General features: G+C 38.2%; 1 protein-coding gene across 2 annotated transcripts; it reads right to left on the bottom strand.

Moving 5' to 3' along the window:
• Positions 1-2,384: 2,384 nt before the first annotated feature.
• On the bottom strand, positions 2,385-78,053 carry PPP3R1 (protein phosphatase 3 regulatory subunit B, alpha). 2 transcript variants are annotated; one of them, XM_033239276.1, is made up of 6 exons: positions 77,598-78,053; positions 40,855-40,894; positions 12,015-12,191; positions 10,766-10,825; positions 9,978-10,162; positions 2,385-4,529 (listed from the first exon to the last, which is right to left on the bottom strand). In XM_033239276.1, the coding sequence occupies exons 1-6, from the start codon at positions 77,598-77,600 to the stop codon at positions 4,482-4,484; spliced, it is 513 nt and encodes a 170-aa protein (XP_033095167.1). In that variant the 5' UTR covers positions 77,601-78,053; the 3' UTR covers positions 2,385-4,481. The 2 variants fall into 2 exon arrangements, with proteins under 2 accessions (XP_033095167.1, XP_033095168.1); XM_033239277.1 differs by lacking the exon at positions 77,598-78,053 and adding an exon at positions 76,464-76,664.
• Positions 78,054-119,334: the final 41,281 nt, after the last annotated feature.

Below are 119,334 nucleotides of genomic sequence, written 5' to 3' on the forward strand. Positions count from 1 at the left end.
GGAATCCAACTGGAAATTGCTGAATATGTCCCACCTCAAATTATTGTTTTATTCTCTGGCAATAGCAGCATGGAGCAAGGATGTGTACAATGGAATCAGATCCTTTTACTCATACCTTTTTGAAAAAGAGATTTGGGACTTTTTTTATTCTGGAGTCTGTACAGGTTTCCAAAGGTACTTGCCTGCCTTTGTCCTTTACCCAGGAAGTTAAATTCAAAATTGTGACTACTTCATTTACTTTCCTGGGGAATGGGTCCATGCCTGTAATCAGGTTTTCCAAGCACTTGGACTGAATTGAACCATTGCTAGGTGACCATAAGTGTTTTGAATCGACTTTGAAGGAATGGAGGAGGCAGGAAGTTAAAAAAGCATCATTTCAACTGGGAAAATATGGGTTATCTGTATTAAAGGGAAATAATGTTTTGGTATTACCCAAATTACTTCCTTTTGAAGATTTCCTATGTAATTACAACTGTCAGTAATACAAGAGAGCAAATACATTTCCCTAGCAGCTGCTAAAATTTGGAATGCTGAAATTCAGTTTAAGGACTTGCCTTGGGCCCCCCTACTTAGTTAAGTGTTTGTATCTCCTGTTCCCCAAAAGCAGTAGTAGTACTACTTGGGGCTTTTGAAAAGGGAGAGAAAATGTTAGGGGGAACCCAACTAATAATTCTTGGGATGGGAAAGTATGAAGAAGGAATAGAGGTAATAAATTTGACCATCATACTGGCTTCCAGGTTCTTAACCTGGATCAAATAATTTCATTAAACCCTTCTCTAAGGCCAAGACACCAAATCTAATACTTCCAACCTTACCTGTTTCTATGGCACTTGTCCCTCTATGTTGTAATTATTGTGTCTGCCTGCCACCCTAAGGCTTCTTACGATTTTGGATACTCAGTATCTGGATACTCAGTACGATTTCCTGACATATACTTTACATATGTATTCATTGATACATTGCCTGGGGGATGGGCCTGAGAGAAGAGCATTTTCTTAGGTATTCGTGGCTGACAAGGGAGACCCATGGGGTTTCCTCCCAGTCACTCGCTCCAGAAGACTGGGCTCCAACTCTCATGCCACCTAGAACTAGGATGGTATGCATGAAAGCTCATGCTCCTTGGATATTCATCTTGTCTACTTTTAAGACTGTTAGAAGTAGGTTAAAAAAAAGGGCTGGGTGCGGTGGCTTAAGCCTGTAATTCCAACACTGGGAGGCCAACGTGGGAGGACTGCTTGAGCCCAGTTTGAGACCAGCCTGGCAACATAACACCGTCTTAACAAAACAAAACAAAAACAGCCAGGCACTGGCATGCATCTGTGGTTCCAGCTACTATGGAGGCTGAAGTGGGAGGATTGCTTGACCTCAGGAGACTGAGACTGCAGTAAGCCTTAATCATGCCACTGCACTCCAGCCCAGATGAACAAAACAAGATCCTGTCTCAAAAAAAAAGGGGGGGGGGGGGTTGGGGCTTAAATTCATCTACTTGCTTAGACTTAACCTTTATTCCTGGGATGTTTTAACAAGTCACATAACCCACTGTAACTAGTGCACATCTGGTGATACAGGTGTTCTGGATATAAAATATCCCCCAACTTCTCTGGGCCAGGGGTGTCATTTGCCGGAGCATCTCAAGTGCCTGTTACAGTGATGGACATGTAGGGGCTGTAAATAAATGAAATAATGACTAAATGAAAGCAAAGTTACCAAATAAATGAAGTCTCAAGAAATACCAATTTTACCTTTTGCAGTGACAAAACACTGAATAGCACTTATTATAAAATCACAACCTGCATAAACAGTATCACATTAATTTATTATTTGTTGGGTAAACACTAAAAGCTAGGTAATACTCTGGACAACTGGGCTGGGGCTATCAGTGAACAAGAGACAAATCACTACCCTTGTGGAGCTTTCGTTCATTTTATTCAGTAGTCGGGGAATACAAAATATGTAAGTAAACTGTGTCAGAAAAGGATAAATGCCACTGAAGGAGGAAAAATATAGAGGAAAGGAGAGCCAGGTATATCTGTATTTTTAAATAGGGTAGCCAGGACAATTCCTTTTGAGCTAGGCCATAACTGAACAAACACCTGAAGGCATTAGCTATGAGATATGGGGAGGGGAAAGGGACAGATAGCGCAAGGGCCTACGAGACGCAAATCCAAGACTCCAGGTACCACAGGAGACTAACACGGCTGGAGTAGAGAGGGGTAGTAAGGGAAGTCATGGGGAGGGGGATGGGAGAGTACTACAGGAATTTGTAGGTTTTTATAGAGATTAAATGTCACTTTACCAGACTGTTTCTAAGAATTTAAAAGACTGGGAGGAAAAAAAATTCTCATAGCTATGGAGAGCCATTAAAGACCACTGAATACATTCAAGCAAGTTTCAAATATTTTATTTTCTTATTCATACAGTATGAAGTTTTCTAAAGATCCCACAACATGACGTATCATGCAGAAGAAAAACTAAACATTCAACATAAACCACCCCCTCCCCTACCCACCCCCACACACAAACTAAAAAAAAAAAAAAGAAAAAACCCTCATTCCCCGGTAAGGAAATAATGTTTGCACTATTTTTCTGTAACGCCAGCCAAGATATGCACAAGCAAGAGAAATAGAAAGCATTTGCTAAAATATTTGTAACAAATACTTATGTACAAAAAATTCACAAAAGACTAGTTCCCCCCTGAAGCAGAGCACATGGCAGTTGACACTGGAACAGTTCAAACCACTGGCTGGGATTATAAGCCATGCCACCGATCCAGAGGAAGAAAGTTACATGTAGTGGAGATTTTCAGTCTGAACATTAACATTTCCAAAGTTTGGCAACATTATCTTTCAAAATTATGCAAATTATGTAAACAAGAGGTACATTTTAAATTGATCTACATGCAAAACTCCATGTCATGCAAGGACACCAAGCACCGGGATTTTTCTCTCACAGACAGAGCCCATGATGTGCAGCACTCAGTTGAAGGAACAGCGATGACAGGCAGGTGTGCTCAATTTCAGATTCATTCACCTTGATTCAACCTGCCCTTTTCTACTGATTTTAAAACCAGTTTTTATAGAAAAAACTATAAAGGGAAAGACTACTGTCATACAAAGCTAACCAAAATGTTTTTCTTCCAGCCAATAGTACCTTTGCAGAAATGGGAAGGGATAAGATCAAATGGTAGAACATGATACACTACTTTTATATCACACAAATTTATTAAGTTATCATCCATTACCAATTATATAAGCAAATCAAGAAAAAAAATTATGCATGCTCTATCCCTCGTGGTAAAGAAATTTAAGACATATAAATTTGGATAAAATTTTGCTCTTCTGTGGCATATACATTATTAGCAAGATTTCTCACACTTAAACCACAAATATATGTGGGTGTTTAGATACATACATGCATATTAAATATCACCAGTTTTTTAGATTAGCTGCAAGTCTTTTGAAACACAGAAGGGAAATTCATGATTCAAACACAAGTTTAATGACAAATTATTTACCCATGTAATCAAACAAATGGATATCCTAAGTAGTTACATGATCACTTCAGGTATTCTTCAGTAAGTGATACATACAATATTAGTCATGATTGCCTCAGACAGCATCTGGCCTTTATGTATAAAATCACAACTAGCACTTACGTTACTGAGGGACATTTAATAAATGCAATGGCTCCTAGTTACAAAGTAACAATGAAGCAGCCATAAGCACTGTGCAGTTACTATATGAACACAAGAACTAGCTCTTGGCAGTAGCAATGAACTAGACTTTCTCCTCAAGCAGAGGTGTATTAAAAGCTGCTCAGCAATGAGTAGTAGTCCCTGGAAATATATTCATAAGTATAAATAAAGTTACAGACTCCTTTGTTACAAAAATGTAATTAAGGTAAATAATAGGACGTTAACAAATGCTTTGTCAATCTCTCAGAGGAGAAAGCACAGGAAAAGGAAAATAGCTGGCCTAACACCCGGCTCAAATTGTACAGTCTTCTATCTATATATAAAACTGTGTGAAATAAAAGTAAGGATGTTTATGTTCTGCTTGGCACTTTTGTACTCTATTTTTTGTTTCTGAATCAAGTATATTAAATTAAAGCCAACCTACTACATATATAGAAAGCTACATATATCTATATATAAATATTTACATATGTATATATAGATACTTTCTTGTTATAAAAGATGAAGAAAAATAAATTAAAAAGCCAACCCCTTCCCTTTCTCCACCACATTGATATGCTCTTTTCATGCTGCTGTCCTTCAGACTTTAAAGTGCTACACTGAGTTATTGAGAGAATTACAGTTCAATAACACTTAGTTGGCTTCATGAGGCTCATGTTGGAAAATGTGGCTTCACAGAGAAAAATACTTCCATTTAAATACACAGAGAGCATTGCTGGACGTCTTGAGCAGATCTTCAGAGATGGAGAAGAAAGCAAAAGTGTTGGGTGGTACTCTCTGATAAGAGTCACACATCTACCACCATCTTTTTGTGGATATCTAGGCCACCTACAACCTGCAACAGACAGGAACAAATCAAGCTTCAGTGTCTGAGAAACTCCTCATTCATGGTCTGCTTCATCAAATTACAATTTTAAAAAATATTACTAGGGGGCTGGGCGCGGTGGCTCACACCTGTAATCCCAGCACTTTGGAAGGCCGAGGCAGGTGGATCACAAGATCAGGAGATCGAGACCATCCTGGCTAACACGATGAAACCTCGTCTCTACTAAAAAAATACAAAACATTAGCTGGGCGTGGTGGCGCATGCCTGTAATCCCAGCTACTGGGAAAGCTGATGCAGAACCGCTTGAACCCGGGAGGTGGAGGCTGCAGTGAGCTGATATCGCGCCACTGCACTCCAGACTGGGCAACAGAGCAAGACTACATCTCAAATAAATAAATAAATAAAAATTACTTTAGCTATATTCAGGTGGTGAATTTAAAGACACACAAAAAAACAAAACAACAAAACTTGAGTGACCTCCAGTTAGAATTTTCATGGTTTCTTTCTCCTAGGATAACAGGCATTATTTTTTGGGTATTCTTGTACAAGGGCCAGATAGTAAATATTTTTAAGTTTTGTAGGCTACATGTAGTTTCTTTCACATTTTCTTTTTTTTTTTTCCAAAACAACACTTGAGGTAAAAAGTATTCTTAGTTCAAAATCAGACATAAACAGGCCATGGACAGGATCTGGTTTGCTCCGTAGTTTGTTGGCCCCTACTTCAGTAGTTTAATACTACACGATAACCAGATACTATGACAAAAACTGTCCTCACAATCAAATATGCACGTCACTGTCAGTCTGTTCTAGAAAATTTAAAAAGTACCAAGTAAACATTTCTGCATATTATTTTTCTGTAGAGTCAAATACATGTAGTTATACACATCTCAGTGAATACTGACATGGTAATGTGAAAGTGTTTTATCTGTATCATTTGGGGGGAATGTTTTATTACATTTAATCTACATAAAGAGAATGCATAGGTCATAAATGTCCAGTTAGATGAATTTTCACAAAGTGAACACCCAATAACCAGCACCCAGATATTCTAGTCACCAGACATCTCCCCTCCCCCTCCTCCCACCAACATGGACACACACACACACACCAGTAGCTACTATTTCTGTTTCTGTACATTTTATAAATGGAATCTCTTTCATGGTCTGGCTTCTCTCAACTTTATGATTGTGAGATTAATCCATATTGTCATGTATATTTGTATCTGTATTATTTTTAAATTCAAACTACAAACAGCCCCTTTATTTGAAAAGTAAAGCACAAAGTGCTAACTAATTCTACAACTCCTGCTGTGGAAAAAAAAGCAGTTTGTCACCCTGGCCTCATTCTCTATTTGCTTTTATGCAGTGGCAATAAAGTTTTCAGCTGACTTTCACTATTTACCTCCAGGTCTCTAAGATTTTTAGCTTTCACACACATTTCTTCCCTCCATCTCCCCCCCTACACACTTCACAAACTCTGTACCATTCCAATGGCTTTATCTTTATTTTCATTAGAAATTCAGCATTTTTCAGCCGGGTGTGGTGGCTCACGCCTGTAATCCCAGCATTTTGGGAGGCTGAGGTGGACAGATCACTTGAGGTCAGGAGTTCAAGACAGGCCTGACCAACATGGTGAAACCAGGTCTCTAATACATTAAAAAAAAAAAAAAAAAAAAGTTTAGCCGGCATGCCTCCAGCCTGGGCAACAAACTGAGGCAACACTCGTTCCCCCGACCTCACCCCCCAAAAAAATACAGCATTTTTCATTGTTATAACTATACAATACAGATAAACAGAACTATGTATTATGATTAGTTTTTCTTTCCTGCACATTTGTTTGGTACACAGTTAATTCCTTTGCTGGGTGTTCTATGTTAATTATAATTCAACCCCTAACTTTCGTTCTAAATACATTCAACTAAAAATAGTATGTAATTCTTTCAGTTTTATTGTCTTGAAAGCACTCTTTGAGACTTCCAACCTGCTGCACTCTAGACTTTTTGTCTTCAGGCCTGTCATCTCTGGCGCTCTTCGTCATATCGGGGATCCTCCCTCTCATGCTGGACCCTCAGATTCCTGGATCCTACACTCTCTACTTTTTTGATTTATGACCTTATTGCAGTGGGAGCACATCCTCCAGTAGTTTCCAAAATGAGAAGGCCTTACATACCTAAAAGTGTGGAGCACATCCTCCAGTAGTTTCCAAAATGAGAAGGCCTTACATACCTAAAAGTGTCTTTCTACTACCATTTGAGTTTATAGAGAATTTTAAGTTGGAAATAACTGTCCCTCAGAATTGCAAAGGCAAAATGCTCCATGTTCTTGTGGGTTTCTAACACTGCTACTAAGAAATCTGGTGCCATTATGACTCCTGGTTGTTTATACGAAGCCCCACTCCCACCACTCCACCCTACTACCCCAGCTCTTTGGAAATCTGCAGAACCAGTTATTTGTTCCCACTGTCTCAAAATTTCATGACAGTGTGCCCAGGTCCAGATGTTTACAGACTATGCTGGATGCTCCATAAGCCCTCTCAGAAAACACATTACTTTTGGCTTTGGAGTATTTCCTTGATTCATTTTTGATTATTTGTTTCCTTCCTTCCTTCTGGAATCCTAGCATTCGGGTGTTACAACTCCAAAAATAGGTATCTAAAATTGCATTCCCAAGAGCTCTTTTATGTATTATCCAACTTTTGTTTCAAAAATTCAATATACAATATCCCCGAGAATAATGACAGGTTTCGGGTTTGCTTTTAAAGTTTTTACTGGTCTTGGCTAATCTGTTTGTTTTGAATTTATTTTTTTGGACCTGGTTTCATCTTTATATTCCATACACAGAGGTTTCCTTCAGTGTTTCGTGAGATCCTTGGTTTTGCTTCTGTAGAAAGGGCACTGGAACTCTGGGTGAATGATAAGGTTGAGTGAGAGCTATACTTTGAGTGATCTAGTAGCACCATTTCTTTGGGGAGATAAGATTTCCTAAACAGGGCTTTTTCTCATCTCTTGCCTAGACAGTGTAAGTCCAGCTGCCAGGGAGTCAGGAAGTCAGCTACAGGGCACAGATGTCAATATGCAAATATGCTTACTGTCACTTAGTTCCCCAACACATATACCCCATCTCTGCCTCATGTTTGCCAGTCTAGAGACTCTCCCCAGTCTCCTGCTAGGATGCAGGAGAGAGAGCTGTCCAGGTGAACAGAGTAGGGAAGGCGATCTTCTGTGTTCCAATTCCTTCTTAAAACAGACTTTAACTAATCTTTGATTTTAGCCTCACTCTCATCCTCACTTCCAGTTGCTTGTGCCATCAATTTCTGAGCCTTTCATGGATTCTCCATTATAACTCAGTTTGGTTCTCAGATTTCCAAGCTGATAAAGCTTAGAATCATTCTGCTAAGTTAGTTAACCATTCAACTTTCTAAACGTTCTGAATTACCACATTTAGATGCTGTCTCTGCTCTTCATTTTTGTCCTTGTGAGTTCATAACCCTTTCTTTTTAATTTATTGCATTTGATTGGAGTTTGGGGAGGAGGTAAAAATAAATTATACATGGGTTCAATTCACCAACTTTAAGCCTGTCACTAATTATTTGTAAGAATTATTTGTATATATTAAGTACTCTGAAAATTTTGAAGTACATATATAGTATGCAATCTTTTAAAAAAACTTCCAATCTTTCACTGTTATAGCTTGAGAAGTCAACATAAAAAGAACTCAATGAAGCCAAAATTACAAGTGCTTCATAGTTGGTTTTAAGCACACGAAGAACATTTTTCTCCACTCGTAAACTAGGCCCCTTAAAATTACAAGCAAAAGGCAATTGATTACAAATTACTGGTGGCCAGACACAGTGGCTCGTGCTTGTAATTCCAATACTTTGGAAGGCCGAAATGGGATGACTGCTTGAAGCTAGGAGTTGGAGACCAGCCTGGGCAACATAGCAAGAGCCCTGTCTGCGAAAACTTAAAAACAGGCCGGGCACGGTGACTCATGCCTATAATCCCAGCACTTTGGGAGGCCAAGGCGGGCAGATCACAAGATCAGGAGATCGAGACCATCCTGGCCAACACCCTCTCTACTAAAAATACAGAAATTAGCTGGTCATGGTGGCGTGTGCCTGTAATCCCAGCTACTCAGGAGGCTGAGGCAGGAGAATCACTTGAACCAGGGAGTCAGACGTTGCAGCGAGCCAAGATTGCGCCATTTCACTCCAGCCTGGCGATAGAGCGAGACTCCGGTCTCAAAAAAAAAAAAACAAAACAAAACAAAAACATGAAAACTTAAAAATAAACTAAAATAAATATTGGAAAATAAACTCAAAACTTAGCTTATGTCTTCAATATAGATAATAGCTTAATTTCCTTCCACTGATAAGTGCTATACTTATTATATTTTAAATATGCAAGTAATCTTCATTTATATGAAGATTATATAAATACCATTTAGATAAATATAAATACCTCTTCCAATACCACAGAAGCCAAGAATTTTCCATTTATTTTATTCCCCTAAGGCTTAGAATTTCTCCTTTCCTTCTTTTGAAAACTGGCTGCTCTTTATGATGGCACTACCAGCCTGGTCTCATGTCACACTCAACCATATGCCAGTCCACAGGAGTCTTTCAGTGATCCTTGGCAATGGTGAAGGAGGTGAAACGAAAGGGAGAGAAAAGGTTTGCGGTAGCACCCCTTGGGTGTAGTTCAGTGTCTTAAAAGTCTCAAACCCATCTAACTCTTCCAAAGAGATGCAGTCTATTCTTTACAGTGCCACCCCACTTTTTGAAAACAAAATAAAAAGATGGTTTTTGCTTAAGGATAATATGAACTTCTACTTAAAGGTCAAAGTAGCTACACTTCAGCTCTTGCGTAACAAACAACCATCAAACTCACTTGTTTTTCCTTGTGTGATTTACATTTAAAAATAAAAAGGAGAAAGAAAACTTTTCTATGGAAGCATCCAATCATTACTCACAGAAAAATGTCAAACCTTTGTTATCTTTGCCTCTACTCTAGATGCTCTAGTTTTCTCTAGTATCTCTAGCTTGCAGTTTAAAATCCTTGTAACACATCAAAAAGCCTACTATCTATATTTTTAGGGCATAAGTAGAGAAGAGAAGCTAAGTGGTTGTGGTTGTGCTTCTGTTCAGAAGCAATGAGTGATTAAATGAACCTTAAGAGTATAACCTAGTCGTAATTTGAAGGGCTATCAACAGTAAGTAAAGTAGTGTCCTTGTGGCATTTGATCAGAGGATCACTGAGAATGTTAATTCTTGAGAATAACAATTGTTAATTTTGTTAATTAATAATTACAACGAAGAACACACTTCAAAACTGAATGTGGGCAATTAGGAAAAATCAAATATGTAAGTTTTTAGGACAAAATACGGAAATTCTCTATTAAGTGGTTTTTAAAATATGTTGCTGAAACATAACAGAAGAACCAGCTCTTTTGTACTTACAGCACAGAATTCTTCAAAGGATATTCTTCCATCGCCATCCTTATCTGCATTTATTATGGTTTTGTCTACAATTTGCTGTAACTGTGTATCTTTCAGATTGTTCCCCACCATCATCTTCAATACCTGGAAGAGTTCCCCATTGGAAATATAGCCATCCTTATCCATGTCATAGATACGGAAAGCAACTAAAAAAGGGAAGGAAAATCAATTCCAATTACAAAGCAATCACAAGCAAATGCTTTCAATAAGAAAGAAAATAGTAAACTGACAAACATCAAAATTACAACTATGAGGATGTCTCCTTCCTTAAAATAGAGTTGTCCTTAGGCACAGTTTAACATAGTTGGTTAAAAGTATGGGCTTTTGAGGCTGCCTGAGCAGATTTAGTGGAGCTCAGAGTAAGTTAACTGTCCCTGCTAAGCTTCAGTTTCTGCACAGAAAAAACACTAGAAATAATAACAACTCCAACCTCTCTTGTTCTTTAGAACATTTCTTCCCACTTTCACTAAAAAAAATCTCTTCTCTAAATTACAAATATAGTTTACATGGCTGTTTTCAGTAGAAAGAAACTGTTTTGCTTCTATCCAACTAAAAGCAACAATGACACATTATTCAAATATAGTAGTGGCAAATGTCTTAAAAGGATTTTCACCAGAATGTAAAATTTCAGTTATGTCTAAGGATCTGGAATAAAAGACATCTTTTTCATTATTTTAAAAACCATTCTATAATATGGTATGAAATGATGGTAGTGTAAGAGAATGAAGTCAGTGAAGAAAAATACTTACACCTCAACTTCTGCTCCTTATCTCCTTTGACACTGAACTGAGAGACGCCCTCAATGAATTCTGAATAAGAGTTAAAAGTGTTCACAAATCAGAACTTCCAATTTTTTACATAAAAAAACATATTTACCTTACATTCCCATAAAAGGGTATTTCCTTGCTGCAAAACAAAAGTACTACTGGCAACATTTAAAAATAAAATTGTCAAATTTGAAACCTCAACAAACAAGGTCTCTCTGTATTTTTTATTTGAACTTGGAGTTCTCTAAGGTCAATCAATTTGAACAAACATTTGTTAAGTGCAAGATAAAAGAACACTCAAAACATATTCTTTAAGTTAACTCTTTCCTCTTAGAATATGACTGTGACAGGGGGCTTTAAAAAAAAAACACTATAAATTGTTCTGACACTACAAAAATAATTTTAAATTTCTACTTCAAAACTGTGAACCAAATATGCTGTTAGAAGTTTCACGACAAATCATTTTTCTTCACTGCCTGATAAGCACTAAATCATAATCAGTTTTATATCCCTCCACTTATAATTCTGTTCTCCAAACTAAAATAACAAAATCTATTGACAAATCTCTAGTGAAATGTTTATTTACTTGTTTAAAAAAACAAAACAAAACTGGGCATGGTGGCTCATGCCTGTAATCCCAGCATTTTGGGAGGTTGAGGCACGTGGATCACTTGAGGTCAGGAGTTCGAGACCACAGCCTGGCCAACACAGTGAAATCTCATCTTTACTAAAAATACAAAAATTAGCCAGGTGTGGTGGTGCACACCTGTAATCCCAGCTACTTGGGAGGCTGAGATAGGAAAATCGCTTGAACCCAGGAGGCAGAAGTTGCAGTGAGCTGAGATTACACCACCACGTTCCAGCCTGGGCAAAAGAGCGAGACTCCATCTCAAAAAAATAAATAAATAAAAGGAATTGCAGTTTCTAATGTTGTATATAAGAATATACAGTATTGTCCTAAAGTGAGATTAATTTTCTAAAAAGAAAGGAAATACTGAGTCTCCCCTGCTTTTTGGTAGATTATCCTAAAGAACAACTTAATCATTTATGAACTACAAAGTAAAAGATCCTATTTCATTAAGGTGCATAGACCACAGATGTTGAGGTTTTAACATAATCTATTATTGTAAGGTCACAAGGAATATAAACACTTTTTTTTTTTTTACATAGAGCTGTAGGAATATAAATAGGTTATCTAACTTGTGATTATAAAAAATAACTACTTTCTTACCTTTAAAGTCTACTTCTCCATTCCCATCTGTGTCGAATATATCTATTACTCGCTGTACTAAAGGATTCTGTTGTAACTCAGGCAGAGACATGAACTCTTCCACACTCAAAGAACCAGAATTGTCCAAATCAAGCTTCTTAAATCTCTTTCCTAGCCTTTTAATTTCATCCGCATCAACTAAAAGCAAACAAAAAAGGTAGCAAGAATTTTTTTACAAATGTTCCCAAATCCTTTCTAACAGGCAGTAGCAAGATTTTGAAAATTTTTTTTAATAGTTATAGGGGGGAAAAAATCCAGCAGTTATCCAATAGTTTAATTTCCAATTTGATAAAAAGAGGTATATATTATAATGTTAACTAATTTCTTCTCATAGAATAAATACAACATAAATACTTCTATTTGGTTACCTTTCTGTTTGTTTGCACCTGCCATTACATACATCCGCTGTATGCTGAGTCTCAAGATATTCCAGGCCTGATAATGCTAAGCTGATCACGGAGGTCACAAAAGATTATTTCAGGACTGACAATGCCAATGCTAAGCTGATCATGGAGGTTCTACCAGACAGATTCAATCAACCTCTGTTCTGTACACCGAAGAACTTTCATTTTCATTTTTCTTGTTAAATTTTAATTTATTTCTAATAGTTCATGACTCAAAAATTCAAAGGGTATTCAAAATTCAAAGTTTCCTCCCTTCCCACCCTGAGATATCCATTTCCTTTCCCTGAAAGCAATGTTGCCGTTTCCTGAATATTCTTCCAGTTACTTTACAAGTATGAGCAAATAAGCCAGCTTTTACTTAACAACCAAATAGCTAACAAAATTCACTTGTCAACACCTTTAAAAGAGAAAGAATAACTAAAAAGAAATGTTTACATTAGTTTGTAAGTACTCCATAAAAATTCAGTGTCTCATATACATTCTTGAAAAAGCTGGGTTTAAGCTGTTTTCTTCTAAATTACATCATTTTAATTCCTTTAAAATATCTAATACACATAAGTAATTTTGATCATGACTTAACAGAAATAGTAATTACAAATATATTTTTTAAATTACATACAACAGGCCAGGTGCAACGGCTCATGCTTGTAATCCCAGCACTTTGGGAGGCCAACGTGGGCAGATTACTAGAGGTCAGGAGTTACAGACCAGCCTGGCCAACATGGTAAAACCCCACCTCTACTAAAAATACAAAAATCAGCCGGGCATGGTGGCACGCACCTGTAATCCCAGATACTCAGGAGGCTGAAGCAGGAGATCACTTGAACCCAGGAGGCGGAGGTTGCAGTGAGCCGAGATCACGCCACTGCTTTCCAGCCTGAGTGACAGAGTGAGACTCTGTCTCAAAAAATTAAAAATAAAAATAAAATAAATACAACAACTTTTAAAAAGAAAATTAAGAAGGCAAATGTTATACTGCCCATGAGTATATATGTATTATGGCCCACAATGCTAGAGAACAATACAAATACAAGCTGTCTTGACAGCTTAAATATATGGCATCCTCACTGTAAGAACTTAAAAATTAAAGCATATATTTTAAATATAAATTATATTAAAATAGAACTATATCTATACTATCAAAGTAAAAACTACAGCTACAAGGTGGTGTTCTAATATGAATTAGTTCACACATAATTGGTAAAGAGGAAGGAAAGTAGTATTGTCAGTAATTATGGAAATTTCATTGATTCACAGAGATTTTACACAGTATGTTATAAAAGCATCAGGGGCAAGTTTCTTCAAAAAAAAAAAAAAAAAAAAAAGGCCGGGCACGGTGGCTCACGCCTGTAATCCCAGCACTTTGGGAGGCTGAGGCAGGCTGAGGAACCTGAGGTCAGGAGTTTGGGACCAGCCTGGCCAACGTGGTGAAACCTCACCTCTACTAAAAATACAAAAATTAGCCGGGAGTGGTGGTGGGGTGCCTGTAATCCCAGCTACTCAGGAGACTGAGGCAGGAGAATAGCTTGAACCTGGGAGGCGGAGGTTGCAGTGAGCTGAGATGGTGCCATTGTACTCTAACCTGGGCAACAAAAGGGAACCTTCGTCTCCAAAAAACACCTCAATATATGAAGACCTTAAGAAAACAACAGTGAAGAGGTGCCTTCCTTTAGAGAAAACAAGTTTAGTGGCTTTAAGAACCTCAAGTCTTTCTAACATTGTTATGTTGTCTGGTGAAAACTAAGGACACAGATGAAGAAGTTGTGAAGACAATTTCTTCTGTTTTTATGCTCCCTCACCCCCAAAAACTATTAATAAATGTAGCCATACATTGGCTCACCACTGAATTTTAGAAAAGTAGCTTCTACTAAAGCAAGTAACTTCAAGAACCTATACCATACCTTAATAGAAGCACAAGTCCCCATTTAAGGCTCGTAAGTGATGGGTTATGGTATTTTATTTGTACAGTTAATTTGTACTTGTATTTTTAAGATCATCACCATTTATGTTAATACTCTGTTACAAACAAAGCTGCATAATTTGAATGGTCTACTCTATCCATGTTTTTCCCAGATGTGATTTCATGGCATGTGAGGTTTTCTAGAAAACATGTATCAGAAATGCTGGGATGAAAAATTTATCTAAATACTGCTGCAAACAGCAAAATACATATACAGTCATGCACCACTTAACGATGGGGTTACATTGCGAAATGCATCATTAGATTTCGTCATTGTATGAACATCAGAGTGTACTTACACAAACCTATGTGGTTCAGCCCACTACACACCTAGGCTATATGGTCCAGCCTATTGCTCCTAGGCTACAAAATCTATACAGTATCTTAATGTACTGAATACTGTAGGCAATTGTAACACAATGCTAAATATCTGTGAATCTAAACATATGTAAACATTCAAAAGCTACAGTAAAAGTATAGTATGAAAATTTTATTTAAATGGTACATCTGTATAGGGCACTTACCATGAAAGGAGCTTGTGGGACAGGAAACTGCTCTGGGTGAGTCAGTGGTGAGTGGTGAGTTAATGTAAGGGCCTAGGACATTACTGTAGACTTTATAAACTCTGTACACTCAGGCTACACTAATGATGCATTTCTCAATGTAACCCATCGTTAAGTGACACATGACTGTATGTGTATTGTCAGCTCCATTATAATCTTACAGAACCACTGTGTATATGTGGTCAGTCACTGACCGAAAATTATTATGTAGCACATTAATGTATATAAATAATCTCATCAAAAAGTTCACATAAACACTTCATAAGCACATCAACTACATAAGGCATTTTATCCCTCTATTAAAGAGTATTCCTTCTTTATTGGAATATGTGACATAAATGCAAACTGTTCAAATAAACCTTATTTCCCCATTTTCTATCTATAAAATGACATACCCTTAATCCTGAAAGAGAAAAAATATCATCAAAGTCCTACAAATGCTTTTCGCTTATTTATTTACATGCCTACTCCACCTCAGGGCACAGTCCATGACTTTTTCATTGGTGCTCTGGGCATCACATATAACAGGTGCTTAATAATGGTTTTAATAATGTTTTAAGTGAGTATTAAGTATTTCAAATGTAAAACTTATTGATTAAAATGCCACCAGTATTTAAAACTACTAGCTAACCAGGTACCAATCAGCAAACCATCAGAACAGTGTCTCAAAGTTCACAGATTTTGCTGAAGAGGTACCCTCTTCAAGCTTGCCTTAATTTTTTACACATATACTAAGGATTAGTTATTCTCTTCTTCCAATCTTTAGTTTACAATCACAGACTAGGAAAGGTGATGGGGAAATTAAACATGATCACAAAGGTGATATGCTATGAGTGGATAAGAAAAGACAATGTCTCCACTAAGTGGACAAATCAGGATCATTTCCTCTAGGCTGTATGATTAATGGGAAGAGGAAAGGCAGAAATGTAGTATCATAATATTTATGCAAACTATTTATTAGAGTCTATTTATTGAAGCAGGGACATTAATTATAGTTTAGAAAGTTGTTTATCAAGAAACTGAAATTGAGGCACTTAAAGGATTATGTTTTAGTTACTCAGAAAACTCCTCTAATCCAGGAGATAGCATTCCAGTCTTAATAAATGAATAAAAAATATTAAGAATACTTGAGAATAAAGAATCATAAATCAAATAAATATATTTGGCTCAATCCATCTTCTTCACACTGCCAACAGTAATCTTTCTAAAAGGCAAATTCAGTCAAACGGCTAGCTCCCGTGCTTTACATTTTCTAATGGCTTTCTAACACAAAAAGTCTAAAGTCCTTAACAATACTAGCCTCAAATTTAAATTTCCATCTTATCTCTTTCCCCATTTCCTTTTCTCTGGCTACAATGCTTTTGGCACAACTCTCCTAGAGTACAGATTTTATACCTCATTTCCTTATAAACCTCCTGCTGGAATGTCCTTGCCTGAATCCTCCATTTATGAGACACCTGTCAATTTCTCTCTAGGGAGAAAGGTGTTTGTCACTAATGATTTATAGTTGTATCATTACCTCACTCACTGGGCAAAAGCCCTTAGAAGGAGTTAAACTTTATTTACTTGTTTTAATATCTTGTAAAACATTATATCTTAATATCTTGTAAAACATTATAAAGTAGTTGATATCTGTTCTGGATGAACAGTCAAAACTTTCCTCAAAGGCAAAGCAATGTGCCAGTGATCACGTTTTACCTTGACAATAAATGACTTCTTAAAAAGCCCCTTTAATATGACTAGGAGGGAACAAGCTCTAATCTTTCCATTCATCATCATTCCCACATACCCTATGTAGCTAAAACTGATCTTGAGCTAAGAAGCCAGAGCAGTGTGTGAGGAGGCAGTATCTTTTCTCCAACCACTGATTTATTTCCTCATCTCCCTCCCCTCCTTTCAGCTAGGATTACAGTGATGAGGAAAACAGACTAAATACTCAGTATTTGCAATCTAGTTGAGACTGAGCAACTAGAGGAATCCATACCTAAATATCCAGAATATTTTTAAATGGCCAGCTTGGAAAGCAAAGCCAGGAAAAAATTTTAAAGCCAAGATCTAAGAAAGTTGTCTTTCAAAAACAAATGGTAAAAATAGTTATTTTAGGTATCAAACAACATGATTTATTTGGTCATTACTGGCACCCAAGGGGCAGTTATTTAAGCACTTCCGTTTGCCAGCAGTGTTGCTGTGTTGCAGTAGGATATTAGAGTATGAAACAGTTTTAATTCTTGAAATATCAGCATTAGCAATCACCTACAAATTAGGAACAGATCTCTAAAGTAGATCAAACCCATCTTGTTTGCACCATAAAATTTAGTTTCAGTATATTTATAGAAGATCTGCACTAAGCACGAGTTAAATACTGAAGAACAAATTCCAACTTTTGGTGCCACTTTTCAGAAAATATTTTTTTTTCCTACTGCTTATGATCATATTCCCTTAAAAGAGATGGACAAGGAAAAACAAACAAACCTCACCCTCTTGACTCATCTTGTGACTCAGAGATACTCTTTTTCATATGTTGTGCCAGGCTGAAACTCATGTTATTTTTCTACTTTTTGGAAGGACAACTTTGGCAGGAATGCCTTAACAGTTGAAAATGCCTACATATTCAATTGAAATTTTATTAGACAAAATGTTAAAATAATCTTCTCAAGTCATATACTGTTATCTAAAATTTAAGCAAGGTGGCAAAAACTTAAGATATTTTAGTCAGAGTTTATAAAATATAAAAATTACGAACAAGAAATTGGTAGATTGCTTATATAGAAAACCGTCGATCAATGCACTCTGACGGTTCTTAGGGATAAATGTGAAATTCAGATGGTAACTCATTTAAAAAAGTGACTTCAAGAATCTTGTTAATGTTACTACATTAAAAGTATTAAGAACTTGCTCACGTTGCTACACTAAATTTGCTATACTAAATTTTAGTATTTTCAACTGGATGTATTAATACTGCACCAATATACTACTAATAGAAACAGAAGGTTACATATTCATTCATCATGCTTTCAGATGATGAAACATAAATCATCTCCCTTATACTTATATATTTCTCTCATTTAGAAAAAAAGGAAATAAGAAATTTCAAAATAGGAAGAGACCAGTCTCCTGGTTCTGAAAGCACTCCTATTAATACACACACACCAAGCTGCTATTCAACTGTTGAGATTAAAAGTAAAGACAACTTAAAGAAGTGTAAACTGTTTTAGGTGATGCTAAAATTTTTCAGAATGAAAAGAAAATGAAATAAACAGAATGGCAGAAAAACAAAACTTTCCTCAAATTTTAGCCAATTCTCAATAATTGTGTAGTAGAAAATAGCAACAAGACTATTGCTTCATCAGGAAATTCTTTTAATAGCTACTTTATAAATAAGTTTTACCTATTAATACACCAAATTATTAAAAACACAGCAAGTCTCCCTAAATTCTAACAATAATATTTTGAAAGAAACAACTGTATGTAATGTGGGACCCAGGAGAGAATCCTGGAAAAGAAAAACACTGCAAGTTTCACCATTTTTTTCAGTCATGTATGTGGTTTAATATTCTTTAGCCAATGTTAATTTCTTGATGTTGATTACTGTACCATAATTCCGTGAGATGTTAACATCCTCACATTAACGGAAGTTGGCTGAGGGGTATTCAAGAACTCTATTATCTTTGTAAGATTTTGTAATTTCTCCTGAGTCTTGGCTCCAATTTGTGACAACTCTTGATTGATTGTCCTTCATGACCTTGAAACTTTTGATCCAGTATTTTGTAAAACTTCCCTCAGTTTGAGCTTCCTGAATGCATGTGGGTAAGAATACCACAGAAATGATATTGTGTCCTCCAATACACTGTATCAAGGGGCTCATGACGTCAACATGTTAACTTTGATCACTTGGCCAAGGTGGTGGCTGCCAGATTTCTCCACTATAAATCTACTATCTTTTCCTTTGCAGTTAAAAAAATATCCTGGGCGGGGACGGGGGTAGGGAATACTTTGAGACTGTGCAAATACTCTTTTCTCCTCAAACTCTGACCTAATTTTGGCATCCATCAGGGGGTCCTGTCTGATTTATTTATTATTGTGGTATTTGCCTAATAATAAATTTCTTTTCCCCTCTTCTCTCTACATTAATTGGGATGCTCCTGTAAAACACACACACACACACAAAACCAAAACCAGTGCCTTCTCTACCATTTATTAAAATACATCGGCATGGACTCATGAGTATTTTAGTACATGAATTAAAATCCAATACTATCCTTATTTTGTTAGTCACATTGTTCCAGCTTTGGTCTTTATTAGATCTTCAGATTGGCTCCTATGTGGCCTTTCAACAATCTCTCTCTTTTTTTTTTTAAAGTAATTCTTTAATTTCTGGCACCATAATTATGTTCAAGGCTTATCCCAACTATCCATACTATTTCTAAGACACGATCCCCCAATCTCTTTTGTACAGCAAGAAATTTAGAATCATATTATAGAATGAGAACTATTAGAAACTACTACTCCAACACAGGATCCTGGAATCTCTATCTTAGAGGTATTTTGAAAAAAAGCCATCTGACATGGCAAAATTACCTACAGAGAAGCTTGTATTGAGTAACTCTTGTGAAGATCACAAGAAAAAAACCTCATAGTGTCATCAATAGAAGTTACTGAGAAGTTTTTCAACATAAAGATTAACTTAAAAGCTTTACAGTCTTTTATAAAGACACCTCCTACGAAGGTAAGTGGCTGTATTTTCATGTGACCCCAATGAGAAGTAAAATCCACCAGGGGGCGCAGCAGATAAAACCTTCAAAAAAGAGCTCCAAAAAAATTCTCGTTTTATAATGACCTTGTGTACCAAGCAGAAGTTTAATATTTATATTCTGCACAGTTTGACTACCAAATGAACAAAGCAAAGAGAGCACCCTACCAATATTATGACAGACTTTAAATAGTATATTATGAAATAAACATGAACACAGTCACACATGTACCTTTTCTTAAATACATGAAGAACTTTCATCCACTTAAAAGGTCTACATTCGAGAAATATGTCATAATTTTAGACTGCAAAAAGTAATGAGTCTTTTTGGAGCTCCTAGATTACATTTCTTACATACTTGAAAGATTATCATGCAACTGTCAAATATGCAAAAACTCAGTATCACCACCAACAAAAGTAGTATCAAATTGTAACAAAAATGCTAATTTTTTTTTTTTTTTTTTTGACATGGCGTCTCACTCTGTCACCAAGGCAGGAGTCCAGTGGTGTGATCTCAGCTCACTGCAACCTCTGCCTCCTGGGTTCAAGCAATTCTTGTGCCTCAGCCTCCGGAGTAGCTGGGATTACAGGCATGTACCACCAAGCCCTGCTGATTTTTGTATTTTTGGTAGAGACAAAATTTCACCATGTTGGCCAGTCTGGTCTTGAACTTCTGACCTCAGGTGATCTGCCCACTTTGGCCTCCAAAAGTGCTGGGATTACAGGTGTGAGGCACCACACCTGGCCTAAAAAATGCTAAAAATAATTTAAGCCAATTTTGAGAAATAACTGACCTTGAAATGATGCATTATTAAGTATATGGTTCTACAGGTTTTGACAAATGCATATACCTATGGAAGCAACACTACAATCAAGATAAAAGAATATTCCATGACCCCTAAACACTCCCTTCAGCCTGTTTGCAGTCAATCACCCTTCTCTCACCACCCTAGGCAACCAACGTTCTTTCTCTAAATTCTATCTAGAATTTCATGTCTACAGGACCATACAGTAGGTACTCATCTATCGTCTTTTACTCACCAAGTTTTTGACACTAATCCATGTTGTTGCATGTGTCAGTAAGTTTGTTCCTTTATACTGCAGAGCAGTATAGTCCACTATATGGATATACCACAATTTGTTTATGCATTCATCTCTTGATAGACATTCCTGTAAAGCTACTATAAACATTAATGTGTAGTTCTGTAAACAAATGTTTTCCTGGAACTGCTGGGTCACAGGGTTAAGTTTTCAGAAACTTTGTCAGTTTTCCAAAGTAATGTACCATTTTACTCTCCCATCAGCAATATATGATTATTCCAGCAGCTCCACATCCTTGCTCACATGTGGTATTGCCTTTTTCATATATTTTTATTAGTTAATTGTACTTTTTTTAAAAAAAGCATTATCTAAAAGATTTGTGAAATTATATACTGATCCAAGTCCTTTGTTAGGTATTTTCTAATACTATTTTCTCCCAGTCTGTGAGCTGCCTTTTCATAGGTGTATTTTAAAAACCAAAACCTTTCAATATTAATGAAATCCAATTTTTTCCCTTTATGATTCCTGTTTTGTGTGCACTAAAAGTCTTTGCCCATCCTTGATCATGAAGATTTTCTCCTATGTTTTCTTCTAGATGTTCCATTGTTTTATGTTTAAATATATGATCTATGTTATTTGCCTTTCATATATATATGTAGATAGATGACTTTTTATTCCATACAGAAATATAGCTGTTTTGTTGAAAAGGCTCCCTTTACAATGGCACCTTTGGGGGAAAAAAAAATACACACACACACACACACACACACACACACATACATAAATTTTCTGACTCATCTAATACCTGTGCATGTCCACATGGAATTAACCACCAATTTGGTAAATTTTTAAAAATCTTGTTAAGAATTTGATTGGGAAGGTCTTGAAGAAGCTATAGATAAGTCTAAGTAGAACCGACACCTTTGTAACAAGTCTTCTAATCTATGGATGTGATATGTATCTTCATTTGTGTAGGTCTTTTTAAGTTCCAATAATTTTCTGTAATTTGGTGTACCGATTTTACACATATTTGGTTAAACTTATACCTGAATACTTTACAATTTTACTCTATTACGCATGGTACTTGTCCATTTCTTTTTTTCTTTTCCTTTTTTTTTTTTTTTTTTTAAGACAGAGTTTCGCTCTGTCGCCCAGGCTGGAGTGCAGTGGCATGATCTTGGCTCACCGCAACCTCCGCCTCCCGGGTTCACGCCATTTTCCTGCCTCAGCCTCCCGAGTAGCTGAGATTACAGGCATGTGCCACCACACCCAGCTAATTTTTGTATTTTTAGTAGAGACGGGGTTTCACCATGTTGGCCAGGATGGTCTTGATCTTCTGACCTTGTGATCTGCGTGCCTCAGCCTCCCAAAGTGCTAGGATTACATGCGTGAGCCACCACGCCCGGCCCCATTTCATTTGTAATTGTTCTCTACTATTACATAGAAATTACATTGTTTAGGTATATTATCCTTGTATCCTACAATCTTGCCAAATTCACATCAGTCCTAGTAACTTAACATTTGCTATATATATAAAACCACGTCATCTGAGAATAAAAACAATTTTAATCCTTCCTTTCCAATCTCAGTGTCTTTTCTTTTTCTTGACCATGCTGTGACTAGGACTTCCCAATACAATGCTGATTAGAAGTGGTCAAGAGTGGAAAAGCTTGCTTTCTTCCCCAATCTTAGGTGGAAACCATTCAGCCTTTCACCATGAGATATGAGTATGAATAAAGCAAAGGTTTTTTAGTAGATGCCCGGTATCTGTCTGAGGAAGTTCCCTTCTATTCCTAATTCACTAATATCATGAATTATATTAAATTTTGTCAAACACTTTACTATAATTACTGAGAAGATCATGTGTTTTTTTTCGCTTTTATTTGGTCAAAATAGAACTCATTCACCCAATGAATGATGTCCAAAGATGTCACAAAAGAAGCAGAACACTTATAACAATCCTAACAATACATTCTTAGAATTGTTTTCAGAGCTCAGTGAGCTTCACATTAATTTCTGAATGTTAAAATCACATTCCTGGTATAAAAATCCCCTTGGATATGTTATATCATCCTTTTTACACACCACTGAATTTGACTTGCAAATACTAAATGATTGTTTGCACATATATTCTCAAATAATGTTGGTTTATATTCCATATTGATTTTCTTATAATGTCTTTGGTATTACCATCAAGGTAATGCTAGCTTCTATTTTCTAAGAGTCTAGATAAGACTGGGTTTCTTTCTTTCTTGTTATTAAATGTGACAGAATTTACCAGTAAAGCTGTTTCACCCTAGTATTTTCTTTGTTGAAAGATTTTGAAATATGAATTCAATTTTATTAACTAATAAAAGGCTATTACGATTTTCTATTTCCTCGTATTGTCAGTTTTAGTAATTTGTTTTGCAAGGAATTTGTCCATTTCATCTAAGGTATAGAACTTATTGGCATAAAATTGCTTATAACATTCTTTTGTTATCCTTTTAACATCTGTAAGGATCTGTAATGATTTCAGTGCTTTCATTACTGATATTGTGATTGTGTTTTGTTTTCTAGACTGCTCCTTCAAAATACAAATACCACATATCACTGACTTCTTCCTTCCTTATATAAAAAAGACTAAAAACGACCAACACACTAGAACTCATTGACCCAACGAATGATGTCCAAAGATGTCACAAAAGAAGCTGAACACTTATAACAATCCTAAAAATACATTCTTAGAATTATTTTCAGAGCTCAGTGAGCTTCACAAGACAATCCAGCATAGAAAAGCCACGTAACGTAAACAGTCACAAGAAACCTTGAAGACAACAAACTCAAGATGAGGAAACAAACCCAAGGAGTTAGGTAAGCTGCTCAATGTTATAAAGCTTGATGACAAAGTGAGGTGACTGGGATTTCTTGAAATACTTTCTGATCTAATTTCTTTTCCTATGTTAGTTCCATCTGAAGAGTCAGCAAAGAGCCCTAGACTAAGAGATACTATGCATCACTGCTATTCCCCCAACCTGCATTTCTGGGCTAAATGTGGAGAAAAGAGAAGAAGAGTCTTCCCACTCCACGTAGATAAAAATCAGACCATGGATTTCTAAGACGTCCTTTCTAACCCTTCTCTCAACATGTATATTATGTTTATCCTACTGAAGACTTGTGTATTATTGTTTTTCTCCTTTTGGTTTATCCACCTTATGGTTCAAATCAATATAGGCAGTAAGTTAATGAAAAGCATGTATTCATAGTATCATACAGATATACCTTCAAGTATTCTGACTGTTATTAATAACCCTGCTTAAAGAAGTATTTTTTAAAACCAAAATGTGTATTGCCTAGTTCAATGACACATCTTATTCAAAAGGTTCAAATCAAGGTAAGCAGTAAATTTAATAAAAATAGTTATGATATCATACAAATACATCTTCAAGTATTCTCACTGTCATTAATAACCCTGCTTAATGACATACTGTTTATTTTTTTAAACTAAAATGTATATTGCCTAGTTCAATGATACATCTTATTCAAAAGATCTGGCTCCTGAAGCATTTCTTTGTTCTATATATTAAGTCCAGTCCCATCCTATTACATCATATTTTCCAGATCTTCCTCTTATTTTATTTACTGTCCTATGTGATTTTGCATTTGAATGTTAGTTGCACCTTTCTTTAGCTTTGTACCACACTCCACTCCCCACCCCATTTTCCTTTTTAAAAAATTGTATTTCCACAAAAGAATGCATATTTAAGAGTCTTCTTTTACTTTCAGCCTCCATTATTCAAGACTTACTTACACGTATGGCTCCTCCAAAGCTTAATGTGGTTTACTGCCAAGAATGTCATACTGCATCCCCCAGTTTCTTTTTTTTCTCGTTGACTTTATCTTAACATTAAAAAATTCCACGACACAATTCATATAATGGTTTTTACTTTCTTCCTAAAGACATTCTTCATAGACAACTCTGCCATTTCGTTCTAATTTGAACCAATTGCTTTCTAGGCCTACGGCATAGTTATTATCCTGAGATTTTCACTGGTGTGTTAGTTAGGAATTCCGTTTCTGGGATCTCATTTCATCCTCTTTCTTGAACTTCTACTTCATTTTGCTGGGTTCATATTCAAGAACTCACGCAAGTTAACCTTCCCAAGTCCTTAAATTTCTGAAAATGTCTTTTTTTGTTCTTACATTTGAGTGATCATTTGGCTGGTATCAAATTCTGGATTAGAAACTCAGAACTTTGAATGTATTACTCCACTGCCTTCTACCAACTACTGCTGCTGTGAAGAAGTCCAATGCCAGCGGACTTCTATTCTTTTTAGGTAACAACTTCTACGCCTGGAGGCTTTTAGGGTTTTTTTTACTCTTGAAATTTTAAAATTACAAAGAAGTTGAAACTAAATGTAGATGTTCTTTCATCTAATCTTGGCAATCAGAATGCTTTTAACCAAAAGTTTCAATTGTTCAAGAAAGAGAAATTTCTCCTTTTATTTAACTGATTATTTCCCCTTCTACTTTATCTAATATAGCTTCTGAAATTTCTTTCAGTCAGATGCTATCACTCTGTGTTCTCCAAATCATTCTTTCCTTGCACATTTTTCCATATATTTTATCTTTTGCTCTAACATTCTGAGAAAGATCCAAGAAGTTTTATTTTTGTTACGCAGATAGCTAGACTTTTTCACTAGCCAAAGTAACTGACTTCTTCAAACTACTCAAATTTGTGCCAGATAACCAGATTACTATACATCAAGAACCTCATTACTGAAACTACAAATTTCTTAGTGCTGCCACAATACCAAAATTTGACAGTGCGGATAAAGAAAATAAAGCTAGTCCTTCCTTTTCTTTTCTTTTTTTTGAGACGGAGTCTCGCTCCGTCGCCCAGGCTGGAGTGCAGTGGCATGATCTCGGCTCACTGCAAGCTCCGCCTCCCAGTTTCATGCCATTCTACTGCCTCAGCCTCCCGATTAGCTGGGACTACAGGCGCCCGCCACCACACCCGGCTAATTCGAATCCAGGGATTTTTAAAAAAGGTCTGGAACCCTCAAACAAGGTAACTCAAACCATTTAAGTCCATGTACTATACTTAAGAAAATCCTTTGTTCTTCTCGTCATTACTCAATTCTAATGCTTTACTGAGAGCAGGCAAAGCATAAGTAGTTCTCAGTGACTAGGTGAAATAAATTAGAATTCAGATCACTAAACTACCAAGTAAATGATAAATGACAGCTGGTAAATTAAGAAACATTAACTGTATGATATATTTATGAAGATGTTAATCTAAAGCAACAACTGCATAAGTCAATTTCAAAATTAATGGCATACAATGTTTTAATGATAAATGGCATTTTAGGGCCAGGCACAACGGCTCACGCCTGTAATCCCACCACTTTGGGAGGCCAAGGTAGGTGGAGTTCGAGGTCAGGAGTTCGAGACCAGCCTGGCCAACATAGTAAAACCCTGTCTCTAATAAAAATACAAAATTAACCGGGCGTGGTGGTGCACGCCTGTAATCCCAGCTACTTGGGAGGCTGAGGCAGGAGAATCACTTGAACCCAGGAAGCAGAGGTTGCAGTGTGCCAAGATCGCACCATTGCACTCCAGCCTGGGCAACAAGAAAGAAACTGTCTCAAAAAAAAAAAAAACGCTGAAATGAAGGAGGAAATCAAATTAACTACAGATAATCTTTTTCTCTGAAAACACTGTTTTCAAAACTGCAAACCTTCTTAAGACGAACGTGATTAAGAGCAAACATTAACAGCAAAGTTATTATGCTTAAACTTTCACATCATCTGTAAATACTCAAACCAGAAACAAAACTGCTTGAATGTGAAACTGTTTACTAAAAACAGAAACAGTGTTCTAATGGCTAGAAAGGTTTCTAGTGGCAGTTCATTATGCAAAGGGAGAGGTTCCTTCAGAATCTGCCAAGCTCTTCTTAGGGGACCTTCTAACAAAAGAATATTTTTAGATAAAAGATTTAATCTTTCACCTACATTTAGTCTACAAAACAGCCCCTGTGTTTACTAATTTTATCTAAACCATTCAGAATTATACTGGCTTTATCAACAATTAGCTGAATCTGATTTTCCACTCTTACTTTCAATTGTGCCCCAATCTAGTCCTCTGCTTAAATTATCTAAAGTAGTATCTTGAACTCAGTCACTTTTCCAAGTTATCATGCCAAGTTAGAACTAAGGCCTCCACTTTGAGCAGATCACCTCAACAGAGTATACATTTCCTAGTCCAGAGAGGTTAGTCAACAGAAATAAAGTCAGAATGGCCTAGAATAAATTTATTAAAAATTCAACACTGAATTGAATGACATATATATATATACACACACATATACTGTGATATATATATATATATCAGAATACCTATGTCTTAGACAAATCTAGTCTTACCTAGAATTATTCATGTAGACAATTATAACATTAATTTTGTAAGATTTACTAAAGACAGACCATATAATACTGTGATTAAAAATATTGACTATGGGCCGGGCGCGGTGGCTCAAGCCTGTAATCCCAGCACTTTGGGAGGCCGAGACGGGTGTATCATGAGGTCAGGAGATCGAGACCATCCTGGCTAACACCGTGAAACCCCGTCTCTACTAAAAAATACAAAAAACTAGCCGGGCAAGGTGGCGGGAGCCTGTAGTCCCAGCTACTCGGGAGGCTGAGGCAGGAGAATGGCGTAAACCCGGAAGGCGGAGCTTGCAGTGAGCTGAGATCCGGCCACTGCACTCCAGCCTGGGCCATAGAGCGAGACTCCGTCTCAAAAAAAAAAAAAAAAATATTGACTATGAAGCACAATGGCCTAAGATCAAATCATGGCTTTGTTACTTCACCTGCTGTGTGACTTAAGCCAGTTATTTAAAGTCTCTTTGCTTCTATTTTCTCATCTGTACAATGGGGAAAGTAACTGTGCCCCTCTCCTGAAGCTAATATGAGGATTAAAAGAATTAATGTATGTAAGGTGCTTAGAATAGTTCCTGGGACATGGTAAGCACCATACCATTATGGGTTGTTATTACGTATGAAAACAAACGGGGTGACTAGTAACTACCAGGTTTTCCCAAAGGTATACAGGCTTTAAAATTATCCGAGTTGTCTATGTAATCCAGCTCTGAGCTCTTGCTAGCTGATTCAGTCAACCAATATTTACTCAGCATCTGCTTTATGCCAGGCATTATGCTTCTACTGTCAAAGTCCCAATTCTTTTACTGGGGAAAATTAGCTTAAGTAGTCACTTATTCTTATTAAAGCTCACAATCTGCATGCCATTCTGAATTGTAATTAAATAATTATTTCTTGTTGACTTTATTACTGGTTACTTCCTTCTTCCCTTTTCCATTTATTTAAAAAGCCCCCACTTTTCAACAACAGAAATTTCAAACACACACATAGGTTGAAAAAAGAGTATAATGAATTCTATATGCTCATTATCCAGTTTCAACCACTAAACATAAGAAATATTTTATCTATATCCCACCCTAGTTATTTTAGAGCAAATCGCAGACATACCATTTCCTTGTAACTAATCAGTATATATATATATTTTTTTGAGACTGAGTTTCACTCTTGTTGCCCAGGCTGCAGTGCAATGGCGCAATCTCAGCTCACTGCCACCTCCGCCTCCCGGGTTCAAGCGATTCTCCTGCCTCAGTCTCCCAAGTAGCTGGGTTTACACGCATGCACCACCATGCCCAGCTGATTTTTTATATTTTTAGTAGGTTTCACCATGTTGGTCAGGCTAGTCTCAAACTTCTAACCTCAGGTGATCCACCCACCTTGGCCTCCCAAAGTGCTGTGATTATAACCATGAGCCACCGCACCCAGCCTAAACAGTATTATCTCTAAAAGATAAAAACTCTTTTAACACATCATAACATTATCACACCTAAAAATTAATTATTTGGTATCAAATAATCAGTGTTCAAATTTCCCCAAAGGTCACAAATGATTTTGTAGATTTTTAACATCAATCCAGATGTAGCAATTAGACAATGTGTTGATAAAATGAAGATGACCTTGAGAGCAGTGTCAGTGGAGTTATAGCAGCCGAAAGCCAGACTGCAGTAGACCAAGAATTTAGCAGAAATAAGGAAATAAAAGGTAATTGTGTAGGCTCTTCTTCAAGAGGTTCAAATACAGGAAAGAACAGAGAGAAACTTCAAGGTACATGCAGGATCAAAATCAAAGAGAAGTTGACTGTGTTTATAAACTGAAGAGAGGAAGAAGCTGAAGACATATGGAAAAATAAAGATAAATTTAACAAAGTAAGATCCTAGAGATGAGATGGCACAAGATCAAAAGCACATGGTTAGCAAAGGCTAACCATGAAAACGGGAAGGCCTGATACTAAAGGAAAAGAGGTTAAGATTAAATGTGAGATCAGGCAAGTTTCTCTTGTGACAGGCAGAGGTGAGGGGGGAATGAGGCCAACACTTAATCATCCCCAAGTTTTCTTAGTTCCTAGTTTTCTCAAGCATTAGGAGCAAAATCATTTATTAAAACCAGGTAATGCAGGCAAGTTTGGGTAGAATGTTGATGATGTAGATAACATATAAAGAGACTGAAAGAAATAACTACACAGTCAAAGAATGAATCCACATTCTAATCGTACACGGCTTTCAAATGTCACCCCTTCCACGAAGCTTTTCTTAATTTCCTTAACTAAAGGTAATTTTTCCTCCTTGGAACCTGTGTTTTTATTTCTCATAACAGTTTACTCATACTGTAATAATCTATGTATTTCCCTTTTTCCCAGTGGCTAATCTGTAAGTACTTGGTAGGTGCTTACTTATCTGTGTGGCACATGAAAGAATACAGTATGTTACAGCATGTAATTTAGAGTCCTGTTAACTTTTTTAAAAAGCAGCACAACTTTACACTGAAAGAAGAAAAGCTGAGAGGACACTGGGCCTGGGGCAATTAAACAAGGCCAAACAGAGAACACTGGCTTGAGCTAGGTATGGAAGGGATGAGAAGGCACGACAGGAATTAACCTAAATAGGGAAGTATAAATAGTGAAGTGTGTCAAGGACTGATTTAAACAATCTTATAAAATGACAGTACTATTCACAGAAAAAAACTAAATAAAACTAAGCTCTTCCAACAGTAAAGAGGTTTTGGAAAAAAAAGCAAAAAAAAAAAATTACTACAATGTGTGGGTGAACAAAGAAAGTGGCAGTTTTAATGTGGACAAGCTCATTTGAGGAAATTGATCCAAATCATAAGTAAAATATGATAAAAAAGCATACAAGATTCTAGTGAATCAAACAAGAAAAAATAACTATATAACAGACAAAATAATTTAGGCAGATTCACAGCTGGCTGTGAACAATGACAAGTATAGCTCTTTAGTGACAAGGCTCAACAGTTTAATCAAAGTGTGGATTAAAGTGATAAAGAAGACTTACTACTAAGTTCTGAGGATTAACTGAAAAGGACAGCTTTAACAGTGTATGAAATCTATTTCAAATGCTTACTGGCGCAGGCCATGCAGGAGAGAGGACGGCCCGGACCCTGATTGCATAAGGCTGCTCCTGAGCAAGGCTCAGAGCCCTCTGGATGTTGGCAAGGCCACTTCCAAGGCCTGTGCAGCAGGTGGCACTGGGGGACTCTCCTGTATCCCTGAAATAATCTATGCTATTTTGCTTTGCATTTGGTTGATCATATATATGCAGACAACTATTGGAGGGATTCACGGTGAGGTCTGGGGAGTGTTACTCATTCGGTAATAGTACTGCCCACCCCCACTCCAGATCCTGGAAAACGAGGCAATACCCATGAGCTGGAAAGATAGAAGAGAAATCTCACCACATTACCCTCAGAAAATTTGGCCCTGGGCCTGTCCCTTCATATGGGTTAATGGCCAGTGGGGTATGTGATGGGAACACATAAGAGAAAGGGAAATATGATATCTCCCTAAAGGCAGAAATTATATGCACAATTTGTCATGGTAAAGTTCCCATCTTATTTCATATTCAGGAGATTATATATATAGTGAAAGAATGGTGTAAATAAATAAAAGGTTAATTCCATGAAAAGATTTGAGTTTGTGGGATACAAAAAGAAGACAAGATGTTAAACTTGATGCCCTAAACAAAAGAAAGAAAAATTGTTGTACATAGTTATACAATCAATGTTAAAATATAACTTTGCACTCTATACACTTTAAGAAACTGCTGCGTCAGTTCAAAGCTTATAAACAATTGTGCTGCTGTAATTGTCCCTGCAACCTTTTCCTCAAGGTCACACAGGTTTACTTCAATAGTCCTGTTTAGCACCTGTAACCGCAAGAGCCACCAAGTCTGAAATAAGACTTTGTTATGTTAACCATTAAGCTTGCCTATCTAGTTCCATAGAAAGAAAATCAGGATTCCTCAAAAGGGTAACCAAGGAAAGAAGAACAAACTGACCATCCATGAAGAGAACTGTTCTTGATGAACTTCTGAGAATATCCTGATAATCTATATATAATTATGTAATCACCTGATGCTCTGCTGATTGACAATTGTTCTATATATAATTATGTAATCACCTGATGCTCTACTGATTGACAATTGTTCTATAAAATACTATATAAGCCTATAGTAAAAATCATTCGGGGCTGTCAGCCCCTTACGGGGCTGCAGTCTTGTCTGTGTCCTCTTATATGTTGTGTCTGGTGTCTTTATTGTCTCTCGCCGCCTTGCCTCTCCCCTTTGGGTACCTTGGCCACGCTAGGGCTGGACCCCGGCAGCTTACCACACAAAGAAAAAGCCGCGACTTTTGCCACCCCAGATATACGTAAGGAATATCCATCTGCTTTTTGCCCTAGGACATTTTTCTCTGGCCCTCAGTCCCAGATTTAAAGAATGAGCAGAAAAGAATCTGGGAACTATGGTTCCCTCAAGACCTCTGTTCCTTGACTGAGAAATAAAAAATTAATGTCCTAGTACCTCATCCCCATTGGAGTTTATGCTAGCAACAACCAATCCCAACTCTACTGCAGCCTAAAGCCTAGCTAATTACAGACCTCTGCACCTCTTTCTTTCCACTGTCAAGTTAAGTGGAGGAATAATTCATGTCACACGCTCAAACTAAACGGTAAGCAGCAGCTCAATTTTGAGTGGAACTCCTTCCATTCTAGAGAAACTATAAAACAGACTCATCGCAGAGAGCAATGGCTCACACCTGCAATGCCAGCATTTTAGGAGGCCGAGGCAGGTGGCTCGCCTGGGATCAGGAGTTCGAGACAAGCCTGGCCAACATGGTGAAACCTCATCTCTACTAAAAATACAAAAATTAGCCTGGCGTGGTGGTGGGTGCCTGCGATCCCAGCTACTTGGGAGGCTGAGAGAGAACTGCTTGAACCCAGGAGGTGGAGGTGGCAGTGAGCCGAGACTGCACCATTGCACTCCAGTCTGGGCAACAAGAGCAAAACTGTCTCACCACCAACAACAACAACAAAAAATCTGACACACTGACTTTACCAGAGACAAGTACTATAAATCTACATAACACCCAAAGCACCAGTCTGTGACTCTGTCTTGACCATATTCTGGAGATAAGTTAGCGGTGCAGTAGTGACTCAAATAATAATTCTCAAGTCCAGAAGGCCACTATAGTCTAAAAGAGGGTTCAATAAGTTTTTTTCTAATAGGCCAGATGGTAAATCTTTCAGGCTTTGTTTACCATATGGTCTCTGAGCAATTACTCAACTCTGCCACTGCAGCACAGAAAACAGAAAAATGGGCATGGCTATTTTTCTGTTTTAGTAATAAAAACTGCTGGTAGGCAGCAATTGACCAATATTCCTGGTCTAGAGGGTAGTAATTAGGTCTAGTTTTGGTCCATTCTAACACTATTCTAGATATAACATTTTATTTCATGTTTTAAAATAGAAACATACATGCCTTCATATGATCCTAATTACATTAAAAATTCATAAAAAGGCCGGGCACAGTGGCTCATGCCTGTAATCCCAGCACTTTGGGAGGCCAAGGCAGGTGGACTGTTTGAGGCCAGGAGTTTGAGACCAGCCTGACCAACATGGTGAAAACCTATTTCTACTAAAAATACAAAAATTAGCCAGGTGTGATGGCACTCACCTGTAATCCCAGTTTCTTGGGAGGCTGAGACACAAGAATCGCTTGAACCCAAGAGGTGGAGGCTGCAGTGAATCGAGATCATACCACTGCCCTCCAGCCTAGGTGACAGAGCAAGACTCTAAAAAAAAAAATTGTTTTTAATTTTTAAAAAATCATTTAAAAAAAAAGTCTGGGAGGCAATAGCAAAATAAAATGTCAGTAGTGATTGGGATGCAAAGATTATGGATAACTGGTCATAGATACCACCATTTTTTTTTTTAGTTTAAAAAACTGTGGAAGTTACAAAATAGATAAATTAATAAACAAGTAATTTGAGTTTATGTTAACTGCTATTAAAAAATAAATAAAGGCCAAGTGTAGTAGCTCATGCCTGCAATCCCAATACTTTGGGAGGCTGAGGTGCATGGATTGCTTGAGCCCAGAAGTTTGAGACAAGCCTGGGCAACATCGTAAAATTCGGACTCTACAAAAAAATTTTTTAAAAGCTTAGCCAGGAGTGGTGGTACATGCCTGTGGTCCCAGCTACTCCAGAACTGAGGTAGGAGAATCGCTTGAGCCCCAGTGAGCCAGGCTGCACTGAACCATGGTTATGCCATGGCACTCCAGCCTGGGCAACAGAGGCCGACTTTGCCTCCCTCTGTCGAGTTTTAAACTCCCTCTATCCAAGTCTGTAAGACACAACAAAAAAGCCCCAACAAAAACAAATCAGGGTACTATTAATACCTGACAGTTGAAGGAGAACAAAGTCAAATAAAGAGCCGACCAAAGACCACTCTACCCAAACTCATAAACAAGCGAAGGTGGTAATAGGAATGAAAGAAATTGACGTGTGTTTTTTGGGGAAAAAAAGGAGATTGCTGAAACATAATGAGCAATGGGAAAGTGGTCTTAATACAAAACAGAGTGACATCTCATCTCAACGTAAGAGGTCTCCTCAAGCAAGGCAAGACCAGCCTCATGAAACAGGGGTTGAAGAGGTTATGTCTGCTTGCAAGGAAGGCACAGAATGGTTGTGGGAGTTCTAGAACCTCATGTTATCTTAATCTATTGGCCTCTATTCCAACTCTTAAAATCTCCTCTTTCCCAACCATTGTCCTTTCACACAAAAGATCTTATTATTTTTAAGCTCCCTGGTCATCTTAACTGGTCCTTCAATCAAGAACTTCTAAGTAAGTAATTTTCTTTAAGTTCTCCAATACAGCCAAAAGTAACCAGCCAATTCACACTCCTTATACTCCTCATTCTCCAAATATTTTACAATAGCAATTTGGTCTACCAAAGTTCTGCCTTCAATAAGCACTTTATTTTATGCAACCATAAAATAAGTTAATGTTCCAATTTGTTCATGATAATGGGATCATTATTATCTCCAAATCCAACTAAGTCAGATAACCAATCCAGATTTCCATTACTTTGAGAGTGTATAGCCTACAGCATTCCTGGAATTATATTTTTCATGGGTTCAACAGACAACAAAATCTAACTCTATGTAGTTGAAGCAAAGGTTGTTTTACAATGCTAAAAATTGTTAGGAGGCTAAAAAATGAGTCTGGGTTGAATTTTTAGGAACAATTCACAAAACGACACTACAGAACGAGGCCATCAAAAAACATGGTTTGACCATCCCAAATCTAAATATCTGAAATCCGAAATATTCTGAAATATGAAACTTTTTGAGTGTTGACATGGCATGCAAAATAAATGCTTTTTGGAGCATTTTGGATTTCAAATTTTTAGATTTGGGATGCTCAGTCAGTATATATAATGCAAATACAGGCATACCTCAGAGACACTTTAAGTTTGCGTCCAGACCACCACAATAAAGTGAATAAAGTGAACTACATGAATTTTTTTCTTTTCCAGTGCATATAAAAGTTATGTTTACATATTACTGTTGTCTACAAAGTGTGCAATAACATTATGCCTAAAAAACAACATATACACCTTAATTTAAAAATACTCTACTGCAGCCGTGCATGGTGGCTCATACCTCTAATCCCAGCACTTTGGGAAGCCAAGATGGGCAGATCACGAGGTCAGGAGATCGAGACCATCCTGGTTAACATGGTGAAAGCCCGTCTCTACTAAAAATACAAAAACATTAGCTGGGTGTGGTGGCGGGCGCCTGTGGTCCCAGCTACTCGGGAGGCTGAGGCAGGAGAATGGCATGAACCCGCGAGGTGGAGCTTGCAGTGAGCCGAGATCGCACTATTGCCCTCCAGCCTGGGCGACAGAGCGAGACTCCGTCTCCAAATAATAATAATAATAATAACAATAATACTTTATTGCTAAAAAATGCTAAGGATCATCTGAGCTTTCAGTGAGTTATAATCGTTTTGCTGTTGGTAGGTCTCGCTTCAATGCTGATGGCCACGGACTGATCGGGGTGGCTGTGACAATTTCTTAAAATAAGACAGCAATAAAGTTTTGTCACATCATTTGACAATTCCTTTCATAAAAGATTTCCCTGTAACATACAATGCTGTTTGACAGCATTTTACCCACAGTAGAGCTTCTTTCAAAATTGGAGTCAGTCTTTTCAAACCCTGCTGCTGCTTTATCAGCCAAGTTTATGGAATATTCTAAATCCTTTGTTGTCATTTCAACAATGTTCACAGCATCTTCACCAGTAGATTCCATATCAAGAAACCACTTTCTTCACTCACCCATAAAAAGCAACTCCTCATCTATCAGTTCAAGTTCTATCATGAGATGGCAGCAGATCAGCCACATTTTCAGGCTCCACTTCTAATTCTAGTTCTTCTGCTCCTTCTATGACATCTGCAGTTATTTCCTCCATGAAAGCCCTGAACCCCTCAAAATCATCCATGAGGACTGGAATCAGCTTCTTTCAAACTCTTGTTTATACTGATATTTTGACTTCTCATGAATCAAGAATGTTCTTAATGGCAAATCTATAATAGTGAATCCTTTCCACGTTTTTATTTTTTTGGAGACAGGGTCTCGCTCTGTCATCCAGGCTGGAGTGCAGTGGTGTGATCTCTGTTCACTGCAACCTCTGCCTCAGGAGTTCAAGCCATTCTCGTGCCTCAGCCACCTGAGTAGCTGGGATTATAGGCATATGCCAGCATGCCTGGCGAATTTTCATATTTTTGGTAGAGACAGGGTTTCACTGTGTTGGCCAGGCTGGTCTCAAACACCTGACCTCAGGTGATCCTCCCATCTTGGCCTCCCAAAGTGCTGGGATTCCAGGTGTGAGCCACTGTGTCTGGCCCTTTCCAGAATGTTTTTAATTTACTTTGCCCAGATCCATCAGAGGAATGACTATCAAAGACAGCTACAGCCTTACAAAATGCATTTCTTAAGTAGTAAGACTTGAAAGTCAAAATTATTCTTTACTCCACGGGTTACAAAATGGATGTCGTGTTAGCAGGCATGAAAATGTTACTCTCTATATACATTTCCATCAGACCTCTTGGATGACTCGCTGCATTGTCAATGAGCAGGATTACTTTGAAAGAAATCTTTTTTTCTGAGAGGTAAGTGTCAACAGTGGGCTTAAAATATTCAGTAAACCATGCTGTAAACAGTTGTGCTGCCATTTAGGCTTTGTTGTTCCATTTATAGAGCACAGGCAGAGGAGATTTAGCATAATTCTTAAGGTCCTATGATTTACAGAGTAACTGTGCACTGGGCTGTAACTTAAAGTCACCAGCTGCACTGTCCCCAAGAGGAGAGTCAGTGCCACCTTCATCTTCTAGATGACTTCCTGCAGCTTCTGCATCAGCACTTGCCGCTTGAACTTGCAAGTTATGGAGATGGCTTATCTCCTTATACTTGAAGAATCAACCTCCGCTAGCTTCAAACTTTCCTCCGGCAGCTTCCTCATCTCTCTCAGCCTTCACAGAATTGGAGAGTTAGGGCTTTGCTCTGCACTAGGCTTTGGCTTAAGGGAATGTTGTGGCTGGTGTGACCTTCTATCCAGACCATAAAACTGTACCTGTATCAGCAATAAGGCTGTTTCCTTTTCTTATCATTCGTTTGTTCACTGGAGTTAGCACTATTAATTTCCTTTAAGAACTTTTTCTTTGCATCCATATCTTGGCTAATTGTGTGGCACAAGAGGCCTAGCTTTTGGCCTATCTGGGCTTTCGACACACCTTCCTCAATATGCTTAATCATTTCTAACTTCTGATTTAAAATTAAACATATCTAATTCTTTCTCACTTGAACAATTAGAGGGCAGTGTAGGGTTATTAACTAGTCCAATTTCAATACTGCTGTCTTCAGGAACAGGGAGGCCTGAGGAAAAGGACAGAGTTGTGGGAATGGCCAGTCAGTGCAGCCGTCAGAACACAGACAACTGGACTAAGTTCACCATCTTACATGGACACTGTTCATGCTGCCCCAAAATGATTACAATAGTAACATCAAAGATCACTAACCACAGACCACCATACAGATATAATAATGAAAAAGTATGAAATACTGCAAAAATTACCAAAATGTGACACAGACAGGAAGTGAAAACATGCTGCTGGGAAAATGGCAGAGACAGACTTACTTGGCATAGTGTTACCACAAACCTTCAATTTGTAACAAACACAATTATCTGCAAAGTACAATAAATCAAAGCATAATAAAACGAGATACACCTGCATACTACCCAAAGCAATTTACAAATTCAATGCTATTTCTATTTAACTACCAATGACATTCTTCACAGAATTAGAAAAAACTATTTTAAAATCCATATGGAACCAAAATAGCGAAGGCAATCCTAAGCAAAAAGAATAAAGCTGGAGACATCACACTACCTGATTTCAAGCTATACTACAAAGGCTACAGTAACTAAAACAGCATGGTACTGGTACAAAAACAGATACACAGACCAATGGAACAGAATAAAGAGTCCAGAAATAATGTTGCACACCTACAACAAAGTTGACAAAAACAAGTGAAAGGGACTCCCTAATTCAATAAGTGGTGCTGGGATAACTGGGATAACTGACTAACCATATGCAGAAGATTGAAACTGCCTTCCTTATGCCATATACAAAAATCAACTCAAGATAGATAAAAGACTTAAATGTAAAACCTGAAAAACTATTAAAAACCCTGGAAGATAAGCTAGAAAATACTGTTCTAGATAAAGGATCTGGCAAAGATTTCATGACAAAGTCACCAAAAGCAATTGCAACAAAGACAAAAACTGACAAATTGGACCTAATTAAACTAAAGAGCTTCTGCCAAAGAAACTATCAACAGAGTAAACCAGACGACCTACAGAATGGGAGAAAACATCTGCTAACTACGTATCTGTCAAAGGTCTAATATCCAGAATCTCTAAGGAACTTAAACCTAAAAGCAAAAAAACAAAGAACCCCATTAAAAAGTGGGCAAAGGACACGAACAGACACTTTTCAAAATAAGGCATACATGTGGCCAACAATCATATGAAAAAAATTCTCAACATCACTGATCATTAGAGAAATGCAAATCAAAACCACAATTAGATACTGTCTTACACCAGTCAGAATGGCTATTAAAACTAAAACGTCAAAAAGTAACAGATGCCAGCGAGGATGCAGACAAAAGGGAATGCTTATACACTACTAGTGAGAATGTAAATTAGTTCAGGCTTTGTGGGAAGCAGTGCAGCTATTTCTCAAAGAACTTAAAACAATTACCATCTGACCCAGCAATCCCATTAGTGGGTATATATCCAAATGAATATAAATAATTCTACCATAAAGACACATGGACACATATATTTACATTATTCACAATTTATTATTCACAATAGCAAAGACATGGAATAAACCTAAATGCCCACGAAGAGCAGACTGGATAAAGAAAATGAGGTACATATACAACATGGTATACTACGCAGCCATAAAGACACAAGATCGTGTCTTTTGCAGCAACACGGATGCAGCTGGAACCCATTATCCTAAGTAAACACACGAACAGAAAACCAAATACTGCATGTTCTCACTTGTAAGTGGGATCTAAGCAACGAGAACAGGTGGACACAAAGATGGGAACAACAGACATCAAGGCCTACTTGACAGTGGAGGGTGGGAGGAGGGAGAAGATCAAAAAATGACCTATCAGCTACTATGCTTAGTACCTGGTGGCAAAATAATCTGTATACCAAATCCCCATGACACACAGTTTATCCATATAACAAACCTGCACATACCCATGAACCTAAAATAAAAGTTAAAAAAAAAAAAAAAGAGGTACACCTGTTTTCCAAAACCCCCAAAATTCAAAACCCAAAACATTTATGGTCTCAAGATTTTTGGATAAGGAATACTCAACCTGTATTCCCTGTCCGTAAGAAAGCTGCATAGTAAATTTGAAAGCTTCTGGCTCCAGAGCATTGCACATATCACATAAATCCAAATCACAACCAGAATCCTACCAGCAGAAACAATAAAAATAGGAAAATGACAAATTCTAATTCACTTCTACCTTCCATATCTCACGAGTATATCTGTGGCAGAAATAAAGTAACATTAAGAACTCTGACTGCAAAGGAATCTGAGATACATACTTGTGAGTTTTAGTTTCTAAAATCCCAGAAAGTTTAAATACTATTGAATATCTTTGGTAATATAACATAAAACTCTGGTTTCCACATCAACAAACATACTACAATGGAAGAGTATAGAAGACAACCAAATTAAGGGAATGAAGTTGCTCAGAGGATATAAAGAAATTAGGATTCGAAGATGGAGGGGAAAGTGGGTGGGGAAAGAGGAGATGAGGCTAAATAAATAAAACTACAATGTATATGAACAGTATAAACAAGGACTTAAGAATTACTAAGTCCTTATTTTATATTAGTAAATACTAAAATATAAATAAAACACACTGTAAGAATAAATGTTGTTTTATACATCAATTAGTGGTTTCTTAGACTTAATTCTTAACCCTAAGAGCTAACAGTAACCAAATAAAATAAATTTATATTGTAATAGAAAACCATAGAGGGACAATTCTGTACTTTTTAAAGGAACGGCAAAACGAACATGCCCTTGATACAACATCCCATTAACCGGCTATAATCAAATTGGATATGGTAAGTGACCAGACCACTGGTCTAACCTGTCTTTTAAAAAAAAAAACAAAAAAACAAAAAAGGCTTACTGGAATATTAATACAAGCAAATTAATTCTAAATTAACATCCAATCTTTCAAATATTAAACTTCTATCAAAGGTATACATTAAAGACCTTTTTCAAATTTAAAAATAAGACATTTTAAACATCAGAAAAAGGCTTTACACAACAGACTTTTATTCTGAAAGTTTGCTCTTCAGTCAGAGAAAGAATCACCCCCACCCCTCCCTAAAATGTAAAAAACAAAAAACTTAGTGATTCTATTTGTTCAAAAAATTAAAAAAAAGGACTTAATGAATGCTATGTGCCTTGTCTGTCTCTCCTTCCATAAAATACGGAAAACTGTACTTTTCAGCCCCAAACGGGCAGTTTGGTGGTGCTGCATAACTAGCTCTGGCCTATAAATATGAAATATGAGCACAACTGATATAAATCACCTCTGGGCCAAGGCAGACAAAAGCACGGCCTACAGGTCCTTGGATTTCCCTCTTCCTCACTGATCTTGGGAACATGCATTAGAGATGGTGGCATTCCAAGACAAGGGAGCCTGGATCACTGAGTCATCAAAGAGAAGAGATCCTACAAATTTGCTTTGAACCTTCACTTGAAAAACTTATGTTAGTTTAAGACACCGAGATTTTGGGGTTTATTTATAACTATAGCACAGTGTAGATATTGGTAACAAACAAGTCTATTTAAAAATATTCCTACTTTGGTAACATAAAAAGACTGTGTGTCAAATTCACTATCCATTTTAAATAGTTAAGGGCTAACGTTGCTACAAAGGTAAGTAAATATACATTACAGAGGTATATGATACACACACACACAAACGCGCAGAGACAGAGATGAGTGAATAAAAGTAACTCTTGAAAACAAGAATATGACTTACAGTGTGAGCACATTTCCAAAGGATAACTTGCCTCATTTCCCTGGGGGGGGGGGGGCGGGAGAAAAAAGAAATAATTAGTCATAAAATAGGCACAAATTTCTTTAAAATATTAAACCCAAATATTTTAAGCCAAAAAACATAGGGAAATAAGCCATAAACTAATAATATGACCACATCTATAAATTACATTTATATTTTTAAAAAATAAGTAAGAAAACAAATAATACTGTAGAAAGAGTTCTTGAATCAAACTGTTCTGATTTATGGCTCTGTCACTTAGGATTTATGCAAATATTTGATTGCAATATATTTTAAATATTTTCTACACCCTAAATATGTTATATGCCAAATTTTAACACATTAGGGACTGTCAATGCTCCAACTTGTCTTGCTAGGTGAATTGATTTTGCGGTAGAGCTTAGAACAAAGATCCCCTTGCCAACTGTAACTGAAGAGTTTCCTGAGACTACAAAATGAGCTGTTAAAAAGAAAAAAACAGAAATCTGTTACCATTTTTCCCTGTATTGAAACGTAATTTTCTATATGCTGAGCAACTAAAATAAGAAAAATATTAATGGAAAGGTGAGTCTAACTTGACAGTCAGCCACTTGAAAACCATTTCAAATTTTTCTTTTCATACAAAGTCTTATTTCATGAATAGACCCTAACTTAACATAATTTATCTGAACCTAATTTATATATATAAAAAAAGTAAACCTATCCGTTTTCTATACCAGGATTTTACATTAAATATATTTAAGGAAAAAAGTGTTCTAGAAAAACAGAAGGCCGGGCGCGGTGGCTCACGCCTGTAATCCCAGCACTTTGGGAGGCCGAGACGGGCGGATCACGAGGTCAGGAGATCGAGACCATCCTGGTTAACACGGTGAAACCCAGTCTCTACTAAAAATAAAAATAAAAAATTAGTCGGGTGAGGTGGCGGGCGCCTGTAGTCCCAGCTGCTCAGGAAGCTGAGGCAGGAGAATGGCGTAAACCTGGGAGGCGGAGCTTGCAGTGAGCTGAGATCCGGCCACTGCACTCCAGCCTGGGCGACAGAGCGAGACTCCGTCTCAAAAAAAAAAAAAAAAAAGAAAGAAAGAAAAACTAGGGACCTGGGTCAATACCTACATTTAACAACTCTGAGAACTGGGCCCAGGGAGGTCAAATATCTGCTGGAAGATCACACCATTTGATCAGCAGTGGAATCAAAAGTAGTTCTAAATCTAAAACAGTAAAAATCCGAAGTAGTGTAACAGACTCAGAAGTAGAATCATTAAGATCTTTAAAATCGTCTATAGAATTTAAAGTAACATAAGTTAAATTTTTAAAGTTCAGTGGCAAATTGAATACCAAGCATCCTATATTCTATTTATCTAACCTTGACCCTGCCTAGCAATTAAATAGCAATAAGTATACAGTTGCTATTAATTCAAGTGTACAATTAACATTGGTATATTTAAATATATATCTTCAGAAGCTATTGAAAACCTAAATTTTTTTTTTTAGTATGGCTGGCTTTTAAACTCCTCAACATACCTTTAATCCTATGTAAACTTAAAGTCTAATCAGTAAGTTACAGCATTCAATTAACTGACATGGTACCAATAGCTACTCTTTTTCTTGCAAGTTATAGCAGATAATTGCAATTTTCCATAACTGGTAATATTAGGTCACTTTAAATATCAAATGTATGTTAAAGTGAGGATAAAAGGAAGCAAACATTAATAAAGCTTGATATTAATGAATAGAGATGGATTTCTGCTTATTTTGCACATTACTTAATTGATCTTAATATTCTTACCATGATTCTTATCTTCACTGCCTTACATATTCTTGTTTGTCTTAATTTTTTGTATGCTTTTTTTGTTTTCCTTATTCCACACTACCTTAAAGTTAAGTACGTTTCTTGCAAGACTCTCAAGAGCATACCAGTATTTTATTTACTAAATTTTGCACTGTCACTGTGAGGTTTTTTTTTTTAAATAAGTATCATTACTGTTTTATAAGTAGGTAAAAAGTAGTTATGTGGTAGTTTCAAGCAGGATTTTAAAACTAGGTCCTTTTTTCTCCAGCCCACTAACCTTTAGAGTGTTATCAATTCTTTGTAAACGATACCATCTATCTCACCTATTTATCTGTATCACTCCCAACTAGACAACGCCCACAAGACCTAAGAACCAACCAGGCCAGGGCTCCTAAGGACTTTCCCATTAACAAGGAATAACTCGTTGTGCTCCTAAACTTGGAATCCATATATCCAAAACACTATTGCAACCACAATCTGTCCCAAACTGACCACATCACATCCCTGCTAAAATTCAATAGTTCCCACTGCCTTCACAATAAAAACTAACACTTTTTAGAAAGCTAAGTAAAATCCTTTAATTAAGACAACTCGTATCTCTGTAGTCACTCTCCCAAGCAGCACCACCATCTCTACCCTACATTCCCCACTTTTTACTCTATAGTCTGTATTGTTTGAACTTTTACAGCAAGAATGTCTTCATAGTTTACCTTCCATTTAAAAAGGGAAACCAAAGCAAAACATGGCAATATAAAGATAATTTTGTCAATATGGTCAATATAATTTTGTTCCATGTTCAGTCTTCCTCATGCTTAGTCACTAGTAAAAAAACAGGAGTTTTGGAGATTCCCCTTTATATTCCTCTCCCCATCCCCTCATGGTCAGCTTCTTAAGCTACTAGCTGGGAGTATTACATTTATCAGTAATTGTTTCATTCAGGTTTGGCGTGTGGGCTCTAGTTTATTGATCCCTGAATCTAATGCATAATTACATTTAAACAAAAAATACACATCCGTTTGTAAATTATTATATCAGACTTAACTGGAAAAAACAGCATTTCTGAAGGTAAATTAATTCTTCAGTGAATTTCTAGCCGATAGCTCCAGTCTAGGATTGGGAAATACTAAAATAATGATAGATACTGTGAGAGAAACACCCAATAAGGTACTGACATTTACTTCTAAGAGAACCACTCAACTGGGGGGAAAAAAAACCATAAAATTACATCTAAATATGAAAAAAGTTCTAAAGCTAACATGTTTTAAGTTTATATAAGAAAGCTTGAAGAATTCAAGCATCATCTCACATGACCAAGTTACTGACAAGATCACTCGATGATGAGGTCCTTAAATAAACCCACTTGCCTTAAGTTCAAGATAGACTTTCCTTACACTATACTGATTTAAAAATTCAGTAACATCTGCCTATGAAGGAGAAAAGCTACACGAACCACTCGACCAGTGTTTAAAAAACTACTAAATCAGAAAAATTTTATCAAACAACATTCATCAGGCATTATCTGTGAGTCCCAGCTTACTATCTGGAGAAAGTTTCCAGGTTGCAGCACAGGAATGGGGAACAGAAACACAGTCCCAAGACATTGCCGAATTGAGAAGTCAGAGATACATGAAGTTTGCAAGGCCAAGGAGGTTAGACTTATGAGGAAGAGTACTTTAGAAAAGGGAGACGCATGAGAGACCTTTGGAGATCTGCATAAAAGTCTCCTCCAGTCTCTGCTTAAGTCTGAGAGGAAACTTCCCAAGTCCAGGAAAAGAACTAGTAGCAGGTTGAGTAACTTTTGGGAGTTTGCGCAGAGCTAGGAATAGTTCATGATCCCATAAGCCAAAATGGAGAAACTTCTAAATACACAGGGAATTGGGTCCAGTCCTCAGAACGACTACATTGGCCATGAATTAAAGGCTGTTCCAAACTTACCTTAAGAAAGATAGAAAACAAGTCTCAGATCAAATTTGGGTCTTAGTAACTTAAGCAGATGACAAAACAAACTCTTACATTCTTTAAAGGAATAAAACAAAATCTAGCACAACAGCATAAAATTCACAATGTATGACACCCAATATAAAACATAATAGGATGCTACAAAATGGATGAACCTCAAAATCATGGTAAGTAAAAGCCAAAAACAAAAGGCCACGTATTTTATGATTCCATTTATATGAAATATACTGATAAAGAAAATACACAGAAACAGAATGTAGAGACTGGTGGGTGCCAGTTGCTGGGGGAGGAGGAATGGTGAACAATTACTTTTTGGCTATGGGGTTTCCTTTTAGGGTGATGAAAATATTTTCAAACAACATAGAGGTGGTGGTTGTACTACATTATAAATGTACTAAATGCCAGCCTGAGCAACATGGCAAAACACCATCTCTACAAAAAATACAAAAAAGGCTGGGCGTGGTGGCTCACGTCTGTAATCCCATCACATTGGGAGGCTGAGGTGGGCAGATCACTTGAGGTCAGGAGTTCAAGACCAGCCTGGTCAACATGGTGAAACCTCATCTCTACTAAAAATACAAAAATTAGCTGGGCATGGTGGCGGGTGCCTGTAATCCCAGCTACTCGAGAGGCTGGGGCAGGAGAATCGCTTGAACCGGGGAGGTGGAAGCTGCAGTGAACAGAGATCGTACCACTGCACTCCAGCTTGGGCAACAAAGCGAGACTCCACCTCAAAAACAAAAACAAAAATATGAGCCAGGCATGTTGGCATATGCCTGTAGTCTCAGCTACTCAGGAGGGTGATATGGGACAACTGCTTGAGCCGGGAGGTCAAGGGTGCAGTGAGCCACGAGCACACCACTGCATTCCAGCCTGGGCAACCAAGCAAGACTTTGTCAGTAAGTAAGTAAATAAATAAATAAATGTCACTGAACTGTTTACTTTTAAAATGATTTTGTTATGTGAATTTCATGTCAATAAAATGTTTTACTTGCTGTTTAAAGAAATAATGGCTCCAAATCTTCCAAATTTGATGAAAACTTTAAATCCCCAAATCCAAGAAGTTCAATGAACTCTAAGTAGAAGAAACATAAAACAAAAAACACACATACACATAATAAATTGCTGTGACACAGAAAATCCTAAATATAATCAGAGAGGAAAAAAGATTAACTACATACATATAACAAAATTACTACAGCATATTTCTTCTTAGAGACACCAAGGACAGGAAACAATGGAATCTGTTTAAAGTGTTAAAAAAAAAAAAAAAAAACTATCAGTTTTTATATCCAGCAAAAACATCTTTCAAACATTATGGCAAATGCTTTTTCCAGATAACAAAAACTGAAAGGAAAGATTAGGCTCCAACATATATTCACTACAAAAAAAAAGTCAAAAGAAAATTCTTCAGGCAGAAGAAAAATGGTATCAGATGGAAAGCTGGATCTAGACAAAGAAATGAAGAATATCAGAAATGGTAAATGGTAATTATAAAAGACATTTTTCTCATTTTTAAATGTCTTTAAAATATGACTATTTAAAAGCAAAAATAATGTATTGTGGGGTATATAAAGTGAACATATGACAACAGCACAAAAGGGCAGGGAAAAAACGAATGCATGCTGTTGTCAGGATTTTACACTGTAAAAGAAACACTGTACCATTATTTGAAGTAGAGCATGGTATATTAAAGATGTATATTGTAAACTCTAGAACAGCTTTAAAAAAAAGGAGACAAAATAAAATGGTATCATTGTGATGGTTAATTTTGTGTCAACCTAACTGGGTCAAGGGATGCTCAGCTATCCAGCTAAACATTATTTCTGAGTGAGAGTCTGCTAGGGTGTTTGTGGAAGAGATTAGCATCTGAACTGGTGAACTAAGTAAAACTGATTGGATAATATCCTATCTGTCCAGCACCTGAATAGAACAAAAAGGCAGAAGATTGAATTAGTTCTCTGCCTCACTGCCTGAGCTGCAAAGTCAAGCTTTTCCTTCTCTCAATGCTCCTGGTTCTCAGGCCTTCAGACTCAGACTAGAATTTACACTATCAGTTCTTTAGCTCTCAGGACTTCAAGCTACAGCACCAGCTTTCCTGGGTCTCCAGCTTACAGACAGCAGGAGCAGAACTTCTTAGCCTCCATAATCATGTGAGGCAATATACAATAAATCTCTTTCTAGACATATGTATCTCCTACTGCTTATTTCTCTGGAGAACCCTGACTAATATAATCAGAAAAAATAATCCAAAAAAAGGCAGACAAATAGGTACAAAGAAACAAAAAGAAAATAAGAAACATAAGAAATAGCAAGAAAGCAGATTTAAAAGCAAACATTTTGAGAATTATACATTTCATAATGCTAAAAAGAGCCAATTCATCAGAAAGATGAAGTCCAAAAACATACCAATCCTACACAAATTCTTTCAGAAAGCAGAAAGTAAGGGTACTGTCCTGAACTCATTTTATGAAGCCAGCATTACTGTGATGCCAAAATCAGACAATATCACAAAAAAAGAAAACTATGGCCGGGCATGGTGGCTCACGCCTATAATCCTAACACTTGGGGGGGCCGAGGCAGGAGTATCACTTAAGGTCAGGAGTTCAAGACCAGCCTGGCCAACATGGTGAAACCCATCTCTACTAAGAATACAAAAATTAGCTGAGCATGATGGTAGGCATCTGTACAATCCCAGTTACTCAGGACGCTGAGGCAGAAGAATCGCTTGAACCTGGGAGGTGGAAGTTGCAGTGAGCTGAGATCATGCCACCACACTCCAGCCTAGGCAACAGTGCGAGACTCCGTCTCAAAACACAACAACAAAAAAAAGAAAACTATATCTAATGTTTCTCTATGACCAATAATGTAAAAATCCTTCAGAATATCTTAGCAAATTGAATCGAAAAATAAACATCATGACCAACCAAGGATTATTCCAGCAATGGAAGGTTGGTTTAATACTCAAAACTAATGTGATTCACAACATTAACAGAGAAGAAAGAAAAAACCACACGGTCAACCAAACAGATACAATAAAACCATCTGACAAATTCCAACGCCCATTTTTGATAAAACAAGAGTAACTCAGCAAACTAGGAATATTTCTCAATCTATAAAAGGTTATCTACAAAAATTCTTCAAAAAGTGTTATATGTAATAAGATTCTCCCTAAGATTAGAACAAGATAAAGACATCTGCACAAATACAGAAGGCAAGACAAAAGAAACAAAAGGTATGCAGACTGAAAAGGAATAAACTGCCTTTAGTTGCAGATGACATAATTGTGTATGTACGTAAATCCTAAGCAAATTACTAAAAAGCTATCAAAGCTAATAAATGAATTAAGCAAGACGGCAAGATAAAAGGTCAATATACAAAAGTTAAATATATTTCATATTCTGGAAACAAATGGAAAACGAAATTCAGAATACACTTCCATTTATAAAATCATCAAAAATACAAAATACTTAGAAATAGTTAATAAGAGATGTGCAGGGAGAAGACTATAAGACATAGCTGAGAAAGATCTAAGAAAATCCAGCTATATTTATTAATAGATGAGAAGGCTCAACGTTGTTAAGATGGCAATTCTTCCCATAATGATCTGCATATAGAAGACAATCCCAATAAAAATCCCAGCAGAATATTTTACAGAAATCAATAAACTAATTCTAAAATCCATATGGAGATGCAAAGAACCTAAGAGCCAAGGGATCTGAATGAAAAAGAAGAACAATGGTGAAGGACTTACAATATCTGACTTAAAGAGTTATAAAGGGCTGGGTGCAGTGGCTCTCACCTGTAATCCCAGCACTCTGGGAGGCGGAGGTGGGTGGATCACTTGAGGTCAGGAGTTTGAAACCAGCCTGGCCAACATGGTGAAACGTTGTCTCTACTGAAAATAAAAAAAATTAGCTGGGCATGGCGGCAGGCACCTGCAATCCCAGCTACTCAGGAGGCTGAGGCAGGAGAATCACTTGAACCTTGGAAGCAGAGGTTGCAGTGGGCCGAAATCGTGCCACCGCACTCCAGCCTGGACGGCAGAGCAAACTCGTCTCAGGGGGAAAAAAAAAAGTTATAAAGCTAGTCATCAAAAGAGTGGTACTGGTGTAAGAACAGACAAAGATCAATTGGACAGAATAAAGTAAACACACACACACAATTTTCAAGAAAGGTTTCCAGGTAATTAAATGGGGGAAAAAAATCTTTGCAACAAATGATGCTACAACAACTAAATAGCAATATGCAATTAAAAAAAAAAGGACGGCCGGGTGCGGTGGCTCAAGCCTGTAATCCCAGCACTTTGGGAGGCCGAGACGGGCGGATCATGAGGTCAGGAGATCGAGACCATCCTGACTAACACGGTGAAACCCCGCCTCTACTAAAAAATACAAAAAACTAGCCGGGCGAGGTGGTGGGCGCCTGTAGTCCCAGCTACTCGGGAGGCTGAGGCAGGAGACTGGCGTAAACCCGGGAGGCGGAGCTTGCAGTGAGCTGAGATCCGGCCACTGCACTCCAGCCTGGGCGACAGAGCGAGACTCCGTCTCAAAAAAAAAAAAAAAAGGACACAAAGATTTGAACAGATATTTCACAACAAAAGATATGATTAACATCAAATAAACACATGAAAAGACGTTTAATATCACTAGACATTAGAAAAAGGCAAGTTAAAACCAAAGTGAGATATTACTATACAGGCATCTAGCATAATAAATATGTCTATAATTTTAAAATGGACATACGAAGTATTACTGAAGATGTGGAATAAATGATTATGTGGTGAACAGAATTCTTAGCCCTTTGAAATTCTGAATCCCTTGTATACATACATTTTCTCCCAATTACCAAATCGAACACTAATCTAGTTACTGCTGCAGAAGGATTTTGCACATGTAATTAAGGTCCCAAATCAACCACCTCTGGATAAGATTTATCCAGGTGGCCCTGACCCGTAAGAGCCCTTTAAAAGCAGTTTTCCTTGTGTGGTTTAAGAAGGTGAAAATGAAAAAGTCAAAGCGGGAGAGGAATTCAACACAAGGGAAGTGGAAGGGCCACATGGCATTGAATGCAGGCAGCCTGACAGGGATGAGAGTGACCTCTAGTGAACAGGAGCAAGGAAACAGAGTGCTCAATCTCACAAGGGCAAAGAGCTGAATTCCGCCAATAACGTGAACAGCTTGGAAAGCACACTTCCCCAGAACCCCTGGAAGAGAACTTGGTCTGGTTGGCACCTTGATTTCAGTCTTGTGATGCTCTGAAGAGAACCCAGTCACGCAGTGGTGAGCTTCTGATTTACGGAACTATGAAATAATAAATGATTGCTGTTTTAAACTACTATGTTTATGGGAATTTGTTACACAGCCAACAGAAAACTAATAACCAAACTTACAGTGTATGTGGCTAAAAGTAAAAACATTGACATACCAAAGTGTTGGTGAAGATGCAGAGCAAATGAAAATTTTATATCTTGCTAGTGAGAACTCAAAACTGTACTGCCATTTCAGAAAACAGTGTGTTGGACTCTTAGCGTAACCGGAAATGAAAACATGTCCACACAAAAATTTGTACTCACATGTCCACAGCAGCTTTATTCAGCTTTATTCTCAATAGACCAATCTGGAAACAACCTAAATGTCTTCAACTGGTGAACAGATACACTGTTATATCCAGACAACAGAGTACTATTCAGTAATGAACAGGAAAAGACTACTAATACACCCAATAACATAATGAATCTCAAAAGCAATACGCTAAGTGAAAGAAACCAGACACAAAAAGCTATGCGCTGTATGGTTCCATTTATAAATGCTACAAAAAAACAAACTACAGTAACTGAAAGTTCAGGGGTTTTGGGGTAGAGGGGGAGAGCAGGGAGTGAATGAAAAAGGTACCAGGTAACATTTCAGGGTGATAGACCTATTCTACATCTTGTCTGTGGTGATTACAAAACTATATACATTTATCAAGGCACATTAACCATACACTTAAAACTAGTTTTTATTATAGGTAAGTTGCACCTCAATAAAGCTGATTTTTTTAACTCAATATATTAAGGACCTTAGTCCCAAATATAATGGAATTGCTTAATACATAATTTAAGTCTCCAGTTAAGAAACAATCTCATCACTTTCTTTAAAATAATCAAGTTTCACAGCTGTCATATTATTCAAAATTCAAACTATATGGATTTATTTTTATAAGACACATTTCAAGGTAATGTATTCATAGCAAATAACATTTTCCAGATTAATCTTACAGAATCATGAGAAACCAAAACTTATTTACATTTACAGTAATCTTGACATTTATAATTCATCCCTTAGTCTCTCCTTCCCTGATTTTAAATTCCATGAAGGCACCAACTGTCTTATTACCTTTTGATATTCTTTGCCAGATTTAACATTGTCCTAAATTTACTTTAAAGGAAGAATGTGATTAGGTGCATGGTAAAAGTCTGGAACAGTTTAAGTCCTATTTAAGCATCAATGCGCTGAAGTACAAGGTTAGATTAAGGGCATTAGAAGACCCAAATTCTTAAAAGTCCAGTTATTAAAGCACTTTAGATTTTCTCTTTCCTTTTGATGCTCACTTTTCATAATGAGTATTAAGCATTTGGATCTGCATACATTTTAAATAAGCAAACAGTACTCTAATACTGAAGTAATATTTATAGTTCACAAAGAGTCTACAACCAAATAAGGAAATGTTGTCATCTCTTAAAGTCTACTAGATAAAGATAAATGTCTAAATATTCTGACTGCATATCCTCTGAAATATTCAAAGCTTTACAGAATGTATCCATAAAATTTATTTTTATTCTTTCAAACCTTGTCACTTTAAGATCAAAGCAACTCTAAACCAAAGAGAAGCAAGTTTTTTTCATTTCTTTGCCAGAAAAATTTTTTAGATAATATTTTCCTGATTCCTACTGATTTCGGATCCCAAAACTGACAATCGTAATAGAATTTTTTTAAATGTTGAATAACATGAACTTGAAGAAAGTTACCTTAGGAATCAATCCAAATGTCTTTACCTGCTGAAAGACAGCTTGATGACTGCACAATTAATGTAATTATTATAATGAAATTAGTTTTTTCTACGGTAAAGTCACCGACCATCTTAGTAACTGTTCTAGAACAGATTCTCCCTCTTCTTAAGAAATACAAAGCAAAAGGCATAAAACCATGGATGCATGTATGTCAGGGACAGGGAGTGAAAAGATCAAAAGACAGAAACAGGAGATAAAAATCAATCATACCAATGACAGATCCAAGCTTCTTTAATGATTTTAGGAGGGGGGAAAAAAAACCCTAAAAATTTCTAGTCTGATAAATGCTGCCATAATTACAATCTATAACTTGTTTGAATCCATCCAGCAAATGTATGAAGGCACATAATATATGTTAACTATTTTAAAGATCCTATTACTCACTTTGACAGTTAAAACATATTTCCCATTAAATGACACCTACACCTACATTACCCCCACTCCTGTTTTTCCTTCTACTATTTAATGTTAACCACAATTTTTGTGTTTATCTTGCATTGTGCACAATTTCGCTGAACTTATTCATTAGTACTGTAAGTTATCTTTTGTAGATTTCTTGAAATTTTTCTATGTAGATAGTCATACCATCTGCAAATAGGATCTGTTTTTCTTCTTTCCAATCTGTATGCCTTTATATTCTTTTCCTGCCTTAATGCACTGGCTAGAACTTTCAGCACTATGCTGAAAAGAGCTAAAATCCTTGCTTTGTTACAGATCTTACAGAGAAAGTACTCAGTCTTTTGCCATTAAGTATAATGTCAGCCGTAGGTTTTCACAGATGTTCTTTATTCAACTGAGAACATTTCCCTCTACATTTTTCTAAGTTTTTGTTTTGTCTTGGGTTTTATTCTTTAGCCTGTTGATATAATTATACAGACGAAGTTTCAAACAGTGAACCAGCTTTGCACCCATAAAACAATCATAACTGATTATGGTGTATAATCTTTTAAAAGTATTAACTCTATTTGTTAATGTTTTAAGGGTTTCTGCATCTACACTGACATGAGGATGTTGATCCATAGTTATCTTTTTTGGATTTTGGTATCAAGGAAACAGGGCTACTCAAATTCTATTTCACACTGGAAGAAGTGTGATAGTTTGTGTTTAAGGAACTGGTTCATTACTTCAAAGTTGTCAAATTTATGTGTATAGAATTAGTTATAGTAATCCCTTATCTTTTTTCACATCTGCAGGGTCTACAGTGATGTCCCCTATTTCATTCCTTATAATGGTAATTTCTTTCTTATTACTTGTCAGTCTTATTTATGTTTTTGAAGAATGAGCTTTTTTTTCTGAGATGGAGTCTTGCTCTGTCGCCCAGCCTGGACTGCAGTGGCGGGATCTAGGCTCACTGCAAGCTCCGCCTCATGGGTTCACGCCATTCTCCTGCCTCAGCCTCCAGAGGAGCTGTACTACAGGCAACCACCACCACGCCAGGCTAATGTTTTTGTATTTTTAGTAGAGACGTGGTTTCACCATGTTAGCCAGGATAGTCTCGATCTCCTGACCTCGTGATTCGCCCGCCTTGGCCTCCCAAAGTGCTGCAATTACAGGCTTGGGCCACCGCGCCCGACCAGAATGAGCTTTTTGTTTCGAAGGTTTTTCTCTATTGTTTTTGTTTTTTTATTTCATTTACTATTTCCTTCCTTCTGCTCGCTTCAGGTAGATTTTTCTCATCTTTTTTTCTAGGTTCTTGAAGTGGGAGCTTAGATTGATTTGAGGGGTTTTTCTTTTCTTTTTCTCAATTGTGTGCATTTAGTGCTATAAATTTCCCTCTCTGGACTGATTTAGTTGTATTCCACAACTTTTGGTATGCTGTATTCTTATTTTCGTGAAGTTCAATGTATTTTTTTTAAATTTCCCTTGAGACTTCCTCTTTCACTCATAAATTATTTGGCAGTGTTTAGAGATTTTCCAGTTATCTATTATTGATTTCTAGTTTGATTCCACTTTGGTAGAACACATTTGATTTCAATTCCTTAAAATGTATGTTTATGTTTTTTGGGGGGTTTTCTGAGACAGGGTCTCCCTATCACTCAGGCTTGAGTGTAGTGGCATGACATGGCTTACTGCAGCCTTGAACTCCTGGGCTTGAGTGATCCTCTCCCACCTCAGCCACTCAACTACAGGCATATGCCATCGTGCTCAGCTAATTTTTTTTTTTTTTTTTTTTTTTTTTTCATGGAGACTGAGTCTTTTTACATTGCCCAGCTCGTCTCAAACTCCTGGCCTCATGCAATCCTCCCGCCTTAGCCTCCCCAAGCATTTAGGATTATAGGCATGAACCACCATGCCCAGCTGAGGTTTACTTTTATGGCCCAGGACATAACTTTCCTTGCTATATGTTCTCTAGTCACTTGAAAAGATGAAGCATTCTATAAATTAGATAGTACTGGATGATTACATTGTTGAGTATCTTTCTATATCCCCCTTGCTGATTTTCTTGCTTGGTTATTCCATCATTTGCTGAGAAATAGGTGTTGACGTCTCCAACTATAATTCTGGACTTGTCTATTTCCCTTTTCAGTTCCATCAGTCTTCATGTATTTTGCAGTTCCACTGCTAACACTTTTAAAACTGCTATGTCTTCTTAGTGGATTAACCCTTCTATCATTATATAATGCCTAGTCACTTTCTCTGGTAATTGCTTTGTTATGAGGTCTACTTTATCTAATATTAAATATAACCGTACCTGCTTTCTTTGGATTAATGTTTGCATGATAAATCTTTCTCCTTCCTTTCACTTTTAACATGCCTATATTGTTATATTTAAAGTACATTTCTTACAGAAATCTTATGATTGGGTAATGTCTTTAATTCATTCTGCCAATATGTTTAATTGGGGTGTGTATGTGTGTGTGTGTGCATACATACATATATTTGGAAACAGGCTCTCACTCTGGAGTGTAGTGGCACAATCTTGGCTCACTGCATCCTTCACCTCCCAGGTTTAAGCGATGCCCCCATCTTAGTCTCCTGAGTAGCTTGGACCACAGGCACTCGCCACCATGCCCAGCTAATTTTTTGTATTTTTGGTTGAGACAGGTTTCACCATGTTGCCCAGACTGGTCTTAAACTCCTGAGCTCAGGCAATCCACATGCCTCAACCTTCCCAAGTGCTGGGATTACAGTTGTAAGTCACCATGCCCGGCCTTCATTTCTGTTTTCTTTATCCTGTCTCCTGGTGGGTTAAACTTTTTTTTAATTCCATTTTGATTTATCTATAATGCTTCTGCACGTATCTCTAGAGTTTTCTTAGTGGTTGCTCTATGTACATTATACAGATAACTTTTCACTATCTTATTAGTTCATCATTTTACCCTCCCCCTGCTCACAGCTATCTTAAATATTTCCTCTACATACCTTTAGAACCACATCAGTGTTGTAATTTTTGCTTCAACACTCAAACACAATTTAAAAACTCAAAAGGAGAATATCTATTGTATTTACCCATACTTTCACACTTCGAATTGTTCCTTCCTCTTTCCTGATGTTCCAAGATTCTTTTATCACACCCCTTCTGTTTTCAGAATGTCTTTTGTTACCTTTCTAGGGTAAGTCTGCTGGTGACATAGTCTCTTAGTTTTCCTTCATATGAGAATGTCTTGATTTCCCTTTCATTCCAGAAGGATGTTTTCTCTAGATACAGGTTTCCGAGTTGACAGTCCTTTTCTTTCAGCACTTGAAAAATGTGAAATTTCCTTCTGGCCTCTATGGTTTCTGATGAGAAAACAGCTATCATTTGAACTGTTGTCCCCATCTACATGAAGTGTAATTTCTCTCGTGCTCATGTAAAGACTTCTCTTGTTTTTATAAGTTTGACTTTGAGATGTCTTGGTCTGGATGTCTACAGGGTTTGTCCTGTTGAACATTCACTTGGCTTTTTAAAACTTAGTGTCTTTTGCCAAATTCGCAATATTTTCAGCCATTATTTCCTTAAGTACTTCTTCAATCCTGCCCTCTCTCTTCCTCTCCTTCTGTGACTCTGACAACACTGAGGTTCTGTACATTTTTTTTCTTTTTCAGTCTGTTTTCTGTTGTTCAGATTGGGTAACTACTTCTGCCCACTAGTTCACTGACCTTTCCTCAGTCTGTTTGCTATTAAGCCTACTCACTGGGCTACTGTATTGGTTATTATATTTTTCAGTTCTAAAATTACCATTTGGTTTTTCTGTATGTCTTCTATTTTTTTGCTGAAGTTTTCTTTTTTTTTTTCCCTGTTTCATGTACATCAGTTTTTTCTTTGAGTGACACAGGTTTGCTTATTTTTGAGAAAATGTGTGCCAAATACTCAAGTGTGAATAATAGATTTTATTAGTTGTTCTCGCTAGTAGTTTTGGTATTCTACGAAAAAAAGCAGCTAATTCAGCTTATAAATCACACAAGTGCTTGTTTTTCCTCAAAACTACAATTACGATTTCACATGTAAAAGTAGTGCTTTACACTTTTTATCATAGAGAATATTTAAAATATGTGTAGTTACTGGTTGAGATTTAACAAAATAGTGCTTTATCAGTGATATTCTTAAGAAAAAGTGGTGTTTTTTAAAACTGCAAGTACACAGTAATAAAGAATACAACTTCTAGTAAAGTAGGGTGCTCCTGTTTCAATTCATGCTAAGGTACCATCAAGTTTTACTAATGATTGCTTTTGCACCATCAGTACAAATAGAAACACAGTAAAGACAAGTCATGTTTTAGTGTTATCATGAAAACAATTTTGACCTCATGTGCTCCCCAGAAAGTGTCTTGGGGATCCCCAAGTATCCATGAACCACTCTGAAAACTGCCAATCTAACCTTAAGATTTAGTTAGGCCGGGCACCGTGGCTTATGCCTGTAATCCCAGCACTTTGGGAAGCCAAGGCGGGTGGATCACTGAGGTCAGGAGTTCAAGACCAGCCTGGACAACATAGCAATACCCCATAACTACTAAAAAAAATAATAATAATAATAATACAAAAATTAGCCAGGCGTGATGGCAAGCATCTGTAACCCCAGCCACTCAGGAGGCTGAGGCAGGAGAATCACTTGAACCCGGGAGGTGGAGGCTGCAGTGAGCCAAGATCACATCACTGCACTCCAGCCTGGGCAACAGAGTGAGACTCTGTCTCCAAAAAAAAAAGTATTTAGATTTTGCCCTTAGGGAGTATGAACATGTAAAGAATTGAAAGAGAAATTTATCAAAGAAAAAGAAAACCCACACGGCCACAGAACCAGTGGGCTATGGATCTACTCTATTTGTCTTAATATTCTATTATAGTGGGTTTTTTTTTTTTTTGAAACAGAGTCTCGCTCTGTCACCCAGGCTGGAGTGCAGTGGCCGGATCTCAGCTCACTGCAAGTTCCGCCTCCTAGGTTTACACCATTCTCCTGCCTCAGCCTCCCGAGTAACTGGGACTACAGGCACCCGCCACATCGCCGGACTAGTTTTTTTTTTATTTTTTTTGGTAGAGATGGGGTTTCACCGTGTTAGCCAGGATGGTCTCGATCTCCTGACCTCGTGATCCACCCGTCTCGGCCTCCCAAAGTGCTAGGATTACAGGCTTGAGCCACTGCGCCCGGCCCCCCTTTTTTTTTTTTTGAGACAGAGTCTTGCTCTGTCACCTAGGCTGGAGTGCAGTAGCATCCAGGCTGGAGTGCAGTGGCATGATCTCAGTTCACTGCAGTCTCCACCTCACAGGTTCAAGCAAGTCTCCTGCCTCAGCCTCTCGAGTAGGTGCGATTACAGGCATGCACCACCATGCCCAGCTAATTTTTGTATTTTCTATAGAGACAGGGTTTTGCCATGTTGGCCAGGCTGGTCTCCAACACCTGATCTCAGATGATCCACCCCACCTCAGCCTCCCAAAATGCTGGGATTACAGGCTTGAGCCACCACGCCTGGTCTCTATTTTATTTCTATAATAATCTATATTATCCTATAATACATATCACAAAGATATCCTGGTAAGGCTACTATCTACTATAATCTACTATAATACACAATCACAAATACTTTCTTATTTACTTCTTTCTTATTTCTTATTCACACAAAAGCAGACCACATTATTCTGAGTTTCTCTCTTATAGAAAAATATTTTCTCAGTAACCACACAATTACTTTGGCTATGGATGAGACAAGATTCTATCTTAACTAATACCTAAATTAAATGCAAAGAGATGTTTCCACACATGGCATCAGTTTCTCATTAACTCACTACACTGCAAGCTCCATGACAGCAAAGAACTTGTGTGTTTTATTTACTCTTCAGTTCATGATACAGAGAATAAAATAAATATTTTTGAATTATCATTAACTATGTTTTTATAAGTACTTATTAAGTAAATCCCTTTTATTTCTTTGGGAAAATATATTGACTCCAAAACAACTGCAGTTTTAGTTTTACAGTCCACTTGCAAGTGGATCTTCCTCTGCATGCCAACCACAATTTTTCTATTTCTAGGAATGAGACCTCCAACATTTAGGCAAATTCTCAAGACTGAGTATTATGTCCAAAAAGGTAAAAATAATATTTTACAAATTGCTTAGTACACTGCAATCAATTAATAAAGCTAAATATTCAAAATCAACACCTAAAATCTGATAGCTCTTTTCTTCTAGTTTTCTTCTAACCATGGAATTTCTTTTCTACTATTCTTTAAGTTCTAAAATCCTTCAGATACCTCAGATAAACTAATTTACATTTCAAAGACTTTTTTCAAACTGAACACAGAATAAATGTTGCTTTCTCAAGTTTCAAAAGATTTTTTTAGGTAGAAACTAATGGTCTAGAAAGTAATCCTTAAAAGTTAACTCTGTGACTACAAACAGGGATGGAAAAAAGAAAGATAAAATTTACTGAATACAAAAAAACAGAGAAATAACATTTACATGCTGAGCACTCTATTAAAAGACTTTACATACATTATCTCATTTATCCTCCCAAACAATCCCCTGGGTAAACAGAGGTTATTAAGAAGCTTAAAGCTGGGCGCAGTGGCTCACGCCTGTAATCCCAGCATTTTGGGAGGCCAAGGCAGGCGAATCACCGGGTCAGGAGATCAAGACCATCCTGGCTAACACGGTGAAACCCCGTCTCTACTAAAAATACAAAAAAATTCGCTGGGCGTGGTGGTGGGCGCCTGTAGTCCCAGCTGCTACTCGGGGAGGCTGAGGCAGAAGAATGGCATGAACCCAGGAGGCGGAGCTTGCAGTGAGCCGAGATTGCGCCACTGCACTCCAGCCTCGAGGACAGAGCAAGACTGGTCGCAAAAAAAAAAAAAAGAAGCTTAAGCAGCTTGCACAAGGTCACGCAGCTGGTAGTGGTAGAGACCAAATTTGAACTCAAGCTAATATAAATCCCGTAACATTCTTACCAACATATAAAGCCACAGCCTTTCTGGATTATACAAGAGGAGCAAGAAGTTATTGCAGCCATTTTCTTCTCATCTTAGAACACTTAAATGCAAGTGGTTTGTTAAACTGCCAACTCACACTGGCATAGCAATTTTAAATGTCTTCCATATATCTAAAACAGTAGTCACAATCACAGAAACATGACAGTGAGAGGGTGTCAGACAGGTGAAGACAGCTGAGGAGTAAATGGATGAAAAATGTGAAATACTATTACATGGAAACTTTCCAACAACTTCTTGCAGGTAGCAACAATAACTTGGTACTACTTTCTATTTTAAAAACACATATAATAACCCCCTCAAAAACCAGAAAATTATATATGTATGGCATTTTCAACAATTATAACTGAGAAAGTAATCTCAAAACAACAAATAAAGTCCTGGCAATGGGACAGTTTGGATAATGGTAAGATACCATATTGACTACGACCACAGGAAATAGCTGATGTAGAGAGAAAACTAAAGGTTAGTAAAATTGAGGTGGTCAACAAACACTAAAGCTAGAATGTCCATAAAGATGTACAGTGATGGTGGAACACAGAGGGATATGTGAGACAGGTACTTAAATTCTGAATGAAAAATTGAGTAACGAGAAAGATTTGAGTTAGCAATGAGAACAGATAAATGGCTTAGCAGGAAAATGAAGAATAATCTATTATGGCCCTAGGTCAATAAGCCTACTACCTGTTTTGTTTTTATTACAGCTCTATTGAGATATAATTTATATACTATACAAACCATCCATCTAAAGTATACAACTCAATAGTTTTAGTACATTCATACCATTATGCAACCATCACCACAATCAGATTTAGAGCATATTTATTCCCCCAAAAGCCTGGATCTACTGGCAGTCATTCCCCAACTCCCCCGCGGGCCAGCCCTAAGTAACCACAAGGTCACGCAGCTGGCAGTGGTAGAGACCAAATTTGAACTCAAGCTAAGTTCAAGTCAGCCCTAAGTAATCACAAATCTACTTTCTGACTCTACGTATTTGCCTATTCTGGATATTAAATACAAATGAAATTATACAATATATGATCCTTTATGACTGACTACTTAGTGGAGTCTTTTCAACGTTAATTTAATGTGTTGTAACAAGTATCAACACACTTTTTACTGGTGAACATTTCGTTCGTACGGACATACCATATTTATCTATTCATCAGTTAACAGACATTTGGACTGTTTCCATTTTTGGCCATTATGAATAACATTATTATGAACATTCATGTCCAAGTTTTTCAATTCATTTCACATGTTTCATTTCTTTTAGGTATATGCCTAGGAATGGAATTACTAGGTCATATGGTAACTATGTTTGACATTGAGGAATTATTTTCTAACGCAGTTATAAACATTTACATTCCCACCTGCAAGGTTTGAGGGTTCCAATTTCTCTACATCCTTGACAATACTTATCAGTCTTTTTTGATTATAACTATCCTAGTGGGTGTGAAGTGTTATCTTGTTGACATTTTGATTTGCAATTCTCTAATGACTAATGATGTTGAGCATCTTTTTATGCACTACTGACATCTGCATATCTTCTCTGGAGAAATATCTACACAGAACCCTTGCCCATTTTTAAACTGAGTTGTCTTTTTATTGCTGAGTTACAAGAATTATTTATATATCCTGAATAGAAGTTTCTTATCAGATATGATTTTGAGAAACTCTCCCTTTCTGAGCATTGTCTTATTTTCCTGTCCTTTGAAGCTTAGATTTGTTAATTTTGATGATATACAATTTATCTTTTTTTCTTTCATTTCTTTCAATGAAAGAAAATGGTTTTGGTATATTAAGAAACTATGTGTCACCTGCATTTGTAAAGTTTTATTGGCATACTGCCATGCTCATTCATTTATGTACTGTCTATAGCTGCTTCACACTACAATGGCAGAATTGAAATGCTGCAACAGACTGTATGCCTCATAAGCCTAAAATATCTATTATCTGGTCCTTTGCAGAAAAAGTTTTCCAACTCATGATCTAAAACAATGCCAGCAACTCCTAATTACCCCTAACCTAAAATGAACAGCTATGCTCCACCTGAAAGAGCTTCAGGGGAGATGACAACCTTCAGAGAGGAAGCAGAATTTTGGTTACAGTAACTAGACAGATTATTTTGGTGAGGAGAATGACAACATGAGGGGGTAGCTATGTACTGGTGAGGGAAGAGGTCAGTATAACATCAGAAGCCAGATATAGTGGTTTTTTTTTGTTTTGTTTTGTTTTTTTCCCCAGTAATCTGGGACCTTTATTCAGAGTACCTAATAAAATGGTGATGAGGTTGTTTTTACTATCATATGGCCTAGACTCCGGTGATGGAAAATAATCTAGGGGCAGGTTATAAAAACTTAAATGCCAGAGTAAGGAATGTGGCCTTTTTCTAGTATGCAAGGGCCATTGAGAATACAATGAGACCTAAGGAAAAACCTTCTATGAGACTTTTAAGAAAGTTTTGCCCCTTAAGCATTCCTTGCTCTTCTTCGGCCAGATGTTGCTGTCTAAACTTGGGGCAGCCCTCTGCTGACATGCAGAGAAGCTTTAAAGTAAGCAGGGCTTATGTTCTTGATGAAACTGAACTGCTTTCTCAAGTTTCAAAAGATTTTTTTTAGGTAGAAACTAATGGATCTAGAAAGTAATCCTTAAAAGTTAACTCTGTGACTACAAACAGGGATGGAAAAAAGAAAGTTAACATTTACTGAACACAAAAAAAACAGAGAAATAACATTTACATGTTGAGCACTCTATTAGAGACTTTACATACATTATCTCATTTATCCTCCCAAACTGAACTGCTGAACCAACCCTGTAACTCTCTGGCTCTGAGCTTCTCATTCTGTGAAATAACAAACTGCTTATTATTTAAGTCACTTTTAGTTAGCTATTGTTACTTGTAGCCAAAAATACCCTGATACATTCTTGACTGCTAATCACTACATTTCTGAATAGTGGGCTGCACAGAAATTAGGATTATGAAACCTAGACCTGCCAAGAATACTACATACTGGTTTCCAGTAGTTCAACTGATTCTTAAAAAAATATAAACAGCATTTTACAATTTATCAAACATCTTAATTACCTACACCAACATTCAGAAGAACTGTGAGGCGGGCAATCTTTAGGTTATTTTACAAATACAAGTTTTTTTTTTTTTTTGAGACGGAGTCTTGCTCTGCCACCCAGGCTGAAGTGCAGTGGCCGGATCTCAGCTCACTGCAAGCTCCGCCTCCCGGGTTTATGCCATTCTCCTGCCTCAGCCTCCCGAGTAGCTGGGACTACAGGCGCCCGCCACCTCGCCCGGCTAGTTTTTTGTATTTTTAAGTAGAGACAGGGTTTCACCGTATTAGCCAGGATGGTCTCGATCTCCTGACCTCGTGATCCGCCCGTCTCGGCCTCCCAAAGTGCTGGGATTACAGGCTTGAGCCACCGCGCCCGGCCCAAGTTTTTTTTTAGAGTACTCCAAAACAGGCCTTCCAATTCCACAGCCCAATCTTGCTCTACCAAATCATGTTACTTCCCATAATATCAAATTAAATTTACTGATAAGCAATGTAATCAACAACAAAATTACAGTATTCTTTCAGCACTTGAACAATTATTTGACATTATACAATTCCATGAGTAATGTGACCAGAATGAATAATAAAATGCCAAAACAGCTGCTACATGTTAAGTTCAACCTGCACAAGCAGAGTAGCCAGAAGAAATCTAGCAGTTTATAGTAGCTCTACTGAAGCACTCACTATATCATTTTAACATTTCCCTCCACAGTTTCTGGGGCTGTATCTTTTTTTCATTCATCTTTATACCTGAAACTATGTTTGATATATCCAGTAAGTGAACATTAAATGTTTGCTAAGTGAAGGATATCAAAGATGTAGACTTGTACTAACACTTTACTAGCTGTTCTAGAATCTCCAGAACAACAACAAAAAAAGGCCATGATAAATCAGCTTAGGTAAACAAAGGAAAACACTGTTCATAAATTTTGAATTTCCTTTATTTATGAAAATGTTTATTTACCCTTTACAAATGAAAGTAACACCCTGACATATAAGTCTCTACTCACATATGTAACAAGAATTTTGAAGCATAAAAGAGGCTCTCTTTTACAATCAATAGCATTTTCCCTTCTGGTAGCTCTCCCATTTGTGCCTAACACACTGGGGGTTTTCTAAACATTTGTCCACAGGACTTGCAAAGGTCTCCCTAGTCCTAGACGATAAATATAACTTGCTCCACTGCACTTCTGCATTAAGTGACAGATACCACAACAGCCATTAGATTTACAAAGATGAAAAAAACGCATCCACCGCCCTTGAGGAGCCAACAGCTTAGGAGGGCAGGCAATTAAACATAATGAAATATGGAAGGTACCAGTGAAAGTTACTTACAAATGGCCATTAACTGCCTGGGAGAGTTGGGAACATTTTCACAGAATGCCACTGTGGATCTTGACGTTTGCCAGACAGAGAAAGGGGAGAGACATTGCCGACAGAAGAAAGAGTGCAAAGGCACCAATAAGTGAAAAAGGATTAGGCATCTGAGAAAGCAGCAGTTTGAACTAGTTACAGCATTAAGGATGGCTAGAAGTAAGGGTCAGAGGCTGAGTGTCATGCAAAACAGTTTAGATTTTTAATTCTGGAAGATGTAGCCTTGACTTTCAAATCAAAGCACTGACATAAGATTCCCTCATCCAAAGAAAAACTCTCATGGCAATAGCTAAGGCAGAATGAAGGAAGAAACTACAGGCAAAAACAAAAAAGAATTATGTGGGCTATCAAAATAGCCCACCTGAGAAATAAATGAAAGCACGACAATGTCAGTGGCAACGGGGATGAAGAAGTAGCAGATTCAAGAGGCATTTGGGGGATCTAAATGAAAAGACATGTTTGCTATATAACATGGTATTTATGTTCCTCAGAAAAAATTCATATTCTTAAAACCACCCATTAAAAATAACATGGCTTAAGGAAAATTTGGTCCAGAAAAGACACTTAAAAGCTATGCAACTTTGTAACCACAGTACTAACAAAAACAATACAAATCCTAATAAAAATATTAACGTGAAGATGTGCTGAATAAACATAATAAAAGACTTTTCAAAGGTACAAACGAAAGTAACAGAAAAAGGTATAACGATCATTTGAAGCAAAGTTATCAAAACAAGGAAAAAATGCATAAAGATCTAGAAGAGTTGTGCAATACGCTGTTCCAACACAGATAAATAGCCAGTATGAGTCCAGAGGAAGGATGTGAACTAAATGGACTGTATACAGTACCATATTATGTAGCTTGCTGCTTTCAGCTGTGTTACTATATTTTGAATTCATCTACCACCACTTGGTGGCATAAAGCATTAATATGCTGCGAATATTATGTTTCCCTGTTTACTGAGAATAAGTCAATTTGTGTTACAGAAATAAACAATATATTAAGTGCAACTGAAAAATGCCTTAAGACTTAGTAGTGAAGTCTTAAAGTAGTGAAGAGATAAAAAAGTATGACTGTACAAGGTTTCCAGGTAAAAGTGCATGGATGGACACTGTCTCCATTAAGAAAAAAATAGAGAATAATGAAGCATCAATATGAAGATAAATGAATGTGGTTTTGGTTATATTTAGTTGAGTTTGAGATGTCTTAGAAATATCCTTATTTAAGTAGTATCCAGTAAGCAGAACTATGAACAGGAGAAGAGAACAATGTGGACTGAAAAATATGAATGAATCATCAGTACACAGGAAATAGATGAAACTCTGAGGGAAAAAAGGAATTTGTGCATTCACTCAAGAAGTATTTACTGAATTTCTATAATGTGTAGGGTCCTATGCTGGCAGCGGCGGCATATAAAAGTTGTTAAATTAGCTTAAATTTGGCCTCAGGATGCCTCTGAACTTGAGTCCTTACATAACCACAGCCTGCCTCAGTAAACCAATTGAAAACCTAAGAGTACACAGATGGTCCCTAACTTAAAGCGTTCTGACTTACGATTTTCAACTTTACAATGGTACCCATACAACCATTCTGTTTTTCACTTTCAGTACAGTATTCAATGAATTAAGTATTACAAAACAGGCTTTGTGTTATCTATTTTACCAACTGTAGGCTAATGTAAGTGTTCTAAGCACATTTAAGGTAGGTTAGACTAAGATGTACATTAGGTGTATTCAATGCATTTTCAGCTTACAATGGGTTTATCGGGATGTAACCCCAACGTAAGTCAAGGAACAGCTGTAATTTTACAACACAGCTGAGTCTCAGTCAATTACAGCAGCCCAGCTTCAGTCAATCGCAGGCAACCCATGACTCAAATAAGGTAAATGACCTGTAACCAATTAAGCGCTGTACCTCACTTCTGTCTTATACTTCACTTCTATTTTCTATCTTTAAATACTACTTGACCATGTTGCTGGTTGGAGTTCTTAGATCTGTTCTGATTCTCAGAGCTATCCCACACACAGATTTTTCTTTCTCAAACTCTGCTAAATTGAACTTGTATAAAGATTGTTTCCTTTTAACAGATGAAAAACAAGACAGACAAGCTGCCCATTCTCACAGAGTTCACATTAAATCATGGGGAGACAGAAAGTGACCCAATACCTCAAAACTAATCAATTATGTGCTACAACGGAAACATTAAAGGTACTAAAAGAGTATAACATAGAACATGAACCTGACCTGCTCTGGAGTGTGTGGCTCCCACTTAACTGAGGGACTTTTGAGGCATTCCTGTAGCACACGCAAAGGTTCGGATGGTGGAATAAACATAGCAAACAATACTGGGTCAAATGACACGAGGCCAAGTGGCTAGAGCATAGAAAACAAGTAGTAACATGGTGGAAGAGACAGAAGTAAGCAGATGTAGAATTTATGGAGTCTTATAGGCTACGTTAAAGATTTTAGTCTTTATAATGCCAGAATTTTAAACGGGAAAGTAATACAAACATATATGAGAGAGTCTTGGATCAAACCTAGATCAAAAGCTGGCAACAGACTAAAAATGGTCAGAGAGGTAGAAATGGCAACTAGCAACAGTAGAAAAGGTCACAGAAGCCAAAAGAGGAGAATTTCAAGAGTTCCCAACAAGGTCCAACATTACAAAGCAGAAAAATGTTAAACCAAATGCATTTAATGAATTCCTACGGGATCTCCAGACACTCTACAGTGGTCCCTCAGTATCCACTGGGAACTGGTCCCACTTCCCCACCCCCACCCCCACCCCTTAGAAACCAAACTCCACAGATGCTCAAGTCCCTGATATAAAACGGCACAGTATTTGAATGTAACCTATGCACATCCTCCTGTATACTTTAAATGACCTCTGGATTATTTGCAATATCTAATACAATGTAAACAGTATTTATACTTAATTTTTATTTGTATTATTTTTCATTATTTATTTTTTTCCCAAATATTTTCAATCCATGGATCCGGAACTTATGGGTATGGAAGGCCAACAGTATACTGTCACCACAATTTAAGGTGTTGTTATTCCCACTTTTGATACATATGTACTGCACTAATAAGGTCTAGAGAGCTTATGATATTTGTTCAAGGTCACATTGTTAATAAATGGCAGAGCCAGAATCTAAATTCAGATGTTCCCAACTCCAAATCTCATGCTGGTAATTAGAAGATTACTGACAATGTGGCTGGGCACAGTGGCTCATGCCTATAATCCCAGCACTTTGGGAGGCTGAGGCAGGCAGATCACGAGGTCAGGAGCTCGAGACTAGCCTGACCAACATGGTGACACCCTGTCTCTACTAAAAATACAAAAATTAGCCAGGCATGGTGGCACATGCCTGTAATCCCAGCTACTCAGGAGGCTGAAGCAGAAGAATCACGTGAACACAGAAGTCGGAGGTTGCAGTGAACCGAGATTGTGCCACTGCACTCCAGCCTGGCCCACAGAGTAAGACTCCATCTCAAAAAAAAAAAAAAAGATTACTACTAATGGAAGTAAGTTTCATTGACATGCAGGTGCAAAATCATTGTAGACAAGCAGTATCTAATGGAAATTTCTGCCACAATGGATATGTTCTTTATCTACACTAACACAGTAGCCACTAGCTAAATGTAGCTATTGTGTACTTGTAGATATTGTGAATGAAGAACTGAATTTATACTTTTACTTAACTTTAATTAACTTTAACATTTAAACAACCAATATAACTAGGGTCTTCTGAATTAAACATCACTGAACTGTGATGGACTGAAAAACAAGAAATGTGCCGGGCACGGTGGCTCACGCCTGTAATCCCAGCAATTTGGGAGACTGAGGCAGGCAGATCATGAGGTCAGGAGTTTGAGACTAGCCTGACCAACATGGTGAAGCCCCATCTCTACTAAAAATACAAAAATTAGTCAGGTGTGGTGGCACATGCCTGTAACCCCAGCTACTCAGAGGCTGAGGCAGAGGAATCGCTTGAACCCGGGAGGCTGAGGTTGCACTGAGCCAAGATTGTGCCACTGCCCTCCAGCCTAGACAACAGAACGAGACTCCATCTCAAAAAAAAAAAAAAAAGCAAGAAGAAAAAGAAAAACAAGAAATGTACGAACAGATGTTAACAGTCCAGAAACAAGGTAAAAGCAGCGTGACTGCCAGAGAGCGAGACAGAGCTGAAGTATTCCTCTGCTTATAAGCTCACTCTTTACTTGAGAAAGAGTACGTTAGTAATTTATAATTCATGAAATTCTATTTGTTAAGGAACATAGGTACACCATGAACAAATATATAAGTACAGATTTCTCTTATTATCCATTATCACGTGTTTTTCCAGAGATTCCAATTTTTATTCAAGATTGCCTTACAAGATATACTAGACAATGCCAACCTACTGCACGCCTAAAATAGGGGCTTGCTTATGGCATTACACTCTGGAGGATATGCAAGAAAAGCATCCCTGAATCTAGACACATTAAAAATAAAGTATTAGTGGATAGTGCTAGTAAGGGCCAAGGGTAACATCCTTTCTGCAGGCTGCTATGCTTCATTCTATTGCAACTAGGTTTTAAAATGCATACCTAATTCTAACATAAAAATAAAAATGAATACTCTGTGTTTAAAGAGCTGGCCAACGCACCAGTGATTTTATTAACACCAGAAAAACAAGTCAGTGTGACATCTCATCTACCGGAATGTTTTTTGGGGATACCAACAGGGCTACCAATGTGGCCCTCTTTTCACTACTTACAAGAAATGTTTAAAAAACAAAACAAAACTCTATGAGGAAGAAAAGTACAGGAATCTATGAATTGTTTAAATTATTAGTGCTAAACTTCAAAAGATTTCCTACAGAAATCTTCAAACATTTTAAATATTTCATAGTACAAGACTATAAAATCCAAAGACAAACCCAGGATCACATTTATCAAAATTTTATTCCTGCGCCAGACCTATAAATTAGCCAGAATTATACTGTCAACTCACAAACACTGAGGACATACGGGAGTCTATGGAGAAAATTCAGAAAGGGAAGAATAGATGAGGGCTACTGGAGAAAAGGATTATTTGGAAAGGTAAAAATGAGGAATAAATTTTAATCAGGCTTGAGTTAAAAAAGATGCTTTATCCATTATACTTCAGAGGTCATTTTCTCTTTTAAGAATTTGTTATCCATGTGATGTTTAGTAAGATATTAGGTAGAAATAAGTACAAAAAAAGGTTCTAGTAAAATGTTATTTTCCCCAGAGTAATTTCTTAAGAACATGGTCATAGTTCAGACCCTCGTTAAAGTAACAACCTCTATCATTATAAAATTGCTACCTAATTAGAATTATCAATTGTTTCTGACTCATTGTTTACATTTCAAATACCATTAAAAACTTCGGAATAAAATTGACTGTAATGAGTAAACTATGAGTTTACTCATAGTTTGTAATAAGTAGCATATCATTAAAACTCTTTTACAATCAATCTTTAAATAAGAACTAAATTACGATAAAATCCATATGTTGCCACAGGCGGAAAAAAAAAAGGAAAAAACCCCACACAAAAAACTCTTCAAAGAATATATAAACAAGAAACTTAATATTGGGGGAGGAGTGGCCAGGGAAGACTTACTTTCCATTTTAAATCTTTCAATATTATTTGAATTTTTAAGTGACTATATTAATATAGTGTCTTTAGAACTTTAGGAAAAAAATTAAAATACGGATCTAAAACTGCATGTTCCCCCTTCCATAAAAGCTGAACTCAAAAAATGATTCCTTTTAGACCTATGTAAATTGATCAGAAGAACAAATAAATCTGAGTTACTAAAGCAAAGACTGCCCAAGTATTAAGCTCTTTTTTGGTTAAACCCCCTGTTTTCTAGATTTATTTCCTAGGTCACTGACCCACTGTTGCCTTCTCCTAAGTCCTAGCTACTATTTAGTTATATTTATTTACGCCTTGTTAACTGCCTAACAATCCCCCAAACTGGGTAACACAATCCTCTTCCACAGCCCTCACCCCTCAAAACCACCCCAGTTCCCTCAGCCTCAATGTCAACCTCAGCAAATTAACTTGCCTCAAATTATCCTGAGATACTAGGACGATTTAGGCCACCTGGTATGAACTCCATTATTAAAACATATCTGTTGTCATGGCCTATTTCTCTTCACTCTGATTTTTTCTCTTTTAACGTCTATCCTTTCCTTTTACCCTCTTCTTTCTAACTTTTCTAGAGCTCATTCCATTAATCACGCTCTTACAGCTCCCTCTCCTGGCTTTTCTAATTCTCAAGAATATCCACATCTTTCCCTTACCAAAACAGAACTTACTCCAACTGTAAACCACTGAAGTTAATTATCCTTTGTCTTTCATAAATGTCTCAAAAAAAAAAAAAAGGAACTGACACTCATTGCCTTCAATGTCCAATAAGCACCTATTTCCTCAGTCCACTTCACATACTCCTCCTTCAAAGAGTACTTAACATCGACTATATACCAAGTATCTGGAATATAAGAATGAAAAGACAAAGACAAGGCTTCTGCATTCACAGAGTTTACATTCCCCTGCGATCTTATGTTTGTCACCTAGGACATGACTGAAGTTAGTCTTAAAAATTATCAATATTCCTCTAATGACCAAGTCCATCAGTATTTTCTTAATCTTCATCTTTACAACTATCTAAGCAGCTATTACCTTGTCTCAAATATTTTACTTCCAGGCCAGGCCTGCTGGTTCACGCCTGTAATCCCAGCACTTTGGGAGGCTGAGGTGGTCGAATTGCTTGAGCTCAGGAGTTTAAGACCAGCCTGGGAAACATGGCAAGACCCTGTCTCTACAAAAAATACAAAAATTAGCTGGCTGTGGTGGTGTGCACCTGTAGTCTCAGCTACCTGGGAGGCTGAGGTGGTAGGATGGCTTAAGCCTGGGAGGTGGAGGCTGCAATGAGCTGAGATCGCACCACTGCACTCCAGCCTGAGCAAAATAGCAAGATTCTGTCTCCAAAAAGAAAAAAAAAAAATTATTCTGTTTATTTTCCATATCACATTTGTTAAATAATTACAGTATAATGTCTCAAGCCTACCTAACTATCTATCTAAAACCAAGCTCACCTTCTTCTAACACTACTTCTAACCAGCAACTCACTCCTACTTTCCTGGTTTTATTTGTAGTGTGCTATCTTTATATCTAATCACTAGGTTAGGTCATCCTTCATGACTGTTTCCTCATCAGTTTCTAACTCTTTTCAACTCTGTATTTAAAATGCCTCCATTTTTATTTGCTTTCAAATCCTCATAACTTCATACTTGTAATACTACAAAGCAGTATTCCTTTGTGGAACTCACTTCATCTAGTTTCCACCCTTTCCAAGTCACCCAGCATCTTATTTCCAGATTAATCAATGGTTCCCCAGTGGGACCAAACTGAACTCACAGTTAAACCATTTACAACTTAACACATGATTTCCTTTCCAGCCTAAACTCTTATATGACCTACATAATAGTTTTCATCTTTTTCTCCTTCCTTTTCAGATTAAAAGGATAAGAAAAATTCCCCTTCTTGTCTAAAGAGAGTCATATACTCCCTTCTACCTCCTTGGAGACATTAAGTTGTCAATAATCCTGTCTTTTCTCTTTGAAAAGATGCAAAAGATAATCTCTCCTGTTTTACTGACATTTTCTTTCTTTCTTTTTTTTTTTTTTTTTTTGAAACAGAGTCTTGCTCTTCGTCCAGGCTGGAGTGCACTGGCACGATCTCAGCTCACTGTAACCTCCGCCTCCCGGGTTCAAGTGGTTCTTCTGCCTCAGCCTCCTAAGTAGCTGGGATTACAGGCGAGCGCCACCAAACCCGGCTAATTTTTGTATTTTTAGTAGAGAGGACTTTCACCATGTTGGTCAAGCTGGTCTCTAACTCCCGACCTCGTGATCCGCCCACCTCGGCCTCCCAAAGTGCTGGGATTACAGGAGTGAGTCACCGTGCCCAGCTCTTTTTCTTTCAATCCCAAGATAAATCCTTCCTCAACACTAAATTCTCTAGCTTTCATCCTCTCTGCTACTCAAAGTTTTAAAGAGCAATCTAAATTCAATGTCTCACTACATCCTGGCTTCCCTTGCCACCATTACAACAAACTACTGTTGCCCAAGTCATCAAAACTCTCCTGTTATCTCCAAAAGACATCTTTAAGTTATCTTTCTTGATCTCTGCAGTATTTATTCACTGCTGACTCCTTCCTCCTTAAAACTCCCTTCAATCTGGTATCATGCTGTTCATTTCCCAATTCTCTCACAGGCTATTCAATGACAAACTTCACAGGCTCCTCGTCCTCTACCTGCATTTTTACGTGTACCATCTTTAGAGTTTACTCTCTTCACTTCCCATTTTATATTCTCTCTATACAGGATTTCATCCAGTTTCATGGCTTAAAGTACTACCTAATATAAATGCACAGACAATGCTCAAATCTTTATTGCAAGCCCCAGATGTCTCTTCTGAGCTCCAGATACAGACAGCCAATTACCTGTTGGCCATAATCACCTAGATAACCCAAGATTAATATTCCCTCCCCACCCCCTGCCCCCCAAGACAGTCTTGCTCTGTCACCCAGGCTGCAGCGCAGTCACGCAATCTTGGCTCACCACAACCTCTCCCTCCCTAGCTCAAGCTATCGTCTCACCTCTGCCTCCTGGGTGGCTGGAACTACAGGCGTGTGCTACTTTGTCTGCCTAATTTTTGTATTTTTGTCCAGATGGGCTTTCACCATGTTGCCCAGGCTGGTCTGGAACTCCTGAGCCCAAGATCCACCTGCCTCGGACTCCCAAAGTGCTTGGACTGCAGGGATGAGCCACTGTGCCTAGCCAACCCATGATTCCTTTAAATTCAACATATGCAAAAATAAAAATCCTCATCACTGCCCCAAAACCTTCTCCTACATCTCCTAGGAGAATATGCATTTCTAACAAGCTCCCAGATGATACTGATGCTGCTAGTCCAGGACCCACTTCTTGAGAATCACTGTTCAAACACATGTGCCTCCTTCTACCTCCAGGCTATCAAGTTCTTTCTGCTATCTCCTAGGCCATGATATGTACCTAGCAGGCATTGTTAATATTTCACAGCACTCTATCCTATTGAACTTGGAATCTTGCAACATAGCATCCCAAGCACTAATTACCAAATAATAGAAGACTAGAGATGAAACAATAGTCATCCCAGCAAACTGGAAGTTTCTCCAGGACAGGAACAGTATTCCCCATGTATCCCTAAAACCTAACCTTAACCAAGTAGGTGCTCAATAAATATTTGCTGGGTGGATAGCATTATCCAAAGCCAGAAACCAAAGCAGAATTCACCACCTCTTTTCTTCCCCATAATCCAATAGTTACCAAGTTCTTTCTTCTACCACCTAAATGTATCTCCTGTAGGGTCCCTACTACTCCCATCTGCATTGTTACTGTATTCTCCCCATCTGCATTGTTACTGTATTCTTTCACGTTCTTCTGTGTCACATAAATTACTGCAATTATTTCTTAATCCCCATGTCTAGATTCATCTATCCTATTATCCATAGGGCCATCAGAATGGTCTCTTTAAAAAAGTAAATGAGACAATGTCATTCTCCTGCTTGAAAATAACTCCCCATTGCTTTCAGGAAAGAAAAGGTTAACTCCTTCATGATACGCAAATCCCTCTATGATCTAGTGTCAAACCACCAGACACTACCCCCTTCCTCTGCAGCCACGCTAAACTAATACTTTAGTTCTCTGGATAGCTTGTATAGCTCATGCTTCCATGACTTCTAACAGAAGCTCTGTATGTGGTGTGCCCTTCCTCATTGGCTAAATACTCAAAGACTCAGTTCAGACACTGTCTCTTCCAGGAAGCTTTAAGTGACATTCATCCCCAGTGTGGATTAAGCCTCTTCCCATGTGCTCTTACAGCATCCCATATTTAATTTGTTAATAGCACACAGCACACTGCATAATCACTGTCTTATTTACCCTACTTGATTAATTTCCTTGGAGATAACAACCATGTCTTATGTACATATAGTTAGTGCTAGGTGTATTAACAGACATTTGACTAAACTTTAAATAAACACATTCCTTCCTATTCTCTAAACAGTGGTTCTCAAAGTTCAGCCCACATCACAATCATCTGGAAGACCTATAAAACTTAAGACTGTTGGCTCATCTCCAGAATTTTGGATTCAGTTGTTCCAGGGTGGGGCCTGACAAGTTTCCAGATGATGCTGTTGTTGTTGGTTTGGGAACCATTTTTTAAGAATCAGTGCTCCAAATGTACATTGTCTCTTCCTACCTTTAGGATTCAAAGTGCCTTCTTCTAGATGCCTCCAACTCTGCCTACTGTAACCCTGATCTTTTTAGACCCAGCTAGCTCAATTGTCACCTCCTTCATAAAACTTGTCCTAATCCCAGGTGAAAATGATCTTGCTCCTTCCTAAATTTCTATCATGCTTTGTGTGTACTATTCATATGACACTCATCATACGCTAACTTACTTCACAGTTACTGGCATTGTCTTACATTCTCTACTTAAATGAAGGTAGGAAACCTGCCTTAATCATTGCAATATCCTCCACAACAGAGAGCACAATAACCAGTAAACAGCAGACAAAATCTACAAGTATTTGTTGATAGAAATGAATCCCTGTAGCTTGCCCCAGAGTCCGGGACCATGGTCTGACTTAATCCTCCTGGCCCAAGGTGACTTCCTTATACTGCCTTACTACCTATAACAGTTGCCTGATCCTTCCATACTTGTCTGTCCCTCTCACTGCTGACTGACCCTTAGTCAGTTTTTTTACCTTATACCTTGAGCCATTTTAATTTTCTCATTCACTATGGAACAAAATGAGTGCACAAATTTTCTCAGAACAGATGTGAATTTTAATCCCGCTGGTCATAAGACAGGTTGTTTTTTTCTAAAAAGTAGCCTTTGCCACAGAATCTGAACTAGAATATGTTGTGTAAAACTCTACATACAGTTATAGATGGCAATAAATTTGTTTTAAGTTCTAGGTGCAGATCATGGAGATGAAAAAAACTTAAAAGTTTAAAAGCACAAAGACATGAAAAGGTCTTTATAAAATTTAAAGCTCCCTTAAGAAACAAAACGTAAAACTACCTTTATATTATGTTCATGTAAGTATCCAGAACAAAATCCGTATTATCTATTTCAACAAAAACGGATATAAAACACCTGGTTCAGGAGAAATTCCTAGGAGCTCAGTATTTACAGAATTTTTTTTTAACATATAACCTTCATTCTCCCTGGACACTTAACAATTTAAAACTCAAATAAGGGCCGGGCGCGGTGGCTCAAGCCTGTAATCCCAGCACTTTGGGAGGCCGAGACGGGTGGATCACGAGGTCAGGAGATCGAGACCATCCTGGCTAACACGGTGAAACCCCGTCTCTACTAAAAAAATTTAAAAAAAAATTAAAAAAAAAACTAGCCGGGCGATGTGGCGGGCGCCTGTAGTCCCAGTTACTCGGGAGACTGAGGCTGGAGAATGGCGTAAACCCGGGAGGCGGAGCTTGCAGTGAGCTGAGATCTGGCCACTGCACTCCAGCCCGGGCTACAGAGCGAGACTCCGTCTCAAAAAAAAAAAAAAAAAAACTCAAATAAGGGTGAAGGGAGGGAAAGACTTTAACTTTCAGAAAACAAAAGAAATAAACTGCTTTTAAGGCACCAACTAAATACCTGTCAGAAAAGATCCTTGAGAGTTCAATTAAATCTTATAAGCCTTTTTACTTTCTCCGTACTTGAATTAACTAGTGATACTTCATAAATACTGTAAATGCTGTTGACAAAATGTAAATAATGATAAGAGTTCTAACAGAGATTTTTCCAAAGGGTGTGAAAGTTTTCAGAATTGCATGTTCAATTAACCAGAAAAATTAACCAGATCATTCCAAAGCCTGATTTCTTTGGGTTAATCAACATCCCATATGGCAAAGTTGAGTTACGAGTATGGTCTTGATACTTTCAAACCAGTACTGTATTCAACAGACCAAAATAACCCTAAAGTTGGAAAGCCACTGCCAACATTACGTAGGTTCTGAAATGGTATTGGGAGGATGAAAGAGGGAAAAAAAAAAAAAGAAAAAGAAAAAACCAACAGTTGAAGTAGGAAATAAACACTGAAAAGGGAGCTGGAAAGAAAAGGAACATATTGACCTGGCAGGAAACAATATCGTTTGATACATAGTAAAATATTTTAAAAGACAAGAAAACAGAGTAACAGGAAAATAAGAAATTTAAGAGCTAAAGGAGAATTTCCCAAATTCAGTCTGTTGTTCAAAAAACAGAGGAGGGGGTGCACCGCAAGAGAGTTACTATTTGGAAACCATATCACTTCGCTACATAATACATAAACAACAAAAGGCTAGATCATTGTTCCTCAAATGTGTTGTTTATAAACCTAAGTAAAAACATTCCCTGCAATGAACAAAGATCTTCAAGATCCTGACCTTCAAGTAAAGTATGTGCGTAAGGAAATTCTATTAAAGCACTGAAATGTAATTTTTCACTTCAAAAGACTATGCCAACAAAAAGATTATACGATGAATGGCTATGATCTTCCTAAAGTGTTTTGTGACTTTCGGGTGCCAAAGTTGCCTCTCAGAGCTGCCTCGCAAGTTGGCAGGGGAAAACTTTCTCTACACATCAAAATCGGCAATCATTTAAGTCTGCTTCTAATCTGGGTTTTAAGTGCACCAGTAAGCACTTCCTCATTTGCCCTATATTTTAAATAAAAGCTGACTTACCTGAACATTCTACTTTCACTTTCTTCCCTATCACCACCAAATCGATTTTAAGTTGTAAGCAACAGCACTTCTCCCTTCAGTAATTCACCACATACACTGAAGCACTTAAATTCTACATACAGGGTGGGATACCATACAGTGAAAATATGCAAGAAATTACCCACCGTCAACCAGTTTAAGTCTTCTGACAACTGTTCAAAGACTTTTAGAGAAAGCCTAACAACTGAATCACATGATGGAGTATCTGATATACACGGAATAGCACTCTGAACTTTCTCTATCTACTGTGTATACAACTCTTGATTACAAAGAGGAAGCTAACGACAAGGGCTTCCCCGAGCAAGAGAACCCGTAAGGTAACAGGCTAAAAGGGCGTCGTTGATTTCTTGGCTAGAGCGACAGAGACGGGAGACACACCCCTAGCGTCGGTCTGAAACACTACAGCAGCAAATTCTACCTAGGGATTAATGTGAGGGTAAGGAAAGACAAATTTAAATCGCCATGATTCAAAAACAACCACTCCAAGAGACAGACACACGAAGGTAGCAAAGAAAATGAGAAAACCCTTGGTAGTAAGGAAAGCATGAAAAAGTAAGCGTCCCCATTTCTCCCAGACCAAGTTCGCGTATGTTTTCGTGAACACCTTGGATCTTTCCGGTTCGCCAGGGCAGCGAGGAAAGCAGCAGCGAAAGGAAACCCCGCAAGGCTGCGCACGGCAGCTAAACCGACGCTCGCAGGAGAGGAGAAGTGAGTGGCAGGGTTCCCTGCCAAGACTCTCTGCTGGGAAATAGGGAGTGAGTGGGAGAAGCAGCAGCTCTGGAGAGAAAGTGGGTCTTATGTAAAGCGCCATTTGTCACATATTGTTATTCTCATAGGATTTCAGAATACCCTCGAACTTGAAAAACAGAGTGAGCGTGGAAGGGAAGGGGGGGCTCCACGTGGAGGAGGGTCGAGAGAAGGGGAGCCCGCCGGGCTGATGGCCGGGGGTGCCGGCGGGGGTCAATGCCCGGCGGGAACGGCGCCGCGGGGGTGGGGCGACGGCGGGGCGGCGGCCGGGCGGCGGAGGGGCGCCCCGCAGAGGCCGGGGGCGGGCGCGGGGGCCCCGCCGCCGTCCTGTCAGCAGCCGCCCCGCCGCCCTCGCGGGCTCGCCCGCAACCGCCGCGGGACCCGCCGGGCCTGGGTCTCTGGAATTTTCCACGGGGGACAGCCGACCAGGGGCGTAAGGACTCGCCCCCGCACCCGACCCAGACGGCGGCAGTAGGGGGAGGGATGGTGCATCGAGGAAGCCAAGGTCTCACCATTTTGCTCGGCGGGTCGGCGGCTCGCTGGCTCGGAGAAGTGTCGCGCTCAGGCGGGCTCGCAGGAAGCGGCGGCGGCCCAGCTGCGGCCCTCGGGTCGCCGGCGGGGAGGGGGCGCGCGTGAGGGAGGGGAGGCGGCGCCGCGGGGCCCGCGCCGGCCGGGTGATTGGGCACGCGACCGAACGGGCAGGGCAGAGGGAAATAAATTAAGGTCGAGATTCAGAGCCGGAGAGCGCTGGAGGAGCAGCGGCGAGAGGCAGGAGGGGCAGAGAGGAAGAAAGGAGGGGGAGAAAGGGCGAAGAGGGCCAGGAGACTCGGAGGCTGCAGCCTCGCGCTCGCGCCAGAGCCGTGACGGACTCACTGCAGTGGCTCGCGCTGACCCGCAACCTCAAGGCACGAAATAGGGGGAGGGTGGAGAGGGAGGGGAGAGCGGAGAGCTGCCGCGCGCGGGGCGGAGGCGGGGGCGCGCGCGGGCCGGCGGCGGGGGCGGGGCTTCCGCGAGCGCCGCACATCCGGGAACCCGCGCGCCCCGCTCGGCGGCGGCTGCCGCGGTGCTCTGGCGAGCTCTGGTTGGGGAACGCTGCGCGCGCGGACCACGTTCGCCCCTCAGCCGGCCGTCCCATGCGTGCAGGGTTGGGTGGGGGGGAGACCAGGGGCGGGGGCGCATACGTCGGTGACGTCGCGTGGCGGAGCCCTTCCTGTCATGTGACTGGAGGCGGGCGGGGAAGAAGGCAAGACAGAGAGGGGAAGGAGGAAATGCGAGGGTTCCCGGGAGGGAGGAAGCGCCAGGGGTGCGCGAATGCTAGCGAAAGGGGGACTTGGGCCCTGGATTGGAAGCCTTGCGGGAGAGGAGGAGCAGAGAAACAGTCTTAGTGTGATGCCGCACCAAAAAAAAAAAAAAACAGGAAAAATCCAAGTCCTGCGAGAGGCAGTCAAAGGTATCTGTGTATCCGTGTACCGACTTGGATCCACTACAGAATTGCACGGCCCCTCAGGACTGCTGTCACCCCGGTGCAGCACCCGCAGGCCCATCTGTAATATGATTTGGCAGAGTCAGGAACCAGGTTGCAAAGACAGGGAAGCGAGCCAAAGCTGGCCGCAGCTCGAGGCATGGGGAGAACCTGGACAAACGAGAAGAGATACTTCCCACTCGCAGAAAGACTTTCCACCCAGCTCTGCATTCCCATAAACCGTCCAGACTCCCCTTTGGCGGAGTCCATCGGTCTTTGTTTTAAAAAAAAAAAAAATGTAGATTGCCCGCTTATCCTTTTAGTAGAGCTGTATCCACTCTTGTGGCAATTATCTTCCCAGAAAATTCAGATTACAATAGGAAATTACATCCAGAAAAACATAAGGAGGAAATTTATGTTCGAGAGAAGAAATAAAGCTGCCAGGAGAGGTGTGATGAGGATAACCAAGAAAACATTTTGCAACTATTTTAACCAGTTATTCCTTTTAAAGCCTTGATAATCGCGCGCGCTCTTGTGTGTTTCTGTGTGTGTGTGTGTGTGTGTGTGTGTGTGTGTGAGAGAGAGAGAGAGAGGATGTTTTCTGAGTGATCGGAAACTCCTTATTGATAAAGCCTTTGAGTCGTTTTATAAAAAGCCATTGTGTTTTTTTTAAAAAAAAAAAAAAAAACAGTCTTAATGCTCCTTATGTGAGAACTTTATTCTTTTTCTGTGCTCATTATTTTTCCATATGATGAGCATGCATTTTTTCTAATAAACGCTCAGCGATGTGCCCTAGGAGTAAATGGTGCCTCTGTCTCTCCCCAGCCCCCACCCGCCCCTCCATGCCTCCCCTCCCCCCTTCAGGAGCTACTTTGCTTCTTTGTCAGGATGAATCAGGAAAAGAACTTAGACATAAGAAGCTATGTCACACAGTGAATGTATCAAGGAAAGGCCAAGAAGGGACACTTTCTTCCACTTTCTTCAACATATTCGATTTAAATATGTTGCTATTTGGTACCAATATATTACAGAACAAGAAAAAGTCCCTAAGCTATATGTGTAACGTTTTCTAGGTGTACTATTTAAAATTAGTTTTTTTATCATAAAAAGACGTGCTTTTTAAGAAAAAGTACTATATGCAAAATACTTCCTCTCTCAACTGCATTTGTTTGTGTCCCTTGGACATTTTCAGTGAAAATCGAATTATTTTAACTAAGGGGTATGTATTAAGAAGGAATTCGAGCTATTTGGAATACAGTGGATTTAAAACAACCCATAATTTCGTTGTGTTGGAGGCCATTTATACTAGTCCGAATCCAGTAAGATAAGTAAATCCAAAAGGCACCTTTAATAGGTTTTTCCTCAAAATGCTGGGGGGAAAAAGTATGATAAGCAGTCATTCTCCTTTTTGTCTCTTTCCATTAAATTTTGGTGTAAAGCTTGGTATGAGTGGGAACAGGTACCAAATAGTCCTGCAGAAGCATACGTATTTTTAAATATGTATGTATCAAATAGCCCTGCTAAAAGCATACATGTTTTTAAATAACTAGATAAATGAATAGGTAATGGACATATCTTTGTGGCTTGTTTTTCCTAGAAAATTTAACAAGCTTTTAGATGATTATCAGAAAGAATTACATCATATAAATTGAAGGGAGAAACACTTAAAACAGGGATGCCAGTTACAAGTATTAGTAACAGGTAGGCATGAGGTGATAAAGGATACCAATGGCAGAGGAAAGGAAAGGCGAATATGAACAACTTGAAGCAAAAATGGACTGGCTATGCAACATAGTAGATGTGTGGAACAGAGAGGGAGAAATAAAAGGTGACCAGTTTTCTTTTTGATGATGGGAAATAGTGTTACCATTAAGAGAAATGGAGAAGTCCAAAGTTTGGCTATTGAGTGAAAAGAGATGAGTTTAGATTTAAAGATGCAAAGTTTTAGTTGCTGATGAGCTATCCCAGTAGAAGCACCCAAATAGAAGCTGAAAGTGCAGGTTAGAAAGGAATACAGATATGGGACTCAACTGTAAAACAGATTAAAATGAAATCTTCAAAGTTTTCTTTATTTAATTAGTGATAGGAGAAAGAAGAGACCCAGAGATAATAATAAAGCTGCTAGGTAGAAAAAAAAGGAAAAGAAAGTTTTAAGAAACAGGGTAGACCAGGTAAAGTGGATCACGCCTGTAATCCCAGCACTTTGGGAGGCCAAGGTGAGTGGATCACCTGAGGTCAGAAGTTCGAGATCAGCCTGGCCAAACTGGTTAAACACTGTCTCTACTAAAAATGCAAAAATTAGCTGGGTGTTCTAGCATGTACCTGTAATCCCAGCTACTTGGGAGGCTGAGGCAGGAGAATCGCTTGAACCTGGGAGATGGAGGTTGCAGTGAGTCAAGATCGCACCGCCATTGCAGCCTGGGCAACAGAGCAAGACTCTGTCTCAAAAAAAAAAAAGAGGGTAATGTTTACAGTCATGTTTGACTATAGGCAGCCACCCTCAGGCTTCTGTGTCTCCACAGTTACCGTTAGGAAGTTAGAAATGTCACAGGATATACTTCCTCCGTAGACCTTTAAGATAATAGTGACATCCAGAAAGTTGCCTTACTCTTAAAGGACTGATCACTGCAATTAATTCATATATAATATTTAAGGGTTGCAGGAGAAACTAATTACCTTTTCTGTAGTTGTTTAAGGTATTCTTTACAGCATTACTTCCCAAATGGCCACTTTTAGTAATGATTATACTTACTACCATCAACTAGAAACTGTTTGATTTTTCTACTCTTGTACATAGGAAGAAAATGCCAATTAAAAATGAAAGTCAGTTAAAACCACTTGAAGTCAGGCGCAGTGGCTCACACCTGTAATCCCAGCACTTTGGGAGGCCAAGGCGGGCGAATCACGAGGTCAGGAAATGGAGACCATCCTGGCTAACACGGTGAAATCCCATCTCTACTAAAAATACAAAAATTAGCAGGGCGTGGTGGCGGGCGCCTGTAGTCCCAGCTACTAGGGAGGCTGATGCAGGAGAATGGCGTGAACCCGGGAGGCGGAGCTTGCAGTGAGCCAGTATCACGCTACTGCATTCCAGCCTGGGCGACAGAGCGAGACTCCGTCTCAAAAAAAAAAAAAAACACTTGAAAGCAATGTCTGTTCCTTTTTAGAATGGAAAGTTGGAGGAAACTGTAGCTTCTCCTCTTAGATAAAATGCATGCCCCAGGTTAAGAATTCCAGGTATAAGAATACTTTGTACCTTTTTGCCACATAGTTCCATACCACAAGATTTCCTTCTCAGTGGACACTGAGATTGCATAGGGAATAGATCACCTTCCTTCCAGAATTCTTTTTTGTAGTGAGGAGAACACGGGGATGCAAGCTAGCCCTCTGCTCCAGGGTGTGGTTGAGAAAGGGTTCCCAGGCACCTGAGATGCCAAGAGAAGTGGGTCATTCCCTTCCTGTTAAGCAGCAGAGGTTTTTGCCAAGGATCTAAATTCCATCTTGGAAACTCATTTCTCCATAGAAACCATTTCACAAAGAGTTCTATAAACAATGGCCTTCCTGCAGAAAGCCTACTTAAATTATAATGTAGCTGAAATTCTGTATATTTGCTACTAAAAGTTCAATAATAGAAAATAATACTCTTAAATATATGTATCTTTTTGAATCAATGCATTTGGGAAAAAAATGTATTCCAAGTACTAGATGGGTTTTTTTTCTTTAACTGTAAATATAACTACTTTTAAAATTATGGACTGTATGCAACTTTTCCAATTCCCACAAGAGAATTAAGAATATTGAATTTGTTCAAAGTTAAGCCTTCTATCACTTACTTTTTAGGTGAAATACAAATTAGGACAGTTTTTAAATTAGTTTCCTAATAAAAAAATTATATGGTAAATTAGTTACATAAGTTGTTTCTATACTATGCACTGGAACAAAAAGAAAAGGAAAGAAAAATACTTCATAAGATTTATTCCTAAACCTCTTGCATTCACATCTAATTTTGTGTGTTAGAAGAAAAGTCCACGGTGTTTTTAAACACGGTTTGTTAACACTCTTTACATAATGAGCTTTATTCTTTTTCTATGCTAATTACTTTTTCATATATAAGTACATTACAGTTGGGTAATTATCTACATAAAAATGACTTGAAATCAAGAAAGAGAGGACAGAAATCAGAGAGTTTAAACAGTATAGACCTGGGTCAAGGCAGAACTAAAGGGAGCATCTACATTTGAGTGGCAGAAGGAAAAAGGAGTGATAGGAAAGATGACGAACAAACCAGGAGGGCAGAAGACCCAGTAAGGATACACTGGAAGCTGAAAGGGAGGAATTCAAGATCAAAGGTTGATCAACATCATCTAGTGGCTAGCGAGGTCCAGCAGTGTGGTCAGAGAGGACCAAGACAGATGGAGGTGTCCATTGTGGTGTACTAGATTATGTCATGATGATGTTTATCTGAATTAAAAGTCTGTCTCATTTATTTGGTCTTTATCACATAAAAGTGAATACCAAGAAAAAGCCTGGTTATTTGGACTTTGATAGTATTTCCATTTTACTAGTTTAGTAAGAGTACTTTGTACCATCGTCTTAAACATAACAGAAAATATGATGTAAATGTAAAACAAAACTATTATGGCACTGGAGAATACCTATCTGTCATACTTGTTGACCCACTAATGCATGTATGCACTCAAAACTATCTGCATGCTTAGCTCCACACATGAATCAGTGACTGGAGTAAGACCCTAGTTCTAATCTCACTTCTGGTTCCAGGCCATTCCTGTGTGAATTTTGGATAGTCATCTAGCCTAAGTTGCCTAATGTGATAGTCAATAGCCACTTTTAGCTATTTAGGTTTACATTAATTTAAATGAATAAAAATTCAGTTCTGTCTTGTTAACTACATTTCAAGTGCTCAATAGCTGCATACCTAGTGGCTATGGTATTGGACACTGCAGAAAGTTCTATTGGGCAGTACTCATGTAAGTTCTTTGCCTCAAAGTGTTCACCACCAACCACTAATGTAATGCTTGTTTATTACAAAGGTAGGAATGTTTCCAATATAATGAGTTAATTTAAACAACCTTAAGTACTCTTAACAATTTGAACAAACATGCAATTAAAACCCCTTTGGGGAAAAAAAAAAAAAGCCCGGCACGGTGGCTCACACCTGTAATCCCAGCACTTTGGGAGGCCAAGGTGGGCAGATCACGAGGTCAGGAGTTCCAGACCAGCCTGACCAACATGGTGAAACCCCGTCTCTACTAAAAATACAAAAATTAGCCAGGCATGGTGGTGCATGCCTGTAATCCCAGCTAGTCAGGAGGCTGAGGCAGGAGAATCGCTTGAACCCAGGAGGCGGAGGTTGCAGTGAGTTGATACCACACCACTGCACTCCAGTCTGGGCAACAGCAAGACTCCATCTCAAAAAAAAATATATATATATATATATATGTATTCAAGCAAATGAAAACATACTAATATCAGAAAATACATATTAGATGTTATATATATGAGAGACTGAAGACAAATGTTAAAGAATATTGTCAGTACTTTTACCAAAATGCACGCATTCTTTATTAAAATGTGTCCGTCAAACAATATATTACAATGTAAAAAGATATTTTGCAACAAATGTAATAGAAAATTTTTGATTTATAAAAATATTTTAGCAACTGCATAAAATTAATAGTTAATTTACTTCAGAAATTGTACTTTGTTTTCATGAAAGATTTTTATTTTTCCCTATAATCCAATTTTCACATTTTACCCACAGCCTTAAGATAGATTTCGAGTAGCAATCAGAACACTATAGGAAAATTTTTAATGGCCGGGCACAGTGGCTCACACCTATGATCCCAGCACTTTGGGAGGCCAAAGTGGGTAGATCACAAGGTCAGGAGATTGAGAGCATCCTGGCCCACATGGTGAAACCCTGTCTCCACTAAAATACAAAAAATTAGCCAGGTGTGGTGGCGCACACCTGTAGTCCCAGCTACTTGGGAGGCTGAGGCAGGGGAGTTGCTAGAACCCGGGAGGCAGAGGTTGCAGTGAGTCAAGATCGCACCACCACACTCCAGCCTGGTGACAGAGCAAGACTCCATCTCAAAAAAAAAAGAAAAATTTTTAAATGCAGAGGGCATGTGGTAAGGGATATTTGGGTCATCTCACAACAATTCTTAAGAGATCTTTAATAAAGGATTAGGATTTCAGTTATTTATTCTGTCTAAAAATATAAAAATAGCATTTCTTAGTACTGAATCAGGACTTTGCGCATGAACATACTGAATCCAGTTCTTTCAATTGTCAAATTTTTTCTCAGGGAATTTTGATGGTAGACTGTGGCTTCCAAAGAAAAAATAAGAGTACAAGCTATTTTTGGAAGGAAAGAAAATGAGTAAACTAGTCAAAGAAGATTGGTTTGGTGTAGAATATTCATTGATTAACTTAACTCATCTGATACTTGAAAAGGTATGTACTCCAGGATCAGGCTGACCACTAGAAAAGGGAACATTATTTTCAAACTATAACTCACATGTACTAGGGATTAATTGGTTTTGGATGGCAGACCTCAAAAGTCCCCACTGACTCCTCTTGGGAATAAGGAGCCAATGCCACTGCAGTGCCATTCAGTTGTGAGTAAACAATGATGAGAACGTAACTTAGGGTAGCATTTTCCAGGTGGGGATGTATACAGAGCAGGGGACACTGAGGCCATATATTAGGCATTAGTAACCTGTCTTTGCATGTCCTTTACTTCTGTTGTTTCCACTAGAAGAAAGTGCTCTGAACATTGTGCTATTGTTTTTGAGTAAGCCTGTTCTCTCTTTTGCCTGACTGTGGACACTACGTAATTGTTTAGTGGCATAAATGGAATAGCTTACTTCTGAAATATCCTTAGGGGAAACAGTATTGGATCATTAACATGGTTATTATAGAAGATGTTTTAAATATGGAAAAGGGTAAAGAAAGGAAAACCGTCTGTAATCGTAGCACCTAATCATTATTTATATTTGGATTTATAGTCAATCATATATATATAATGTATAGTGATGTATTTATTGGTGATGTACTGTTTTATTAAATGCTTTTCCACTTAATGTTTGGGGAATGTTCCTTACATCTTTCAATATTCTTTATGAATATTTTTGATTTTATATATCCAATTATGTTAGTATATGCCTTAATTTATTTAACAAATCCCTTATAAATTTTGATTTTGGTTGTTTTCAGTTTTTTTCTGTTATAGATAATGATATGTTTATCTTTGACAAGGTCCCACTTTGTGGCCAGGCTGGAGTGCAGTGACACAATTGCAACTCACTGCAGCCTCGGCTTCCTGAGCTCAAGCAGTGCTCCCTCCTTAGCCTCACAAGTAGCTGGGACCGCAGGTGCATGCCACCATACCCGGCTAACTTTTGTATTTTTTTTGTAGAGAAGGGGTTTTGCCATGTTGCCCAGGCTGGTCCCAAACTCCTGAGCTCAAGAAATCAGCCTTCCTCAGCCTCCCAAAGTGCTGGGGCTATAGGTGTGGGCCACTGCGCCCGGCCGGGCATAGACATTTTTTAAAGTTTGTGCCCCCGTAAATGTGTACACCCGTATAGGCTGAATAATAGTGGTACTAATATATAACCCAAACATTACCATCTTTAACCTAATTATTTATTTTATTCTTACAACTACTGCATTCCTAGCACTCAACCTGAATTCAGGCACCACAACCCTATTACCATCCCGTGCCTGAAACAAACTGACATGACTAATATCCATAATTTTATCAATTTTATTATCCCTAGGGGGCTTACCCCCCTTAACAGGATTCTTGCCTAAATGAATTATCCAAGAATTTACAAAAAACAAGAAGCACCCATTTTCCCACAACTATACAAGCTATATATAGATATTTCCTTTAAATGTAGGCTTTTAAACAAGTGGCATCTCATCTTAATTTGCATTTCTTGGTTTTATGGTAATATTGAATATTTTTCCGAAGTTTTGACCTTTTACATCAACCACTAAGAATATATCCCTGTGACTTACCTGTTCAGTGCCCACTTTTCTTGGGGAAATTTGTCTATACATTTTGTATGTGAAGGATATGATCCCCATACATTTGTTAGGATGATTCCGCCAAGTTTATAGTTTGACTTTTGTTTCCGTTTGTGGCATTTTTGAAGTTTATTTTTCATCCTGTGTGTGGGAGAAAATACAACATATGGATGACAATTTAAAAAGCTCATATCCTTAATATATAGGTATCCTAGTTAAGAACTAGTTTTTCTTATTATTAATCTATGACTTCTATGCTGAAAAGTGCATGTGTATATATATATTCAATGACTAGACTTGAAGGAAAAATAGTAAATTAATGAAAACTTTTACTTATAGAACATGGATTAATTCTTACTTGACATTGCCTACTTTATCTACTATTGAATAATTGATCCGATTCATCAAAAACTTCATTTTTACCTTAAAAATAAGCAAAACTAATTTATCAGTCATTTTTTCAATGAAGGGTCAAATAAAGTATGCAAATACTACATTAAGGCCACATAATGAGCTACCCATACAACTGACAAATGACGTCTTCAGAGATTTTTTTTAAAAACAATTGAAGATAATATGTTCTGAAAATGTCATATGATATAGGGTCAACTGCATGTATTATTTTGTTATAATTTGTATCAATTGCACACATAAACCACTAATGTATTGGTTATAAAATGTTTATATGTCATATACATTGCTTTACAGCGTTTCTCTATCCAAGCACATACACCATTCTAAAAATTACGCATAATTTTTTTGGGAGGCTGAGGCAAGTGGATCATGAGGTCAGGAGATCGAGACCATCCTGCCTAACATGGTGAAAACTCATCTCTACTAAAAATACAAAAAATTAGCCAGGCATGGTGGCAGGCACCTGTAGCCCCAGCTACTTGGGAGACTGAGGCAGGAGAATGGCATGAACCCGGGAGGCGGAGCTTGCAGTGAGCCAAGATCGCGCCACTGCCCTCCAGCCTGGGTTACAGAGTGAGACTCCGTCTGAAAATAAAGAAAAAATTATGCAAAATTTTATATAATGTTGTTCTTTCTCTCCATGGTACCCTAAGTAAAGCAATTGACAGAAAATAAAACCAGCCACTCATTTGTACCTAAAGTTAACTGCAATGTTGTTCCTCTATATCTATGTTCTATGAATGTAATAGAAGGATTTGCTTCAACAAAAGTAATATCATAACTAGATACAGTTACAAGTCTGATTTAAATTCTAAGTAGTTAATTCCTTCTGTTTTCCTGGTAGAACAGATTCTTCCTTGTGCAATATTCTGAATTAGAAATACCTTTTATAAGAAAAAATTGACTGCTTATATCAGTTCTCTTTGTAATAATTAAATTTGTCATATACATTTGTTTTTTATTTTAGGGCAAACTTGTTGGAACCAAACTCAAAATATTCACTAGCACATTATCTACAATGCTGTTCTTCCAGGAAATAAGAGTAATCAAAAAGGTATATTTTGAAGAAATGTAGTTGTAGAAATAAATACATATGATATAATTTATGTATATATGATGTTGTAAATTGTTAAGGTATAGTAAATGAGCCATGCCTCCTTGTTCAAAATTGTATCATGAAAATTAATCAGTGTGCTTTAAAAAATAGTCTACTGTTTTGAAAAGAATTTATAACTTTGTATAAGATACATACAATTTATAATGTAAGTAGAACTTATTTTTGCATAAATGACAAATTGCACTAGTGCTAAAATTCTCAAGGTCAGAGCTGGAAATTGCACTGTAAATACATTTTGTGCATTGTATCAGAATGAGGAAGTTGGTTGCATTTCTAAGAAAATATTTAAAAGTGTGTATTTTTGAATAAAAATGAAGTGTTTGGTAAATAAGTTTTTTTTTCAGTGAATTCCACATGTTCTTTGATTTTTAAAGAGCACGTTCATTTCCTCACAAAATCAAAAAGTTCTGTTAACCACTCAAGTGACAAATCTGAAGGAAGAGAGGCATTAACATGTAAACAAATTACCTATATTCAAAAGTAGTAGAGTTTCAGGGCCCATTCCACTTTAGGCACAAATTTTGTCAATGGTGATTTTGCTTAGTTTCAATTTGTTTTTCCCATTATATATTAAAATTGCTGCTCATTTTAGTTCCAAGACATCACTATAGTCATTAGTTACCCTGCCTAAGAAGAAAAGATTCTTACTTTACTATAAATCATGTATTTACGATTAGCAGGGACCTGTGTCTTTTCCCATTGTCAACATCTGTATAAGCATGGTTTGCCAAGAAAAAACAGACTTTTCAAAAAACAATGGGGAATAGTGAAGTGTGAAGAATGAAGAAGCAATAGAGCCTCCAGCATAACGATTGCAATCAGGTCCTTCCAGAAACTCATACTCGAGCTGTATGCTTTCTGGCGGTCATCCCTCCTTTGTTGCCTATACTAATCTCAAATTCTGAGCTTTGAAATCTCCACCCTACACCTGTTTCCAACCCAGTCTTCTATCTTTGCTTCTTTTTATGAGATCCTATAAAGCACTGAAATTAGCAATTATAGTGGATCTACCCAAGAGCCAGAGGATGGTTTTATTTGCAGAAAGCAGGTAACAGAAAGCACTTTAAAATTGATTGTGCTGTCTGCAATGTTGTGTAAACATTTGGTGTGACTGAACAGAACCTCCCCTGTCAGGTAATTGGATAAATTACAAAGAGTACTGCCCACTGTGATATTTTGTAATCTGCTTTTCATTTAAAAAACTGATGTTATAGAAAAAAGACCTTTCTTCTAACTTAGACGCATTAGACCTTATGGTCCTTTAAATGTGACTACATTTCCTATTTTTAATCTTTTTTTTTTTTTTTTTTGAGACAGGGTCTCTCTCTGTCACCCCAGCTGGAGTGCAATGGCGCAATCTCAGCTCACTGCAACTTCCACCTCCCAGGTTCAAGTGATTCTCGTGCCTCAGCCTCCCCAGTAGGTGAGATTACAGGTGCGTGCCACCACACCTGGCTAATTTATGTAATTTTAGTAGAGACATGGTTTCACCATGTTGGCCAGACTGGTCTTGAACTTCTGATCTCAAGTGATCTGCCTGCCTCAGCCTCCCAAAGTGCTGGGATTACAAGCATGAGCCACCACGCCCAGCTTATTTTTATCTAAGTTACACAGCAACACAAGAAACTCTTCTTAATGGTATATCATAAAGAGAGATTGCATAAAATGAAACATTGCATAATGGTATTCATTTTAAATTAAACCTAAATATGTAAATATCCAAGGTCTAATTAGTAATGGATATTCTTAGTGTACAATAAAACTGCATTAATCTGGACACCAAAGATGTTGAATCATTTGCCTTTAGCAGATGCTTTGAGAAAAAGATTGGTCTTTGGAGACCTAAACAAAAAGATCCTGGTGTTCAAAGGATGTGTTTAAGAATAAGGATTTATGAGGCCGGGCGCGGTGGCTCAAGCCTGTAATCCCAGCACTTTGGGAGGCTGAGACGGGCGGATCACGAGGTCAGGAGATCGAGACCATCCTGGCTAACACGGTGAAACCCCGTCTCTACTAAAAAAAATACAAAAATCTAGCCGGGCAAGGTGGCGAGCACCTGTAGTCCCAGCTACTCCGGAGGCTGAGGCAGGAGAATGGCGGGAACCTGGGAGGCGGAGCTTACAGTGAGCTGAGATCCGGCCACTGCACTCCAGCCCCCGGCGACAGAGCGAGGCTCCGTCTCAAAAAAAAAAAAAAAAAAAAAAAGACTAAGGATTTATGAAGTTGAGGTCATGAGAGGAGTCTCAGAAAACTCAAATCAAGGAGTGGTAGAGATGGGCATGTTCTTATAATAGAGTAACTTAGGCGTTGGCTAAAAAAGATCTACAGGATGTTTAGACAGTGATGGGTAGGCAGGTTAGACACTATGAACACTGAGTTTAAGAACTTTGAACCACAACAGCATACTCCAGGACCCAACATTGGTGGAGAAGCATTGAGAGATCCGAGCCTGGCTGGTTAGCATGGAACTAAGAATCACAGGTATGGCTGGATGAGCGTGGGAATGAGTATTCATAGTTTATAAAGACACAATTTTAAGCACTTTGAAGCCTCTACCATGTACTATTTTTAAGTCTTCTCAGTTGACTGAGTCTAGGAAGTGTGGAGATTAAGTGCTGGGGCTGGAAGTTTAACCTAGATCTGTGTAACTCTAAAACCCAACCTTTTCACCACTATGTTATACTGCCATTTGGTGCATAACTATGGGGCGGCGGGGGGCGGCGGGGGGCGGGGGGTGCGGGTGTGCATACACACGCATTATACATTTCATTATATATTTCATTTTCTTTTCAAAATAAAATAGGAGCATGCTGTTTTGTAACTGTTTCTCTCATCAAATCTTGTGTTCACATAACGCATTAAGTTTTGGAGAGCTCTGGTAACAGTGGTTCAAGGTACCTGAACCTAAGCCTAAGCACCATGTGTAAATAAAAGCCAATTCCCTCCGTAAAGAACAGTCCCAGAAGGTCATACTAAAGCTACCAATGACTTGGGCAATTTGTCTGTCATCCAGTAAGCCCAGAAGTTGCCGTGAGAAAAGAAATAATGGTCCAATTTCTTTGACTTTGTCAAAACAGTCAAATCATGGAGACATTTTAAGACATTCATGACCACAAATTCACCAACATTTTCTCATTTAGAACATTTTGGGCTGTTATGTAGAAATGGCAGAAATACAATCTTCTCTATTGTTTCCAAACAAGTTTCTACTCATTAGATGATAATATGCAATAGTAAATTTTTAAAGAATTACAATATTGCTTATACAATAAATAAATAAATGTATTTCCAAGGTATATGGGAAGCAGATATGTGGAGTAAGAAAATGATCTTTTAAACTGTCGTTTTTTGTTTAAACCACAATCTTTCTTTGGTTCCATTGCTTGAACATGTAATCCTGCCGAATACTGTTTTGTTATTTCAAAGTTGTTAGTTGTATATATAAAATATGACATTGAAATAAAAATCTGAGAAGTAATTAAAATGAAAATCTGAGAATAAGGTAGTGAAATGAAAATCTGAGAAGAAAAAGGTTTTAAAAATCCATTTTTATTACTCATATCTCCAATTTCACAAGTTTAACTGTTACTCTTTTAATAAAATCCATGAAGCCCATTATAGAGATCAAAAGAGGCAATAAGCAGCTCATAAATGAAACAGCCTAAAAAAGGAAACATATTATAAGAAAACATAGAATAGGGAGAGGTTTTGTTTTGTTTTGTTTTGTTTAAGCATTTGGGATGTGGGTGAGGTCGTGTTATAGGTTAAAGCCTTTATTTTTAAAGGAATGATTTACTTACTATTTGTTATTAATAAAGTCGAAACCCCGTCTCTACTAAAAAATACAAAAAACTAGCCGGGCGAGGTGGCGGGCGCCTGTAGTCCCAGCTACTCAGGAGGCTGAGGCAGGAGAATGGCGTAAACCCGGGAGGCGGAGCTTGCGGTGAGCTGAGATCCGGCCACTGCACTCCAGCCTGGGCGACAGAGCGAGACTCCGTCTCAAAAAAAAAAATAAAAATAAAAAAAATAAAGTCATTATTGAATAAAGCCAGAGATCTCAGTGATTTTTGAAATGTGAAAACATTTCATTACTTTCTATTTAGCATTATCATTTGTATTTCACACTTTCCAATACAGAAAGCTAAAAGAAATACCTTCTTCCTCAAAACTACAATATCCTTAACTGGTAACTATTCAAAAAGTCCATTTTAATTTTTTTTTTTTTTTTTTTTTTTTTTTTTTGAGGCGGAGTCTCGCTCTGTCTCCCGGACTGGAGTGCAGTGGCCAGATCTCAGCTCACTGCAAGCTCCGCCTCCCGGGTTTACGCCATTCTCCTGCCTCAGCCTCCCGAGTAGCTGGGACTACAGGCGCCCGCCACCTCGCCCAGCTAGTTTTTGTATTTTTAGTAGAGACGGGGTTTCACCGTGTTAGCCAGGATGGTCTCGATCTCCTGACCTCGTGATCCACCCGTCTCGGCCTCCCAAAGTGCTGGGATTACAGGCTTGAGCCACCGCGCCCGGCCCATTTTAATTTTTTTGAAAGTCTTTCTTTAAAGGCTAGATGACAACAAGTTGTACTATGGTGATACATTGGTTTTAGACACAAATTTCATTTAAAACTTAGGTTTCATATTTGGAACTTTTTATCAGGTTGGTTCTGTACTTGAGGTGCTATCCACATGTTGAAGTTGTTCTTAATTTATAATGGTAAGGAAACTTTTTAAATTGAGGTAAACAATTTGTTCCTAAATAAAAACAGACTAAACTTGATTATCAAAATCTTAGCATGGCAAGCTTTCATTTATTTACAATGACAATATAAATAATTATCCTTAAATGTGACATAATTTTTTTAAAAAACAACATACATATGACATCCTAGCCAGATCAATCAGACAAGAGGAAAAATAAAAGGCATCCAAATTTTAAAAGAGGAAGTCAAATTATTTGCTAGCAATATGATCTTATACCTAGAAAACTTTAAAGACTCCTCCAAAGACTCCTAGATTTAATAAGTGATTTAGTAACATTTCAAGATACAAGATCAGTGTTTACAAATCAGTTGCTTTTTTTTTTTTTTTGATACCAAGTCTCCCTCTGTCACCCCGGCTGGAGTGCAGTGGCGAGATCTCGGCTCACTGCAAGCTCCGCCTCCCGGGTTCACGCCATTCTCCTGCCTCAGCTGGGACTACAGGCACCCGCTACCACGCCCGGCTGATTTTTTGTATTTTTAGTAGAGATGGGGTTTCACCGTGTTAGCCAAGATGGTCTCCATCTCCTGACCTCGTGATCCGCCCGTCTCGGCCTCCCAAAGTGCTGGGATTACAGGCGTGAGCCACCGCGCCCGGCCCAGTTGCATTTTTATACAACCGTAACAACCAAGCTAAGAACCAAATCAAGAAGTCAATTCCATATAGGATAGCTACAAAATACAAAACAAAACAACCCCACACAAGATTCCTAGGAATGTATTTCACCAAGAAGGTGAAAGATCTCCACAAGGAAAATTATAAAACATTGATGAAAGAAATTGTAAATGACACAAATAAATGGAAACATCCCGTGCTCATGAATTAGAAGAATCAATATTGTTAAAATGGCCATATTTTCTAAAGCCAGGCAATCTACAGATTCAGTGCAATTCCTATCAAAATACCAACTTCATTGTTTCACAAAATTAGAAAAAAACAATTCTAATATTAATATTAACCAAGAAAGATCCCAAATAGCCAAAGTAATCCTGAGCACAAAGAACAAAGCTGGAGCCATCACATTAATGGACTTCAAATTATATTACAAGGCAAGAGTAACCAAAACAGGATGGTACTAGTTTAAAAATAGACACATAGATCAATGCAACAGTATAGAGAATTTGGAAATAAAGCCACTTACCTACAGCCAACTGGTCTTTGACGGGATCAACAAAAGCATACATTGGGGAAGGGACATGCTATTCAATAAATGGTGCTGGGAAAATGTGGACTGCCATATATAGAAGAATGAAAGTGGAACCCTATTTCTCACCATATACAAAAATTAAGATGGATTAAATATTTAAATATAAGACTTGAAAATATAAAAATACTAGAAGTAAACCTAACCAAAAACTTTTCCCAACACTGGCCTTGGCAAAGAATTCATGACTAAGACCTCAAAAGCAATTGCTACAAAACCAAAAATAGACAAATGGGACTTGATTAAACTAAAAACTTTTGCACTGCAAAATAAGTAACAGAGTGAACAGGCATCCTGAACAATGGTAGAAAATATTTGCAAACCATGCACCAGACAAGGGACTAACATCCAGAATCTACAAGGAACTCAGACAACTCAACAACAACAAAAACCAAGTAACCTCATTAAAAAGTGGGCAAAAGCCATAAGCAGACATTTTTCAAAAAGAGACATATAAATGGTCAGCATCACTAATCATCAGAGAAATGCAAATTAAAATCACAATGAGATATTATCTTATATCAGTCAGAATGGCTATTATTTAAAAAAAACAGATGCTGGCAAGAAAGGGAACACTTATACACTGTTGGTGGGAATGTAAATTAGTACAACCTTTATGACAAACAGTGTGGAGATTTCTCAGAAAACTAAAAATAAAACTATCATTTGATCCAGCAATCCCACTACTGGGTATATACCCAAATGAAAGGAAATCATTATATCAAAAAGATACCTGCACTTGTAGGTATCTATGGCACTATTCACAATTGCAAAGATATAGAATCAACCTAAGTTTCCATCAATGGATGATTGGATAAAGAAAACGTGGTGTATATCTATACCATATATACTTAGCCATAAAAAAAGAATGAAATCATGTCTTTTGCAGCAACATGGATGGAACTGGAGGCCATTATCTTAAATGAAATAACTCTGAAAGTCAAATACCACATGTTCTCATTTGTGAGAGCTAAAAACTATGTACACATTGACATAAAGTTTAGAAGAACAGACACTGGAGACTTGGGAGGACGGGAGGGTTGGGAAGAAAGTGAGGGATGAGAAATTACTTAATGGGTACAACATACACTATTTGGATGATGGTTACACTAAAATCCCAGACTTCATTACTATGTAATTTATCTATGTATCAAAACTACACTTATATCCCCAAATTTATACGAATAAAAAAATGGGCCTCTGAATTTGGAACACCAGACTTTGATATCCTAAGAATATATCTCTATTTTGATTTGTGTAGTTCAAAATTATCAAGTGTATATATTTTAAGTCGCTTACAGTTTTCAAAAGAAACACTTTGTGCTTGTGGTGTTGTGGCTTCTATATATGGATTGAGTAGAACATCATATAGATGTCCTTCTCACAGTAACACAGTTGGAGGATGGCAGGCCTGTAATTAAGGAGGAGTGATGTATAAAACTGAATTCAATGCAGTTAGCTTTTGTCATCATCCTAAAATGTATCGAACGTCAGTTAATATAGGATGTTTACTTGAAGGACAAATCCCTCAGAAATACTCACAGAGGCTGGATGAAGATCAGTCCTAAACATCATTAAATCCTGTTTTGGTATTTTAACAATCATTCTTTGAATCTGATTTCTCCTCTTCGGCTTTTTCAACTGTGTTTGAATTAAGATCACTCATTGGTTTATCAGACTTGTAAAATGAGAAAGGGGGTCCCGAGGTGGGTGCAGTGGTGCAGATGTGTAGTCTCAGTTAACTGGGAGGCTAAGGCAGGAAGAATGCTTGAGCCCAGGAGTTCAAGGCTGCAGTGCGCCATGATGGTACATGTGAATAGCCACTGCACTTGAACATGGGCAGCAGAATGAGATCTGGTCTCTTAAAAATAAGAGAGTTCTTATGAAAGGAAGTAATCAATGCATTCTTAAAATCAGATAATGTGTTTTATTAATACAGAGGTTGGTGAATCAAATTCGGGTCTTTAAGTTTTCTGTATTTTGCTCTGCATTTTCTTAGTCCTTTCAGGGGAACAAACTAAAACTTTGCCCCAATTTCTCCACCATGTGGATAGAGCAATCACAGCACATTTTGGGGTCCCAGTCCGTTGGTAGGATATAATTTTTTTTTTTTTTTTGAAACGGAGTCTGGCTCTACCGCCCAGGCTGAAGTACAGTGGCACGATCTCGGCTCACTGCAAGCTGCACCTCCCAGGTTCACGCCATTCTCCTGCCTGAGCCTCCCGAGTAGCTGGGACCACAGGCGCCCACCACCATGCCAGGCTAATTTTTTTTCCTTTTTAGTAGAGATGGGGTTTCACTGTCTTAGCCAGGATGGTCTCAATCTCCTGACCTCATGATCTGCCCGCCTTGACCTCCCAAAGTGCTGGGATTACAAGCGTGAGCCGGCCGAATATAAATATTGTTAATGTGAACTTGAATTAAAAATGGCTTTTTAAAATGAGCAAAAAGTCCAGTGCAGTGGCTCATGCCTATAATCCCAGTGACTCTAGAGGCTGAGGCTTGGAGGATCTCTTGAGCCCAGAAGTTTGAGGCTGCAGTGAGCCACGATCGTGCCACTGCACTTTAGCCTGGGCAACAGAGCCAGACCTCCACTGTAATAAAAAATTTTTCTTTTGTTTTTGAGACAGAGTCTCACTCTGTTGCCCAGGCTAGAGTGCAGTGGCATGATCTTGGCTCACTGCAACCTCCGCTTCCCGGGCTCAAGTGATTCTCATGCCTCAGCCTCCCAAGTAGTTGGGATTACAGTGCGTGTCACCATGCCCAGCTAATTTTTGTATTTTTTTGTACAGACAGGGTTTCACCATGTGTTTCACCATGTTGCCCAGACTGGTCTCGAACTCCTGACCTCAGACGATCGGCCCACCTCAGCCTCCCAACGTCCTGGGATTACAGGCGTGAGCCACCATGCCCAGCCCAAAAAACTTTTTCTAAAAATCACAGTTCGTCTCTGGGATGCATTTTTCTTATCTCTAAACTGAGAAACTTGGAAGAGATGAAGGCTAAGCTTCATCCCTTCCACTTCTAAAGGTCTATGCTTCTGTTTTTTCCAACAGACCTTTTGAAACTTAGCAAGGCAAAACCAAGCAAGGTCCAATTGCAGCCTCTAAGAGGAACACAGAAGAGCCTCTTAATTTCTTGGGCTCAGCAACCGCAACCATTTTGCTTCAGGATATTATTTTAGTCTTCTGGCTACAGAACTGAATTTCCAACGTGAATCACATGGATCAATGTCAGAGTGAATTAGGCATTCTTATTTAAAATGTACATGTGAACATATATTTTAAAAATCTAAATAATATACCAATATTAAAAAGTTCCCAAAACAATTTTTTTTTTTTTTTTTGAGATGGAGTCCAGGCTGGAGTGTAGTGGCACAATCTTGGCTCACTGCAACCTCCGCCTCCCAGGTTCAAGTGATTCTCCTGCCTCAGCTTCCCGAGTAGCTGGGACTACAGGCACATGCCACCATGCCCTGCTGATTTTTGTATTTTTTAGTAGAGATGGGGTTTCACCATGTTGGCCAGGATGGTCTTGATCTCTTTGTGATCCACCCACCTTGGCCTCCCAAAGTGCTGGGATTACAGGCGTGAGCCACCGCGCCCAGCCACAAAGTGATTTTTAAAAGGGAAGACAGGTAAATGGACCATCATGTGTGCCTGTAATCACCATTTACCTGGAAGGCTGAGACAGGAGAATCATTTGAGCCCAGGAGTTCAAGGCTGCAGTGAGCTATGATTGTGAGACTGCACTGCAGCCTGGGTGACAAAGCAAGACCTGGTCTCTAAAAAAAATTTAAAAATAAAATTTTGTAAAAATGATCATCAGATATCTCTGAATCACAAATTGCTTTTATTCCTGGGAATAAGACAAAACCACCAAACCTCCAAACGTCCAAAGACAGCATTCAAAGATGCCTTTTGCACTTTCAAAAGATCCTTATTTCTGCCATGATTCAGCTAATAGAATATGTACAGAAGCTTGCTTTCTTTCTTTCTTTCTTTCTTTCTTTCTTTCTTTCTTTCTTTCTTTCTTTCTTTCTTTCTTTCTTTCTTTCTTTCTTTCTTTCTTTTTCTTTGAAGGAGAAAGGTCACTAGTAGATTAGACTTTAATGTTTCAAGAGATTCCTGGCATAGAAATTATTTTCAATGCCCAGAATGATGGAGGAATAGAAGATAAATGGGAGGGAAAATGGTTTGGATATATTTAGAAATAAAGATCTTCTAAAATAGCAAACACAAAAGGAGAACTAGTGGTAATTTTTATGTAATTGTTGAAGATGTTTGAAGGCTTTGTTGTCTTTCTTCACTTATGACCAAATTATTTTCTAAATTGTTAAAACTCAAAATACTTAATTTATCCTATATATCCTTTACATGCATTAAATTATTATGTAATAATAATTTTATTGAAGATTCAGTCAGCAACACAGTAACAGTAAATGCATGGTACAAGACCTCATATTATAAATCATACTTAATGTATGGTATCAAAAATAAATTCACAACCTAACAACCATTCTGAAATCTAACTTCTCGTTGGAGGAATGAGATGTATTTTAATTATAGGTAATTGATTAGGTTTAATAATGAATTTAGAAAGCTTCCAGTTTGCCAGCAGTCAAAGTTATAACTAGGGCATATCAGCAAAAGGTAGCACTGGAATTAACACACAGACTCAAATGTTAGTTCACCCACATTCTGCCTACTATCCCTTCTCCTCCTGAACTACACCCCCATGTGTCTTTTGCATACAGAGCTCTCTTTGAAGCCAGAAAGTGTTTCATGCGTGGGAAATAAGGGGAATCAAAGCTACCTTATACAAAAGCATATAGTTAGGAGGGCAGGGGATGCTGAAAAACACTGCATACATACTTAGTCTCCCTATGGGGAGCTCATCTGACTGTGAGACCCTCAAGTTTTGCATTTCTTATGCCTACGGTGTTCAAATTGGTGGCCTCAATTTTATAACACCAGGGTTTGTTTTCACATTTAGTTCCCTAGGATTTTTTTAAACTGACTTTGACAAAAAGGAAAAAAAGAAAAAGAGAGTGCAAAATAGGAAAAGAAGGCAGGGAGTGGAGAAAGAATAAATCATTATGCAGCTCTCAGCCCCCACAGGGAAACAGCAGTACAAACCCACAGATCCAGAATTGTCAAGCAATGGGGCTGTTTGTTTACAAGTCACAGAATCGGTTACGTAACTAGGGAAGTTAAAGAAACCTGGTGATTGTGTGACAGACCGATTCTTTTGAAACAGTCAAGAGACTTCATCTCTGAAATAGATTCATGCAGATGTTGTTTTCTTATTTTTAGTTGCTCTATAAATTTAGTTTTTGAGTTTTCCATGTAGATAATGACCCCTTATTCTTTATTATTTTTATTAGATACATTAAAACACTTTCTTACCATAGGAGTTGCTAAAGTATCAGCATGCATTTTTAAGGGAAATTGGAATAGCTTTTTATCTTCTGACGTATTATGTTGGTAAAAAAGTAATTGCAGTTTTTGCCATTGAAAGTAAGGGCAAAACCACAATTACTTTTGTACCAACCTAATAGAACTCCTGTCTGCTTTAGCAGAAAAAATGTATTACATGACCAATAGATCAATTCTAGATTCTGTCCACCCTTCACCCCATTACTTCTTCTTTAAAACAAATATTCTTTTTACTTTTGTTCTCAAAGGAGGTGATCTTCTTTTTTTAATTGATGGTTTTTTGTTTGTTTGTTTGTTTAAGTTCTGGGACCATAAAGTGTTTATAAGATGCAGACCTTTAAAAATAGTTCCATGTAAGCCAGGAACAGTTGCTCACCCTTGTAATCCCAACAATTTGGGAGGCTGAGGCAGGAGGATCGCTTGAGGCCAGGAATTTAAGACCAGCCTGGGCAACATAGCAAGACCTCATCTTTAAAAATATAAAATGTATTTCTGTGTAAATACATTTATTTATTTATTTTTTTTTTTTTTTGAGACGGAGTCTTGCTCTGCCACCCAGGCTGGAGTGCAGTGGCCGGATCTCAGCTCACTGCAAGCTCTGCCTCCCGGGTTTACGCCATTCTCCTGCCTCAGCCTCCCGAGTAGCTGGGACTACAGGAGCCTGCCTCGTCGCCTGGCTAGTTTTTTTTTTTTTTTTTTGTATTTTTAAGTAGAGACAGGGTTTCATCGTATTAGCCAGGATGGTCTCGATCTCCTGACCTCGTGATCCGCCCGTCTCGGCCTCCCAAAGTGCTGGGATTACAGGCTTGAGCCACCGCGCCCGGCCATACATTTTTTTTTAGATCTGAGACAGTGTAAAAATTTCAACTCTAAAGAAAAAAATGAGAAAATCAAATGATTTAAATAAATCATCATATTGGGTTATAATAAATTTCATAAATAAGTTACTCTCAACAAACGTCTTAGATAAGAAAGTTTTTATGATCTCTTTAGTTGATATCTACATTTATATTTAATACACTTTAAAAATGTGATTTTTTTCCTGAAAACTTATGGCCACATTTCAGTGCTATATTAGTAAAACGGGAAACGACTCTGAAAGATCACAATTAATCAACTTCTGATAGCAAATTAAACTAAAACTATTGAGGTTGTGAAGTCAGTAACTTTATGAGACATTGTTTTTCTCATTCAGCTAACTCATTCTTCAGTGGGGTCAGTTTGGTGTCATATGTTACTCCATAGGGAAAAATCCCAAAGGGATTGATGGAGTAGGAAAAATCCTAAGGGGATTAATGGAGAAGAATTATGTTTTTCACCAGGCAGAAAAAAACTCTGAATTCGGTCCCTCAGGAATCTTCTCAGGGTGTTTTCTGCTAGTGGTGCCAGAGCCCTATGGCCCTATGGTGCCAGAACTCTATCAGTTCCAGGAGGGAACGGCGCCACTGAGACTCAATACCCAGAAGGCTGCTCAGCTCTTGTTCCTGCTACAATAGACACCGAGAATAGGGATTAAAGCCTCATTAGTCTTTTGAGGTATGTGGGGAATGGCTATTTTGTTTTTGTTTAATTAGGGTCTTGGTATAGAGCAGGACATTTAGTCGCCTATGTCCTTCTGTCCAATTTAAAGGTAGGGCTGAGCTGATTCACTGTCTAGAGATTAGTAGTGCAATGAACTACAATTAAACAATAATAATAATAAAAACCTTTGCTCAATGAGAATGTTTCAATAACTTATATGTTCCCAGGCCAGCAGCATCATAAAGCCTCTGCAGTTGGGCGTCTGATATTTACTATCTTAGAACAGTGGTATGAATTAGCCAAGGTCTCTCCATTTATTTAGTTGTTGGTGAATGCTAAATAGAAATAAATGAGTCAAAATTAAAGGAAAAGATGGATATCAATTTAGCATGAACTTCTCTGAATTACTATTCAAATTCTTGGGTCCTTCTGGACTTTAAGACCACATTTTTTCTATAATAGGCAAGAAAGATGATTTATACAGTTTATTTAGAATTAAACTTTATGGAAAAAATGTTATACACATCCATACAATATGTGGGTTATAATCATTGTTTTAAGAAACAATGATAGCATACAGAGGTGCCTACAAAGTTTTTATTTAAAGAGTCAGGGTCTCTGTCACCCAGGCCAGAGTGCAGTGACGTGATCCTGGCTCACTGCAACCTTGAACTCCTGGGGTCAATCAATTCTCCCTCCTCAGCCTCCCGAGTAGCTGGGACTACATGCACGTGCCAATATGACCAATACATTGTTTTTTGTTTTTTTTCAAGATAGGGTCTCACTGTGTTTCCCAGGTTAAATTTTAAACATTATCTTTTTCTTTTTTGCCTGCTGCCCAAAGTCATAAGAAAATGTATCATTATTATTTAAAATGAAATCATAGTTGTAATAATACTTTACTAATAATATTTTAATTTCAATACGGAGCTTAAACTTTCAAAGCAGTCTTAGCGATGTAGGCTAATTTATTCATGATTAGAGTTCTTTAGCACACATAGTCCATTCCTCTGAGATATGAAATGGCAATGATATGTACTCGTCTTATTACAAAGCGAAGATGGGATAGATTTTAGATATTTCAAAAAATAAGTACTTTTTTTCTGTTTGTACAGTAGTGCCCCCTTATCCATGGTTTCACTTTTCACGGTTTCAGTTGCCCAACATATAATGCAATAAGATATTTTGAGAGAGAGACCACATTAACCTTTATTACAGTATATGGTTATAATTGTTCTATTTTGTTATTTTTATTGTTAACTTCTTACTATGCCTAGTTTATAAATTAAACTTCATCAAAAAGTTATGCATGTATAAGAGAAAACAGTATATATAGGGTTCTGTACTATGTGCCATTTCAGGCACCTAGTGGGGGTCTCGGAATATATCCCCCATGAGTAAGGGGGAACCACATACTTCAATACAAAGTTGAAAAGGCTCTGACCATATAGTATTCATGTTAATTTGGTATTTAAAAAATCACTAAACCTGAGTGAACTAATTCTCAAAAAAGGATATGTGTAGCTTTTGTTTCTTCAATAAAAATGTATGGAAGTATCTTTTAAGAGTGATTTTAAACTACTTGTCTTTTAAGATAACTTTTAACTGATGATTTGGGGGCACTCATAAGCTCTCTGGGGATAAAACTAAGATTCCATTAGAATATCTTGATTTAGGTCAGGGACAGTGGCTCTTGCCTATAATCGCAGCACTTTGGGAGGCCGAGGCAGGAGGATCGCTTGAGCCCAGAAGTTCGAGACCAGTCTGGGAAACATGGTGCGATTTCTTCTCTTAAAAAAAAAAAAAAAATCTTAGTTTAATTTTTAAGTTCAAAGAGAGAGAGAATAGGGATAAAAAGAGAAGAAATTCCTTTCTGTACAGGGCAGCTTTAAGTGTAACTTCTTGGCGGTATCTGAGGTGGCAGAGAAAGAATGGTGTCTGGGGTTTGATTATCTGCACTGTGATTTAAGTTCACTGAACCTTGGTTTCCTCATCTATAAAACGAGAATGTTGTCTTGAAGAGCAGGTGCTTAGTACTATTATTGTAGGCAAAGGAGTTCAACTAAATGACTTCTTGGGTTTCTTTTAAATGCCAGAATTAAATAGTAGTAAAATAGATGAACCAATTTCCCTTCAATCGTGAGTAGTTTAAAATGCCACCGAAGATGGCAAAATGAGCCATTAAAATGGCTTTTATAAAACTTTCTTCCTTCTGTTTTTATCAACTATAAATTAAAGCTATTCTATTCATAGTCTAAAGCTGAGGAAATAAGCTTTTGTAACTTGCTAATATTTTCACCCCGGGAAAATAATTGTTCTTAGAAAAGCTAAAATGGGCCGGGCACCATGGCTCTCGCCTGTAATCCTAGCACTTTGGGAGGCAGAGGCAGGTGGATCACCTGAGGTCAGGAGTTTGAGACCAGCCTGGCCATCATGGTGAAACCCCATCTCTACTAAAAATACAAAAATTAGCCAGGAATGGTGGTGGGTGCGTGTAATCCCAGCCACTTGGGAGGCTGAGTCAGGAGCATCGCTTGGACCCAGGAGGCAGAGGTTGCAGTGAGCTGAGATCATGCCATTGCACTCCAGCCTGGGCAACAAGAGGGAAATTCCATCTCAAAAATAAAAAGAAAGAAAAACTAAAATATTCCTATGCTTAATCCTACTGTTGGAAGCATAAAGATTTGTTATATTTCTTGCATGGTTTTAAAAACCAAGGACTGTTTTCAAAACTTAAAGCAATGATTAGGTGCCATATAAATGTCAAGTTATGTATCACCTGAGGACTTTAATGGAGCACATAATAAATACTAATTAATTTAACCAACACCCCTGTGGTAAACACATTATTACCCCTCCTCCCCTTTGAACAGGCAGGGAGACTAAGATTCCATGAGACCAAGTAACTCACCCTGGGGATGTGTGGAAGAAGTTGCTGAGCCAGAAAAAGGAATGGAATCTGAGCCCTATATATTTACAGCTTAAGAAGAGTCTTATTCCTCATGGATGAAAACATTTCTGCTTCCCTTTACATTTATATATTTGTGAGGATAGAGTGGATTATATATATTACTGAGACACCACCCCCCTTCCCAAATGTTAGCTCTTTGTTTCCGGGATGTGCAATGACAAATAATTTGTTGGTAATGCTAACACTTCAATTAGTTAGATCTACACTTACTTAGTAAGCTTCAAATTGTTCCTATTGATGGATTAGAAAATGGAATTTAGTAAGAACAATGAAGACTGAAAGCAACAAGGAAAATAAAACAGATTTTTCCATTAAGCAGATAGGTAATTTTTTTATATTTTATGTTTTGAGACAGGGTCTCACTCTGTCACCCAGCCTGGAGTACAGTGACACAGTCATAATTCCCTGCAGCCTTGATCTCCTAGGCTTGAGTGATGCTCCCACCTCAGCCTCCTAGGAAGCTGGGACTACAGGGTATGCCACAATGCCAGGTTAATTTTTTGTATTTTTAGTAGAGATGAGGTTTTGCAATGTTGCCCAGGCCGGTCTCGAACTCCTGGACTCAAGCGATTCACTTGCCTTGGCTTCCCAAAGTGTTGGGATTACAGGTGTGAGCCACCACACCTGGCCATGCAGATAATTGATTTGCTTTTTTATTGTGATTTTACTTTTATAATTTTTCCCAGTAATTGTTACTGGTAAGGTAGTCTAGGAATTATTTTGTGATCTCCTGTCCTACCTCCTCAGTTTATAGAGGGCACTCAATAAGGACTTATTGGCTGAAACATAATACTCCTCCCAGTCATAGATTCATTAGTGACTAAAAGGAAATGTTGTGTAATGGATAATACAATGTTTGAGCAATTTACTCATTCTAGCATTCAGTTAATATTGTGCATTTACTCATTTAATCAGGTAATTTGTGATTAGAAGAATCCAAGAAATAAACCAGAACTAGCCATGTTGATTTCAACTCAGTTAACTTTGACAAACACCCAGTGCAATTCTTTAGAAACTAAAATTTTGATAACTGGACTATGACTTATGATTTTTAAAAAACGAAAAGAGATTGAATGTGTCAAGAGCCAGCATAACATACATTTGCCCAAGTTTTATTTTCCAGAGTATCACTTTTCCTAGGCAAGAATAAATGCTAGAGGCTGCCTGACTACCACTATTGGGTAGCATAACAGAATTCACCATCATTGGGTAGGTTTTTTTTCCATACTACACTGCAATACTGGTTTATTTAGCATATGTATAAGTTCCTTTCTGTCATACTTTTGGAGTTTTGATGTATAAAATAACACCTTGAAATTGTTAGCTATAACACAGAAAAATAAAATTGAATTTGGTCAACATCAAGGTACTGCAGTACGCTTCTGAAAATAAGCCTTGCAAATGTTTTTCCACTAGAATATTTACGGATATAGCAATTTAGGTAGTCATTCACTAGAGGAGTTTATGACATGCCAGTAGCTGAAAGATGAGAATAAAACCTACAGTTTCCAGTTGCAACTAAAGAAAGATGTAAAAACAAAAACAAAAAACCCAAACACATGCACTTTTTTTAAGGACCTTTTTTTCCTTTTCTTTTCTTTTTTAGATTGGTACTAGGTTTAAGAGGTTTACACATTTGTAAAACTGTCTGTATGACTATTTCTGAAAGACCACATTCTTTCCTGTTTAAAGTTAAATAACTCCTGAAATTTTAATTTTAGTTTCTCAAACAAGACAAAACCAATTGAACTGCTTTATATTATTTCCTGAGTCAGGAATTGAGGCCAACAGTATTGAAAAGGTAACCGTGAGTTGACTTTTTGTGTTTTGTAGGTTAATAGTAGCAAAGAAAAGAGCAAGTTGTTTATGTCCTTAAAAATAATTTCAGAAGAAATTAAAGAGTTTTCATCTCACTATTAATCACATTATTTCTCACTCCTTTGTCAGAGGAAGAATTTATAAATGTCAGTAAAGTCCTTTTTATGCAGAAATTATTGAATTTAAATACATGCTAATTGCTGCTACTGATAGCTCTATCTGCAACAGGATTAAAGCTGTTACAATATATTTTAAGAGTCTTGGCAGATGAGTGTTCTTATAATCATCACATTTTAGAGACCTTTCTAAATCACGAGTTACATGAAATAAAGAACCTAAAACAAATTAGGCAAGATCGTTTCATTTGTACGTATTATGTGCCAGGTATTTTTTTTTTTAAGTAAAAAAAAAAAAAGATTGTTTCAGTGGGCTTCCCTTTCCCTCTGGGGCCTATTAAATACTATACAAACAAGTCTGCCTCTTACTTTGGCTTATTTGGCATTGGTACACATCTCTTAGGCAAGTGGGGCGAGCTCTCTAGAACTGGCAGTCTCGTCTTGAACAGTTTGTTATTCATATTTCAGTCCTCTTTTTTTCACACCTGTTTTTCATTTCAGGATATTAGAGTATCTGATGTTGATCAAATCAATGGAAAGTAGACTAGGATACAAGCATTTCAGACTAGCACATTAGGACTGGGTTTATCTCACTCACTGGCACAAGCTGTATGATATCTGAGTGGGAAAATATTTGTTGAGAAATGTCTTTTCACCTCTCTGTCAGGCTTACAATGGCTTGCCAGGCCAAGCATTGAGCAGAGAAGAAAGGCATCCATTTTGAGAAGCCACATACTTTAGATGACATATGCAGAAGCAACGTGCATTGGCATTTCATCATTTAGAATCTTATCCAAGTGCCAACATTTATCCTAACCTGGAAGGGAAGGGTGCCAAAGTAAAAAAATGTGTTTACTTTGGCCTCATGAAATTCATGCTTAGGCAAATCTTAGGGGTATACAGTCTTCTGTACGTTCATGCATAACACCTATTATTGTTAATAGGAGTTACCACATAGGTCCAAAAGAAAACATAGCCTTTAGAATTGAACTTAGACCTTGGGGATCAAAAGATCTCCCCAGCTAATAGCTGACAGGAATTGTGCAGTCTCAAATTTGCTCCCTGCTAACCTGACATCATTGAATTTGGAGAAGCAGAGCCAGGTTCATTCAGGGGTAGCAGAGACAGAGAAAGTGAAAAAAAAATTGTTTTGAAAATAAAAGTGATTATAAATCAGGCTTTTAAATTAAGTCACAGAAGTCCCTACCTAATTATATCATGAAAACAAGTTCCAGCTCATAGTTCTTAGAAAAGAGAAGGTTGTGACAGATTTATTCTTGTTTACTACTTTCAACCCCAAGCACTCTTGATTAATTTTTCTCAAAACAATTAAATTAGACTCAGCTAATAAAATAATATGTCAATTTGGAGATCAATTTACTTTTAATTTTCAGGGATTCATGGTAAGGGAAATCAGATGGTCAAAATAATCTGACCTACAGAACAACACAAATTTTGATTTATATCCCATCACTAACCTTCTCGACCCCAGATGTGAACAAGGGGCCAGCCAGTTACTGAAGCAACAGAGTGTTGAGAAACTGCTGTGGGCGGAACATTGTGTGAGGTGCTGAAGGGAGACAGATGTAATAGAAAAGTATAGTTCTTGTATTCAAAGAAATGTATAATTAAGGCTGAATGTCAGTACAAAGCCTATGGATAGGTTTACATTTACTTTTGTGCTTTGACCTTGCCTCTCTCCTTTGAAAATGATAGTGAACTAGGGGATAAGGGGGGGGAAAGTAAGGTCTTCAGTAGTCCATTAATTGGGGATATGCAAAGATCTCTGAACAATTAGAGCCCTTAACTGTCTTCAGAATAGGATAGGAATTAAGAAGACAAGATTTGAAAATAGATAAACCTGAACCTGTCCCTTGAACCTTTGCAAGCCCCTGTTTTCACAATTGTAAAATGGTAGCAATAATTTTCAGGGAGGTTGAAGAAATTGAGTAAGAGAAAATATATGAAGAATTTAGCACAGGGCTTGTCAGATAGCAAAGGTTCAAGTAAACAGTAGTCGTCATGGCCAGGTGCAGTGGCTCACGCCTGTAATCCCAGCACTTTGGGAGGCTGAGGCAGGCAGATTACCTAGGTCGTGAGTTTGAAACCAGCCTGGCCATCATGGTGAAAACCCATCTCTACTTAAAAATGCAAAAATTAGTTGGGTGTGGTGGTGGGCACCTGTAATCCCAGCTGCTCAGGAGGCTGAGGCATGAGAATCTCTTGAACCCAGGAGGCGGAGGTTGCAGTGAGCTGAGATGGCACCACTGCACTCCAGCCTGGGCAACAGTGCAAGACTGTCTCAAAAGACAAACAACAAAAAAAAGTAGTCTTCATTATTATTAATGACGGATAGTGGCTAACATCCATTCAATAGCTAATATCCTATGCATGGAATGTTCCTGACTTTCTTCTCTAGTATTTATTGGTGGCTCAATTGACCACTCAGGGAGTGTCAAATACAACTGTATAACCTTGGTCAATTTCTTCTTGGGTTCCATCCAAAGACTGACTCTGCAAACTGCCCCTGCTGGAGGTGTCGGGGTTTGGGGATGGGGTGAGGTAAGGGGGTGAAGAGTCATGCTGTACTCAGTGAGGATTACAACCAGGAACATGTCTTAGCCAAGTTAGAGCCACTGCAGGCACCTCTTGGCTTTGTACCTATTAGGCCTGAGTAGCGTTGTGTGTGCCAGGCTGGCCCCATGGGTATCCTTAGTAGATCATGTGAGTGTTTTCACTGTGTCCCTTCTAGACTATGCAAACTCCAGCAATGGGAATCTCGTTTTGGAATGAAGTGTTGTTTTCATACAAAGGAAAATACAGTAGCTAGTTCAGACTGTTCCGTGATATAAGAGGCAATAAGCCCTGCTTAAAAGGAAAAAAGCTTCCAGAAGTGAAATCACAAATACTGCATTATGATGGGTTGCAATAAACATGGGTGTGTGTACAAAGAGGATGTGGCAACACTTCTGTCTCCTGCCATGTCAACTGAGGTGATGGGAAACATGACAGCCTAAAAGAATTAAGGGTAAGTGGTTGGGAAGAAAAGCCAGTCTTGGAGTTAGAGAGAACAGGTGAATAGTGCCATCACAGAGTTTCATTATTTTTGTGCATGTGATTAAGATTTGACTTGGGAATATCATTAAAGTGGAGAGCTTGAGAAATGTCTAAATAATGTGAACCAAGCTGTGTGCAGCTTAGATTGATGCAAAAAGAATACTTTTTTATACTTGTAAATGTTTTGATACAAATTAGATACAGAAAATACTACATTTTCTATCTAAGAAGGAAGAAAAATAATCTGTGGACTTTGACTCCTAAGCTCTGAAGACACATGCTAATAATAATTGGCAAAGGTATTTGTTTTACTCTGTAAAGTTAAGAAATTAAACCCATATGCAGGTGTCTAAAATTCGATGGATATGCAAGTGTCATGGATGAACACAGGAAGTGTAAAAGCTGTTCAATCTGTCCTGCCACTAGTACCACCTAGTGGTAGCCAAGAAGATGTGTAAGCATCTTTTTAAAAATTGCTTTAAAAAATTGTAAAAGCAATGCATCAATAAAACTCATTGTTTAAAACAATTGAAACATGCACAATACTTCAGAGTAAATTGTCAGGGGTCTTTCAATTCCAGTCTCTCCCAACCCCACTTGTCTTCCTTATCAATAGTAATCTTGCCTTTCCTATGCATTTCCTCAAATTTCAGCCTCTCTCTCCCCTATCCTCTCTCTCTCTATGTGCTTAACACTTTTAGAATACACATGGAATCATTTAATCACATATTTTATGGGGTGATGTTTTTCACTTAACAAGTATCTTTAAACTTATTCTCTAGCACAGTAGAAACTATTGCTAATGGGCCCAGACACTAGGAGTTGCTCATAAGCTCAAGCATCAGGTCTGCTTTCAGATTCTGAGCTGGAAGAGTTATGTGGCTATTGAAAATGCCTTCCCTGGATGAGGTTCTTGACTCAGATTAGCCTTTATCAGACATGGTCAGCTTCCCACCTCCTTCTTCCCTCCTGTAGTCTCATGGTCTGTTACTCCGCCTCAGAGACCCCAGCTGCCATCATCCTCATTTAGCTTCCCCGCCCCTCACCACTGCAGAAGACTCTGTTCTCATCTCCTGCCTCCAAACTGCCTCCAGGAAGATTGCTTCATAACTCAAATATCATTCTATGATTTTACATTTAAAAACTTCCTCTGGTTCCCACTTTCTGTAGAACTAAAACTGCTCAGCATGTTTAGAAGGCTCCTCATAGCCTCGCCCCAAGCCATGCCTCTCTTCCCTATGCTCCAGCCACCCAGAGTTCCTTCTTCCAGAGTGGATCATATATTTTCACATGCCAATACCCTGCAGTACCTTCTCTATGCCTGAAAGCAGCTCAAATATCATCTATGAAGCTGCTTCCAATTCCCACAGGCTCCTCCTCTATGTTTTGATGTATTTTGTATTTTTCCTAGTATAGCACTTGCCTCATTTTATTGTAATTATTTGGCTATAAGCAACTTGATTACTTATCACACTCCTATTGCTATCTCCTGCCTCCAGGGGACCTGGCACATGAATGTTTATTGAATGAATAAATGAACTTTAATAAGGAGTACAGTGAGTAAACCCTAGGGTAGTGTTTTCCAAACTTTAATATGATAAGAATCACCTAAAGTGCTTATTGAAATGCAGATGCTTTGGATTTACCCTCAGAGAGTTTGCTCAATTTAACAGGTCTAAAAAGGTAGAGTTTAGGAATCTACATTTTAACAAGCATCCCCAATAATTCTGATGGCCTGTGAGAAGCCCTCTCCTAGAATGCAAAGCAAATAATTTGGGGAGGGGGGGAGAAAGAACATTTGTTCCTCATGATGGCACACATTGAAGAATGTGCTTATTCTTCACATTCACATGTAAGAAAGATCCCTTGGGGTCGTTGTTCCAGGCACTCCTGAGAATAAATAGATACCAGAATAAGTTTGAGAAAACCACAGTTGGCTGGGTGCAGTGACTCACACACTTTGTAGTCTCAGCACTTTGGGATGCCAAAGCAGGCGGATCTCTTGAGGTCAGGAGTTCCAGACCAGCCTGACCAACATGGTGAAGCCCTATCTCTACTAAAAATACAAAAATTAGCCAGCTGTGGTAGTGGTACACCTGTAGGCGCAGCTACTTGGGAGGCTGAGGCGGGAGAATTACTTGAAGCTGGGAGGCAGAGGTTGCAGTGAGCCGAGATTGTGCCACTGTACTCCAGCCTGAGTGACAGAGCAAGACTCTGTCTCAAAAAAAAAAAAAAAGAAAAAGAAAACCACAGTGAAGCGAATTCCGTGAAGACTATAAAGAAGCATCAAGCTCTGTGTAGAGGGCTAGATTGTTTCTTTGTAAGGACAATTGTCATCAACTCCCATATGTTTGTTTTGTTAAAATAGCCACTATTTAGCCAGGCCCAAGCTGTTTTCACTAATACATTGCATTTGTGTCAAGCTTCTCTTTGGATGTTCTCCAAGCGTTTTAGCAGCTTTAAGCCTGTCTTCCCTTGTTCCCTGAGGGAGGAACAAGCACAAGTTCACGCCAACTCATTAGAGAGGCATTGCTCAAGAGCAGCTCCTGGGGCACCAGATGCAGGCAGGAGCGAGGGAGTTCCCCACCCACCCTCCCAAATGCTCCTTATTGTCTTCAGCAGGTGGTTTCCACCCCTGCCTTCAAGTCTGCTCAGACAATCTCCCTCCCAAGATAGATAAGCTCCAAAAAGATTCACAGGTTCTAGACAATGCAGAACTGCCAAGGACCACATTGGCCAAAGCAATACCTTCATACAATCAACCTTAAGGCATTTTGCAGAGACAATGGTAAACGTGGATTAGGCTTTTGATCAGAAGGCAGAATGTTCATGACCAGCCTGGGCAACATGGTGAAACCCATCTCTACAAAAAATACAAGAATTAGCTGGACGTGGTGGTAGCTACCTGTGGTCCCAACTACTTGGGAGGCTGAGGTGAGAGGATCACTTGAGACTGGGAGGTCGAGGCTGCAGTGAGCCAACATCGCACCACTACACTCCAGCCTGGGCTGTTACAGAGCAAGACCCCTGTCTCAAAAAAAAAAAAAAAAAAAAAAAAAAAAAAAAAAAAGAAGAGAAAAGAAAGGCAGAACCTTTAGGCAGCAGATGTCCACCAGATGCATGTGTGCATGTGTGTGCGTGTGCACGTGTGTGTACAGCCATGAGTTTTAATACATGTATAGATTCATTCAACCACGGCTGCTATCGGGATACAGAACAGTTCCATCACCCCTAAAAACTCCCTCCTGCTACCCTTTTGAGTGTATCCAAGCTTCATTTTAAGGCTTTAGTCTTATAAAAATCTTCAGGGAAAGGTTAAATGCTATAGAAAAGTTAAAGGTAGTCTGTGTTCAATTATTTGAAGAAACTTGTCATTCAGGGTTAGATTATTTCTATAGGGTGAGGACAAATTCCCATGACCTATATAGGTACTTAGGTTGTCTTTCCAGGCAAGTTTGGTTAGCTATCCCATCCTACCCCGTCAAGCACGAGCTATCTAGTCCAGGATAAACTCCCTTAGTGGAAGCCTGGTTATTTAAAGTTACATTACCATACCCATTATTTTTAGATTAATTAATAGGAATCCAACATCATTAGCTTGTAGCCATGAAAACTCTGAAAATAGACTCTCAGCGTGGTCATATGAATTGCATTTCAAAGTGTAACCATCTAGATTTGGGGGGAAATTAAGGACCTTACACACACACACACTCATATACACATCATATAGATCTACTTCACACCAAACACAAGCCTAAAAAATAAACTGTGAAAAGATCAAGATTCCAACTGGGTTTTGAGTTAGAAAAAACAACATTAGTATTTTTAATTTTTTTTTTTTTGTCAAAGAAGGTGACTATCTGATAAAGGTAAAGGAAAAATCAGCTGTTTCAGTTTTGGGAAATTCACAATGCTCCTAAGTTTAGTGGGCTTGTTGAACTTTTCTGAACATTCAAAAAATATTTTTGTCAAATAATTTTGACATTTCAAATTCTGCTTCAAGCATGGAGGGAGGTTGCCACTAACACCATTGTTACCTCTTGGGTCATCGTCCCCCTTGGGATGGTCATTTCAGTGGAAGGAAATACCCTTGGCTATCAGAGGCCAAGGGTCTGTAAACTTCTAGAGGAGGGTAAGCGTGTTGGAGTCATACTGATTTGGATTTTCATTCTGTCTCCTCTATTCACACTAGATATGTGACCTTGGGCAGGTAGCCTAACCTCTCTGAGCTTAATAGCCTCATTTTAAAAAATGTAAATCATATGTAATTTTCAGGGTGGTTTTGAAAATTAAATGAGATCATATATATACAAAATGTCTGCCATACAAAAGATAGTCAATGGATGCTAATTTTGACTTTCCTTTCCCCATTTAATTCATCTCTCTACCTCCAAATACAGCCTCATCAAAACTAGGTCAGTTACAATTTATCTTATTTTTTAAGACCATGGAAGGAAAAAAAGATGGTTTAATCCTTCTCCTAATCCACCTTGTGACTTCTGACTTTCCCTGGTAGGAAATGATTTCTTAGAACCCACTTCAAACTATTACTTTTTTCTTTTTGTTTTTTTTTTGTTTTTGTTTTTTTTTTTGTTTGTTTTTTTTTGAGACGGAGTCTCGCTCTGTCACCCAGGCTGGAGTGCAGTGGCTGGATCTCAGCTCACTGCAGACTCCGCCTCCCGGGTTCACGCCATTCTCCTGTCTCAGCCTCCCGAGTAGCTGGGACTACAGGTGCCTGCCACCTCGCCCGGCTAGTTTTTTTGTATATTTTAGTAGAGATGGGGTTTCACCGTGTTAGCCAGGATGGTCTCGATCTCCTGACCTCGTGATCCACCCGTCTCGGCCTCCCAAAGTGCTGGGATTACAGGCTTGAGCCACCGCGCCCGGCTACTTTTTTCTTTTTGGAGAAGTTTTACTTTACTGTCTTCAGTAGAAAAGAGTAGGTGGTCTGGATTCCCCAGATGCGGATAAGGAAAGGCAAAGTTATGCTGCAGTAATGAACAACCCCAGAATCTTAGTGATGGTTTATAGAATAGTTTATTGTTCATCTCTCCACCCCAAAAAAGCAGATTGATAACAACATAAAGGACAGATAAGGGATAGAGCAAATATAGCAAAATGTTAACTGTGAAATCCAGGTGATAGGTATGGGAATGTGTGTTATGCAAGTCTTTCAACTTTTCTATACATTTCAACATTTTTCACAATAAAATATTGGGAGAAAAGTTTATTTCTCACTTATGCTATGGGTCCAACAAAAGTTGGCTAGGGTTCCATGCCGTATCTTCTCACTCCAGGACATAAGATGATCAATCATCTCGAAAGTGGCTATTTGCCATGGCAAAGGGAAAAAGAGTTCTGTTGGCATTGCACAGACTGTTGGATAATTTCAGCCTGAAATGACATGTGTCACTTCTGCTTACAACTCATTAGCCAGAGCTACCAGTACATGGCCCTAGCCCAGGCCATGGAGGTCAGATCCTATCATGTGCCTTGATGGGGGAGGGCTGGAAACATTTGGTAAGCAGCACAAGTGATTACCCTGATGAAAATAAACAACTTCATAAACTTCAAAGAATAACATACCTTAGGACTATCGTCATTAATAATACGAACGTGACAAGGCAAATTCACTGGAACAAAGTCAGTAAGAGAATTCAGAAACTTTTTTCTTTCTCATCCACTTTCCTACTTTTAGTCTCCTTTAAAGGGAGCAGGAGAACTAACCCCATAAAGGCTGATATATTGCAAACTTCTTACTGGCTAGTTTGCAACCGGTCAGCCAGCTAGCCAGCCAGCCAGCTCTTTCTAGAATCTCATCACCTTTTTGTTGAGTCAGCTCATCTTCCCTGAGTCAGTAAGATGTGGAAGCTGTCCAGAGATCTTAAGAAAAGCAGAAGTTAGGTTGACGGTGGTAAAGCTTTTCAGAAATAGGATAATAAAATATCTGAGTAAACAATATTTCAATATTTTTCTTGACTCAGCGTTTTAGAGGAGTCAGGAAAGACTTCATAGTGACATTTAAGCTGGCACTTGAAGGCGTTTGCAAGGTAGGAAATGGAGTAGGGCATTCCAAGCAGAGGGAACAGGCTGTGCAGTGGCAAGAAAACTGCTTTGGACTTGGTAGATCTGCAGGAGAATAAGAAATTCACTGTAACCAGAGACTAGAATGCATGTCGGGATTACTGTTAAAGTAGGGCCAGAAATACTGTATTTTTCATTTGTTAGCAAGTGGAGAATGAAATACCCTACTTGTTAAGGAAAAATTTTAGTCTTACCTAGTGCTCTAACTGTAGTTAACATGGCTTCAAAGAGAAAATATGTGCAAGTAATTTGCTATAAAGAGAACTATAGGCAAATGAGTTTCTAGCAACCGAATACTTCTGTTTGTTGGCAACAATTGTTGGCAACAATTAATATATCCACAGTAACTTTCTTTGGGAAAACAAGCTACCTGCTAGGCTGCAAACAAATTAAGGCAAAACTACCAGGTTATAAAAACAAACACTGCAGGAGAGTGGGCAGGTAATGAGGTGATTTTAAATGAAATACATTTGTCAAGAGAACAGTGATGGGGAGAAGAAAAACAAGGAACTTTACGTGTGATATATCATTTAATCCTAACACATGTTGTGAAGTGAATGTTATTATCACCATTTCATAAATGCAAAAACTAAAGATCAAATAAAGTAGCTTCTTATAAAATGAGCTGTTTAAATTTGAGCCTTATTTTTGAATCTCTGAGACATTTTTCCTCTGTAAAATGGAGACATGACACATGCTGCCTACCTCACAGGGCTGTTAAGAGGATTAAAAGAAATAACAAAAGAAACTGACATCATTCTTGACCTTATCTTTTAAATCAGAAAATCTTAAGTTTTCTGATTCTGTCTTGATGTCTGTATATTCTTCAAAACCGTGTCTTTATATAGGAGACTTAAAATGCCTGTTTGTGGAAAAAGTCTTTCTAGCATATCTTAAAATATACTATTTTAAACTATTTTTAAATAATTAAAAATGTTACCTTTCCAAGCATCAAAATAGAGTATAACCTTTGGCCATTATCTGAAATCCATTCATGGAATATTTTAGGAAAATAAGTTTTATTTTTTAAACTCCTTTAGTTTCTCTCTTGGCATTTTAAATAATTTTGTTTGAAAACGTATCACTCCTTTTCTTTTACTTTTTTTTTTTTTGAGACAGAGTCTTGCTGTGTCACCCAGGCTGGAGTGTAGTGATAGGATATCAGCTCACTGCAACCTCCACCTCCAGGGCTCAAGAGATCCTTCCACCTCAGTCTCCTGAGTGGCTGGGACCACAGTTGCACACCACCACGCCCAGCTAATTTTTGTGTTTTTCAGAGAGACATGGTTCGGCCATGTTGCCTAGGCTGGTCTCAAACTCCTGGGCTCGTGAGCCGCCTGTGTTGGTCCCCCAAAGTGCTGGGATTACAGGCATGAGCCACCGTGCCTGGCCTCCCTTTCTTTCTTAATGAAATATACCGAATAATGATGTTTTGTGCCAGGAACTGTTCTAAATTTGTAATGTGCATTAACTTATTTAATCCTCATAACCATTCTGCAAGGTAAATACTATTATCTCCATTTTCCAAATGAGAAAATTGAGGCACAGAGGTATTAAGTGACTTGTCTAAGACCACTCAGCTAATAAACAGCTGAGCCGGGATTTAAATTGAGGTATTTTCACCCAGAATCTGATTTTTTTTTTTTTTTTTTTTGAGAAGGAATCCCCTCGGAAGCCCAGGCTGGAGTGCAGTGGCGTGATCCCGGCTCACTGCAACCTCCTCCTCCTGGATTCAAGTGATTCTCCTTCCTCGGCCTCCCAAGTAGCTGGGATTACAGGTGTGCTCCACCATGCTGAGTAAATTTTATATTTTTAGTAGGGATGGGGTTTTGCCATGTTGGCCAGGCTGGTCTTGACCTCCTGACCTCAAACGATCTACCCACCTCAGCTTCCCAAAGTGCTGGGATTACAGGCGTGAGCCACCACACTTGGTGGAGAATCTGAGTTTTTTTTTTTTTTTTTGAGAGGGAGTCTCGCTCTGTCGCCGGGGCTGGAGTGCAGTGGCCGGATCTCAGCTCACTGCAAGCTCCGCCTCCCGGGTTCACGCCATTCTCCTGCCTCAGCCTCCGGAGTAGCTGGGACTACAGGCGCCCGCCACCTCGCCCGGCTAGCTTTTTTGTATTTTTTTTAGTAGAGACGGGGTTTCACCGTGTTAGCCAGGATGGTCTCGATCTCCTGACCTCGTGATCCGCCCGCCTCGGCCTCCCAAAGTACTGGGATTACAGACTTGAGCCACCGCGCCCGGCCGAATCTGAGTTTTAAACACTGAACCATGATACATTGCTGATGATAATGGGCCCTCTTTCTAAATTAATCAGGAATATCATTATGCTTATCAATTTTTGATATCTACAGAAACTACTGTGGTTTTAGTACAGGATTGTGTACCTACAGCATAGAGATGTCCCCATCTGCTATTCTTTTGACTTACTTTGTCTGCTTTTTATAGTTTTCTGTCCTCTCTGAAAAAAATAATATTTTCAGTATATCTACCGTAGAGGTAGATATTGTCTTCTTCCCTCTAATTGTTCTACTTCCAATTTTGTAAGAGTCAGAAACCAGATCACCCCACCTGTTAGAACTGTGTCTAAAATAGGCGTCATGAGGACTTGAGAGAAGACCCAAGCCTTTAGTGAATGGACTTTGTGACATCTGACAGGGATCTTTATTTTTTGGCATGTTTTCTGTTCTTAACTGTGATCCAGATAGTTTAGATGGCTGGATAAGTGACTTCTCAATAAGCGAGGTGTCACAAAATATAAACTCAAGGCATTTCTATTCTTCCACCTGTTCAAAAGTGTTTTAGTCATCATCATAATTGGAAAGATGGCCTAGTTCCTCAAGCTTCTGGGTAGCCATCTGATGCTTGGAGGTAGAGAGACGTGGCTACAACTCGTGTAAAAATAGCCCTTCCAGATGGCTGAGGGGCAAAGTTACAACTCAGCAGCTCGATATAGCTGAGCACTCAAATTTTGGAGTAGGAGGAGAGCTATGTGAAAAGTAGCCAGAGAGACTGGGCTGGAGCCCAATCATAAGTAGAACAGTATATGCCAGGAAAGATCACTTAACGTGCAGATTAGCTGTTAAGTTTTTCTGTTACTTCATCTCCATCTCCTCCCCACCTCCCTTGATTCAACCTGACTTCTGGCCCTAAGGGAACACATACACATACAACATACACAGATATGCACACACACTTTCCTTTTTTTTTTTTTTAAGGAGTGTAAAATAGAGGTACAAACCATAACTCTCAAAAGGCTTCAGAATTCTTCTAGTCTAACCCTTTGTTTTAGAGCTAAGCAAACTGAGACAGAGAAAGGTGTGGTGACCAGGATGTGAGCAGGACTCACACGCTCCAGGTGGTCTGCCAGGGCTCATCTTCTGGCTCGTTTGTGGGACAGTGTGAGCAGTTATCCCAAGACATGTTTCCTCCATGTCTGCCTTGACTCATTTCAAACTCTAAATAAAGCCTTTAGTTAGAAAAAAAAAAAGTATGGGCCCAGTGCGGTGGCTCACACCTGTAATCCCAGCCCTTTGGGAGGCCAAGGCAGGCAGACCACGAAGTCAGGAGTTCGAGACCAGCCTGACCAACATAGAGAAACCCCATCTCTACTAAAAATTTAAAAATTAGCTGGGCATGGTGCTGCGTGCCTGTAATCCCACCTACTCAGGGGGCTGAGGCAAGAGAATTGTTTGAACCTGGGAGGTGGAGGTTGCAGTGAGACGAGACCATGCCACTGCATTCTAGCCTGGGCAACAGAGTGAGACTATCTCAAAAAAAGAGAAAAAAAAAAAACCTATGGATTATTGCAAACATCATGATAATGTCTCCACCCTTAACACAAATACTCAAGCTCTAGTCACTGGCTTGGAAAACTGTTTCACCAGTGAAAATATTTACTAACCAAAGTAGTAAATATTAAATTAAAATGTGTAGTTCCCACTTTTTATTTTAAATCTTTTAATCACTCTGCATTTCTATTGGATATTCTGGAAGAAAACCTAAGCCTCTGTAGTAAATCCATTGTTTTAAATATCTCAATGTCTGTTCAAATAATTGAGTGTTGGTTTTAAAAAACAGTGATTAGGAATGGGTTAGTACTTAAGTTTTAGCAATTGTAATGAAGACTTTTTTTTTTTTTGAAAAACAAGCTTATTGAGAAACATGTTACACTCCTTTAACATCATTTATGATCCCCAAAGGCAAGGCATTGCTGTTCCCTGGTGGCTGCACAGCATCAC

The sequence above is a fragment of the Trachypithecus francoisi genome, unplaced genomic scaffold, assembly GCF_009764315.1.
Source record: "Trachypithecus francoisi isolate TF-2019V2 unplaced genomic scaffold, Tfra_2.0 Lachesis_group17, whole genome shotgun sequence".
Lineage (NCBI taxonomy): Eukaryota > Metazoa > Chordata > Mammalia > Primates > Cercopithecidae > Trachypithecus > Trachypithecus francoisi.

What these genes read in the sequence shown, in the direction of transcription:
- PPP3R1 (XM_033239276.1), bottom strand. An exon ending in TGGAGAAGTAGACTTTAAAG is followed by an intron (nt 10,826 to 12,014) that starts GTAAGAAAGTAG and finishes ACTCTTATTCAG; the next exon opens with AATTCATTGAGGGCGTCTCT. An exon ending in TAAGGAGCAGAAGTTGAGGT is followed by an intron (nt 10,163 to 10,765) that starts GTAAGTATTTTT and finishes TCCCTTTTTTAG; the next exon opens with TTGCTTTCCGTATCTATGAC.